General features: G+C 41.2%; 1 protein-coding gene and 1 long non-coding RNA gene across 10 annotated transcripts; one reads left to right on the forward strand and one right to left on the reverse strand.

Moving 5' to 3' along the window:
* Positions 1 to 21,771: 21,771 nt before the first annotated feature.
* On the reverse strand, positions 21,772 to 118,015 carry Ccser2 (coiled-coil serine rich protein 2). 8 transcript variants are annotated; one of them, XM_029469328.2, is made up of 12 exons: positions 117,789 to 118,015; positions 88,415 to 89,867; positions 87,196 to 87,392; positions 74,393 to 74,483; positions 66,013 to 66,175; positions 56,428 to 56,623; positions 47,806 to 47,889; positions 45,256 to 45,342; positions 43,339 to 43,428; positions 37,282 to 37,366; positions 32,625 to 32,664; positions 26,294 to 26,622 (listed from the first exon to the last, which is right to left on the reverse strand). In XM_029469328.2, exons 2-12 carry the CDS (start codon positions 89,826 to 89,828, stop codon positions 26,559 to 26,561), a joined length of 2,511 nt encoding a protein of 836 aa, XP_029325188.1. In that variant the 5' UTR covers positions 89,829 to 89,867; positions 117,789 to 118,015; the 3' UTR covers positions 26,294 to 26,558. The 8 variants fall into 8 exon arrangements, with proteins under 8 accessions (XP_029325185.1, XP_021037044.1, XP_029325184.1 ...); XM_021181387.2 differs by lacking the exon at positions 32,625 to 32,664 and having other exon boundaries at positions 26,260 to 26,622; XM_029469327.2 differs by lacking the exon at positions 32,625 to 32,664 and having other exon boundaries at positions 26,260 to 26,622; positions 37,234 to 37,366.
* An 8,463-nt stretch (positions 118,016 to 126,478) lies between these two features.
* LOC115029215 (uncharacterized) lies at positions 126,479 to 140,797 on the forward strand. 2 transcript variants are annotated; one of them, XR_003834774.2, is made up of 4 exons: positions 126,479 to 126,664; positions 137,198 to 137,521; positions 138,980 to 139,096; positions 140,478 to 140,797. It is a non-coding gene; the product is annotated as an uncharacterized LOC115029215 (long non-coding RNA). The 2 variants fall into 2 exon arrangements; XR_015044723.1 differs by lacking the exon at positions 140,478 to 140,797 and having other exon boundaries at positions 138,980 to 140,161.
* Positions 140,798 to 144,179: the final 3,382 nt, after the last annotated feature.

Below are 144,179 nucleotides of genomic sequence, written 5' to 3' on the forward strand. Positions count from 1 at the left end.
AAACTATTCCACAAAATAGAAACAGAAGGTACTCTACCCAACTCATTCTATGAAGCCACAATTACTCTGATACCCAAACCACAAAAAGACCCAACAAAGATAGAAAACTTCAGACCAATATCCCTTATGAATATTGATGCAAAAATCCTCAATAAAGTTCTTGCTAACCGAATCCAAGAACACATCAAAACAATCATCCACCCTGACCAAGTAGGTTTCATCCCAGGGATGCAGGGATGGTTCAATATACGGAAATCCATCAACGTAATCCAGTATATAAACAAACTCAAAGACAAAAACCACATGGTCATCTCGTTAGATGCGGAAAAAGGATTTGACAAGATCCAACACCCATTCATGATAAAAGTCTTGGAAAGATCAGGAATTCAAGGCCCATACCTAAACATGATAAAAGCAATCTACAGCAAACCAGTAGCCAACATCAAAGTAAATGGTGAGAAGCTTGAAGCAATCCCTCTAAAATCAGGGACTAGACAAGGCTGTCCACTTTCTCCATACCTATTCAACATTGTACTTGAAGTTCTAGCCAGAGCAATTCGACAACAAAAGGAGATCAAAGGGATACAAATTGGAAAAGATGAAGTCAAAATATCACTTTTTGCAGATGATATGATAGTATATCTAAGTGACCCTAAAAATTCCACCAGAGAACTCCTAAGCCTGATAAACAGCTTCGGTGAAGTAGCTGGATATAAAATTAACTCAAACAAATCAATGGCCTTTCTCTACACAAAGAATAAACAGGCTGAGAAAGAAATTAGGGAAACAACACCCTTCTCAATAGTCACAAATAATATAAAATATCTTGGCGTGACTCTAACTAAGGAAGTGAAAGATCTGTATAATAAAAACTTCAAGTCTCTGAAGAAAGAAATTATAGAAGATCTCAGAAGATGGAAAGATCTCCCATGCTCATGGATTGGCAGGATCAACATTGTAAAAATGGCTATCTTGCCAAAAGCAATCTACAGATTCAATGCAATCCCCATCAAAATTCCAACTCAATTCTTCAACGAATTAGAAAGTGCAATCTGCAAATTCATCTGGAATAACAAAAAACCTAGGATAGCAAAAACTCTTCTCAAGGATAAAAGAACCTCTGGTGGAATCACCATGCCGGACCTAAAGCTCTACTACAGAGCAATTGTGATAAAAACTGCATGGTACTGGTATAGTGACAGACAAATAGACCAATGGAATAGAATTGAAGACCCAGAAATGAACCCACACACCTACGGTCACTTGATCTTCGACAAGGGAGCTAAAAACATCCAGTGGAAGAAAGACAGCATTTTCAACAAATGGTGCTGGCACAACTGGTTGTTAACATGTAGAAGAATGTGAATCGATCCATTCCTATCTCCTTGTACTAAGGTCAAGTCTAAGTGGATCAAGGAACTTCACATAAAACCAGAGACACTGAAACTTATAGAGGAGAAAGTGGGGGAAAGCCTTGAAGATATGGGCACAGGGGGAAAATTCCTGAATAGAACAGTAATGGCTTGTGCTGTAAGATCGAGAATTGACAAGTGGGACCTCATGAAACTGCAAAGCTTCTGCAAGGCTAAAGACACCATCAATAAGACAAAAAAAACACCAACAGATTGGGAAAGGATCTTCACCTATCCTAAATCAGATAAGGGACTAATATCCAACATATATAAAGAACTCAAGAAGGTGGACTCCAGAAAGTCAAATAACCCCATTAAAAAATGGGGCTCAGAACTGAACAAAGAATTCTCACCTGAGGAATACCGAATGGCAGAGAAGCACCTGAAAAAATGTTCAACATCCTTAATCATCAGGGAAATGCAAATCAAAACAACCCTGAGATTCCACCTCACACCAGTCAGAATGGCTAAGATCAAAAATTCAGGTGACAGCAGATGCTGGTGAGGATGTGGAGAAAGAGGAACACATTTTTGGTGGGATTGCAAGCTTGTACAACCACTCTGGAAATCAGTCTGGCAGTTCCACAGAAAATTGGACATAGTACTACCGGAGGATCCAGCAATACCTCTCCTGGGCATATATCCAGAAGATGTCCCAACCGGTAAAAAGGACACATGCTCCAATATGTTCATAGCAGCCCTATTTATAATAGCCAGAAGCTGGAAAGAACCCAGATGTCCCTCAACAGAGGAATGGATACAGAAATTATGGTACATTTACACAATGGAGTACTACTCAGCTATTAAAAAGAATGAATTTATGAAATTCCTAGCCAAATGGATGGACCTGGAGGGCATCATCTTGAGTGAAGTAACACAATCACAAAAGAACTCACACAATATGTATTCACTGATAAGTGGATATTAGCCCAAAACTTAGGATACCCAAGATATAAGATACAATTTGCTAAACGCATGAAACTCAAGAAGAATGAAGACCAAAGTGTGGACACTGTGCCCCTTCTTAGAATTGGGAACAAAACACCCAGGGAAGGAGTTACAGAGACAAAGTTCGTAGCTGTGATGAAAGGATGGACCATTTAGAGACTGCCGTATCCAGGGATCCATCCCATAAGCAGCTTCTAAACGCTGACACCATTGCATACACTAGCAAGATTTTGCTGAAAGGACCCAAATATAGCTGTCTCTTGTGAGACGATGCCGGGGCCTAGCAAACACAGGAGTGGATGTTCACAGTCAGCTATTGAATGTATCACAGGGCTCCCAATGGAGAAGCTAGAGAAAGTACCCAAGGAGCTAAAGGGATCTGCAACCCTATTGTTGGAACAACATGATGTACTAACCAGAACCCCGGAGCTCTTGTCTCTAGCTGCATATGTATTGAAAGATGGCCCAGTCGGCCATCAATGGAAAGAGAGGCCCATTGGACTTGCAAACTTTATATGCCCCAATATAGGAGAATGCCAGGGCCAAAAGAATGGGAATGGGTGGGTAGGGATGTGGGGGGCGCTATGGGGGACTTTTGGGATAGCATTGGAAATGTAATTGAGGAAAATATGTAATAAAAATATTAAAAATTAAAAAAAAAAAGTGACTGTGCCCACCCGTGGGGTCAAGCACTTGCTGTGGCTGCTGCTCGTCTCTTGTCTATGGGAATGGAGACAGTGCAGACTGCTGCTGCAGGCCTGGGATGTCAAGAGCCAGGACCTACCCATTCACTGAGGGAGGAAAGGTGAGTAAAAAGTGGCTTAGGGCCACCATCAGAGGAGTCTGCTATTATTTCTGTAGGTGCTGACAAAGGCCCAGGTGGTACCCATGCTCAGTCCAGGCCTGGCCATCAGAGCTTTGCATTTTGACTGGTACTGGATATGGTGTAGGAAGAACATGAAACACAAGTAGGTCATGGTATTTGCACTGGGCTTTCTAGAAAAGGTCCTTCTTACTATCCCTGGGGCCTGACAAAATGTAACAGCGTGTCAGGGGCAGGACCAAGCCATGGAGAGTGCTGGGAGTAGACCCATCCCAGCAGAGAAGGAGTTCAGAGAAGCATAGTGGTGATGAGTCCTTAGACACCCACCTCAGCCAGTGTGGATGGTTTCTTCCAACTCTCCTCAAAATCCTGCGGCTTCATCTTTCACCAGCTTGGAGTCAGTTTCTCTGTCACCAACTTTAGGACTCCTCATTAGGGCCCATGACAGCAGCCTGCTGTACTGAGGCTGATGATCTGCAGTTTACAGATCCCACCATGACCCTCTTATCACTGTCCTTACCCTCAGCCTAAGCCGAATGCCTGACGGGAGAAGATGAGGTACCGCTTGATTGGCTGGGGTGGGTCCTCGGAGGAGCACTGATACTCTTTAATCCAGAAGCTTGCATGTATATACAAAAGTTGCTTGTTCACCCTCTTCATTAAATGGGGTCTGGCTGGCTGCAATGTAACTGGCAAGTTTAATGTCACCCTTTTCAATCTGTAACAGCCATGTCTGCATTCTCTTCTTATTGTCATTAACATAGAAATGGCTGTGTAATGACACCAAGGCCTACCAAGCATGGCTCCCTGGTTATGTCATTATACATGAAATGCTCTTGTTATTTGGGTAAACTGGAAACAGAGCAATACCCCCTCGTTATTTCAGCACACTGAAAGAGTGGGAAGTCTTCTCGAAAACCTGTTGTCTTCAGGCCTTAGCCCTGTCACTCAGATACAACACCCCTCAGACCTCAGGTGTACTAAAGCCTAGGGGATAATAAGAGAGTAGGGACACACATTCTAATAACCTCCTGGAAGGTTTTTGTCATTATACAAAGCAAAGTCTCAGAAAGACACAGGGATTGGGAGAGAGCAGAGACAATGGAGGGACCAGATCTGGCCAGGACTCTCCTAATCACCTGCTCTGTTGAGATCTGAAATCACAGCAAGGGAGGAAGGGAACGATAGTTGAGAGCTGAAGGCCAACAGTAACCTCAAAATAAAAGGCGCGATGGGCCATCCATCCAGAAGGATGCCAATCAGGGAGCACATGACAGCTTCACTAAGGCTAATTGTTCTCCAGCTCTGTAATGAGCTCCAAGGACTCAGCTACAGGGTTCCGTGGCTCTCAGAAAAGAAGCAACTCATTTGCTCCTTAAACCTGAGGGTAATCTGGTTCATTAGGAGAAGTCACTGCTCTGACATCACATTGTAGGACACACCACAGCTGGAAAGCACTGGTCTAGGTGGCATGGTATCTTCCACAGCCCTGGAGTGAAGACACACAAATGCCCAGCCCCACCCAGCAGAGAGCACAACCCAGCATCTACCCACAGGCCCTCATCACTCCACAAGAGATGGGTGCTCCATTTGGAGAGGACTGACACGGACTCACAGCACCAAGTTGAGCTTGTGTGAAGAGTCTGAGTACTTCTGTCCGAAGGGCAAGCAGGGGTAGCTGGTCCCTCGGTGTCTCATGCTGTAGGCTTCTTGCCTGAATTCTGACAGGGGGCAGTATCCTCCCTGGTCCACACATAGTATACCACAGGTCAATGCCATACACCATACACATGCTAACACATGCACCATGTATCATATACCCCACAATGCACCCATACACCACACATACCAAAAAACATTTGAGTACCACAAGCACCATGTAACCTACTTCACACACATACCACAAGCACATTTAAACTCATAACTATACATACCACATATAACACAGGAGAGAATGAGCAGGGGAGAGGGAGAGAGAGAGACAGAAAGAGACAGAGAGAGAGAGACAGAGAGAGAGAGAGAGACAGAAAGAGACAGAGAGATAGAAAGAAAGAGGGAGAGGGAGGAAAAGCAAATGTCACACAACTCCTCCATGGATGGGCAGCTCTGTAGCTTACATAGCATTAAAATATTATTATCTCTGTGATAATATTATATCACAGAGTGAACCATAATTCACACTGGCTTGACCCAGAAGGTGGCATTGTCATTCAGCTTTGCTGGATGCCCAGCACATAGTAGGTACTACATGGTAAGTATGGACAACAGATTCTAAAGTGGGAAGAGTGGTAGGGTGTGCTTTCCCAGAGTGGGCTGATCTGGGATCCACTCCCCATGTTCGTTTTGGAATCCAGAATGAAAGAGCAGTCGCTCCCAGTGAGACTCAGTCGTGAGTTCAGGGAGCAGAGACAGCTTCCCAACACATCACAGAGCTCTACTGGCCTGTATCTGCTGAGAGCAGACTGGTCAAAGTCAAATGGCCAAGGCCGAAGTCCAGGACAGGAAGTGGCTGAGCATGAGACCATGGTGAGGGCAGGCGTGGGGTCCATTGCAGGTTAGTAATGAACTAGAGCCAGTGAGTGGACAGACCTAGGGTATCTCTCAGGATTTATGAGCAAGAACCTCCATTTGGTCACAGCAGTCACAAAAACATAAGAATTTAAAACCATGGACAAGATAGAAAATAAATCTTTTTATTGGGGTGCAGGAGGAGTAGTTGGGATTCTTGACTGGAAAACACAGGCCCAGGGAAATTTATCCCAAGGGCTACAGAAGGGGATATGTGGTTAAGAAAGAATGAGAGCCAGCCAGTGGGGTAACAAATGGCATAGGTTGAAAATAAGACATTGGGAGTCAATAGAGCCCACTGTCAGCCCTGGGAACCTACATATAAAACTGTAAATGCAAAGAGTCAGATACGAGTTAACTTGGGAGTCAATAGAGCCCACTGTCAGCCCTGGGAACCTACATATAAAACTGTAAATGCAAAGAGTCAGATATGAGTTAACTGAGGCAAACTGCCGCTGCGTCTCCATTGCTCAGTCTCCTGATGATCAGAGTGCACTCTGCAGTCAATAACCCAGGAATCAACAGCCAAACTCTTCCCATTACATCAGAAGCCAAGGTATCAGGGTGTTCTCCAATACATGTGCACTCAAAAGGGCTCTGCATCCTCAAAGACTTGACTGCACTACAACATCCCTTACACTGTAGACTTGAATCCCTCTTGTAGGCTTTTCTAGAGGATCATGAGAAGAAATACCAGCCCTAGACATGGCTCTGACCAAAAGAATGTACTCCCAGCTGGTCATTGTCAGGGACGGCAGGATAGCCCGATCAGAACCCTCCACTGGGACTTCACGTTGAGACCACTGAACCCTTGTTTCCTAGGGGTGTTTTGCCTGATTGTAGCAGAGTCCAGGACAACTCTCAGACAGCTTATGCTACATAGATGGAGTCCACCTAAGGTGGGCATAGTAAAGCCTGGGGAAGAAAGGCCAAGGGCAAAAGTGACAAGCTGGCTCCAAACTCTGAAGCCTACACACCCAAGGGCAGCAGCAGCTCTGTCCATGAGGAGTCAATAGACCCCTTAGTAGTTAGAGCAACAGAGAGCAGTGCTTCTCCTTCCAAAGCAGCCCACCTATTCTGCGCTGATCAGAGCTCATAGCCTCACTTGGCAAAGGATGCTGTGCCCTTCCCTGGGCTGAGAAACAAGCACATGGGCAGGCCAAAGAGCTGGTACCGTGGCTGCCCAGAGTAATGGATTCTGTCTGTGCTGCTCTGGCACAGCCTCAGCTCCATTACTCTACCTCATTCCACTAAGACAATGAGGTGGGATGATCTCTGGACAAGGCTGAAGCCTGAGAGCTAGCTGTGTTCCAGGGCCAGGGATGAAAACCAGAAATCAATGTGTGGAACTACGATATCCTAATGCCTCCTCTCACACAGATCCTGCCAGGCATACGGAGGGGCGGGATAGGAATAACCTATTGGGATTTACTGTCTGATTCTCCTCTTCTTTAGCTTACAGCCAGTCAGTAAGTGGGTGTCTGTGTGCCATGAAAGAGCACTGAAGTGGGTCAGCTCAGTATTGAACACTGGGCTCTTCCCTAGCTGTAGTCCTACTCTCTGGGCACAAGGCAACCAGAGTGAAGCCAGACACCTACCAGAAAGCCACACTGAGTCTTCAGAAAGACAAGAGCCAGTAAGGGCTCTAGATGCAACAAAGCCAGCTCCTGACGTCAAGTAGAATGAGGAATGATATCCCCTGGCATGCTGTGGTTACTGACACCCTGAGGCCATACATGTGGGCTCATGTATCAAACCTGGGATGACACACTCCCATGGAAATACACTGTCTTAGGGCCAGAGATTCAGCTCAGCTTGAAGAGAGTTGCCTTGGTGAGCACGGAGCCCTGTGTCTAATTATCAGCACTTCGTAAAACTGGGCTTAGCGGCACCTGGCTGTAGTCCCTATACTACATATATAGAGAGAGACTCACACACTTGTCCAGGCCTGACAGGGCTATCTGCAAAAGGAACTTTTGGTGCTAGCACCAGGAAAGTCTGGGGTCAGAGAGACTGGCAGGAGAATTAAAGGTTCAGTTTGAGGGCATGAGACCCTGCTTGAAAATAAGTACATAATACATACAAGCATATATACATACATACATACATACATACATACATACATACATACATACATTCCTGCCTATAAAATTGCACACAGCACACATGCTTTCACACACATACACATACATAGGACAACATACACATATACATGTACATATACGAGTGTAAGCATCTACAGAGAAACCCAAGCGTATAGTTCCACCCAAACCACAGACACAAAGATGCATGTTCACACATGACTCTCGGCACAACATACTCATCTCTACAGTCCAAGGGTCTAGGTCTGCCCTCCTCTAACAGCACCTCCAGGTCCTGTGGCAGCCATGTAACCTCATCGGGGTAATACAGACCGCCAGGGAGCTGTCTTCATACGAAACTGGCTCCTATCCTTAACCATCAAAAGCTGTGCTCTGGTCAGGAACTGCAGGGATTCAGGAGGAAAGGGCTTTGATAGAAGAAATCTAAGAAGTTTCTGGAGGGTACAGAGCTGCAGGAACGTCAGGCAATGAGCAAGAGGAAGTAGAGCTCTTTTGGACTATGAATGCTGGCGTCAAGTGACGGACAAGTCTTGTCCCCATGAAGCTATAATTCCCACTTAGCCGTCTAACTGCAATGTAGGAGAGTCAGGGATGAGCACGGGGTACCCTGTCACAGGAAGAGCTTAGCTTGCACTTCCTGGGGGAACGAGACTGAAAGGGCACCCAGACAGAAGCTTGGGAGGTGAAACCCCTGCATTAGACACAGCACAGTGACTTTTCAGGAAGGACAGGGACAGGCGTGACAGCATCCCAATGGCTTTAGCGTCCTAGGACTATTGAGGGTCAGAGAGGTTACGTCACTTCTTCATGGTCATACAACAGATATGGACTGAGGCTTGTCTGAACACAGAACTCTAAATCCTGCATCCCCTAGCCCCGGCCAGAGTGTCCACTGGTGACCTCCCAGCCTTGGTTTCCCTGAAGTTTCAGTCCAGTCTGCTCTAGTAGAACCTGTGTCCTATGAGCGGTCCTCAGCGATTACCCACAGGTCACAAGTGGGAGGCCAAGCAAAGGCTTGAGGAGGATGGCTGGTCCTCACAAGGTACAGCCAGTGTCACCAGTAACCCATCTCACACACTTGCCCAGGTCTGACAGGGCTATCTGGAAAAGGAACTTTTGGTGCTAGCACCAGGAAAGTCTGGGTCAGATTAGAGCTAAATGGGAACTCCAAAGATCACTAGGCTCCTAACTCCATCCCCAAAATGAAGGACATTGGAGGGATAGAGCTGCCCTGAGCAGGAGGCCTGACTTCCTATAGGCCCATACAAGACACCTATCAAGGACCTGTATCAGGAATTATGGGTGGGACCCTTGGGCTGACCTAGTGGCCCGCAGCTCCCTCTGCTGGCAGAACTCAGTCTGGTAAATACAATCTGATTAGCTATTCAAATTCAAGCATTGCTGCCTGTCCTTCCGGATACTATATTCTGAGTGTGATCTAGTCAAGGCATTGCAACTGTGACCTGCTGCCTGCCATCCCGAGGACATTCACCTTCGTGCAGTCGCTCATTGCAATGCAGCGGTGGCCTTGGTTTTACAGGCATCTCAGTCTCTGGATGTTTCTAGAGCACGAGTCAGTGTTTTTCTGCAGATGCAGTTCTGAGGGCTCCGAGGGCTCCTGGGAAATGTTCTGCATGTGTGTCACATCTGTCTGTGTATTGATCCAGCCCTAGTTGACATAAGTGAGAGCATGGGGTCCCCTGGTTCCCCACCCTCTGGGGGCCAGTGAAATAGCATCCATTACAGGATTCCTGTCCTGGGTCCCAGATCAAAAACAGTTAAGTCACATATAACTCACAAACACACAGACGGAACAGGACAGTCGGACACACAACACCCGTGCCGCTCCTAGTCTCCAGTGTTTCTGGACTGGTCAACGTGCCTTTAATAGAGTATTCATACACTCATTTATTTCTGCGCCAGAATGCAAGCTTCCCAGAGGCTAGGATTAGTGTGGCTTGCCATCCCATAATCCCCAGTATTAGAAATGAGTTTAGCACAGGAACACACAAAGAGAAAGGACTCTATATTTGCAGAGTGGTGCCTAGAATTTCACTTATAATAAATAAATAAATAAATAAATAAAAATCTCTTTTTGTGGTTGCCCTGGTCAGCAGGCCATTGGCAGCAGCCCGGGATCTCTGGACAACGGTGGGTAAGGGGAAGAAAATAATTTCTCTGAAGTACTCTACCACCTTCAACTGCCCCCGAGCACCTCACTGCCGGGCCTAGGAGACACAGCAGACCAAGGTAACGTGTTCCAGCTCGCCTAGAGCTCATGTCTGACGTCTCTCCTCCTGATTAATCGTGTGTGGCAGTGCCCTATGGATGGTGTACACAGACTCCTCAGACTTCCAGATAAGGATCACCAGCACCTAAGCCTATAGTCACAGAACCTACACATCAATCACAGACGGCAAGGACCCGGGGCTGCAGGCCAGTATTGAACTGCTCACCATCCTTCCAAACCACAGGAACTGAGGTCTGCCAGCCTGCCTATGGGTGCCCAGCCTGGGAAGGCACAGCAGGGCCCCAGTTTGCCGGTGGGACATGTGAAGTCAGAAGACTCTTAGAGCAGGCCCAGAAATTTTACTCTTCAGAAGACAGCGATCCCCTCCCAAAGATGAATGAAAAAACAAAAACAAAACCTAAACAAACAAGCAAAAACTATGAAGGGTACGGGCACCAGGAGATGTGAGCAACACCATCGCTGTCGCTTTGGCCTTCCAGCACATCCTGTTGTAAACTGATTCCCTTCCTAACGCCTGCCTTTGAGAAGGTCTAAGAGAGGCCAGTGCTGTGTGATTCCAGGGTTGCAGCTAGGGTGTGATTTACAGACCAGCCAGGTGCTCTGCTGCTTGGAAATAGAGCTGTCCACGGTGAGGCATCCACAGACCTCCACTAGACCTCCAACTCACCCCGCAGCAGGCCCAGAAAGTCACCTGCCTGCAGGTATCACTTTCTCCAGACCTGAAAACCGTGCGCAAAACTGCTCCGTAGAGTGAGCTGCGCGCCCTCGTGTGGCCATGTTTGGGAATGCAGGTCTGGCCATGTGATCACGCTAATGCAGGAAGCCCCATCTGGAGCAAAACAAAACAAAACAAACAAACAAAAAAGACCCAGAAACCCCTGGACACGTCTTCGTTGAATTTTGCGGAATAAGAGACCCTTAGAGAAACTGAATTTCTTATAATGTCCCCTTCCTATAGAGAGGGCTGCAGGTGGCAAAGCCCAGATTCCTGTACCACAAAGTACCTTTCTTTCTTAGTCAGGGTTTTCTAGAGTAACAGAACATAGAAAGTCAGACAGACACTCAGACAGATACACAGACACACTGAGAAATAGGCAGAGAGATATAGATATTAAGATCGATACAGATAGATAGATATGTATATGCTATGTGATGTATGTATGACTTATTCGAATCATTTATAGCCTGTGCTACAGCTAATCCAACAATGACTGCCTATGAATCTAATATTTGTTTAGTCCATGAGACTGGATATATCAGCTGGCCTTCAGGATATGCAGGAAAGGACTTGCCAGAGGGCCCCCATCTGCTCATAGTAGAAGGATTTGGGGGGAAGTGACCTGGGCGGGGAGCAGTGAGCAGGATGTAAAGTTAATATGTAAAAATTAATTAATTAATGTTTTAAAAGAGTAAGAGAAGGCTAGGAAAGTACCTCAGAGCCTGAGGTGCAAAATCAAGGGCCCAGGCCCAGCACTGCAAACCTAAACAAACTGGAAAGGGTAGGAGCCCACTCAGGGAAGCAGCCTTCATTATTCCGGCCAACTTTCCTGGGTTTGATGCCACCTTTGATTCCTCGACTTGTAATGTTAGGCGCTCTAGCGGTTTGAATGAGTATGGCTTCTACAGGCTCATATATTAGAATGCTTAGGTCCCAGTTGTTAGAACTGCTTGGGAGGGATTAGGAGGTTTGGTCTTGTTGAGAGAGGTGGGTGCATCACAAGGGGTAGGCTTTGAGGTTTCAAAAGACTCAAGCCATTCTCAGCATCCCTTTGAGGATCAAAATGTGAGCTCTTAGCTGCTACTCCAGCACCATGCCTGCCTGCCTGCCTGCTGCCATCTTCTCCTCCATGAGAACCATAAGAGTCAAATAGACTCTCATCTACAGTTGTCTCATTCATGGTGTCTTATCGAGACAACAGGAAGATAACTGAGATGAAGGTCAAGGACTTTCCCAGGGATTCTGCTCCACTCGCTCATCATGCAGAGCAGAAGAGAAAAGAGAAAGAACTGCTGACCGTTTGCTGGCAGAGAAGAGCAGGTAAAACTGTGGACTCTGAGAAACTGACTCTTAATACTGTATATAACACACAGCACATAACCCCGAGAAAGATGAGCTTGATTAGGGCCATGGAGGTGGAAGCTTATGGTCTCAATGTGCTTGAAGACACAGGTCACATTTGGTTATTGAGATTTGAGTGACAAGAAAAGCATCTGTTGACTCTGTTTGTCGCCTCCTCAGGACCAAAAGGAAGCTTTAGAGACTTTGCATATAGACCTTACCTGGTCCACCTCACTGTCTCTCTGAACTCAGAAGGGGACTGCCAAATGACAGGAACTAATTCTACAGATACAGGGCTAGGTATGGGGCCATGGCCCGGAAGGTGAATGGTCTTGCAGCTAAGCCCCTGAGTCTCATTGCTGGGCCCCATGAAGGATAGAACTGGCTACCCCAAGTTGTCTTCCAACCTACATACACACACACACACACACACACACACACACACACACACATACACACACACACACACACGCATTCATACATACACAGAGACAGACAGACAGACAGACAGACAGACAGACAGACAGACAGACAGAGAATAAAGGAAAGAAATACAGTGCCAGGCAGATATTTGTTTTGTTATGTTGGGTTTTTCTTTGTGTTCGTTTTATGTTTTTGTGTTGTGTTATCACTGTGATGTTGTGTGTTTTGCTGCATCTTGTTTGTGATACAAGATTTTGCTCTGTAGACCAGTCTGGCCTCAAATCTTTGATGCTCCCTACCTAGCCTCCCAAGAGCCAGAATTACAGACACATGTCACCACGCCAGACCGTTTATACAACAGTACATTCTTTTTTTTGTTTGTTTGTTTGTTTGTTTTTTGTTTTGTTTTTCGAGGCAGGGTTTCTCTGTGTAGTCTTGGCTGTCCTGGAACTCACTCTGTAGACCAGGCTGGCCTCGAACTCAGAAATCCACCTGCCTCTGCCTCCTGAGTGCTGGGATTAAAGGCGTGCGCCACCACGCCCGGCTACAACAGTACATTCTTTAGAAGTCACATTTGAAATATTAAAAGAATTAAAATTTACTGTAATAATCCAATCTGATATAGTACACTTCAAAGTGTAATAATTCAAAATTTAAAATGGAGATATTTTAACTTGATTTTTATTTAAAACATGGTGTGGATTTTACAATTCTAAGACGTCACAGTTCAGAGCAGCTTTGATTCGAGTTCTCTGTAGTCACATATAGTCATCACAAGAGCACAGGCCTAGTGTTCATCTTTGATTCATGTCACAGAGCCCCACAGTTAGCCACTATGTAAAGGCACAGGTGTTGGACCCTCGGTGCTGCCTTTGAAACATAATTGAACCAAAATCACAGGGCGTTTCCATCTCAAGTGACTGTCCCAGGAAAAAGGGACCAGGGTGGACCAGGGCTCTTCCAGAAATTAAATGAGGAGCCTAGGCTGGCTCTTTCAGTAAATCAGCGTCCACACCACAGCCACACCCAGTGTGCTGTTGTTGAACTGCTATTTAATTCCAAGATCAGAAACCTGTTATAAACTGTTCGGCTTTTCGTGGACAGTAAGGATAACGAGATGTTTGCTTCCCTATTTGCTTTGGACGTCAGAATACACAGGGAAATATCTACTCTTCATGAAAATATTGCTCTGCTCCCAGGGCTCTAATTGCATGTATTTTGGAATGCTCTTGATTTTGAAAAGTTAAGAAACTGTTTCCATTTGTGGAAACAGACCCAAGATGCATGCATTAGGAAGTTGTTTGCCAATTTGACCACTAGGTGGCAGCATTATATAATAGAAGACACCAAACTTCAACTCCATGTAGGCCATTTTCCCCAAACTGTAGAGATTACTCAAGAGCCTCTTCAAAGTTCCAACGTGCTATCTTGCAAATCTTGGCAAAATAATACTAAAAGTTAGACGGAATTTTAAAACTCAATGAAGCAAGCTATAGAAGCAAGCAGATTTCAAGAGCTTTCAAGTAGCTTTCAAGAGTTGAAATTCACCATGCAGAATGTATGTCAGGATAACAACCTACTATGGGTACCACAGGTACCTTCTCCAGTGCAGACAGCATCAACCCTAACCCACATGGACTTCCAGTCTTCACTCATAATGTTTACACTGGTAAATGCTTAACTCTGCAAACCATTCTCCACAAATAGTAGTTGCTGGGTAAGCAGGATTCCACTCACTCAGCTCTACCTACAGCTCTATCAGTGGTTTCTTCCTTTGCAGGCTGTGCCCACAGGACTGCCAGCTTTGTACCATGACAATTACAATCCCCAAGGACCAGGGTGCCTTTGAAACTCAGTCTTTTTTTTTTTTTCACTCTTTAATTTATATTGCACCAAAAGAAGTTCACAGCTGGAGAATGATATTAAAATTATACAGAATATTCTTTCTTTAAATGCCACTTCCCTCAGGCTAATTCTTGCCACTAAAAGTAGTGTAATTCTTTTCTAAAGCAAGTCCCCATAACAAATACCCACGCCCATTCTCCATCTCTTAATGGTCTCTCTCTCTCTCTCTCTCTTTCTCTCGTGTGTGTGTGTGTGTGTGTGTGTGTGTGTGTTTGTGTGTGTGTGTCTTTTAAGCCAGATATCAGATCCTGAACTCTTTTGTAAGAGCATTTATATAAACCACAGAGAGTATGGAAGTCTGAGAACTGAGCCTCCCAAATGCTCTGGCTGAATTCCTAAGAGTGCCAGTGTTTCCCTCACAGATGAGACATAGAGAAATTTTATTAAAGGGTTTCGGGGCACTGTTTAGGGCCCAGTGCTGGCTCCTGCTGTAATATGTGTTTGGGAAAAGAAGATAGCACAAGACTTTCCATGTGTAAAGGTACCCAGAAATGGGGTCCCACAAGTGGTCCGGACACCTCATCCTGTAGTCCTGGATCCTTGTGACAACCTCTGGAAGCAAGCTGGAGCTTTGCCTGTCCCATCCCTAAAGTGGAAAGCTGCTTTCAGACATAACAGGCATTTTTCTAGGCAAAGCTCTGTGGCCCCAGTGAGTCAGTGGGTCTCCCAAGGTGTCTAGCTTTAGCAGACTCACCCCCAGGAGAAAAACAGTTTGTACAATCATGTATGATTAAGCGAGGTGACAAGGCGGTAGCCACTAGGAAGAGAAGGCTCCACTATTACCTACAGACACGTCCTGTACACAGACCAGCTCTTGAGGCCCACAAATAGCACTATTGAAACTGATAACAGCACAACCCCAGTCCGAGATCCATATACAACAATCAATTGCCTCTCTTTATACAAGTGCTGAACAAAATCTACAAGAAAGAAAACAGCAATAAAACTTCACGTGCAATGGCATAAAAAGGATAATGTATTGAGAAATAAACATAAGGTCTGTATCCTGACAATTATGAGACAGAAATAACTGAAGTAGCAGCGCATGTTTCTAGACAGGGAGAGGCAGCACAGTTAAGGTGATGGTCAACCTAACACCAGAAGACCTCTGCTCTCCTCACTGAGATCGTGTGCTTTTGAAGAACTCAACCAATGATCCCTAAATTTACACAGAACTGTAACTGTGAACGGCCTAAATAGTATTGACTGACGAGGGAGTGCTTCCTTCCCTCATAATGACCTACCGTTATGAACAGTGCACATGGGCACAAGAACACACAGAGAACCTTAGGGCAGATGTCTCTCTGTAGAAACAAATTCTTCTCTTTACACTCAATTGACTTTCAGGAAAGGTGCCAAGACTAGTGCTTTTAAGAACTGGAAACTGATAGCCACATGCAGATGAATGCAAGCCTTTGCTTCATACTTGGTACCAAAACCAACTGGGTTTCGCACCACGGGGGTCGGTGCAGGAATTCAGGAACATAACTGCTGCAAGATGTCCCAGAAGATTATCTTTGAGACCTTGAGTTTGGCAAGGATTCAGATTTGACACCAAAAGAACAATGAAGTAAATTTAAAGAATGTTACATTTGGATTTATCAAGATGTAAACATCTGTGCTCCCTAAGATGTGAAGATAAGCAACCATCTGAGAGAAAATAACTTCTCAAACCCATATCCAGTAAGCAGCTTGTATCTAGAACACAGAGTGTAACTTCACACTTCGGCAATACAAAGAATGGCCATAAGAAAACACAAAGATGTCGCTCTACCAAACACCCATAAATGAATAGCTAGTGACAACACAAAAGATAACCCATTGGGTCTTAGAAAAAGGCAAATACAGAAACACTACTAGGCATTGATTCGCAGCCACTGACCTGGATACACTAGAAAAGCCCCGTGACAAAGGTTGGCAAAGACAGCAGGGAAGAGGACCACAAAACACTGCCTGTAAGAACATGGAATTGTGCAGGCCCCCTTGGAAAATAGCTTGGCAGCTTCTTGAGAGAGTAAACATAAATGTATCTCAAACCCCAGCACTTCCATTCATAGGTGTATTCCCAAGAGAAAGAAAAATACATCCATATGAAGGTCTAACCCAAGATGTTATTGGGGGTCTCTATTCATAATAGCCCTAAATGGAAAATAAGTCAATGTCTTTCAGTTGGTGAATGCACAAACACATTGTATATGTCCACACAAGGAAATACTAATGGAGCTAAAGCTGTTTATAACTTCCTGTGATAGGATTGCAGTGTGAGTCATTTCTGCGGTGGCCCAGGTAAGGGCCTGTCTTCCTGACATCAGAACTAGGACTACAGCTTCATGTATACACTCCTTGTTTCACCCAGACTGTCGAAGTTGACAGTGCTGTGTCAGGGGTAGTTCGACTATTAGTTGTCTTTTCAAACGTGGCTCATTTGCTCCCTTGGCACATATAAGCTAGGCATGTCCCTCTCTGGGTTCTCCATGTTAAATGTCCTTACTTATCACACATTCCCAAATAGGAGTGCCAGAGATGTAGATGTACTCTGAGCAGTGATTCCTGGGTTCCGTTGCTGGATGGCTGTTTGCTATAAGGTCCGGGTTGTCACTATATTAGCTTCACCTTCATGCCTGAAAGGACAGAATGCGTACCCACGTGGATGGATTTCTAAACAACGCTTGAATGGGGCTAGACACTAGAACAGCCCAAAGGAGGGGGTAGCAGTTGCTTGGCTCACAACTCCCTTTGGCTGAAGACTCGAGGCTTCCGTGGCTTTGTTCACTAATGCCTGCCACCCCCCGCCCCAAGCTTGGATGACTTGAAGGGCAGACCACCGGATTCTGCTGCCTGGTTTTGAGCCAAGGAGGAAAAGCCTAATCTTTCTGCTCTTTATTTATACCAAGCAGAGATGGTCAGTCCAGCTCTCAGGAGCACAATACTTCTTGGAGCTTCCTTTATAAAGTTACAGGCTTGCTGACTGCAAACTGTGAAGCAATAGGGGGCAAGACAGCCTACCCTGCTAAAATTCACCGTTGACTTATTTTGTGTAGAGAAATAAAATTCTCACAGTGGCAGCTGTTTTTCTGCCATCATTTCTATACTCCCTGGCCAGAAGCCAGTCTCACCAATGTCTCTCTAATAAAGTTATGCCATTATTTTTCTCTGCTTGAGAAAATGGGCATTTCCCTTTGTTTTGGAACAAACTCCTGTTCTGTCACTCAACACTTAAAGAGATTGAAAATGACAAAGATAACGTGCCTCACCCATGTACATTCACTGTCTTGTTCGTCACTTGGTCTGATGGGAACAAGTGTTTCTGCAGGGCCAGGCATGTGCACACGGATGCCTGCACAGGGGCAGGGACTGGAACAAGTGATGAAGGGATGCTCTATCATCTCCCTTCTGCCTAAAGGCGAGGAAGACCAGGCTAGCACTCTTGGTGTCTTTTAAGCTGGGGGATCTGAGCTTTCTCCAGCCTTTGAGTAGTCTCACCAAGTCAGAGGACTTTGTACTTTATATTGTACATTTATATTATTTGAGAATTAGGCAACTTTCAAACAAGGCATCATTCACTGGGTCCATCCTCTTTCCCACTCACTGGTGAGAAGATAAATTATCTTTATGTAGGGTTGGTTTCCAAGGCTATCTGTTCTCACTTTATATTTTTGATGTTTCCCTAAATTAATATAGCCAGTCCTACATACACACACACACACACACACATACACACACACACACACACACATACACACACACATACATATACACTTATCCTACGTGTGTGTGTGTCTTAGGATTTTACTGCTGTGAACAGACTCCATGAGAAGGCAACTCTTATGAAGGACAACATTTTATTGGGCTGGCTTACAGGTTCAGAGGAGATTCAGTCCATTATCTTCAAGGTGGGAACATAACGGCAGCATACAGGCACATGGGGCTGGAGGGTCTGAAAGGAGGTGTTCAGGATATATGTAAGCAGTATGTGGCTTTGTTTAAGGAATTTGAGTACCCATGTATTTGGGTATTAAGAGCCCCAAACCAATCTTCCTCAGACACCAAAAGACAAATGTACTTCACTGATTTATCTTCTGCATATATACTTTGCATAATCAAGTATATAGTTCAAAAACATCTTAGTGGGTGTATCAGGTATACAGCTCTCATTATAAATCCACTTGAAAATGTTTCTATCACTCAGTAAGACCCACACACTCATACATAAATACTTTATTCCTTCCTGTCAGATGCCAGGTTTCCTTTCTGTGTTTATACATCTTCCACATTTTTTTAGATGTAGCATCATACAAGATGTAGTATCTTATGTTAGACTTCTTCCATTTAGCAAGCCATAGCCTTTGTCAGTTCATTTCTTTCCTTACTAAATAGTATTTCCTTGTGTGGGCATATAAAGTGTGTCTATCCATTCACCAACTGAAAGACATTTCCTTATTTTCCATTTAGAGCTATTATGAATAGAGACCCCAATAACATCTGGGATTAGACCTCATATGGATGTATTTTTCTTTCTCTTGGAAATACACCTATGAATGGAATGCTGGGGTGTGAGATACATTTATGTTTACTCTCTCAAGAAGCTGCCAAGCTATTTTCCAAGGGGGCCTGCACAATTCCTTGTTATTATAGGCAGAAAAAAAAGAGTACTATGAAAAAAGTAAATGTATATTATAAAGACACAAATGTGAAATATGTAAAAATTGTACCATTCTTATTGTTTTATGCAGGTATTTATAAGCATATGCATAGGCCTCTATCTCTTAACTTGCTTATGAATTGTTATAATACAGGTATTTGAATAATGTGAATATAATGGGAATGTTCTGGTAAATATTTAAGACCATTGTTTAGCTGTGGAATTATGTTTTGTGTGTGGAAATTAGCCACCCTCTTGAGATGTGGGTTATTTCAGGATTCCCACACATTCTTTGAATGCAAAGTTGTATCATGACTAGAACGCTATAGCACTATGTATCTTTCAAACAGATGGCCAGGTTTTGTTGATTCTTTGTACTTCTATGGTTGTTTTGTTCTGTAACTTTTTGCATCATTCTTTTAGAATAATGGTTCTCTGGTCTTTCCTACTGAATTCCTGGGAGCCCTGAAAGGCTCCTCCATTGCCCAAGACAAACTCTCTCAGAACAGCAGCAGCCAAAGGCCCAGGCTTCACAGGGTGCACATGGCTGGCCCAAGTGCTTTCCTGGGCAGTCCACAGCACCAGGACTCTAACAGTCTCATATGCACATCTCAAAATCAAAGTGAGTTACAGCAAGAATCCATCACAGACTATTCATTGTACCAGTGCAACTCACATGTGCACTAGACCTACCTTAGTCAGTCATGTAGGTACAAAACATCAGCTACAATTTGCAGCGGAAACTTAGTTTTCTATACTTTAAAACTACCATGAACCAATGTGAACAAAAGGTTCCGATTGGTGAATGTGTTGGTATATGCTAATGACCTTATTTTTATCAACATTTTAAAAATCCCCAATGCAACTCTTATTTATAACAGCAGCTGTTTTCAAGATTGAGTTCCTCTGTGGTGTTCACTTGAGCTCTGTACATTGTCTGGGATGCAACATCTCTGCTTCTGGATGTCTCCCAAGTCCCAGAGGCCAGGCACACAGCAAGCATACCTAGTGTTCCTTCTACTGCGGTGCCTCATCCTTGAGATGTGATTATGCTGTAAAAAAATATTCATTCTTGGGGGGGGGGCGTCTGGGGGAATTTTGGAATAGCATTTGAAATGTAAATGAAGAAAATACCTAATTTAAAAAACTAATTTAAAAAAATATTCATTCTATAGCAATTTTCAGACCCAGATGACAGAGAATGTATTTACAGGTCATACTTTAGAATCTGGGAAACAGCAATTCCATGTTTATAGCCAAGGAAGCAGCAAAGAGCCTGTGAGAAGTTCCTTTTATCATGTTTCCAAAGAATGGAGAGGTGTGATGACGAGCAGATGTCCCATCAGTGGAGAAAAGGCTGTCCCCAGAGATTCATTTGGGGGGGAGGGGGAGCAAGATATTCAAAATATCTAGATTGTGTCTGCATAAGAGAATGAGGTGAGGGAAAAGAATGGACCTGAATCTGAATACACAGCAAGACTTCAAGATCCTTGACATGAGGTGGTAAAGGGAAGTTAGTGTAAGAGGGTTAAGAAACCTCAAAGTTAGATTCTAAGAACATACAGTAGAAAGCAGGATACTATTTATATGTGGCTAAAAAGTTGATTATACACAGACACACACACACACAGTCTGTTTTCAGAGGGCAATAAAGGCATGATAGAACGCCATGTGGGAATTAAAGCACAGAATAAATGAATCTGGACAGGAATGAGCATAATGTTGCCTTCCTTTTGTGTAACAGGGAATGCAAGGAAGCTCCTTCCCTGAAGTGAATGGTGTGCTTGCTGAAACTGAACCAGTCTTTGCTCCAGGCACAGGATCCACTCAGTCACCTGAGCACAGAGCAGCCAGCCACCACCTGGTGAGCACCCCACCCCACCTCACCTCACCTCAAACCCAACCCTAGAAGACAGAACCCACTAACTTATGCTGAGATGTTCTGTGGGGGAAAGACTGCTTTTAGAATGGGACTGAACAGGAGTTGCGTCACTGTGGGCCTGTACTCACTAAGTCAGCCAGCCTCGAGGGTGAGAGCTGTACCGCCTTCTAGCATGAAAAATGCCACTGTCGAACCTAATTACTCATGAAGTGTCCCTCAACTCCTTCTGGGATGCACATATATAAATATAAATAAATGTACATACGGACACATATAAATCTATACTTTAGATCAATGTAATGGTATTATCTTTGTGTCAGTTTTTCATGGCTTATCTGATTAGGAGATACAAACTATACGTTCCCTATTTGTATGCAAAGTTTTATTAAACAAGTTTTTCATTGAAGGAATTTTGTATATATGTACTGTTTAAAAATGACTGAAAATTAACGTGACATTTTCTTCCTTGCATAGCTTTGTAACTGAGGTAGTTTCTTCAGACTATCATAATCTATCCTAGTATATTCTTAAAGCAGGTACTTTATTCAGACAGAAACCAAAGCCAAAGCGTGAGACTGTGGCAATCGGTGAGGACGTGGAACAACTGCTCAGTCCTGGAATTCCCAGGTATCACAGCTTTGGGTATAATGTGTGGGGAGGAGAGCTTGCAAATGAAAAATCAGAATTTGAAAATAGCAGCATCCTGTATGTTAGTGGGGAAAGGAGATAAGTGCAAACAAGCTGTGGAGTCAAGCACACTTTTATAATTATGAACTTTATTTTTTATTTACTAAGCCAACACTTTCAGGAAAGAGACTTTACATCCGGTTTCCATACTTCATTTTACAGGCAAATTCTAATATACATTATGTACTCTGAACTGGATTGTACAATCAATGGGAGAAGAACACTACAGATACTGTTTCTGGTTTTAGTCAGTCATGACCAGGTTCTCAAGGCCAGCATGACTCATCGTGGCAATGCTCTACCAGGAAGAAAGGGGCAGCTTTTATTCAACAAGGTGAAGACACAATCTTTAATCAATTACATAATTATAGGAACCTCATAATCATTTGTTCAAATACATCCTCTCAAATTGCTGCAGCAGAAAGTTAAAGGGACCTGTGGAAAGACCAACAGAAAACAAAACTCAAGCATTCGAATGAGGAAAAGAGCAGGTGATCATCTCCAAGGAAAATCCCATGTGTTTATACTACGGCTATACTTCATCTTCAACTGTGTGCACATGCATGCAAACGTAACTACCCAAGCTAACTCAGCAACACGGAAGCTACTGTGGAGGATGGAGAGAGTGGAAATGGGGCTGCAGTCTGACTGGGCCCCAAAGTGCAACCTCAGGAAACTGGTCGGACCACTCTGGTGGAAAACCAGGAAGCCCCCTGCATCTGGAACACCATCTACGGCACGGAACCTCAGAAGTGACATCAAGTGGTCTTGATACACTGAGTAAAATATTTAAAGGCATGATGGACATTCAAGGAGAATTTAGTGCGATCATGGGCAAAGTGGCATGCTGGGATACAGTTCTGTGAAAAGCTGGACAGCTACCTTCAAACAGCAACAACTGCAGAGATAGTCATTTTACTAAACAAAAGCCACACCCAGAGGAGGCACCTTGATATTTCAGGCATGACTCCAAGCAATTAAGCTCATTTAAAGTGCGTATCTGATATTTTCTTTCATACTCAGATTTTTACTTACTAAAATGCTTAGAAAGTTCCCTAACATCTATATAAATACAGTGAGCAGTAGTCGATGTGCCTGAAAATACTGCACGAATAAAAAATGAGACCCAAAAGAAAAATAACAGGTAGATAAGTCTCAGTGTTTAGAAATCTTCCAAATAATACAACTCTATAATCCTTTGTTGGATGTCTTGAAATCACCTGTACCTATGCCAATGAAGATCTTAGATCAAGCAGAACTCTAGCTCAAAAAAACAGCCTTTTTTTTTTTAATGCATCCTGTTAAAGAGCTAAGTAGATAATTCTGTGTATTCTTTTCTCTGTCATACATGTGAAAATTAACCAACCTCACCCTTGGGACGTAGACTTCACCTACTCCCACTGTCTTCACTGACAGAACAGGATGAGTGAACTATGTTCCCACAGAGGACAGTTGGTAGTGAGTTGATGTGGTTTACACACGCATGCAAGAGAATGAGCCACATGGAGAAAATGACCTCTTATTCAGCAGTGCTGGGCCCTCATTTGGACTGCTTAGTATTACTAGGAGCAGACAAGGTGATATTTTTGCAGCTTTTCCAGAAAACTGCAGGCCAATGGTCTATGTTATTTGTGAATGCATCCTAGATATTTTCTCTGGGTAGTGTATTTGAAGCACACAGTATGCTTCAAAGGCATACTGATGAGGGCTGGGAATGTAGCTCACTTGGTAGAGTGCTTGCCGAGCACACACTGAGCCCTAGATTCTGTCTCCAGTGCCACACAAAACCAGGTGTGGTGGTGCACGCCTGTAATCTCAGCATTCTGGAGAAGGAGGCAGGCAGGCAGGAGATCAAAATTCCTTTGGCTATCTTTGGCTACACAGTGAAGTTTTAGAGACCAGCCTGGCATTGTGTGAGGCTCTTATCTCAAGGAGAACAAAATATATTGATAAGACTGTCTATCTTCTATTAAGACTAAGGCCCAACAAAGGTATAGAGAGGGTGAACTGGTGGATAAATATTTCTACAAATTTATCAGGGAGAAAAAATTAAAGTGGGCCAAAGATTAGAATAATGAAATTATTGGAGTCAACACTTTAACATAACAGACAACAAAGACATTTCCCTCAGACAAGTGGGTTATAAATAAATTAATAAAAGAAAAAACAACTTTCCTTCAAGGATAAACCAATTTGCAGAAGTATTCCATAAAGTCTATAAAAGTCTCTAATTAAAAACAAAACCCTAATACATTAATTAGTATGTTCTAGTGCAGGGAATAGCGTATGATTGTAGCTGATGTGCGATATACATGAGATTCATTTTCATTCTCCGTAAGGAGAAAGCATATACCCCTGTAGCCAACCTGGCTCACTTTCACGAAGGAAGAAGAAGTGCTTTTGCCCACAGCAGCAATGACTCGATACCATCTAACCCATGCACAGCACTGTCCTGAGCTCCCTCTGACTAACGTGCTGTGGTGTGAGACTATGCTCGTCTGTTCCCAAACTGGAAAAAGGTCTGCCTCTCTAAAAGACAAATTCACATGAGGGGTTCTGACGTTTAAGGGAAGACTGCCCCCCCCCCAACCGCAGCAAATGTGACTTTGTAACTCTGCATTAATGCATTTGATACCACGTTTCTCTTTGTAACCTAGGTACATTTAAAAAGGAAGCCGTAGACATTTAATTGTTTTGGCCATAATTCCTTTTGATGCATTTTTGGTCAGCTAATCAGATACTGATCCTGTAAGGTTATCTTTCTGAGAAATCTTACTGTGAATTATTAAACAAATTATGACCAGCCTAAAGATGGCATGATTTGGGCAAACATGAGGTAAATTCACTCAACTGCTTGCGAGAAGCCCAGCTGGGTTCCTGTACATGGTCACTTGGAGACCCACAGCCACATCTAGAGCAATCTCTCTTAACCCACAGCTACCTTCCATAGGACATCTGGAGCAATCTCTCCTAAGAAAGTATTCTTTCCTACCTACAACTTAATTTCCCCCAAATCTACTTTTCAAGAAACTGTCATTCAACCTTCCACCAACAGAAAAGAGAAACTTAGGCAACCCAAAAAGTGACTTATGATAGTCTCAAATTTATATATTTCTCTTAAAGTGTTTTAACTCATTTTTTATAGAAAATAAGCTTTAAAACCCTCTTTTATATCTCATCAAAACTTTGTGCAAATATCTCAAGTCCATTATTCTAGTCTTCAGACACTAGGAAAAAGTCAATAAATACAAATATTATAAAAGGCTTAATTTTAAATTTTCAATGTATGTTATGGAAACTTGAAAGTAGTATGATGGACCCATAAGTTAATAAGATTCAAAACTCAATTACCAGGACAAAACTCTAGCACCAACAGAGGTTACAACTGATATGCCATAGGCATCTCAAGCTCTCCAAATTTACCCAGTAGCAATATAAGCAAAGAGTAAATGTGTGTGTAAAATAAGATGTTACAGCAACATAGAACTGGTTTACATAAAATAATGACAACTGTCAGCATGGGAATTTGTCTGATAAATGGAGAAAGAGTAGGACTAGATCATTGATCCTAGAAAGGAGAGATAAAACTACTAAGGACTCCTCACTAAAAGCCTGGTCTTTCCTCACTGGGGACCTTTGCATAGACCTCATAAATACACAAAGCCTGGCCAGAACCCTGCTTACAGACACTACCTTCCTTCATCACTTTGAATCTTTAGTTAAAATAGCAGCCGTACCACAAGAAGAATAAGCATCGGTGAGAGAGTCTGAGAACCAGTTATTACATACCACAACAGGACTACATCAGCCAAGTACACATCCTGCCTTATCGATAAATGGAATATTTTGACTTTTCTGGTATGTAGAGAGAAGGCTGGATAGCATGAGGAGGGACTTGGGCCTCTGAGATGGATAAGTAAACTTGTGTTTACCTGAGACAAGTATGTGCAAATGGCATGTGATTCAGCCAGGATATAAAATGGAAGAACCAAACTAATAGAAGCTTCTGCATTTTAATTTAAGATTTGCTGAAATGGAACCTCCAACATAGTAATAAGCTGCACATAAAGCTATTAGAGAGCAGGCTGTTTTCAAAAGACAAATTGGCAGGTGATGGCTATGCACTTAATGTATCTTTGGTTTAGGAAGACGAGAATATCGATTAGAGGCCACACAATCCCCAGAATGCAAACCGCTGTGTGGAGCATGCAGTTCTTTTGGCCGTGCTAATGGCCTTGGGATGCTTGTCTTGGCCTGGAAGTTCTGAGGCTCTACTTGGGGATTACTTATTTGTTTTTGCTTGAAAGAGCCAGAAGGGGGACGGAGTTTAGACGCTTTCAGATTCAAATGATTTGCAGGATTGTTTTGATTCGATGTTGGCTGATGCTTTGAGTTGCATGGTGTGGTTCCTGGTGCCTTCTTACATGTGGAAGTTCTACTTGGTGATGAGTCAGAATCTGGAGGAGGTGTCAAAGAACTCAAGTTGGATGGCTTTAAAAGCTGCAAGGACTTGGGCTGAGGACATTGGTTTCTTCCACCCCTCTTAGTCTGGTCCACTGTACTTGACTGGGAAGGGGTCTGAGGAGGAGGAGTTACAAACTGCATGTCACTAGGTTTTTTCTCTGCCAAATGATGAGGCTCTTGAGCATCCAGAGTCATGCTCAGGTCCGTTTCAGAAGGTATGTACTTCACCACATCCACTGTCAACTGCGGGCTTGACGAAGAAGGACGCTCTTGCAAACCACGGCTGTTGTCTTGTTGCAAGCCATGTGTACAGCTTCCATCTGGATGTGCACCACCTGGACACACGCCTTGAACTGTGTAGTCACTGTGGGCCTCGATACGTTGTGGCTTTATTAGTTTTCCCTGGGCGTGGTCTGTAGATCTGGGAAGGCTGCTGGAAGGCTGTAGTACTTGAGGCTGTTAAAATGTAAAAACATCACCAACAATTTATATTAAAAATTTACCAAGAATTAATACAAGTTTAATTATAATTAGGCAAAACTGACACTTATACTTTAATATGGAAAACATGTGATTTTTTAAAGAATGAATTCAATATCCAAGCAAACTCATAACATATAAAAATGATAATGCAAACAAAATGATACAAACAAGCAGCAAACACTGAACAAGATCCAAAATTAAATGGGACAGAAGCGGGGAGGGAATCCCCTGTACCATTAGATTTATTAATCTTCAGCCTTATCTCCATGGGATCAGAGACATTTCAATAGCACTTGGATTTAATTTTCTTACATGGCACTCACATCCAAAGGTAATCTTCAGCATAGTACCCACTTTATTTTATACACATCGTTGGTTTGCATGGATGTATATATGTGCACCATGTGTGTGCCTGGTAACTGTGGAGGCTAAACTAGGGCATCAGATCCCCTGGAACTAACAGTTGGTTCTAAGGTGCCCTGTGGTTGAGAACTGATCCTGGTCCTATGCAAGAACATTCAGAGATCTTAACCACAGTGTCATTTCTCTAGCTATTATGTTCTTTAAAATTCATTGTTTAATGTTTGTTGTCAAATGCTATAGCTCTTTTGAGAATTACCAAATATAAGGTGTAGAATAAAAGACTATACTATTTGTTTATGTGAAATTCTAATAACGTACACAAAAGCCTCCAATCCACTTAGCCTAGTATGTGCAAAGCACTAAGATCAACCCTTAGAGCCTCCAGCAAGCCAAAAAGTCTTTTCAGTGACAGCTGAGAGAGTATAGAGGTGCAAGCACCTGGAACTAGAACCAAAGCACAGAAGACAAGTTCTTAAGGCCATGTAGCTTTGTGTACCTTCATCAGCCAACTGAGACAACACTTTTACACACTCAAGAGAACATATATGACGTCCTTTATTTTTGGCTATCCAGTTTTTATTTTATTTTTTTTAAAGGTACAACTAACATAGGGGTTAGTTAATACTTTTTATTTAATATTTTGGGCTAACGTTTCAAAAACTTTTGAGTCTGAAATGTGAATTTTAATGACTTGTTTTTCACAATTCAATGAAATACTTTTTAACTAAGCAAATCTACAAAGAAGCCTACACAGTGTCTCGCAGTACTCTGCTGCAGGATGGACCTCTCCGACCACATCACTGTGTTCTGTTACTCCTTGGCCAGCAATGAAGTGGCTGCTCAGGGTCAGCATTTTCAGACTGGAGAGCCACAGCCAGGACTGATTGAGACCAGGACCACCACTCAGAGGGGACAGCTGAGGGCCCAGTACTTCAAAAGGTGGGCAGGAATCATAAAATATCATGTCAGTCCAAGCTTCAGCATGGAGGACAGAGGGGCCACAAACTCCACCTCCTGAGGAGCTGTGAACCACCTGCCAGCTCTGGGGAGGTGTCCATTCCCTTTAAGGATGGTGAACCACCTGCCAGCTCTGGGGAGGTGTCCATTCCCTTTAAGGATGGTGAACCACCTGCCAGCTCTGGGGAGGTGTCCATTCCCTTTAAGGATGGTGAACCACCTGACAGCTCTGGGGAGGTGTCCATTCCCTTTAAGGATGGTGAACCACCTGCCAGCTCTGGGGGAAGTGTCCATTCCCTTTAAGGATGGTGAACCACCTGCCAGCTCTGGGGAGGTGTCCATTCCCTTTAAGGATGCTACCCCTGAGAAGTTAGCCAAGCTGCAGTGGAAGGCCATAAACCGAGGAGAACATGGGCAGGCAGACAAATTGGACTGATAGGTTATTTTACTTTTACTCTTTAGAAAGAATACAAGGTTGGGTGTAGAGATGCAAGCAAACCTGGGAGGGGATAGGGGGGACCGAGGGGATGAGAATGTTCAAAGCATATGGATGCATTCATTACCATCTTTAAGGAAAAAAACCTATTTAAAAGGCAAAACAATAGTCAAATTAATCTGTACAGAGAAACAGATATGACATTAACTCTAACTGTAGAATGTTTAAAATAAAGCTAGCCCATTACTGCCCAAAGCTAACTATTCCAGACTTCAAAGTCAGTCACAACCTGTTCCCATGGAGATGAATAAAATGTCAGCGGATCCTCCTGAAGGTGTCCTAGTAAGTCTATAAAAGCCATCAAACATTTGGAAAAGATTTACAGACAGATCAAGCAGGGCCATACACAGGGAGTCAAGATCTCCCTGAGGCGAGGCCTGGAGAGCAGCAGCACTGATGGCCATGCACAGGGCCCTTGTTTCCTTTTCTCATCTCCAAATAGAATAGCGTTTTCTCATACCAATGTAAAAGATCTTAAAGCAATTGAAAAACTGAAAGTATCAGTGACAATTTTTAAAAATGACTTTTTAATGTTTACTGCCCTACGAACAAAAATGTGCTCCTGGCCTGCAAAAATCTCCTTTTCTTGTTAAGACACAGCAGTCAGAGAGCCACCCCTCCAGAAGGCCACTGACTGAATCTGAGATGTCTACTCACACTGCAGATTTCTCACGCTCCCTACGGAAAGACAGTGGGCAGAAGACTCACTGCATGTATCCAACAGAACAAAACTCCAGTTACAAGACTGACAAGTAGAAAGTGACAAAGCTTCTAAGAATACAGCATGCTGAGTCTTTATCTGAGGAAATAAGACTAGTTACACAAATAAAATCTAAATTATCATCTAATTAGAAATAAACAGTCATTTTTATAAGGTAAATAATGTAAAGTTTACACTTCATAAAAATTATTTTTGGTAATATAACTAATGTTCCTATTCTAAAATGGTTGCCTTATGTTTGAAAGCTGTAATTCAGGAAATTCCACTATTATGAAGAGTAAAGGTCTCTTTCAAGGAAATGTAAAAAAAAATTGCTCTACTGTAAGAGCTAAGGAGACAACAGTGAGGAAGCATCCTACCATGGACTGGACTGGCACTAACAATCAGCAAGCTACCTGCTAACACACATGTGTGTTAAAATGCAGTGCTGAGAGTGAGCAAAGCCAGAGGCGGCCACTCGACAGTCCCATGCCTGACAGAGCTCCTTAAGTAGAGCAGGCAAAATAAGCAACAAAACCACTTCTGACAACATGTGATCCAAAAGAAAATAAAAGCCTGACTGGAGAGAAAACATACAAAATGTGCACATGACTGGACGGAGTTTTTAAAGGGAGAGCAGAAATGGTCAGGTTCCTTCCTATCTGGAAAGGAAGGCCTGCTGAGACCTGGTCTGTGTCATGACCACGACTAAGGAACCCACACTGTTCTCTCACTTAGATGCTGTGACAGTGGGGAGAACCCTGCTGGGGAATAGACAAGGCTGGCCTAATAGGCACTCTGCCAAGCGGCCTAACTCAGCATGCTGGATGCTGAGAGATCCTGGTGAATGCTAAGCCAAGATCTGCGGCTTCAGAGCACTTCAGGATCTCACTTTTGTGGAACCAGAAACACTCAACGAGGGGAAGAACCTCTAAGTATTTAGTCAGGTAGTGAGCTATCAACACCAACTGAGCTATCACCAACAGCTCAAGTAAAGTTTTAAGTGTAAAGTCAGCATACTATTGGGCAGTAAGACAGGCCACCCAGACTTTAGGAGAAGGAAATTTACAGTATTGCCTGTTATCTGGGCAAGGTCTCCCAGAAAGTACCAACTAGTCCTTGCATTTCATGGCCTTTAGAGGCTCACAGCACCCATAACCTAAAGCAACAGAAATCCAACCATTGGGGGATTCAGGAATCCTCCTGTAGTAGCAGATGAGTGAGACTTAGTACTCTGTCCTTGGAACATGTGGAGGCTTTGGAAGGAAAGTTCTCAAATGTAGACTGATGTCCAGACCCTCTACCTAGACTCTGCAACTCCAAGTCTCACATAAGAGTTTTAAATAAACGTCACTGTTCTACAAAGTGCAAATTCTACAGATTCTACAAAGCCCTCGGGGTAAAGGCAATGTGGCAGCAAATGGCACTGCTGGGGAACGGTGCAGGGCTTGATGGTCCTCTTCCCTGATGACCTCAAGTGCCTATGTGGACGGCTGGCAAAGGTCACTGGTGGAGGCAACGAGTCTCTTTGTGCAAGCACTGTCACACTTTGTGTTTCATACTAGTCAGTGCTCCGAGTATTTGTTCCATAGTAGTGATGAATACTTGCTAAGGAATGAACTAGAGAGCATTAGCTGTGTATTCATGAACGGCTCAATTGGCCATAAACTAGCAAGAATGACTCATTATGTATGTCAATAATAGATCATTAACGGTCAAATAAAAAATCAACCCCTAGAAACTAATGGAAAAATAAGTCTGGATAATAGAAAATAATCCTGCTTTTCTTAAAATGTTTGATGTTAATTACATATTAACTTGAACAGAAATATCTTTTATAATGACCTAGGAGCTTAGCCATCGAGTGGGTTTTGTTTGTTTTGTTTTGTTTTAACTTGAATAGGCACTTCTGGCTCAGGAGGCTGGAAAAACGATCTCAACAGGCAATTAGCTGTTTCCCTATTCCAGCTGAAACAGTTTGACTATACAAGAGAACCACGCAGCACAGGGTTTCCTGACACGTGTCACCTGTGGTAATTAGAGAGTATAAGCATGAGAGGTTCAAGGTATATGTCTTTTGTAAATGGGACTGGTAGAATAAACAGATCTTTACCACATGAAAATAAATTACTTGCTACAAGATATGAGATTTCTAGATTCAAATGCATGGTTCAATCAGTTAGCCACAGTTAAATCAACAGTAGCCATGTATATTATGATGTCAAAGCTAAGACTCCTTTATTTCCTTCTTGACTGAAGAAACTAGAGTTAGAACATTAAAGTATATTAAAACTGTGAACGACTTATCAGATGGCTCTACAATGGAGCTAGTTAGTCAAACACAGCACTGAATTACTCGGCTTCTAAAACCAGACCGATGTTAGTTTGACTTTGCATCTATTCCTTACAATTGGTGAGATACTGAGCAAATCATCACAGTGCCCTGAAATGAAATTTCGTAATTAAATTTCTTCAAATAAAAGCATGACTATCAGGTTCTTGACATAATGTAAGGCATTTACAAGTACTGGAGAAATGTTCTACTCCAGACTGGGAAGCAAGGTTTCCTTCTGCCCAAGCATAGAAACCCCAATTCCAAGTTTGCCTGCATGCTGGCTACTTTTCACGAGACTCTTGATTGGAAGGCTATTAAGAAAGGCCTCCTCTTTTTCTAAATGTGTACACAGACGTTTAATGAAGTGATGTTCAAACATAACACACCTCGTCGGCAAGTGGCAAAGATCTATTTTAGAGCATCAGAGGTTTTTAACTGTAGCACTAAAACATCACTGTCCTGTTATCTGGTTAGCAGTTATACATTCATGGGCTTTCACAATATAATGTGATGTAGTGCACGAGATCTACATATTCAATGCCAGCATACAGGTAATAGCTTTCCTGAAAAACATCCCACTTGCTTGAGTTGATTCTCACCTAGAAAGAATAACAATTAGACACATCAAGCCCAAACCCACTGGTAGAGCAGTCTGTCTGGACAGAGGTGGCTCCATGATGACTCACTGGAAGAAAGCCCAAGGGAAGCTCTTCATCATTACTGTTTCATCACAACCCCAAAGTCTCTAGAATTATCATGTTGGCTTTCCTAACCATCATTTCCCTTCAGTTACTAGCAAGAAGATGGCAGCTAAAGTGTCAGGCCCTGAGTAAAAATGTCCACAGTCTGTAAAGTAGAAAACAGGAAATAATCAAGTATAAAATTGCTATTACATAATACACATGAAATACCTGCAATCACTTTCTGGGCTACACACAAGTTTATTGTTATTATTAAATACACTTTAATATTTAAAGGGAAGATGGAAATGAAGCCACCTGTATCATGCCTGTAATCTCTTGCATGCACGCTCTGACATGCACCATGCAAACTGGGAGAAAACGGAAAAGCAAAACGTGACCATGAGGAAGGTGGTAGGAAAAAAATCTGAAATTGTACTGTACCACGCTTTGTCAGAGAAGTAATGGACTAACTTCTCAACTCCTTGCCAATGGCACAATGGGAGAGCAGAGACAAGAAAAAGACAGGACAATGGCATCAGAGACCAGACAGAACACTGAGAATCGCCATGACTGGGCAGCAGCCAAGGGTGTTTGCTCTGCCTGGTTTCCTAAGCACTACTCATTATTGTAAAAAGTATAGTTTCACATACTGAGTCATACTTGATAGATTTATACGTTGTTGCAAAAGTGGTTTACAAGTTAGTACAAATATTCATGCTCATAAAAAGTATGTTTAACATTTCTTATACAAAGGGATCAGTTGAATTTTACCAAACACAAAACTGAAAAGAATTTTGAAACAACTTTACACTAATATTCCAAAAACCTAAGGAGACTAGGCCTCATATAATCCCTTATGAAGATAGAAAAAAGTAAAAAAAAAATTAGTAATTTAAAAAATGTATATAGCACATTACAAAGCTAAATAAACTTAGTATTTGCTAATTTGTTTCTAATGCTGCAATGGCACTACAGACCTCTTAAAGGTATAACTAACTGTATTTAACTTAGAAATGATGTTATAAATGATACAAGACCTTCCACACATCACTGTAAAGACAAAAATATTTAACTTAGCCCCTCTCTAAATAGCTTCAAATAAATTTAATCATAGTTCCTGGTGATGTTGAAAACTAGGAATACTCTTTTGTCCTCTATATTTCAGAATGGCACCTCCAGATCTTAAAAAAAAAAACTTAAGAGGACATATGATTATTATGTATATTACTTTAAAACTACAGAGATTGAGTTAACTGCTTTTAACTTATCAGAGAGATTAAGAGTGACTGCATTTACTGCAGAGGCACAGTCACTGGGAGTGACGGACTTCAATCTATCACATCCACCTAGCAGATGCGGAGTACTGTGGGAGAAAATATCTGTATGATATTACAGACAAAAACTGCCTTAATGTACAACCGACTTAGTTTAGCAGAATAGGGTGTGGTTTGCCACACCACCACCTCAGCAACAGGAACTGGCTAAAGGAACACTTTCACCACTGGCAGAGAGGGTGTCACAAAAAGCTTCACACAGAAAATGCTAAAGGTTGCCTCTGCCACACGCTCAGTACTGGCAGAATCTAACACATAGCTAGGTTTGTGGGAAGTCCTGCCAGACCATAAGTTAGGTGCACCTTCCTAACTAACCAACCAATCATTATGCCAGAGAGCATCTGGAATTGACTTCAAAAGTTGTATGACATTACAGACAAAAACTGCCTTAATGTACAACCGACTTAGTTCAGTTTCTACCAAATGACCCTAGTTTCCATTTGAACAAAACATTTTATTTTTATGAAAAGTAACTCCCAAAGCTAATTGTTCATAAAAGCACAACAGCTGATGCAATCAAGCATACAGAATTGATTGACACCACGTCTTGGGAGTCAATCATAGTGGGCCATGTACATCAAGCCTACCAGTATGTCTGGCAGTTGGAATATGCATGGTAACTGCCCCTAGTGAGCACACACACAGAGTTTAGCAAATGATTTCCGGAGCTCTGCCTAATGAAGCACTGGCACTGGATGATACAAAGATAAAATGCACCGCAGTCATTTACATGTACTAAAAGAAAAAGATTCAATTATAATTACTCTCAAATACATTGTCATCTACCAAAAAAGAGTGATTTCAAGTTATACTATGTGAAACATGTTTATATGATTCAAAAGCATCGGGAACTACAAAAGATTATCTCTTTATAAAAGACTAGAAGGAAGTACATAAAACTATTTAGATCTTTTAGCTCCTTTATAATGAGCCCATTATATTGTTTATCAGAGGAAAGGGTCATCTACAATAAACTGTAAGATGCAGGCTCTGGATTTAGAATGAAATTCAATTTTGGTATGTTTATTTATCCTGAACAAGTTGCAACATCACTCTGATTAGTTGATTTACATTTCTGACGATAATATAAGAATTAATAGCTCTATGAGTTATGTGCAGATAAAGTGAGAATTCAAATAAAACACCTACATATTCAATGTTATATTTATCCTTTTCTTAAATATGTGGCTATACTTTATAAACTATACATGTTTCCAAATATTTTTGGAAATAATTTTAAAAATGCAGTAATTATTAGATTAAGGCTATGGACCCTGAGACATAATTCTTGAGCCAAAAAAAAAGAGTGAAAAGGCAGAGAGTAAGTTATAGAAAATAGGCAGGCTATAAATTCCACCATGTCAATATAAATATAATTATAAGAATATAAATTTAGGCATCAAGAAACACATCCAAAAATGCTGAACTGTTAGGACTGATGGAAATGTACTTTATATGATTTGTGTCCGTTTCTTTCCATTCAAGCTGTTTTACACAGAAAACATACAGAGTATTACTAAGTAATTTTAAGTGACATAAGCAAGAGAAAATTCTTATGTTAGGTGTAGCAACAAATGGGTGTCATTCTTAAATATGATTTTGAAGCACCAGGAATGGCAGGAGACACTATCTGGACTTGTCATTAAGGCCCTCTACTTGCCAGAAACAATTGTTTTTATTACTTTTTCCTACTCTACAGAAGGAATTGCATCATTTTCAGTCCAATGCAGGTGGACATTAGCGTGGAAGGGGTATCTCAGGTCACTTAACTGAGGTCTCCACAGACACCGCAGGAAGGGTCTCTACATACCGAAACAAAGATTATTTTCTGTAGCCTATAAACATTTTATTTGAAATCAAAAGAAAGGAAGTACAAAGTAAGTATTAGTATTCATTTTTAATAAGAAATACAAAAGAATACAACTCATCAGTTCTAGAGAAAGCCATGTAAAAGCCAAGAACTTCTATACTTCTTTCCATTTCCTAGAGTTATTCTTAAATTTAGCAAGATTTCTGGCCAGTGCAGCTTTGTGAAATGGCCTGGGTACATACTCCTAATAACTGATGCTCTCACGCTCTGTGTGCTTTCTATAGGCTACCTTCCTCACTCTATCTACCAGTGTCTGCTTACTACAGGCTACCTTCCATACTCTCTCTACCAGTGTCTGCTTACTACAGGCTACCTTCCTCACTCTATCTACCACTTTTCACATCTACCCCTCACTCTTACAACTCAAAATAAAAACCAAACTGCTGCTTCTGAAGACTCAGCCACACTCTCGGCCTCTGTACTTGATGATAAACAGTACACTCTAGTCAGTGCTCAAGCGGGTGTCAGAAAGAAGCTTTAAAATCAAACACTACAATGAGAGAGATACTCCTTAACTCCTGCCTATTATTTATAATCAACCTCTATAAAAACTGAGTGCCGGGAACGGAAAACTACGTAAATGCAGAAACAGGTATTATCACGTTGAATGTTCATTTAGTACAGGAAAAAAACTAAGACCTAATCTTAACTGTCTCTGAAAAAAATATTGGGTTCATTGCTATGACCTCATGGCCTTCATCTGTCTCTCACACACAACCTAAAGGAAGTAGAAAAATAGCTTTGCTAGCATATGGTAACACCTAGCCCCAGGAGTGAATCTCAGTATAGCAGTTAAAACCTATTTCTCTTCCAAAAGAACCTCTCAAACTCAGTGAGTGATACTGAAGGGCATGTAATGATCCTACAGCTATGGCTACAAGCATCCTGTGAAAATCTCTACAGAAAGGCATATCCCACTCATTCCTGAGAGGTTACCAGAGCCAAATCATACAACCAATCCTTATTTTAATCTGGAATTCATGCAGCTTATTTATAATTTTGGTATAATTTTTCAAAAAATAAATTTTATTCTAAATTGATTAAAATTTCCCTTAGGACTCCTGATACTTTACTTAAGGAAAAATCAGTGGAAAACAATGGTAGAAATCACAGAATAAACCATGGAGAAGGTGTAGAACTAGCTCTGGAGAAGGTGTAGAACTAGCTCTGATTGACTCTTTTTTCACTATATTAGCTTTTGGGGGTAGGTGACTTTTCAAAAAAAGATAAAATACAGCCAACTTACCAGGTATAGTAAAATATATAATCTAAAGCAGTCAAGCCGTGTGGCAGGTCTTGTAATAACTGAATCATTAAAAGTGTTAGTAAACCATGCATATTCAACGCCACTGCTTCTATGAGGTGAAGCAGCTAACAAATTATAAAAGACATTAGTGGTTTTAAAATGGCCTTGAAATTTTTAAAAGATTTTTGAGATGGTAATTAAATACAGTTAAAGCCTTTGATGAGGAGATATTTAAGTGTGCAATGGTCTAGTAAGCCTGACCCCTAAACAGTATGCATCTGTCCATCAAATCTGTGCACATTTTCAAAGTAAATAGGTAAGACATAATTTTATCTTATACAGTTCATGATCTTCGTAAGATCTATTTAAAGACAGATGCATGCCAGCAGGTCTAGGGTCACCAGTGAAAGGTTTCAACAGCATTACAGTGAAATTAACCTCTGGCAGCTTCCAGGAAGCCACAATGGAGGTTTGTTTGCATGCAGTCAGGGAAAGGTTAGGAGAGCAGAGCACGGGGAGTGCTCCTGGAGCAGGTGCCTGCAGATGCCTGGGAGGGGCAGAAGGTACTGGAGAGGGAGGGGCCATGCAGCAGGGAAATACCATGGAGGGGAAGCCAGAGCAGGATGGGAGTGAGAGACACAGACTCACTCTGTCTGCGGTGCGGTGGTACAGTCCGTGGCATCCCCTGGAAGGAGCCCTGCCAAGGAGAGAAGGAGGGTGCACAATACCCACCCTGTGCAGAAAGAGATGGGGTAGGAAGGCATAATGAAGAAGGGAACCAGAGAAACATTTGTCTTCGCTTTTAAAATAACACAGCAACAGTGTTAATGAGAAGTAAATTTCATTTTTTAACATACAGGCAGCTCAAACTAATAACATATCAGAATTCAAAATCTAGTTGTCAAATATTTTACAGAAAATATCTCAGAACTCCACACCTCTTCGTAGGCAACACACAAATAAGCCTTTATGGTATGCATAAGCCCCACCATCATATACTTTTAAGTATCAGCTTATTATTTTGCAGAAGAGCACTATAGAAGGGAAGATAAATTATATGTATTCACACATAGAAATATTAGTTTATGAATCAGGAAATAAAACATTAGCGCAAAATTTTTCTTTTCAAGTTATAGATTTTTCAAAAGATTAGAACAAAAAAAATAAAGAAAGCTAGGGTTAGAAATAATTAGGTAGGTTCTTACAAAGTGTGACATGCAAGACATAGGTGACACATGCTTTTTACTATGAGTAACTAAAGGTTCTTAATTTAACTTAATCATGTTTTATCAAAATTGGAAGACATCTATCTGTATGTTGGATGTTGAACACCACATAATCAGAAACACATTATTTGTGGATATTAAAAGATAACCACAGATAAAATCACAACACACAAATAAAATGGTCCAAATACAGGCAAACTATGATGCTTTAGCCTGTTTTCTAAGTCTTCACAGCAAACACTGCTTCTTCACATACTCAAAACAGCTTCACAACGTCTGGAATAAATCCAAATTGAATGTCAGATACTTATAAACACATCAGTAGATGGCTATAAGAGTCATGTAGAATGTTATTGGCTTTGAAAAATAATTTCAGTCAGGTACTGATTTCATATATAACTACAAAATGCACAACGTGACTGTTGTAACAGAGTAAGACATGAACAGTAATCTTTTGTGTGCAGACTTCTACCTGTCAGAATGTGAACTCTCAGAAGCACAGGAGGCTCCAGCCAGTATTTATAAAGGTAGCTGGCACATGCTATATGCAAAACCTGATGCCTGAAATGATTAACATAACACTATGTAAAAGCAATCGTGTGACCACCTCACAGAAGTCACTTGTTCAAATACTGGTGCAAGGATGTGTGTGTGTGTGTGTGTGTGTAGTTTCACACACACAAACCCTTTCAAGTGGCAAATATAAATACAACACTAAATATATAAATAAGAACATTTGGCAATGAAATAAATTCTTTAATTTCCTTTGAGTAACTATCTCCAAATATATTCAAATATACACATACATATCTCTGAGTTGTAATATGGCAACTCCCAGTGAAGAGGAACATGGCAAATCTGAGTTTAAAATCTGGATAGTACAGGACAGAAATGTTAACCAATATCCTGTCCAGGCTCCAAATCAGGAAACCATTGGTCTCAAAAGAAAATCCCATGGGAGATTACTCAAAAGAGAAATCTGTGAGATATACTGTTGTTTCAGTTACTCTGTCATCCTATCTCCCAGGCCTAAGAAAAAGGAAATAGGTTTCTTGCTAGTAAAATTATAAACATTAATGTTTAAAAACCCATGCCTTTTGGGATGCATTTGTGATAGGCTTCAGATTTTATAAAGATATACTGGGAAACCTTGACATCATGAGTCTACTGCATAAGCAGGAAAATGACTGCTGACAACACATATTATTCTACTCTTGAATTGATGTTGTATGTCTCTCCTATATGCAGTGTTATGAACTAAGATTATTATATGTTAGAAATTACTCCAACAGAACATTTTGAAATATATGCCAGATCATTTTCCCTTAACTCTCTCATATGCAATACTCAACTATTAAACCAGTAGAGAGAAGTAGAATTAGGTACAACTGTGAACAGTTTTAACTGGTACAAGCCTTTCCATATGACGTGACAGTCGACATAGTCCCACACTTGTTTTAATAGTGATCCAGGGCAGCTGATGATGTGACAGGACACAGATTCTTTAAACCTTCCTTGCTGTCTGATGGAGACTGAGGATTCATTTTTGTAATTACTTACGTTAAGGTGCTCAAATAAATGACTGACTGATAACAAGAATACATCAGGATAATTTTGAATTTAATGTGCAAACTGACTTCCTATATCTAAATATTAAGCTTAAACAGTTTTAAAACAATATTGGACGTACACAGGGTAATAAAATTTCGTTCCTGTCCTATGTTTTTTCATCCAAATAATTTATTTAATAATTTTCCAATTAAATATAATCACATCATTTCCCTTTTCCTAACTTTTCCTATATGCCCCCACTCCTTCTCAAATTCATGCTGTCTTTTTGTTTAATTATTATTGGAACTCAATGTTAAATAATGCTGTTCTTAAGAATGGGCTAGTACAAGATCAGTAAAGAGGACCTCTGAGAAAAGCAACAGGTCCGCTGTAAAGCACAGACTTGCTTTGGACGTCTGGCTCTCCTGTTACATCAGCCTCCAAGTGCTGGGGTCAACAGGACTGCACCAACCACAGCTACATCTGTAACTTTATATATTTAAAGTGAACCTTCATCTGGGCTTGTTGGTGATTTAATCTCCACACTCAGGAAACACAGGCACTTGAGACTCTGCTGGGTTCAAGGCCAGCCTAGTATTCACAGGGAATTCCAGGCAGCCAGGGCTAAAGAGTGAAACCACGTCTCAAACAAAAAGAAAAACAAAGTAAGATGACCTTTGGTTTCTCAGAGCGTCAGCCTCCCACAGCATTCCTGAGCCATGCAAGTGCTTCTCAGCTTAAGCTTCCTTGAGTGCAGGGAAATTACCAGCATCTAGACAAACTGTTGGTCACAGTAAACAAGCAATCTTACTGTGAGTTGGGGCCGTGTCTTTTTCTACACTCAGTGGAACAGAGCTTGGCACAAAATAATATGCATACAAGTATGTATATGCTCTTTTTCTTTCCCTTGGCTCTACTGCCTTGTTTAGTATTTCTTGTGTGTTGTAGCCACAGGGAATACCAAGCCCACTCACTCAAATCTCCAGAGGAGATTCATGCTGGCTTCAAAGTGCTTGCTTTTCTGCCACCCAGCCGACACCCTTAGCCACCTTCTCAGGCAGTCATCTGTCTCTTACTGCCTTTCACATTTCCTTCCTTCTCCTACATGGCTTCTGACAAACCCTAGTCAGTAAACCTCTCAGCCATCAACCCTTTCCATCCTTCACTTCAGGCAGATTTCTTCCTTCATGTTTAGATAATGTTCAAGAGAATTCTCACAGGTACATCAGGTGAATGTAGCAGTGTCAAAAATGAATAAGCTGTCTCAAGATGTTATGAGAAAATGTGAATGTGAGAGATTATTATCTGCAACCTTCTCAAAGGCCTAGGCAGATTAAAAAAAAAAAAAACAAAAACAACTCACACTAAAATGATACTTAAATAGCCTTTTCATTTCTAAAATTTCTGCCTTAAAAAAAAAAACCCTAAAGTTTTCAAACAAGAACCACACTGCACCCCCACATTTCTATTACCTACACCCTGCCTAAATATGCTGAACTCCTACTTTTAAAAGATCATCTAAGAGATTGGAGTGCTCTTAACCTTTATAGCGGTTAAGAGCACTGACTGCTCTTCCAGAGGTCCTGAGTTCAATTCCTAGCAACCACATGGTGGCTCACAACCATCTGTAATGGGATCTGATGCCCTCTTTTGGTGCGTCTGAAGACAGTGACAGTGTACTCACATACATAAATCTTTAAAAAAAAAAAAAAAAAAGAACATCTGGAGCAAGGTATAATTTTTGAGTGAAAAGAAAATCACTATAATTATAGTAACTGTTTCCAAAATTATGTATTTCAAAGGAAAACCAATGAACAGGGGAAAAAGATCACACAGTAAACTTATTATTAACTAGATACATAAATATTACTGAAGTAATGAACATGCATTTATTTATCCACTGAATGAACCCCAGTGAAAGTACAGTAATTCCTAGATTAGACTTTCTGACTGTACGCACATGAGCTTTCACACTAACTTTCTATTTTCCCTTAGGACTCGTGGGTGTTCCAGCTTAACTGTGCACTTACTGTTGCCCCACACCCACCCACCCACCCACCCACTCCACCCCACCCCAGCAGCCTTGCCTTTACCAGCTGTTCTGTAGTTACTAGCTGTAGTTTACCAGCTGTTCTGTAGTTACTAGCTGTAGTTTACCAGCTGTTCTGTAGTTACTAGCTGTAGTTTACCAGCTGTTCTGTAGTTACTAGCTGTAGTTTACCAGCTGTTCTGTAGTTACTAGCTGTAGTTTACCAACTGTTCTGTAGTTACTAGCTGTAGTGTACCAGCTGTTCTGTAGTTAAGAACGGTACAATCCTCCCATTCTCATTTTCAAACCTCCCCTCTGGCAAGGTTCTTCCATGTGCTTTGGGGATGCGGGACTATGGACCCCTGGTCAGGGGTGCTAAATTATAGTCCTGTCCTAGCCACTTTTTTGCTATAGACATGTAATGGGCTATTTACTATATACCTTGATTTTTATTCCTATCTCCAAAACAAAGGAATGTGGCCAGGTGATGTCTATGATATAAAAAAGTAATGGTGAAAGCTGAAGTCTGAGTTTTTGACAGTGCTTGGCTACAATCCCGACCTTTACTTCTCCCAAGATGACTGTAAAAACTGAATCAGGAATCCGCTGGAGTTGTTTTGTACCAGTTACTTAAAAAGGCAGACTAAGATCCTGTTTCAGAACAGTGAGGCAGGGAAATTATAAAGTTTAATGACTTCCCTGAAGAAGCAAAGTGAAGCTTTTCATACTTAACAGAAAAACCAAATAATGATGTTTAAACCTACAACAGCCTATGGGAAAACTGGAGGCCCTAGAAGGATCAAATAATCATATAGAGAGAAACTGATATAATCTTTCATCTCAGACTTGTCTCCAAACATTTACATTCCCACACCCTTCAACGTCAAAGTAGAATGGTGCTTTCTTTGGCTACACACGTCTTCTCTTAGAGGCCTCTGTCATCTTCCCCTTCCAAACTCCTCAGCTATCTAGACCTTCCCAAGCCCCCGGCCTACACAGACCTCGCACCAGTTTTTATCAGTGACTCGGTAGTCCACTGGCTGTTTAGGAACAGGAGTCTCTCTGTGCATTTCCTTCTCTGATTCCTCACTTTTCCTTCCAGTAAGATCATACCATTCCACAAGATGCAATCACACAGTGGATGAAAAGAAACAAAAGTAACAATCGTGGAAGATTTAAAGGTTTACAGCTATATTTTCTTAGTTGGATTGACTATATTAGACTTTCTATTTTCCTATTAATCTGTGTTACTGGGACTCTGTTACAATACAGAACACAAAAGGAATCTCAAAGTATAGCAAGCTCTAATTAATAGAAGTCTCTATATAGTAGGATAATGTCTGACATCCTGAAGTGAGTTCCAAGTACTCAAGGTACTTTTAGCACTAAATATATTTTGATATAAAACACCTTCAAAAAGAGTGAATAATATTTAGGTAGCTATTTCCTACTGCTTCTAATAAACCACCCAAACTATGTTTCATGTATTAATATTTCTTAGTTCCCTCAATAGCCTATAATTATAATAATAAAACCTATTTGGAAAAGTTTCAACACAAAAGGGAATATGCTTTCTCTATCACACACCTTCCAAATGGACTGTGTAAGTGGGACAACAGCATTACTACTCCCATAAAAACATGCAATAGGAAAAGAGCAAACACTCCAATAAGATGGGCCACAGTATGCAGAATGGAAAAGCTATTAGCAGCACATTCGCTTGTATAGAGCACACAAGAGAAGCTTTGGAAAGCACGAAACAACTAGGAGACAAGCGAAGCGCCACTCACCTAAAGAAAAAAATAGCTATGGCAGAGTCAAAATTATTAGTGGTTAGATTGAAAATCAAAGCAACACACCAAAATAGCAAAGGACAGGAGTGAAGACGAGGGGACTTACAGGCATCCTCCTCCAGGGTGTCTGGGTATATTTATCAGCATATGTACACTTTTCCTCTTTAGATTTCTGGTGACAGTTACATCGGGTTGCCTGGAGAAAACCACAAATGTTTAAAATGGTTTAATTTTGCACATACACACAGGCAGTTAGAGGCTGTCATAGAAGAGCAGGCCGACTCAAGTGGCACGGTACAGTGCAGCTCTGGATACTTTGATGGCAGACATGCCTCCATCAGACAAGGTCTACCCAATCATCTCTCCTTTTTCAGGAACTGTGTTTAAGAGATAACCGGTAAGCTAAACTTCAAATAGTCAAAATTTCTCTTGGCAATCTCTTAAACTCTCTAAAAAGTTCACTATATATAATTTTATGTGTGTATATAACATCACATCTAGATGTAAAATATATGTAAAAATCAAGGGCATAAAAAGAATACTACTGAAAATTATATTCTTTTTCTGGTCTATTTTGACCCTGGTGTTGTAAAGCACTACACTCTACCCTTCACGTGATCTTCATCAGGTGAACTGTAACTACCTGCAAGAGACTTTCACGGCTGGGCCTGATGACATTCCTTTGTTAGACAGGGTGGAAAAGTTCCACTAGTTCACCTGAGATTCTAGACACCCTTCAGTACCCTCCCACCAGCTAGACTAACCTCTGCCCAAATGACTGTGGCCCTGTTGTCTTGAGGGAGTGCTAGAGTTTATATTCTCTGGAGCATTAACTAAGAGAGAATTCCATCTGGGCAGCAGTGGGGTGAGAATTTCCAGGGGTGTAGCCACTGTGGGCTCACCCATGCTCCTTTAAACAACCCTTCACCTATGCTCTGAAATGAAACTTAACAGACTCATTGGTTCACAAAGTTGGACTTTGGTGGAATTCTACTTCAGGCTGATGATGGTCCCCTATAAGAGAAGATGTTTATTTGTAACTCTCTGGGGAAACTGTTGTGGCAACAACCATCAAAGAGCATTTCTTAAAATGGATTTCTGATGGAACTCTTCTGGGTATTACATACAAACAATCCAGATGTCATGTCTGTTTCTCTGTTCATCCTGAGGAGACTCTTTAATGACCCACCGACTTTACTGACCTGCAGTACTATCAATTCAAAAATAAATTCTCTACACAATTCAAATCACCTGCCTTTTTAACCATACCTGATCTGTCTGTTCCTATCCATTCATGAGTTGGACACCTGTAATATGACCTCAGTAGCACAGTTCACTGTTATAGCCTTTACATTCTCCATGAAATTAGTATTTTATAAAGCTGAATCTGCTGTCATATTGTTTTTTGGCTTTCAATAAATATTATTTTGATTTTTGCAATTTTATGCAGTTTTTTTACCTAGCCTTTTAATTATTACAAACTATCTAATAACTGAATTCAAAGTACTATACAAATGGTTTTCTTATGAACATTTAAAATTACAACTATGAAATTATAAAGATTCAAGCAAGCCTTACTCTGAGAAATCCTTTATCATTGCCACAGACATGAAGTTACGTCTCTAGAATCCCTTCGGCATAACACAATACAATACATAAGGCCAAGTACTTAGTCTCACTCTGCTCACAGAGATAAAATGCCCAAATGTACGCATTCCTCAACACGTGTCAGAACGAAAGCCATTTACTCTCCATCAGTAAGCAAAGGTAAAATGAAGAACTTGACATCCCCACAAAAGAGGCCATCAACAATGACCCAACAAAGAATAATTCACACGAATACTTCGTATTTTATGTCAAAGTTCAATCATATATTCTACTGGAACATAGGTACTCCGAACATAATGCTACATGAACCTTCAAAAGTCAAAACTAACATCAAACTCCACTCCCACTCAGTCTTATAAAAGCGAACACTGCCCCACTGTGAGGAGCCTTGGCTTTAGACTGTTATAATACTTACAAGCTGCTGCTCTAATAGTTGGATTTTTTCATCTTTTTTCTTTATATCCTCTTTAAGTTGTTTTATTTCATTTAGTAAATCTTCATTCTGAAATATGAAAAAAAATGCTGTTATATGAAATTTTCTAATGGGAAGTATAACATCAGTGAAGTCAAGCAATGAATGAGTTATTTGTTCATCTTAAAGGAAATCTTCTACTAACAATTTTAAAGTAGTTTCATGGTCTAATGGCAACTGCATGTAATCAATGGGGAAAAGGGAAGGAACAGCTAATATTCACCAAGCTCCCTCCTGGATCAGCACTTATGATGACCCTGACTACAAGCAGGTATGTGCTTAACTGCTCTGCATTGACATAACAAAGAAACTGGGCCAAAGGTTATACAGGAAAGGCAATCGCCATGGAAAACTAACTTCAACTAAGATTTCAAGGACACTTCTCAGTTTTCTGTTAGAAAATATCAAGGGCAGGATAGAGGGAACAGAAAATTAATGTATAGTAGAACTATATAATGTATAGTAAAACTGTATAATTAATGTATAGTAGAACTTTCAAGATTGGCTCAGAACTCAGCAAAAGATAAATAAATATGCCATGTGAGTACCAGGGAAGGAGTGTTCTTCAAAGATCCACTGTCCTGACAAGTGCTGCCAGAATTAAAGAGAAAGGCACCAGCCAACATCATTAGACATGCCAGCACTGCAAAGCAGAAGCTGCATTCAAGGCATTGCATGAGAAGCCTGAACCAAGAGTGATCACAGGCAACTTACATCTAGTGGAAGGAGTCAAATCTGTTTCTAGCTTGAATGACATTACAAAATGCTATGAATCAAAAGAAATAGAGAACACAGGACACAATAAACTAATCCATCTATGCTTGAATAAGAAATAAACAACAAATGATCTGCCTAGACACAAAGGAAATAGGACACGAATTAATATCAGTGTCAATGTGTATATCATGTAATACTAAACATATGGACAACTTAAAAATTAAAAACCAAACCATGAGAGAACGGCAATGTGAAAAGGTGAAGTTAGTTTTGTCTCTTTATAGCAAGTTCCTGGCCCGGTGTGGTGGCACATACTTGTTACCACAGTAGTTCAAAGTGACCACAGGAGGATCTGAGTTCTAAATTAGCCTCAGCTACACAGCAAGGTCAAGAACAGCCTGGACTAATTGAGACCTTGTCTCAAAGTTAATTCTTTGCATATACAAGATTTCATAAAATTTGAGAGAAAAAGGATGTGAGGAAAAAAAGAAGTCAGCCACAAAGCTAAGGAAATTTAGTATACTTCAAGGTTATCAAGATCACTAGTTTTAAACTAGATGCACATATGAAACTGTTTTATAAAACCTAGTCTTCTGCAGATCTGCTGATGTGAAATACTTTGTGTGGAATCGCATGGCTGAGAGTAACAGAGTAGCACCAAATGGAAAAGGCCAGATTACTAACCCATGTAACTACTGTGTGTAATCATGTGTCTTATGATTACCATTCCTCTGTATATCATTTGGCTTTTAGAAGACAATAAGCAGCCTATGCGCCTCTGGCCAGTTGTTTCCAGCCTGAGCCATCTGAATCATCTGAAAGCAGCATTTGCCATGCCCAAAGCTCATTTTCCTTTATACTGCAATGCTATGTCACACCACAGGGCTGACCCCTCAGTTTGGCTCTCAGATTGAAGAAGGAAGACATATGAAGCAGAATTTCAGCTATTCTACAGATCATGTGTAATTGAGACTTAGCATTATATTATATGAAGTCAGTAGTGATCTGAGATTGTGTTACTGCAATGACAAACAAACATGGACAATTAAACCTCTGAAAAGGGATGTGAATACCTTTACTTGAAAATATTAAATGAACCAAAAGTATTTGTGCATGCTTGAGAAATAGTTGTAAAAGAGCCATTTACTAATATCTAAAAATCATGAGAATTATAATACTTTCAATTACTTATTAAAATATACATGAATTTTATAATTAGATTTTCAAACATGTAAAAGGTAATCTCATTATCTTAATCTTTCTTCAATTCTGTGGATATATGAAATACTTACTACCATTTTAACTTCACTGAAAGCCTTTTTTGATAATTATTACGCATGGGTATAAGCAACAGTAGTTACAGAGGCCAGTCACTTTCCACCTGACCAGGAATGACTTAGAGTAAAGCATCCCTGGACTACCGTTTTAGCTTCGTACAATGGCAAAGCTCTAGGTTGGCCTGTTTCCTAGACTAGGAATTGATCTCATGCATGGCCTTACAGATGTTAAACAAGTATTTAGCCACTGAAGCTACAATCTCAGATCATTTTTGTGACATTATATCACTAAGTTGTCTGGGCTGGCCTTGAACCCACTGTGTAGCACAGGCAGACTTCAAATCTGCTTCCTGGGTGGTAGGATCTAAGGCATATGCCACTACAGCCTGCTAAAAGCTTTAGTTTTTTGATACCGCTATTATTCATAGCTTAAAATGTTGCTGCTGTATTATTTTATAGTAAAAACTCTGAAATCTTCAGTGTAAATACCTAGCCATACCTTATATGTCTGATCACCGTCTTCTGGCTCTGGACTGGATGGCAATGAGAGCTGAACATCATGCAATGATCCACTTCCGTCATGCTACCAAGAAAAAAGACAACAAATGAAAGATGAATACAATAATCACCAGCACCCACTTGAACCCCAATTCCCCCTAGCTTAAATACAGAAAATGAACCAGTAAGAGCTAAGAATTCCAAAAGCTCCTCCCCCCTGAACTGGCCAAAGAAAATGTGCAAGAAAAGGGAGAGCAGTAGCAAAGACAGCCCAAGGAAACTGCAGAACACTGAACTTCTAAGAGTTAAAAAACGCCGGGCGTGGTGGCACACGCCTTTAAATCCCAGCACTCGGGAGGCAGAGGCAGGCGGATTTCTGAGTTCGAGGCCAGCCTGGTCTACAAAGTGAGTTCCCTGGCTGGGCTATTCAGAGAAACCCTGTCTCGAACCCCCCCCCCCAAAAAAAAAAAGAGTTAAAAACAACCATAGGTAATGAACTAAAGACACTGAAAATTAACTCAGCTAGGAAAAATGGGAAATTCAGCCAAATCTGCTTTGGTTTGGATACATGTTTTGAATATAAACAATTCACAAGTAAATTTAAAAACTCAACAAAGCCTGGCCATAAAAATCATTTGATTCAATCCTAGCTATCCAAGAACATGTGTCACGTGACTCTAAGACACCTGAATAAATGAATATAAGACATCTGAAAAAAAGGCCAAGTGATGTTCTGTGCTGTAAACCAGGATAGACACAGACAAAGGAGAAAGTTCAGGGACATAAACAAGAGGAAGCTGGAAACGTTCCATGTCTTAATGAGTTGGTGCTATATAAGCCCAAATACATAAAGTTCAATCTTATGATGGATAAGTTTTAGCCATTCTACAAGCTATAGAATGTAAGAAAAAGTGAAAAGGCAATGTATTTTGTCTTTAAACTCAGAGAGAGAGAGAGAGAGAGAGAGAGAGAGAGAGAGAGAGAGAGAGAGAGAGAGAAGATACCATTAAATCCTAGCTTTTTGAAGAACTGATTTTCTAGTTTAAAACATCCCATGTTCAATGATTCAAAGAGACAATGTCAAGAAAGATAAACCAGTGCAGGATGTGCCAGAGGTGATGCTGAGGAACTGAGTCAGAGGAACACAGCATAGCTGCAGCAGCTGCAGGACCACTGCCCTCCTCAATCACACATGTTCAGAGCAAGCACAACCATGGATTGACCTGACCTGAGGTAGGGGCATTTAATCCATTTGTTATACAACAAACCGATTCAATCAGAACCTGCAGAAATAGGCCACAGAATATGTATTTAGCAAAGCTTAACAAGCAATACAGACTGCAGTTAAGACTTATAAACATTTGCCAAATTCTCAGCATTGGATAAATTTCATTTCTACTAGGGATATTATGAACACTAAGACCTGAGAGGGCTGTGTGTGTGTGTGTGTGTGTGTGTGTGTGTGTGTGTGTGTGTATGTGTGTGTGTGTGTGTGTGTGTGTGTGTGTGTGTGTGTGTGTGTGTGTGTGTGTATTGCATGCAAGTGTGCATGTGGAAAGTGGGAAATTACCCCATTGTCATCTTCAGGAATGGCATTCATTTCTTTTGAGATGATCTTTCACTGGTCTGATTTACCAATTAGGCTCCCCACCGCCACTCCCCTGTCTCTACCTTCCCAATGCTGACACACACCTGGCATGTCACATCACTACTGGGGATTAAACTTCAAATTCTTTTGTTTTCAAATGAGTGTTTGATTGAATTAGCCATCCCCCTAGCCCCAGGACATTAGATTTTGAGATGATTTTAAAGCAGAGAGGAAAGGCAGCACAGGGAAGGTATTTTACAACACACGTCTCAGTGAGAAGAAGCTCATCGCTGTTCCCATGGCATGGTACGGCACGGCACGGCACAGCACAGCACGGCACGGCACGGCACGACATGGCAAATGCAGGGTCTTACCAAAAAAAAAAAAATGTGTATTTTCGAAAAAGAGGTTCTGAAAATTTAGCCTACTCCAAATAACTAAATATCTTCCTGCATACAGTACAGAACACCAAAAGAATGGGAGAAAACACAGCACATACTGGTATTCCATGTCTGTGGGTGTAATTGTGGGATATTATGCAGCAGGGCAAGAGAAAGAAAACCCTAGGGCTCCCAATGGAGGAGCTAGAGAAAGTACCCAAGGAGCTAAAGGGATCTGCAACCCTATAGGTGGAACAACATTATGAACTAACCAGTACCCCAGAGCTCTTGACTCTAGCTGCATATGTATCAAAAGATGGCCTAGTCGGCCATCACTGGAAAGAGAGGCCCATTGGACACACAAACTTTATATGCCCCAGTACAGGGGAACGCCAGGGCCAAAAAAATGGGAATGGGTGGGTAGGGAAGTGGGGGGGGGGGGTGGTATGGGGGACTTTTGGGATAGCACTGGAAATGTAATTGAGGAAAATACGTAATAAAAAAATATTAAAACTTAAAAAAAAAAGAAAAGAAAAAAGAAAAGCCTAATCTTCTAGGTGAAAGAAAAGAGAGCTCAGCCAAGCTGAAAATACCAGGGATAAACAATAACAGGAAACCCATTAAACTGCATCTAAATTCCTAGGTACACCCCAAGCACATGTGTGATTGAGGAGGGCAGTGGTCCTGGAGCTGCTGCTCTTGAACAGCTTATCCAAGGTTGAAAGACAGTCAAGAAATAAACTAAAACTATAAGCAGGTCCCAACTAGCCTCTGCTGAGCACCAAACAGATATAGACAAACACTGAAAAAGGAACCATACCACAGTTTCAATCCAGAGTTTGTACCCTGGAGCCTATTAGACTTGTCCCTCTCTAAGGAGGAGGTCAGGGTGTGTGTGTGTGTGTGTGTGTGTGTGTGTGTGTGTGTATGTGTGTGTGTGTGTGTGTGTGTATTCACTATGGAACTCAAACAAGATGAAAAACTTCACATATAACACTGAACTATCCAAGACACAATACAAAATCACTACATATACAAACAGAAAAGTATCAACTCATATGAACACTGAAGCCTAATGGCACAGAATTTAATATTAACTAGAAAAGATATATTTATAAGGGTTATTGTTTAAAAATTGCAAAAGTATGGATGAACTCCTGAAGTAAATAGAAGAAAATATCTCTACCCACAAATAAAATATGCAAGGTAAAAATAATTAAATTTTTTTAAAAATGTAAAGCCTTACTTGAGGTGACAGAATGAATATGAAAACAGAACAGCAGAAATGACCTAATATAACTAATTAAGAGAAAACACACTGACCAGGAAAAAGAAATGAATAGAGTCTGCTTAGGAGTGTGTGGGGGCAATAACAAAAGGTGTCCACATTCATTCACTGATGTCACAGAAGAAATAAATGTGCAAGCATAAAACACAGGAGCGGAGTTGAAGAAGCGCTATTCAAGGAACTGAGTTAATCAACTAGGTCCTGTGAAGACAGGGGTTCACTTCAGTAACAGTGAGACTCTCAAAAGCTGGAAAGGAAAACAACTCTCCAATCCTGCATGAGCCTAAAGAGACAATCATAGGTAAACGAGAAAATGAAGTTCTAGACCGAAGTGTATGGAATGGAACCAAAGCGGACTTTAGGGAAAGTGGTGGTTAGAAAGGCTGACATAAATAAAAAGGTTTTACGCCTGTACCTAGAACACAATAGACCAAGAACAAGTAGAGAACAGAAATGAAACAGTAAGGAACAGGAAGTAAAACAACAAAAAACAATCAATGAAACTAACAGTTGTTTTGGTCAAGGTGTGGTGGTGACTGCCTTTAATCCCAGCACTGGGAGGCAAGCAGCGAGGCAGGCCAGTTTCAATAATTTCCAGGCCAGCCACAGTTATATAGAGGCTGTCATTAAAACAACAACAAACAAACAAACATACCCAGGTTCTTTAGAAACTATAAAAACGTAGCATACATAAATGTATCACGAGGCATCACAGGCACAATTCTAAAGGAATCCTATCAACCACATCCCTAACAGCAAAACTACACAGTGTGTAAGTAAAACATGACCAATGTTCTTTACAAGTAAGTTGAAAGATTCCTAACATAATTCTGAAAGTCAGATTCAAAGTATCCAGGAAGTAAAAATGTCATGAAGAAATGGAATTAATTCAATGAATATAAAGCTAGTTCAATCACCTACAAGGAATGTAATTACACATACGAACACAGGAGACCTCAACACATGCCTGTCACCCCAGCACTGTGGACACTGCAGAGGGGTCAGAGGCCTGTCTGAGCACTATAGCAGAGCTGTGGGAAGGAAAGGTGTGGTGACGAGAGAGTGGCTAATCAGAGGTGGAGTGAGAGGGACAGGTAGGAAGCCATGCAGAGTACTCACTGAGAAAGTAAGAGAAGCCGTAAGCTGGTGCTATTATTTAATGGCTTCATTTGTAATACTTTTAAAATACACACTTTAGCCTCAAAAAGTTAACTTCTGTAGCCCAGAAGTGAAACTGTCAAACTCCTGTTCTATTTACAAAGTTATTGACACATCCTTAAGAATTTTATTCATACCAATACTGTTCTTTATTATCAAGGTTATCCAAGATTAGAAGTTAGTTATTTAAAGAAACCAAGGCACCATAACTCAGTTTTCTTTTCTCCAGACAGGGTGTCATGGAGCCCAGGCTGGACTCAAGATTGCTGCACAGCTAAGGATCCCTTAAATTCCAGACCTTCCTGACTCTACACCCAAGTGCTGGGATCACATGCAAGACGTCCTTATGCTTAATTTAATGAGGGTGGAAACCAAACCCAGAGCCTCATGCATGCAGACAAGCACTCTACCAACTGGACCATCTCCCCAGCCCCCACTCTAAGATTGTAAACACTAGGGAGGAGGTGGGAAGAGGATGACTGAATAAGCTTACCTAAGAAAATTAGCAAGTATTAATAAGTTGTTTCTACATCTTAAATTAAAAAAAAAAACAAAACTTGGCTTCTATTTTTAAAAGGTTAGCAATGATTTTAAAAGATCAAAGAGGAAAAAGGTTTTTTGTTTTTTGTTTTTTTAGATCAAAGCACAAGAGCTTAATGATCATCAACATACTCTTTACCGGAATTAATTAAATAAGACACTCACAGTGGTAGTGTTATCTATTTAACCTTGACTAAGGTGAAAGTATCTGGGACAAAATTAGAAAATACTTTGAGACATGTAACAGAAAATTATGAATGGAATGAAAACGTTTTATTTTTAAAGATGTCGTTTCAGGTAAAGGCACTTGTCACTAAGCCTGACAGCCTGAGTTCAATTCCTAGGAACTGCATGGTGAAAAAAGGAAACCAACTCTTCCAAGGTGTGCTCTGTCCAGCCTCTACACACACACATGCACACACACACACACACACACACACACGCACACACACACACACACACGCACACGCACACGCACACGCACACGCACACTCACACGCACACGCACTCACACGCACACGCACACACACACACACACACACACGCACACGCGCGCGCACATATGCACACACTCATACAATAAATTAATTTAATAAATAATACTAAGAAATAATTTCACGCATGATGCTTTTACTTCATAACATACATAATAGGTAACACTGATGTTGGAATCTGTTTTGAATGTTCTGCATAAGAATATTTAACAAATCCAAGAAGGAAATAAGATATAAAGTGTAGCAATTGAAGAAAATATGAACAGCTTGGTTAACTGACTGCCCAAATACTCTAGGCTTTTACTGAGTGAAGTATCAGCAGTTTCTTTAGACTTTGAATTCTAAATGCAATTATAATGCTAATGTATTCATCTACAAATCACAAAATAAGACCTGTTTTCAGACTGCGAGTTGAATCCAGGCTCTTGTTCCCACTCGGAAAGAACTCTACCACAGAGCTGCATTCCCTGTGGACACTGGCATTTTATTAAAGATGAATAGCCATTCTCATCTAACAGCAGGAAAGGATAACTGTCAGCCAACCTCCTCGCAGTATTCTTTTCTGAGACAGTATGAAAGTAAACTTCTGGACTAATATCTAGCTTCCACATACTAACCACTGCAAAACCTGGTAATGCCATCTTACCCAGGAGGTTCTCCCACGGGACTGCAAAAACTGGGGCCTTCCTATGAGTTCCAGAGCAGCTGCAGTGGACATGAATACTTGAAATGGTTAGGAAAACATTCTGGCAGCACTGAGCAGTCTGTGCTGACAAGCATCATCAGTGATGTCAACAAAGCTGCTTTGTGTTTAGACAGGCCAGTGCGCCTGGTCATGGAGGCATCTCAAGAAAGCCAGCAGGGGAAAGGGAAAGGGCTTCTTTTTATTTTCAAAAGTAGTTGTTTGTTTGTAAATTCAAAGATACACAGACAGACAAATCTTATCAAATCCAGTCCACAATGGCAACTAACAATTTTGAGTACTACTGCTTATAGTTGTTTAAATTATAAAGATACAACTTGTAATTATATCTGTGGTGTTTAAAATCCAGTAATGCAAAGCAGCATCCGAGGATGTAAAAACTAGGCTGTAAAGCCCGATTTCAATTTCTCAAAAGTGAGTTGGTCCTGACAGATGCTTGAGGCATAGCATCGTAAACAAAAGAGAAACAAGTGACATTTGGAAATAAGCTGAGAGTGTTGAAATACATGACAAACCTCATCCTAATAGTTTGAAAAAGTACTATCTGTAAACCTATATTTAAGTTTGTCATTAACCTAAGTAACCCATCTCCGAATATGGACATGGCTTTCTATGTTGCCCTCCCACACACACACTCCCAGCCAAGCATGGTGGCGCATGCTTGTAATCCTAATATTCAGGGCTGGGATAAATGAGACTAGACAGCTTGCAGCACCTAATGAGACACTGCTCATCACTCCTGCCCAAAAAAAGGAGGAAGAAAGAAAGGAAGAGAAAGGAAGGGAGGGAAACACACACACACATACACACACAAACTGCTATTTAAACATTCAGCTCCAAACTGTCTGTACTGATGACTGAACTCAACAATCTTTTCACTGCCGGGCAGTGGTGGCGCAATCCCAGCACTTGGAGGCAGAGGCAGGTGGATTTCCGAGTTCAAGGCCACCCTGGTCTACAGAGTTCCAGGACAGCCAGGGCTACACACAGAAACCCTGTCTTGAAATAATTAAATTAAATTAAATTTAAAAATAAACAATCTTTTAAAAAATCTTTTTCTATGTCTTTCTTAATTAGTAAATCCTTCAGTATTTTTCTCTTACTTCCCATTCGCCCCACTCTCATCCACTGCTCTGTGTTATTACAGTAGCCTATCCTGAGCTAAAGGCTTGGTTGCTGTTTTTTTGTTTGTTTTATCCCTCCCCACTTAGTCTCTTTCAGTGTTCACAAAGATTACCCTTTGTCATTCCCACTTTGGACTCATTTTCACAAATTCTAAATGCAATACTGCCATAATACTAGTTAAAATTATACTAGACCCACAGGCGGTGCTGCAAGGGATGGTGGTTCACATCATACACCTCAGATTGAATGTTACAGAGCTTATACAGCAGATAATTGTCTATCCTTTAAAACACATGATTCTTCTAATTAGCATTTGTATGACATCCCAAACTATAAGCTAGCCATTCTGCTTGGGTATGTATTATCTATGAATTAAAAAGTGATTAAATACTCAGATTTCCTTTAGATCAAACATTTTCTGCATAAGTTTCTTTATAAAACAGCACAATTATCACTCTGTAGACTTACTGAGTTTTTAATGTACCTACATTATTTATCATTCATTCACCTACATTTATAGGTTATTAGATTTAAAGCTTTGAGTGCACTATTATTTACCTACTAAATATGTTCTTTGGGGCCTACATGTGCATCAGGCCTTGAGGCAAAGACACTGTGTAAAAAAACAAAAAAAACAAAAAAAACAAAAAAAACTCCCTGGTCTGTTTTCATTACTTGCTCTCTGAGCTTCTGCTTAGAGCACTAATAAGAGTTCACTATTTTTTCAAACAATGTCCAACCTTCTAATTTGTCCAGTTTTTCCTTTCTTACTCTTTTCTCGTGTGTTTCACACTTGGTAAGCAGGGGCATGCACATTTCTGTGAGTTTAAGGACAACCTGGCCTATATAGCAAATTCCAGGAAAGCCAGAGCTACAAAGAGAGGCCCTACTTGCCTCCCCTCACCAGAAAGATAAATGTAAAAATTTAATGAAAGTCTGCATAGTGATTAATTAAAATGTCCAGTGTTACAAGCTGAACCCAAAATGCCTCGCATGGGTTCCTATTTTGCAATCAAATCTTATTCTCCACCTAGGGCACAAAGGATGGAATGTGTAAGAGGGGGAGCCGGTGGACGCTAGTCAATACAGGGGCCTTGGAAGGCTAGTTTGTTGCCGGTTCTAGCATTAGTCTGCCATGAGAGAGAGCAGCCTCTGGCACACAGTCTGCTGCCAGGAACTGAACTGCTCCTCCAAGTCTTCCTTCCTGTGAACAACTGTAATCTGCTCTTCCAGCCAAGTTATTTCTCTGTGGTACTTTCATCAAAGTGACAAAAGTAATTAATACAAATTTCTTTTCTTCTTTTTCAAGTTACAGAGGTGGAGCTGGAATAGTCATTTCACACTCACCTGGTGTAACAGACGCTTGAGTTTCAGTAACTGTGTTTTTACAGCGGTACAATCCTGGACCATGTGCCGGAGGGTCATCTCATCCAGGATCACTGTGTTGTCTGGCACATCTACAAACATCTTCTGAGCCTGGAAAAAGGGGGTCCCTCCATAGCTTTCAAAATGACCCAAAGGAGATTCTCTATAAGGAGAGCCTCTGGAAGGTGGAGAAGAAGGAAGGAAAACATAAACAATTTAAGAAGAACGAAGAAAGAACGGTAAGGCATACTGCAGCAATCTTTACAACTCAGTTCACGGTGCCTTCATACTCACCACCATCACCGAATGAACCTCTGAGCAGAACAGTCTGCTTACCTGTTAGCAAAACTGACTTTTATGATTCCCTAACCCCATCCACTTTGTGTATTCACACATTGGCTGAAGGAACCGTCCTTAAGAGCCCAAACCAAACAGACAATGCCCTTGTCAAAGCTCTAGCTGTTAGAGGTATGCTCACTCCTTTCTGTACTGACTGCTCTTCAGCTTCTGACTTGGGGTGGCATCTTAAATGGTACAGTACTCTAGATCCACAGCTAACTGACAGAGCCACGTTATTCCCAATGTGAACACACTATCAGACTATCATCTCTTCAATGGCCATCATTAAAGCTGATGGCATGATTTCTTCCTTATTTTTTTACACTAACAATAACCATCTTTTTAGCAGGGTTTTAAGAGAGTCTGATGTAAACCATGTATTCACTAATCTCAAACTACACTTTAAAAAAACCAGAACTTACTCTTTGAGCCCTGTATAGAATGCTTGCCCAGCACACATCAGACCCTGGACTTGATTCTCATCACCACATAAACTGGGTGTGTTGGTACTGTCTTATCAGTCCATCCCTCAGGAGGTACAGGCCAGAGGATGGGAGTTCAAGGTTATCCTCCTCAGCTACACAGCAAGTTTGAGGACAGCCCGAACTAAATGCAAGCCTGTCTCAAAACAAAAACAAAAACAAAAACAAAACCCTTTAGAACTTTAAGCCAGAACCACAGCCTGAGGCAAGAGGAACTAGAGAGCAAGCCCTCTTGGGCTACAAAGCAAAGCCCATCTCAAGGAAAAGTTGCAGTTCCCTTCAGTTTCACCCTTTAATAGCTATGTAGAATAAAAGAAAAACATTAAGGATAAAAGAAATACATTAAGGATAATGTATTTCATGGAAATGTAAAATATAATGTGCTAGTCAGAAATGATATCTTAAAGTTACTATATCCACATTACACAAAGTTTCTGACAGTTATTAAAGTATGACAACTACATGATATCTCAATGTCCTAATGAGGTACATTTGAAAACATTAGAAATGGAGTATAATCCTATGTATTGAATATGTAAAAATCAGTGTGTTGTATTTCAATCATCATGAAGAGGAATATGGCATCTACTTAAGCTTCTATCTTTTAACAAATATTCCCAAAACACTCAGAATTTATTGTAAGATATTTTTACAATATTGTTATTCTCTGAAACTACTCATTCAAATTTCAGTACTGATTTAAAAAAAAAAAAAAAAAAGGAGAATTTTAAAATGGTTTACAATGCCACAGACCAAATCCAGTTTATTCTTTCCCCAAACCTGTCTCCCTCATAGAAACTTAACCAAAAGCTAACTGTCCAGAATTCCCAAAGCATACTACAAAGTGTCCCTCATTTTAAAAGGACACCATCTTTGCAGTAGTTCTTGTCGTCACTCATCCCGCTGTCCCTCCACTCAGATATCTCAGCAACTCCTCTTCATCTTCAGTTGTCTGACATCTCCTTCTGGAAAAGCCCCTTTAATCCCATAAGGTAGACCCTTGAGCTGCTATAGGTATTTTTATAGAGCCTAGTACTGGGCTCCACACCACAATACACTGTGTATATTTTTCATGCCTGGAAAACTATACGCTTCATGAAGAAAAAGGCTATATTTCTTATTCCTTTAATGTGGATAAGTGTTTATTGTTGTAACTGCATTGGTACTGAGTAAGGAGAACTATCAGTTTGATATTTTTTAAAGCTTTACATTTCTGACATTCTAAAAGTCTATAGCTGTGACATGAGAAAAACTTTTTAAAAATTATTATTTAGGACTAGAGATGGCTTAGTAGATAAGAGCACTTTTTGTTCTTGCAGAGGACCTGGGTTCAATTCCCAGAACCCACATGTTCTCACAATCCATAATTCCAGTTTCAAGGAATCCTCATCTTCTACCCACTGCAGGCAGCAGATACACACATGGTGCACATACATATATGCAGGCAAAATATTGGTGTGAAAAGGGTTGGGAGAATAGGAGGGTATGTGTAGGGAGGATTGCCCAAAATAAAGGATGCATGGGAAAGCCTTAAGGAAACCCACTATTTTATAACCATGAATGTGAAGAGGTGTGCGCGCGCGCGTGTGTGTGTGTGTGTGTGTGTGTGTGTGTGTGTGTATGTGTGTGTGTGTGTGTGTGTGGTGTGTGTTTAAATGGAGGTGCCTTGTGTGGGTAGTGTGTGTGTGTGTGTGTGTGTGTGTGTGTGTGTGTGTATTTAAATGGAGGTGCCTTGTGTGGGTAGTTAAAATGCTTCCTTAAAAAGAAGTGGGTTATTAAATATAAATCTCAGAGACAGGCATGAGACTTCCCTGTGATTCAGTGAAGCTGCAGAAGGTCACAAACCAATAGAGAATATTAATCATCATTTTGTGTCCATACTAACACTAGATGTCAAGTCCCACTGCTGAAGACACAGCACACCCTGGTTGCAGGACAGAAAAATCAAGCTGGAACTGACCTTGAAACTTCTTCTCTGCTGACTAGATACGCTACTAACCCCAAAATACTGACCTGTCAGAATGAGGTGGCCACTAATAGTCATGACAGTTATAGAGTGGCTAACAGTCTTCTAATTGGAATCAAGGCCTGTTCCACAGGAAAGAATTCACGTCTGGTATAAGAAATCTGGTCAAAAGCCCATGGCTGTAGAAGTCATAGGATGGGACTATTACTATTGTTTTGCCAAATGTACAAGGTGTCACACTATCGTCTATGTATCTATTAATACCAATAAATTAATGGTGCTCTCAACCTCAGTCAGAGAAACGTCTTACTGCAATGAGTAGCAGGCAGTTGTGAGTAGAGACTTCCAACTGGCCAGAGTGTTGAGTGGTTGCTGAGTGCTCAGCCCTAAATGGGACACACAAAGGGTCAGAAATACTACAGAAAGGAGGAGAGATGGATGCAAGAGCTGGGGACGGACAAGAGTGCTGAGAAAGTCTGCCCTGTGGCCATGGCATGGTACTGGCACTCATGACTTCCCAGGAGCTATGGTTACCTGCACACGACCTGCACAAAATCAAACAAGTCAGGATTACAGTTCATGAGGCTCCACCCCTAGCTAAGGGGCTTTTGTATTTGCTGGCTGCGGGGAGGTTAGGGGTCTGGCTGAGGGGAAGTTCTAATGGACAGCTTCCTGTCCATACTCATGCCAGCAGCACTAACTCAGAACCTGCTATAACTCATAAACTATGTTATTTTTTAAAAGGAGGAAGAGGAATAAGGAGAAGGGGAAAAAAGGAGGAGGAGAAAAAGGAGGAAAAGAAAGGAGGAAGAAGAGAAGGAAAGAGGAAAGAAAAGGATGAGGAGGAAAGGAGAATTTGAAGTAGCATTTGACATTAACCCACCAGCCTAAATAATAAAACAATCGCATTACTAATTAATTATAATTGTAGAGGCATCTTCCCAAATTACACATTCTATCTATAACCACTTCTTAATGCTCCCCACTTCCAAATGGTTCTACCATGAGGATGCACTTGAACACTGGCAGGTGCAGAGTCTCTGTGAGCACATGCTTGGCTATGAGAGAGAGGCTTGCTCTTCCTCCTCTCTATGTTCTTTTGAGACAGGGTTTCTCTGTGTAGCCCTGGCTGGCCTCGAACTCAGAAATTCGCCTGCCTCTGCCTCTCAAGTGCTGGGATTAAAGGCGTGCGCCACCACACCTGGCTTCTTCTCTATTTTCTAAGTCACAATTTTTACTTCAAAATTAATCTTTAGCATTTTTTAACCATTAAAACCTTTCATGTAGAAGTTGAATAGACATGCTTTATGGTAAATATTTAACTCTTTAAATGCTATCTCTGGCACAATTCTAACCAAGACTCTAGGACGTTATCTTGTGGAATCATTGAATTGATTTGACGAGTTAGAAAAAGATCAGCCAAAACTGACACTCACCACCTTAGGGACTTTCTATCTGAAACTAATAATAAAGATAGGATGGAATTTGGAGACCCAACACACAAAAACAAGACAAGAAGGCAGCATTCTAAAAATGGATACACAAACACATTCGCCTCCTCTTTGAAAAAGCAACGAAGGCAATTTAATATTACATGGCCTTTTAACCAAGCAACAGATATCTACACAAAAAGAAATAACCTCAAAAATTAACAACAGACCTGGAAATAAAATGCACAAGTATAAATTTCCTATGTACCAGGAAAGCAAACCTGGCGTCTCTTGGCTTACAGATGCGTTTTCAGACGCAGGACACACATGTATGCATACACACACAGCATGCAGTCCAAATGAGTTTTCAGATGCAGTGTGTATGTACACACATAGCCATGTGTGTATGTATCCATGTGTGTATGCACACACATAGCCATGCAGTCCAAGAAAGACAATAGGTCAACTGAAACTTTATTTCTAAAAGTCATCAACAAACTTTAAAAGTGAGAACACCATTTAAGAAATTAGAAAAGACACAGACTAGAAGAAAATATTTCCCATACATGTATCTGATTCAGGACTAATATCTTAAATATACAAAGAACTATTAAAATTCAACAATATAAGGATAACTCAATTTAAAAACTTGGCAAAGATCTGGGCACCTTTAGCAAAGACGAGATATAAATGGAAAATAAGCATCTGAAGAAAATGTTCAGCATTGTATATCATTGAGAACTGTGGATTAAAACAAGGCACCACTGAACACCAGTCAATGTTCAAAGCACAACACCAAACGCTGGTAAGAATGTGGACCACCAAGCACTCTCATTCACGGAGGGCAGGGACAGAACGGGGCAACAGGCCATACCAACAACAAATCCTGGAGAGGGAAAGCTGATTTACTTGAGAATTTCTTTTTCAAACTTTTTATGACAAGGAAGAATGAGACTCACATAATACTTACTGTGACAACAGGACAACAGGAAGAGGAAGCAACAGGTCAGGGCAGTGGTGGGATAAACAAGCAATGATCAGAAACTTCCAAACCTAATGAAATAGTAATCTACATATCCAAGAAGCTCAACAAACTCCAGACATGACAAGCCTCGTCACACCATCATCTAACTCTGAGAAGTCAAAATTAAAGTTAGTATTTTTTAGATGGCAAAGAAAAGTGACTCCTGATGTGGAAGAACTGTTAAATAAGAGTTGAGTTCTCATCAGGAAGCAAGAGGTCAAAACATCTTAAAAGACTACCAATAAAGAATTCCACACCTAGCACAGCAATCCTTAAGATAAAAAAGAAATCTAAAATAGAAGACATCTCCAAGAGAATAAAAACTATGGGAACCTGCTGCTAGCCTACCTTCCTTCCCTACGAGACTGTGTGATGCAGAATACCGTACCTCTTCAAGTTTGTCTTCAGTAACAAACATATCAAACCAGATGATCAGCAAGGACCCAAAGAACTTGGGTAACAATGTACGCTAGACCTTAGAGACATCGATAGACTATCTACAGATATTAAATTAGTAGCAAAAAAAAAATGCCACAAAGAAAAGTCCAAGTCTAATTTAAAATCAATAAAAATCCTTCACAAACGCGTCTCAAAAATACTTAAGGGGATAGCTCCCAATTCATCCTAAATGACCCATAACCAAAACAAAATCCACCTCAAAAAAACTAAACTAGCATTTGAGAATAGATACATAAGAATCAAAACAATCAGAAATGTAAAAGGTACATGCTAAAAAAAAAACTGACTTGTTCAAGAAATAAATGGCTGGCTAAATATCTCCAAGTCAATATGACATACTGTACTAACAGGATGATAAGATGGAGAAAGAGTCTACTGAAAAGCCACTAGAGAAAACCCAGAGTGTCACCATGATAAAAATATTCAACAAAGTCTGAACAGAAGGGAATGTCCTTAGGTTGATAAAGGAAATCTATTTTAAAAACAAAATGCAACAAAACAAACAATACCAACCATTCTTGACAGTAAATAAATGTTTCCCCCAAGTATCAGAAACAAGGCATAAATAGCTATTGGCTCTCACTATTTCTATTCAACACCATGCCAAAAGATTGTGCAAGAAAGAAAACTATACAGATTGAAAAGAACAAAGTCAAACTACCTGTTCTCAGATGAAGTCAAGTACATAACATCCTAAAAGCTAAGGACAAAGTTAAGCGTCCTTTGCATAACAATGGAGTTATCATGGTTGAATAATTACAATAAAGGAGGACACTGAGCCACAAGGTCACAAGTTTTATAAAGGACGCACAGAAGGATCAATAAAGAGGAGCTAATCCAAGTCTCAAACTAAGAGTAAAAGTGACACACCCCACCTCCAAACAGTATAATACTAGGATTCCTAAAACTTAAGGCTCTCACCTATAAAAATGCTACTGGAGGTGCAGAAGATTGTATGATAGAGTCTGGCATTTTCAGGTTTACCATAACTGAACCTCAGCCTAGTAGAATTGGAATGGGGGGAGGACCTGGAAAGATAGCTCAGCACTTAATAGCACTGGCTGCTTTCCCAGAGGATCCAAGTTCAAGTCCTAGAACCAACATGGTGGCTTACAACTATCTCTAATCCCAGTTCAAGGGGTAATACCACACTTTTTCCCAACTCTGCATACACCATGTACACAAGGTGCACAGACACACATAGGAACAAACATCTAGACACATAAAATAATAGAAAAGAAAAGAAACTGAATGGATAACATGGAGGTAATTGTCTCTGTCCTTAGAAATGTCCCAACTGAGGCTGAGTATAATTGTCTATCAGGAAAGTTAGAAAACCTCGCCTCCTCCCAAAAGTCCAGAACCCTAAACTCTGATTCCCTATATATTAGCAGGTACAGAAGAGAGGTCTTTGCTCAGGTAAATTTAAGAATGAACAAATAAAATTATTTGTTTAAATGATGGCTGCATTATACCTGTTTCTATAAATTGTGACTTTGCAGGATTTAGTGAAAGCTGAATGTCCGACATTAAGACACTAATCCCTACAGTCTCCAGTCAGACCTGTAGGACTGATCAAAGTAACATCACTTACTCTGAGCTATCCTAGATAGAACATACACACACTGCTGCTGTGCACTCACGGTATCCCTTCCCATCCCTTTATCACGCACCCATTATCACAGCAATAACACTACAGTGTAAGTATCCACGTGCTTGCCTCTCCACAGCCTCTATATATTACTCATATGTGCATGAAATGGCATAGACACAAGTCTTTTCCTAGCTTCAGTGTAACGATGTCTACTATTAAGCCATATCAATGCAGAATTCTATCATATTTAACACAATAGTCCAAGAAGTCATTACCAATCCACAACTTTCACTTCTCATACTATCTTCAAATTCATATCAGCTCAAGACTTTAGGGGAGCATACAATATACAGGCTACTAATGAGTATTAAGCAAATGAACACATTTTAAAACTAAGCATTTGGGGTTTTTTGTTTTGTTTTTTCTTTTCTTTTTTTTTTTTTTTTTTTTTTTTTTTTTGGTTTTTTGAGACAGGGTTTCTCTGTGTAGCCCTGGCTGTCCTGGAACTCACTCTGTAGACCAGGTTGGCCTTGAACTCAGAAATCCACCTGCCTCTGCCTCCCGAGCGCTGGGATTAAAGGCGCATGTGTTATGGTTTGAATATGACGTATCTCTCACAGGCTCATGTTCTGAGTGTTTGATCCCAGATGGTAATGATATTCTGGGAAGCTGGAGAATGTATGGGAGGAGGCTGGTAGAAATGGTTGACCTTTTGCAGGTTATACCTGGCAGTTAGTTCCAGCCTCAAACTCTACTTCCTGGTGTGTAGTGATGTAAGGAACCTCTGCCATTTGTTCCTCAAACCACGAGCTTTGCCATTCCTTTCCTGCTCTGATTGACTCAAACTTTGAAACTGAGTGAAAACAACCCTATCCTGTCTGTTAGCCATTTCTGCTGGGTGCTATGGTGACAGTGAAGCAAAAAGAACTTGACACTCAATGCTTGTCACTTAGGCTTCATACACCAGCCTTAGTTTAACTCACTATAAACACATATCTCAGATTAGACAAGAGGGATGCAAGGCAATCTTTACAGCAGGCTCTTGCCTGGCAGGATCGACTCGGAAGCTGTTCCCATCGAAGCCAGAGTGTACAACAGAAGTACTGTATGCATTCTGCTAGACTGCCTAATTGCACCCTTCTGAGTGTTTACTCCAACACAAAGACTCGGGTGGATCCAATTTTTCCTTAAACTACTGAAGAATATTTTATCAGACTAGAACTTGTTCAGCTTATACAGAAGAACATAACAAAGAAGAGTTAAGAATATTACTCGGTCACCCAGGACCTATCCAGTGTACATCCAAACTCACACGTGATAGCTCCCTCTGTATTTGTCTTTTACAGTGAATAAATCCAGGAGGAACAAATGCTCCGTCTTATACACAGTATGCATCTGCTGACAATGTGTCAAACTTTGTGCTTTGCTTTGCTTTGCTACAGGACCCTTAGCAACAACCCTGTTTCTTATTTTAGAGAGCACAGAGGAACATGTATTTTTCTTCTATTAATTTTCGTCTCAGTGTAATACACTCCATGATAAACATAAATAGTTTGTGGAATGAGATGTTCAAAAAATTTTAATTAGAAAAAAAAATAAAAACAAAACTGCCACTGTTTACCACAAACCAGCTACAGCACACACCTTCATCCTGATCCATGGAAAATACTCACAAAAAAGCATTTTTAAGCCGCTCACCAATGGTGCACTGAAGACTGCAGTGTGCAGAGCGTTAAACAGACTTAACTTGCAAAGCTAATCTACAGCAGGTGAACCTCTGCCCCCAGGTGTGAATGGCTGTGACCACATTATAGGACACGGTCTGATCCAATTTCATACCATTCTATGCTTCAAAATGCAAAGTACTTCTAGTGTCATATGGCCTCCTTTATCAGTATTTGTGGAATTTTATATTTTTAACTTGTAAGCAAAATAAAACCAATAACTTAGTAGTTACTTTTTACAATATTATTTTTAAAAATTATAAAATAATAAAGTCAACATTCATTAATTCTAAAATTAAGAGCCCCACCTCAAGTCAATCACAACTTAACAGTTTCTGTCATAGGCACAAATGGCATTTGCAAACCTGTGAAAAGCTACTAAGAAAAGACTTCAGCTAGGGAATGATTAGTTACTGCAACAATTACATATCACGCATAACCTGAGCTGGTTTGGGTACTTTGCAAACCAGGCAGTATCAGCTAGGAAACAGAACTGTTAGTCATGTTAGGCAGAGGACAGACATGAAGCCATAGTTAGAGCAGACTCACCTGCTCAAGTCACTTTTTCCATGGTGATGGTAGTGATCAGGATGGCTAAGGTGGTAATGGTCCTGTCCACTCCACCTCTGGGGTGGCCTTTTCCAAAATCCGTCCTGCGACTGTCGTGCATTTCTGTCTGTTCGGTCAAAGCGGTTCATATTGTCACACTCCACTGGGCAGATTAAAAAGCAACAGTCTATAAATATGTGCACACTATAAAAAGTTAACTACTAAGCCTGATAATTAAATGCTGCTAAAAGTATTTTTTAATTCTAAATGCACCAACCATGTATGCTAAATAATAAAAAAAAAATAGTTTTCCAAAGGAAACCAGTTCTTACAGTGAAAACTGAACTTCATATATGCAAACTGAAGTAAATTACAATACTTCTCTAGCAACCACTTAAGTGAACAACTAGCTGTTGGACTGTTTTAAAATACAGGAAAACTTTCCTAAAATCAACATTACCTATTTCAAATACAAACAATGACGATAGGAAAACGTAGATCTTAAGAGCAGCACAGCACCCATTCTTAGAAAGGAGTGCCTCAATTATGTTTCTCAGCCTCAAGAAGCACAAATTAAACTTTCATCATAGACGATCGTGTTTTTAAATAAAGCTCACACTTTTAAAGCATAAACTGCTCCAATCTGCCTGCGACAGAGCTGGCTCAGAAAGCTAGACTGTTCCTGAAGCCAAAGCCAGCGCTCGTAACAACAAACAGTCCACTCCTGAAATCCGAACACCACAGAACCTCCACAAGAATCCCTGAGGCGGCCGGCCGAGCCTCTTCACTCACCCAAATGCAGTGCCCTCACATCTCGGAGCGCTTTCTGAGAAAGCTACTCGGTACAAGGGAGACATTGTGCTGCCGGCTGCCTACTCAGACATAGTTGCACACAAGGCGCCGCTCAAACAGGCCTTCCTTCCTGCTCCACTCCCAGCCCTCCCTGTGGGAAGCAAGCCCAGCCTGCCCTGTGACTCCATCTTCGCTCCGTGCTTACATAGCTACTCAGTTAGGACTGTTACTAAAAATACTCCTAAACACTAACCCATGCCACGGAACAGGAAGGGCCTCTCCAGTCCAAGAACTAAATGAAAAGGTTCACAATTCCTTGTGATAAAAACCTTTACATATCAGTATAACCGTGATTTTTAAAACTTGTCTTAACTGTCTGTAATCATTAACCAGATACTTGGCTTTGAAATTTGCTGATTGTCTCATTACAGAAGATGAAAAAGTTGCTCATTTATACAAAGATGATGCAGAAAGAGCATAGCAAACAACTTAGCCTCCCTCACAAGCACACTCAGGGTTGTGTGCAGTCAGGAGGAGTCTGCACACACTGTTCTCTTTTGTAGAGACAGCTTTTAAAAGTATAACATGAAATTACTTCCAATAATGTCTTGTCCTTTTATTGTTAAAATTATGAGAACTTAAGTTTGGTTGTGAAAAACCTAAGGAAAATAAAGGTCTAATGATTGCTTCATTGAATGATGGCAGTAGAAGTGAGGTGGCAAAGGAAAACTTAAAAAGTAAATCTTAAAAGCTTAAAGCATATTTCTGTGTAGCCTCTTCAGTAACAAGCCCAGCAAACTCATGGATGCTCACACTCATGGGTGCACTGAGTCCCAGAGCATTTGCACCTGGCAGTAAAACACCCCTCCAGTTCAGCTACTTTTACCTTTAATTTGGAAAGAGAAATAGCTAGTACCAAAGAAATCAATGTTGCTATTAGAATGACCAGGTATATTGCTAGAATAAAAATCAGCATATTGCAAAGAGTAGCAAGAGGCAAGCAAACAGGCCAGATGGCCACACGTGAGATCTACGGCATCACACAAATTACTGTGTGTGCTGCTTTAGTGACCAGACTCCAAACTAGGGATCATTAAGAAACCTGAACTCAATCCTCACAGAGGGTTAGCTGGACACACATCTGCCACAACTGCAAAAGATCAAAGATCAAACTTGAGACATAACTTTCAGAACTCCTGAGAGTTCTCCTGGGAGTGCTACTCCTACACTCTCTCCAGCATCTACCCGTCCAGCACATCTCTACAAACATCAGAATCGAGCTAAGATGGTACTATTAAAACATTAGTGGTAGTTATCCGGGAAATACTAAGACAGTTCTTTACAGAACAAAAGATACAGAATAGAAAGGAAATAAAAACAATAGATTCCCAAGACGGAGATAAACCAAGTTCTAGGGCCTGCAAGGAACAGAACAGTGTGACCACAAAGGAATGAAGTCCCCCTGAATGTGTAATGCTGTACGAAGATGGTACCTGTGATAAATCTCAGAGGAGGACAAGCCTAAAGCTACTGCAACTCAAAATACTAGAGCTAAGTTAAGATGCTGATCTAAAAACACCTTCGGCCAAGCGTAACCCTAACCACGACCTGAAGAGTTTTTTGGAGAGCAGTTTCCTTCCTTCTGAAGGTGGTCACTAGTTCCAAATAACAAATGGCAGCATACTTTAGTTCTAGTACTCTAAGAGACAGATAATCTGGGTGTTAACCCGCTGGAGAGAGAAAAGGATCTAACACAGCTAACAGAGGGTTGTGGTGTGAGAGTGGCTATGTGAGGCTAGGGATCATTTTCCCTGGTGTGATAAAGGAACACAACATGATATCCTAGCTTTTTCTCTTACAACTTCCAAGTCCCATGAGAGTAAGGATGACAGAGATAATAATTGTTGAATAAGTAATTGGCTGAAAGATAGGATGGCATCATGACTCCCAAAGCCTGAGGTGAGTGCACTTTATAGAAGGTTTTATGCTATCAAGAAAGTTTTCAATTGGAATTTAGTTTTTAAAAAGAAAAAAAAAATCATGTAAAGTCTAGTCGGCAAGTGACCTTTGTGTGGGAGTCAGAAAGTGGTTAGGAAAACATCCTTTCAACAAAGTCTAAAGTCTAAACAGCGTGGCTATATACAGAGAAGATATTCACTAGGGCAAGCCACTAACCTGAGGATTATACTCTGATGTGCCAAATGCCAGGTGTGTGTTTGTGGGCGATGGGTTGGCCATTAGAATTTCCTAAACAGAGGAAAGGCAACACATCTGTGTTTCTGACATACCAGAAATATTGCGAAACACACTACAACAGAAAGAGGCATCCCACAACAGAAAGAACCAATTGCAAACATCCAATAGCCTTCCAAAAGAAATTCAGATTGCAAAACTGTTTCCTTATGAAATTCCTTGGTATACTAATTCAGGTCAAGGTTTAGAAAAAAAGAACATCTTGCAAAATTAAAACAATCTCTCACTCAGTACAACTCTTCCTTCCAAGTCACAACTCAAGCCTAAATGTTTCATGATCCCTAGCCCACAATTCCATGCCTCCTGGATTTCCCTCTGAAGCACCTCGCCCTCTGACCTGTTGCCAGTCCCTTTAAACTAGACGAAGGTCTTTTCGGTACAGTATATGGTGAAGCTAAATGCTTTCAGAACAGGGAAAACTGCAGAGTCTGGTCTTCTCTGCTTTGAATCATGGCTAAAAGGTCTACATGGCACTGGGGAAAATCCAGAATAAAAGGTCTACATGGCACTGGGGAAAATCCAGAAGAGTTCTTAGGAGTCATATATAGTGTTGGCAGATCTGTCTCAACTAGTTCAGAATTAAAAGACACTGCATACAAAAACAAAGATGCAAAACATTGTAATGAATATGGCAGCAGTTTATGAACCTACGGTGGGAGCCAGGAATGGTGGTATACACCTTTAATTCCTGTACTCAGGAGGCAGATGCAAGTGAAATCTCTGTGGCATCAAGGTCAGCCTGGTCTACACACAGTTGTAGGCCAACCAAAGCTACACAGACCCTATCTCAAAAAAACAAAACCAAATAAACAAAAACCAAGAATGGAGCACAGAAGACAGACAGTATAGAAAAGGGTTTTCTGACTAAGTCTTTCCTGCAAAAACAGCCTGAGCTCTGAATCAGGCCTGCAAGGACATAGGAGCAGGGTGACAGCTAAATTCAGAGCAGGCATCAGGAACAGATGAACACCTTCAGAAAGTATTCACAGGATTCTAAAACAAATACCACCCCATCTTCCTCACTGTCTATGAAAATTTTCCATTAAAAAGAAATTAGAGAAAACCACCTAGGTATCTAAGCTTGAAGATCTGGGATGAGTCCAAAATAATAATAATAATAATAATAATAATAATAATAATAATAATAATAGCAGATTGAGGCTCGAAATAAAATAATATCTCACACAAGAAGAAAGAAGACAGATGGTCTACCTCAGTCACACAGAGGATAAACAATGGGATCTCTGAACACCCTTAATTTTACAAGGACATAGGAAAACAACTACTAACCGACAGGGAGAGAGGAAGAAAACTGGGCAATGAACACAAGCCTGGTCCAGAAACCGGAGCACTTGGCTGCCTGTTTACCTTTAAACTTCTACATAAACTTCTCAAAAGAACAAAAGGCGCCTTGTAAGTGTTTGCTTTATCTTTACTAAAATATTACCATATTGTAAAGAACTCCCAAAAAAACCATCACACAGCTACATCAAAGGTAGTCAATCAAACACACACTTGCCCAGTCTCAAACCCCACACATCTTAAGGAACATCTGCTCAGTTAGGATAGCCATTCTGAGGCTGTGGGGCTCCACCTCAGGCTTGTTCACTTTCACTATTAATTACATTTTTTTCTTCACGTATCCAAGACTATTTAAGGAAAAACTGTGACAGAGTTAAAGCTAGAAAAATAGTTGACTTTGTCTCCTCCTTCACGACTCAGGTGCCTTTCACCTGTGCTGTCATTCCACATGACCCAGTGCTGCTCTTTCTCATCTCCACCACAAATGTCACAGGACAGCACTTAGAGCTTTAAGTATGCAAATGTTTTACTTACTTCCCTACCAGTAAGTAGTCAAATGTTCTATTAGCATACATAAACTATAGCATCATCCTAAACTGCATTAGTGTTACATAGTCATCCAAGAGTCACCACAACACTCAGAAGTACATGTCCCCAAATTCTAGACTGTAACTTAGTGTAATGGTTATTACACTAAGACATTCTTTCCTCCCCTGGCTTGGTACACACATCCCACACTCAGAGACTAGCACACAAATGCGATCATCAGATAAGCCCTCTCTTCCTGACTTCCTCCTTTTACAGAGCCTACAGTCATGGCTCAAAAGGAAACATTACTCTTTTATCAAGAGGCTCGGAGTTCTAAACCTCCATGTATCCACACACAAACGGGACTTGGCCATGGATGCCTTGTGCCCCCAGCCCAAGGTGGGTGGCCACTAGAACATCCTGGAATTCAATGACCAGCTAGTCTAGGCAAAATGAGGAACTTAAATTCCAGAAGAGACTCGGTCTCAAACAATAAAGAGGTGAGCAAGGGAGAAGCACACGCCTTATCAACCTCTGGCCTCCGAGCTCATACACAGACAGGAAAACACGCTCCCACATACATGCACATACACAAACAACCCCCAACACACACACAATGAACTTTCTATTCAGTAAAGGAACACCTGTTCCTAATGAGGTCATATAACCTGTAACCAGATCAAGTCCTTATGGAAGGTTTCACTGGCGTGCCTGTCTTCTTTGGGGTACAAATGCCAATAATACCAGCAGAATTAATGAAGCTGAAACATGTTAGGGTTCAGAGACCCAATGCAACTTCTTCTCAAACTTGTATAACATTCTGAAATAGATGCCAATGACCACTACAGTCAGCAGTCAACAATATGTTAAAAGATCCCTAACCTACCAGTCCTTCCAGCATTCTTATCCTACAGCCAAAAGTATTTAAATAGTTACTTTCCACCCTCCTGTAAACATAAATACTACTCTATTTTGGGTACCTACAGAAAGAACTAATTTTAGGTCAATACTGGTTTCTTTAGTATTTTTTCAGTGCAAAATAGTCAATATTGTGTTTTCTTTTAGGAAAACATCTGTACCATATATGTACTGCTACTGGAGTTCCTGTCTACTTCACACTCATGTGGATTCAATAAAGACCTCAAATATTTGCAATCTCTCTGACATTCTTTGTCTGTCTAACATGAGAATAACTAGGCTATGCTCTACAAATGAGAGAGGTTCTAAGACTGGTTTGATCTGTGCTTCATGCATCAGCTTAGAAAGGGAATAAAATTTCTAAAGAGAAGTTGTAGTAACCCTGTCAAAGTGGCATGCACTACCTTTGCTGTGACTTACCCCAAAGAGAGAAATCCCTCAGCCTTCACTACCAGCCTTGACAAACATGAAAACAAAAGCATGCCACATCTCCTGCAGTATTAGGTCTTGTTGTGTGCTCAGTCGTTCTTGATGGTTTACATTTTATTTTCTTTTGTGCTCCAAAGCAGTGTAGCCTTTGATCTCTCAGATTTCCCAGCAGCAACACAGTTTCCATCACCTACTGAACTGCTATACTGTTGTAGGGAATTCCATTCTATAGAGCTCTGGAAAGCAGTGTCTACCACTACATCTCCTGGGTGCTCGGTATCATCTCCCAGAAGTACCCTCAGGCTGGCAGCTCAGCTTCCTGCTTTTCCTGGTGTTGGCTATAATTTTTCTTTCTTAGGACTGGAACTCCATTCTGGCTGCAGCGGTACCCCAAGAGCCAGACGCACCACAGGAAAGTCACTCCTGTAATAATGCCTTCAGCATTTCACTGAACAGATTTATAAATCCAAGCTCAGTCATAGCCTACTGAGCTTCTCACTGTTAGCAATTTTAGTGGGGCAGGCTAGGTCATAACACATGCTGTCATCATGGTTAAAATGAGTGTCCTGATTTTAAGCTGTATGTACGATGTGAGTTTCTGCTTACCGAGTTCTACTTCAGTGATTTATCCTAAGAATAATGAGCCCAAAGCAGCTGCAGACTCCTAAAATAATGAACTCCTCAGTAATCTATACAGTCTCAGAGGCTATGCCATCCCAGGTAATTCAAGATCCATGAATCAGGGAAATAAACACATGTTCATTCTTTAGACTGTAACAGAGAACCTTTTCCAGAAATGAAAAAAGGAGTCTAACCAATAGCAATATGACTGATGTGGTGGGGAGAAGAAAGCACACTTAGAACAAATACACTCAGTTTCTGAAAATACCCACACTGTTCTAGCATCATAAAAAGGAATTCATCCTTTGTACTGTTTTCCCTGCTCCTGGGGAAACCTGAGATGCCATACAAATGTTTACTGACAGAGAACCCTCAACGGTGTCAGCCATTCTTCCCAGAACAGCAGGACTGTTCAACCCCACTCCCAAGGGTGTCTTTGGCTCTCTTACTATTTCCGAATACAGAAACCCTGGGTATGCATGCTATACTACTGGAGACAAGAGAACAGAAGATCCCTTCTGCACATAAATTATCTAAAGCCCTACATTGTTGGATACTGGGACACAGTGATAAAGGAAGACTAAAATTAGAAGTTGTGGATTGGTTCTAATGTTATTTGTGTTAATTCAGCTCCCAAAATTACACAGGAACCTGCCCGACTGCTTTCAAGAGACTAGGTGACCTGCCCCCAGTTGGCTTTGACTGGTAAATAAAGTTTCCAGCAGCCAATGGCTCAGCAGAGAGACAGAGGCAGGACTTTTGGGGAGGCAAGGGACTCAGGAAAGGGGAGAATCACCATTGCCAAGAAAGGAATAAGATGCAGAATTGAGAGCTATAGAAGAGAGAGTGTACAATCATGCAAGAGTTGGGAAGAGAGTAGCAAAGATGGAATATAGGTTTTAGTGAGTAATAATTCAGAAGTATCCAAGGGGAGGGGTTAGCAATGTGGAAGTGTGGGAGTGGCCCAGTCATTCAGCTGATTTAGGCATATTAGATATAAGGCTGTGTGTGTGTGTGTGTGTGTGTGTGTGTGTGTCTTTCATTCAAGAATCCAGAGCATTTGGGTAGGCAGCAAGGAACTCAAGCAGTCACCACCAGGGAGATTAGAGCAGATTAAGCACCTACCGGTACAGAGGAGTCAAAAGGTAATGTATGGCTCAGTCAGAAGGTGAGTGCTTTCCCAGAGCTGACCTTAAAATAGTTACCAGATATATTATACCGCTTTACAGTACAAATGCTTCTCTACGTGTATTTCTTTTGAAATTCAAAATAAAGAAAAGTGAGGGAAAACTGGGTTGTTAAACACATACATACACTACCATTTGTTTCGATAAAGGTATAGAAAGTTGTTGAATCATACAGAATTATATTTAAGACAAACATAATCAGGTTTTAAACATGTAACACACAAGTAAACCTATCTCACACCAGTAAAGGCTCATTCTCCCTCTAACGGTTCCAGTGAGATTAAGAAGCTGGCTACAATCCAGCCATTTGCATGCATGCATCTGGAGACTTACCACTGGTCATCACTTACCATTTTCAAGAGGCGCATCCTCCGGCAAATCCACATCCAACATAAGGTCATCATCCTCAAGGTCACACGACTCAAGGTTATTCAGAATATCCTGTGAACACAAGGAGGAAGAATACCATGACCTCATCTGGATACTTATAACTTATATAGACATTTATTTTGAAAGTATCATCACATAATAACTTAGATTTATCATCTGTACTGTAAGAATAAAGTAGTTTTAATTTTTAAAATTATTTTAAAAAATTCATCTGTACTATATTTTGGATGTCCCCACCTCGAGAGGGAAATAGCAGGATGCAGGTGATACAAAGGGGGAAATGAGAAAAACAAGAAAGAATTTTTAACTCAGGAGAGGAAGGGGAGGATAATACAGAAGTAAGGAGGAGGAGGGAAAATAACATTAATCATGTTTGAAAATGAAAGAAAATAATCATTTCATATTTACCTAAAATTAGTACATGTAAGTACACATGTATACATACATTATGTAGTTTAAATTAAGTTGTACCAGTTGGAGTGATTAACAGCCCCTGCAAGAGCCATATCTAATGAAAACCCAGTATCAGGTATGAGAAACCTTTTAAGATGTTGGTTAAGAGTCTAAGAGACTCTCAAAACAACACAAGCTATTGCTGTTGCCCTTTTGTTGCTCCAAAAGTTGGAAGTAAATCCCTACAGCTGAAGATGCCATGGGTTTTGAACACAGGTCTTTAAGGATTTGAGCTGGAACAGGTCTCTTTCCTGAGGACTCGGTATTACACAACTGTAAAGTGTTACGTAATCCACTAAAGGAGGGAAACAATCAATGGTCCTCCCCAGCTGTGGAACGTCTGTGAACACAAAGATGCCCAGCATGGCAAGCTATGCCTAAGGATGTAACGGTGGTACTTATAGATTAGTGGTGACGAGAAGCCATCTAATTGGACTGAAGGCTCACTTAACAACAGAGAAATTATGCCTGGTATTAAACAACTAGCCAAGTAAATGTACCTTCTGAGTGTGTCCTAGGAGTAAGGAGTTCCTACAGAACTACTACGCCATTTCCTAAATCAGCATAATTCTTAAGAGCATTCTTTGCTTTCTTCTTGCTTTGTTTTGAAGACAGGGTCTCATTATAGAGAAAGCTTGTCTTGAACTCATGGTGCTCTATATGAGTGTGGGAATTGCATGCACAAGGTGAAATGAACATTTTATATATTCACTTTGTACTTAGAAAATTTACAAATATTACTATTGATAGATTCCATGATATGCTCTATAACCATAATGTTATTTGAAAATAAAAATTTGAATTACTTCTTTGTACCTTACTGTATTGACTAGCCACTGTGTTCAACAAGCATACATTGCGTGAGTCGTTTCAGCTAAGGCAGACTCCATATATTAACTCGACAAGTGTTAATCTCGCCTAAGATTGTACAGCCTGATGAAATTATAGCCTTCTTAGTTCATTTATGTACACTCTATGATATTCACAAAAGAGCAAAATCACCTATTATATTTCTCAGGACATCTCTCCATCATTTGGCAACAAATAACTTTATGTTGAGTAAGAATGCTGAAGGTCCATTCAGTCATTGTCAAATTAGCATATTCTTCATATAACAGATACTTAAAAACTGCTTTTGCTGAAAACTTCTGACTTTTTAGTTAGGCCCACAAGGCAACTAAAAGCAGAATAAGAAAGGCTGGCATTTCTACCCCCAATTTGTGTCTGTCTTCCTTATTTTAAACCAGACCACTCCTTGACTCTACAGACATGACTATCACTTAGGGATAGAAATGACACCAGCCAAGGCGGGATCTTCTCTACCTGTCCCATAAGTCTCATGGGAAGGCCTTTCTATAACCTGAAGGCCATACTAGAGTTGGCACCAGGCTAAGCCTTCTCTATGGGAGCCCAAGAACTATGGGGTGAGCCTGTTCACTTCGCTCTTTGAACTGATGTGTACTTTGGCTCTTTCCTTTTGTCTTCAGAGTTGGAAGAACCTCAATCTTCCCGGCAGCCTCTCTTTGTTGTCAAACCTCATTATAGTTATGGAAGTCCCAGAAAAATGCCAGTAGAAGGTGACATTTACAGGAGATGCAAAGCTCTCAAAATTGTGCACAGCCCCTTCATCACTGCCCTCCGGTTGAGCCTCTTGTAAGCGTCTCATCTGTCCTCCTTTGCATTTGTGGTGTTTCATTTGGATGTGTATGCATATATATTTAACACTATTGTGTCCTGCCTTCTTGTCAGTGTGTGTGTGTGTGTGTGTGTGTGTGTGTGTTTGTGGGGTGGGGGGTGGGGGGTATGATACTTCCAAGTGCTGGGATTTACAGAAATTTACCTCTATGCCCAACATCCCTAGGTATTTGTTTATTCTGAAATCTACCAAGCCAACCTAAGCTAATCTTTTTTTATCTGTTAAATTTTAAGTTATTCATACTATTTTACTCAAAATTTATTTTTGAACTTTTTTTAAAAGAATTATTTATTAGTATAAGCTCACTGTAGCTGTCTTCAAACGTACCAGAAGAGGGTGTCAGATCTCATTATGGGTGGTTGTGAGCCACCATGTGGTTGCTGGGATTTGAACTCAGTACCTTTGGAAGAGCAGTCGGTGCTCTTACCCACTGAATCATCTCACTAGCCCTATTTTTGAACTTTTAATGCAATTGTGTAAAGACAAACAGATAAAAAGAAAATATGGGAACTAGACTATAGATAGGAAGGAAGAATGGGAAACATCCTTACAGGACATGAAGGAAACAATGGAAAGTCTAGGCTAGTGTGTATATGAGTCAGTACTGAGAAAAGAGACAGACCACAAAACAGAAAGCAGGTGCTAGAAGAGACGGAACTAAGAATGCTCACCCACTTGGGCCAGCATCATGTTCATCCTCTGCAGCCTTTGTTATATGCCACAGTCTGTGTGCCCCATGCTTAAAGGCTGGGTTATATATGATTAGATTATCACTTTTAAGTCAAATTTAACTCTGATTAAAGACATTCAGATCACTTACATATTGAGTAATTACTGACACATATTAGATTGAGTATATTTTTTCCAAAAGATCTTTTTTCCTTTATTAATTTTTTCTTTTGTCTTTCTTTAGAATGTTTTTTAAAACTTTAAAAAATGTTTAGTGTGTGTTAGTATATTCCACAGGATGAGTATCGAGGTCAGAGGACAATTTGTGGGAGTCAATTATCTCCTTCCAGAATGTACTTTCTGAACAACAGAGTGCATGTTGTCAGGCATCTTTACCACCTTGGGCCATCTCACTGACCATGGGTGATTCTTATTTTAATACAGTTTAACACTATTAAAATTGAAAATTGTATCTTGTTATTTAACATTTAGGCTTGAATTAGCAGTGATTAGCTTTGCGAATACTGAGACCACAGCAAACACAATTCCCTTGCCTTCCTCTTGACACTCACAGGTGCAGAGATGTACCAAAAGGAAAAAGAAGATCTATAAGACCGGGTAGAGGGAGTCAAGAGTAGGCTACAGAGCAGCAGTCTTAGGACGCTCGGTGGGAAGACTCTAAAAGAAGACCTTCACTCAGCCTTCTCCCTGCCTGACAGTGCACAACAGCATACTGTGCTGAAAGCTAGACTTGCTAGAGAACTCAACTTCAAGCAGAACTGAGGTAGATACTGAAAACAAGGTGACTAACAGTGGCTGGCTATGCTTTATTGATTGGCCACTACTTATTCTCACATACATATCCATAGCTACACCAGAATTCCTGCTTTGTAAAAGGACCAGCAGGGTATCTACTAAATAAAAATTATTATCTATTCACGGGAAACTCCAATTCCTGTGTAGGTGTTAGACAAACTCCAATTCCTGTGTAGGTGTTAGACAACACTCCACTAGAACAGGCCCACAAACTGGACAGTATGGCAACAATGTAAAACAAAGATGATTAGAGAACTGAATTGCCAGAAAGGCTTAAAGTACTTTTGTTTTTAAACAAATCTTCAAAGATTGAGGAGAGGAATCAAATAAGTGGATAAGGAATTTAAATCTAAGCCAAAGAAAATAATTTTATGAAATCAACTCAAAACACAGACAAGAGTGTCTGGAGAGTTAGCTCAGCAGTTAAAAGCACTTCCCAGTCTTCCAGAGGACTCAGTTCCTAGCACCTACATGGTGGCTCACAACCATCTCTAACTCCAGTTATGGGGATACAACACCCTTTTCTGTGCTCCAAGGGCAGCAGACATACACATGTTATACAGACATACATGTGGGCAAGCAAAATACACATAAAATAAAAATAGAAATGAAAACATACATAAGTCTTCACAATAAACAAAAGAATCAGTATCTTCCAGCCTTTTATACTATTCCAAGCAGGATCAATTAATGTTTTACAACCATCATGGAATCTCAGGGGTATACCCAACAGAGAAGCATTAGAGACTTTTGTTTTAGGGTCTGAAGAAATAGCACTCCTTCAAAACAGTGCTTACAAACTGAGATTCCCAGCAAACCCAGCCCTTTGGAGGCAGACAGAAGGATCTCTGGGGCTCAGTAGCTAGCTCCCTCCACAACCAAATGCAGTAGGGGGGAGGGGGAGGGAGGAAGGGAGGGGGAGGGAAAGACAAGGCCAGCACATACACAAACACATACACACACCACACACAAGGCCTTTGCTTCAATCCCACTGGAAAATAATCACTGCAAAAATTAGTCCCTTGACATACCTTCTCCCCACTCCTACCTGGTTTTGTTCTTGTTTTTTCAGGACAGTGTTTCTGTGTAGCCCTGGCTGTCCTGGAACTCACTTTGTAGACCAGGCTGCTCTCAAACTCAGAAATTCACCTGCTTCTGCCTCCCAAGAGCTGGGATTAAAGGTGTGCGCCACCACGCCAAGCTCCCCTGCCTGTTTTTACTAATATTTTAAGTTTAAAACTGAAAGAGGACTGAGACAATATCTGGTAAGAACTCAGTCTTTTGCTTGATTTTACAGCAACACAGTTATAGCAGAGGTGACACCATACAAAATGGACCCCTTAATCACAGTACTTATTGACACCTTGATAATGGTCATATTCAATAAATGAAGCACACCACCCCTTTGCCTAGGGTCTTCACTGCATGCAGGAGAAAGACAGCTTCTCTGCAGATAAACAAACTCTCCAATAGCTTTTATCTAACCCACCAGCTACAGTCTGGCATCTTTATTTAGTCCTCTGCTACCTCAGAATAACAAGCTGTGTTTCTGAATCCTATGTAGACACCTGTGGTGGCTCAGAAGCAAGCTCTGTCATCTGGTCTGTACTGACCCTGACATCTCTTCCACTACAAAGCAGTCAAAACCAAAACCACAACTTCTAAATTTGTTACTTTCATGCTCAGTTTTAGTAATGCTATTTCTAGATGTTCATGATACAAAGCCAAAAACTGAGACAGCACCTTTCCAAACCACCTTCTGGCTCCAGGAGTTTCTTAGTTTACCCTCATGCCAATGAAGTACATTCCAAGCAACCAAGTCTAACAATGCTGTCTAGTCATCAAGAGTAGGCTTTCCCATTGGAGCGGGTTAGTGCCATGCACTCTGGTCGAGTCCGTTTGACAAGCCGAGAAGCTTAAAAGCTACTCTCGAGGCAAAAGAGTTTCACAGAAACTCGCTCTTGGAGTCTGGCATTCTCTCTAACCCATACATTAATTTTCCGTTCCCGAGTTAGTCTAGTGTATGGATCCACGTGCTCTCCTTTAGTATTATCCTATTATAAGTGCCTTTTAAGATTGAATTCTGACATAGCTAAAGCCTTCTGCCAGTGTTCCAACTCGTCCTTGAGCAAGACCATGGGCTTGAAATTCAGTAAGAATGTTGCTTATTCACTGACATTTAGAATAGCCTCTGGTACTACACTATCACTTAGAATAAAAGCCAAGTCACTCCCATATACAGGAATTTACAATGGTTTGGGAAGTAGAGTGGGCTGTGGTTTTAGAGTATTGCTTTATTCATGAGATGGTTAGCTAGAACGGAACTCCCTAGTTAGAACCATGACTTGGTGTGAAAGCCCTTGCCCTAGGAGAGTAAAGACCTCACACCTGGCTTCTAAGACTATAGCTGAGTTACACCCATACACATGTATTTACAATGGCCTAAGGGGAAGGTGGACTATACAATAGACTAAAATAAGAACTATGGCAAGGGCACGAAGCCCTTGACCCTAGCTTCTAAGATTAAGCGAATCTTAGGTGGAGCCCTTTTTGATCCCAGTTGTTAACAATGAATTCTATCCCAGGCGGTTCCATTAGACCTTCTGTGTTTACATTCCTGTTTTCTGTAAGAATCCAGTAACCTCTTTGTACCTTGCTGGTGTGTCACCCAACTTCCTTATTGTCTTCTGCATAAAAAGTCTGATGCTCTATTTGACAAAATACATTCAGATTCTACACGACCTCTCCTGTGTACATCTGTCTGTCATCCCATCCGACACTTTGCCCACCTGCCCCAGAGACCGGTTCCACACAGACAAAGGGGCTCAGAGGGTCTGCGGCAGGTTAGTAGTCATGGCTCCAAATGACTGAAATTTCATCATCATCAGGATCAGCCCTAGAACTCTCCATGGCTTCCATTACAGAAAACAACACTTCATGGACAGTGTGTTCAATTTCCCTCTATTCTGCCTTTCAGGTTATACTCAGGTGAGCTATAGACACAGGAATAAGATATTCTGCCCTTTCTAAATCGCAATCCTTTCCCCTTTAGTAACAGATAACAGCGATGCTATAATTTTATAAGACAAGTGACTTGGAAGTCATCAAAGAATCAAAGGTATGGAGAGATTTTGGGGGCCACTTGGTAGGTTTGGCCAAGGACAAGGAAATGGGCTTCAGGCAGGAATCTGACATTAGGCCAAGACAAAGAAATATATTCAGGCAAGAATCTGACATTAGGGCATGACAAGGAAGTAAGTTCAGGCAAGAATCTGATTTTAGGGTAGAACAAAGAAGTAGGCTTCAGACATGAATGTGACTTCAGGCAAGGATGGGGAAGTAGGCTCAGATATCATGATCATCCTGATAAGCCCTTAGCAACAGTGATCTGGGGACTTTGTTTATTGTCTTGCTAGTTCCTTGCCGACTTGTGTTTATTGTCTTGCTGTTCCTCATTGTACTACTCACCCCTAATACTTGCAGGTAATTAAAATGGTATAAAAGCAGATTGGGAAAAATAAACCTGCCTCAGCCTCAGAACTGCCTGGGGTCATGCTACAACCTTGTCTAACTGTCTTTTCTCTTTTTAATCTTCACTCTAGCGCTGGAGAACCTGTTGACTGACTGAGCAGGTTTGGTCACAAAAGTACTTATCTCCTCCACCTTTTCAGCCTCTCCATAAAACACATGTTTTAGTGAGTTAGGGTTGACATACCAAATTGTACTTTTTTCTGATCACATGGATAAGCACCAATCCCTCACATTATTAATGACACTCTGTTTTGCTTGCAGATAGAAGTCTAGCATAACTGTCCTGTGAGAGGCTCTACCCAACAGCTAACTGAAACAGATAGAGACCTACAGGCAAATACTGGACAGAGTTCAGAGACTCTTATGGAAGAGCTAGGGGAAGGATTGAAGGCCCTGAAGGGCATAGGAACTCCACAGGAAGACCAACAGAGTCAGCCCTGGGAGCTCTCTGAGACTGAGTCATCAACCAAAGAACATACACAGGCTGGACCAAGGGCCCCAGAACATATGTAGCAGATATGCAGCTTGGTCTTCATGTGGACCCCAAACAACTGGAGCAGGAGTTGTCCCTAACTGTGAAATCTGTTCCCCAACACAGCTGCCTTTTCTGGCTTCAATGGGAGAGGATGTGCAGAGATCTATGTGCCAGGATGGGGAGATACCCACGGGGAGCTCCACCCAGTCAGAGATGTGGAGGGAAGATGATGGAGGGAAGTGGGGGAGGGGATAGCACAGGGAGCAGCATTTGGGATGGATAGAGGGAGGGAGGGAGGGAGGGAGGGAGGGAGGGAGGGAGGGAGGGAGGGAAAAGAAAGAAAGAAGGAAAGGAAGGGAAGGGAAGGGAAGGGAAGGGAAGGGAAGGGAAGGGAAGGGAAGGGAAGGGAAGGGAAGGGAAGGGAAGGGAAGGGAAGGGAAGGGAAGGGAAGGGAAGGGAGAAAGGAAGAAAGATGCTCTGTAAACCACCTTTCAACTTCTGCTTCCCTGCACCCAAGGCAAGGTACTCAGTTCACAAGTCTAAATCAGGCTCCCTGACTCAACCAAGAAAGTGGCAAAAGACTAAAGTAATGCCTCCTTAATGTTCCTAGAAATGGAAGCCTGTGGAAGCAATCAGTCCTGGCATTTGCTTTAGAAAAAACAAAGGAGAGCCTGGGGTGGACTGTTTTAAATATATAAACTGCTCATTCAGAATAGAAGAGCAATTTTACAACTCTTAAAGCCATCCTATTAGTGAAAAGCAGTTAGCTTTACAGATTCAGTGTCCTCTTGAACAGATCTTTAATACCTATCTAATCTAATTTAGAGAAGTTCACACAGTCTTATTAATTATGCATCTATGTTAGGGACCACAGCTACTTAACAGGGACATGGTTATAAAAACTGCTTTTTGTTAACAAATTACTTTTAAGTTCACTTTTATCTGATACACAGCCTTTCACCTAGATGTTTAAATATCATACCAACTCTTCATTTATGAAAAAAAACCCAAATATTCCAAAACCTACTGTGCTCAATATCATAGATACACAAGAAGTATATATCAAAATTTAACATAGAAATATTTATAAACTATTTACTACTATATCGATCTCACTGCCTTTAAAGCATGATTTGTAAATATCTTCAAGCTCAGCTTAGCTTGGAACATCAGGTTTTCCCTGCCTTCCTAGCTCATTTTCCAGCTTCATCCCTAGCTGTTCTCCATCTCACACTCATACCCAACTATGTTGCTAGTCCTCATCATGACTTGATACCCAGACCACTGCACACATTCTGCAGATGCTAACATGTTCATCTTCAGGGTTTACTAGGCCAACAGATCCACTCTGTACATAGTCTTCAGAACTTCAGTTTAATGTCACTTCCTTTTTAAAACAAATGTGTTTTCTCTCTCTCTCTCTCTCTCTCTCTCTCTCTCTCTCTCTCTCTCTCTCCCTCCCTCCCTCCCTCCCTCGCTCTCTCTCTCTTCTCTCTCTCTTCTCTCTCCCATCACCCCCTACAACCTTCTCTTCCCCCTCAATACAGTCACATCTTCCATCTGTTATATGAAGCCCTCAGGCAAACTAATAATAACCCATGGCTTTTAAATCCACACAGTAATCATGTTTATATAGTACCAGAATCTGAAGTTATTAAGATAAATACAACTTTACCCACCAAAGGCTTCAGAGTTCAACAGTATTCCTGTAACACAGTAGAAACTCAAAAAATAACTACTGAATTAAGCTTCAGATTGCAATGTAGCTAATGTATTATAGCATCCATTAATGTTAAATGAAAATATAATTATGTTTAAAGGGTCAAAACAACTATATTACTAAATTTAAGCTTATTCAAAACTGAGTTAGTGGGACAGGAAAGAACTTTTGCTGATAATTCAACATGGAAAAACATTTGCTAAGAGAAACAGGTTTCCTCTTCTCCTTGTATCCCATGTCTATAGCAACACACTGAGCAGTTCGCTCTTTTCTCTCAAGTTCTGTGATTCTGTACTAGGAAACAGTTGGGAGAGATGAAGATGAATCTGAAATTCCCAGTTACCTATTTTAAGACCGTCTCAGTGTTCTGTAAGCCGTCCCTCACCTGCCCATCTACACTGACACAGCAGTTTAGGTACTTGCAGCTTGCTATTATGACACGTGATGCCTTAGAGACTCACTTTCTATGGTGGCTATGTCACAATATACATGGAAAACACTCATCAGCAACAAACAGTAGCTGCAGTTTAGGGGTTTCTATTTATTTTTTTAATTTAATGGCAGTATTTGAGGGGCCTTTTATGACATTTATTTCAATAAACATTTACTGAGACCTTAGCGCCTAAAACCTAAATGAGCAATGAGAAACAATAAAATACTAACCATACTCAAGGCAAGAAGTAAGAAGTAGAGAGCCAAAATGAGCAGGCTGACCAGTCAGACAACCTAAAGAGCCTATGAACACAAGGATAAAGTAGCTATACTACACTCACACACAGGAATGGGATCCAATCAGAAGAATGGACAAGGACTGGGAATACAGCTCAGGGTAGAATGTTTACTTTATCTTGGAGGAGGGGCACACATGGACCGACAATAATACAAAAAACCTACAACTCATTAAAAGCCAGACACAAAATAATATGTGCGTGGCTCCATTTATATACAGTTTAAAAGCAGAACAACTGATCCAGAGTAACGGAAGCCTTTCTAGCATCTCTTAGCATCTCTTCCTCTGTCTTTTGCTAAGAGGTAACCTTTCTTTGGAATAAGAGGCTCAAGGAAAGGAACAGAGGGGAATTTTCTGAAGTGATTGAAATATTCCCCATAACAAGCTGGACAACTCCATCAAAATGTCTTGGGATGTTTGTAAATTCATGTACTATACTGAATGTAAACTATATACAACAAATACTACTAAGCACATAAACAGCTGAGACTCTAGCTAGTAACTTTAAAGGTGCCAGTCTCAAAGCTCTGTTTATCCTTGACAAGAGAAGAGCTTGTGCATGTCTTTAACACTCCGGTCCGTCAAAAACAAGTCTCACTCTAAAAGCTGTATCAGTTGCAGGAAATAGAGGCTCACTGCAGGGTAGGTACTGCACAGTGCTGGAGTTCTTACACAGTATGCACAAGACCCCGGGCTAAATTCACAACAGGAAGGCTAGGGAGGAGGTTCATCCAAACTATATCAGCAGTGACAACTGATGCACAATCTAGAGCAATTCCCTCATATGAACCCAGACTGGAATTATCAGTTGTAATGCCCAAGGAAAGGGACAGCACACTAACGTTCATCTGCAGTTAAGTTACATATATTAATGAGAATTATTTTAGCAATGAAAAAAATGGAAAAAAAGAAAAGGAAGACAATTTAAGTAAAAATAGTAAAATGTCAAAGTGTAGTACATCAAAAATGCCAAGTACAAGTGAACTCTTTAGTTAAAAAAGACCAAAGAAGTTAAATAAATTATGTGCTAAGGATCATGTGAGTTTACTGTAAAGGGAAGAAAACTATACAAATAAAATTGGCAAAGTATACCAATATCTGGGCAAAAAGGGGTGACAAATTTATCAGTGGAAACAAAACAGCTCAATGCAGACCAGTGAGGTGATGTGCCATGAAAACAAAGCAAGTTTGAATTATTCAAAGCAAAACATGTGAACTTCCATCAAAACTCCCAAAGAGGATCTTAACATGCCTTTGTCAGTAAGCCCATCCTTTCTTGGACCTTGCCTTTCCCTTGGATCAGAAAAGCACAGTATCAAAGCTGGGCGTGGGGGTGTGCACCTTCACTCAGCATCTGGGAGGCAAGCGGAACTCTGAGTCTGGTCTACATAGAGACTTATAGGACGGGCAGCCTAACTCAAAAAGCAACAAAGAAAAAAAATCAGGAGCCCCTATTTTTTCTAAAGTACAGAGTGAAGACCGGTTGTTTCCCATCTGCTATACTCAAGCATATTAATCAAGGAATATACTCAAGGATTTTAACACCATGGTCACCCAAGTATATTCTAAACTCAGTAGAGGGGGCCTTTTGTCAGTTACAATAACCTCTAAAAATAGTAAGTTCTAAGCGGCTTACTGCTGCCATCTACTGGACAAAATGTTGATAAGCACTTCAATTATACATTTCAAAATTCTACTAATAAAGAACACGGTCAAGTCATAAACTGTAACCTTGTTCTGATCAGATGAAGATACTCCACAAATGGCACATACCTAGGTGTGTGAAACTTAATTAAAAGCCTTTCATAACAGTATCTGGTTTCTCCATGCCACAGGCGTATATAGATATAGAAAGCTTTGCTGCCTGAAAGCTAGTTAGAATGTTGTATATTTATAAACCAATGTGATTTATGAGTATTTCTATTTTATAACCTAAATAATTACCCTGAGCCATTTTAACCACACTAGTTGCATTTTATTAGTGTGTCTGTATCTAAGTTACTTGTAATGTTTTATAAAAGAACTATGCATTAATATGTGGTGGCACTTGTAGTTCCCTCTTTCCAGACACAGGGAGATTATTTTCCTATCCCCTTAGTACTTATGTGAGACCACAGACAAACTGATTATCAAGTTGTGAATGAAAACACCAGGGCCACTTGCAGGCCAAATTAGATACTGCAAGGGTGTGACTGGCAGACCTGTCTCCTTCTATCTTGGTAATAAGGGCTTCGAAGACAAGGTCAAACCGAAAGCCAAAGCAGCTTAGGTCACTATAGGCAGCTGTCCTAGAGAGTCGCCCAGACCTACAAGAGACTTTGTTAAGAATAAAAGCCAAAACCTCCCATTGTATTAAAGGCACACTGAACTGTACTGAATGGTAGTACATCAGCACAGCCTACCCATGATACTCGGTCCTGGATCGACTGGTCCATCATCCACCACTCTCTCTGTAGGAAGTGCATGTTAAGCACCATCCCTGACACCCCTTCAGCGAGGGACACTTCTCAATATGGCAACTAAAAGTGTTGTAGATGTCACGTTCTTAGCTTAACTTAACCAATACACTAAGCACAAATGCCTTTATAATAAATTATGTATGTGTGTATTTGTATGTGTTTGTATAATGAAATAAAAAGAAATCTCCAAAAGGGTACAGAAATCCATACATACTATACTGTTCATTTCAGAGGACTCATAGCTGCCAACAGGATGGACGCTCCCAATGGGTTCCAGGCCCTCTTCATCCCACATGTACGTTCCATCAGAGCTATCGGACGGAGAGAGTTCAAATGAAGACCCAGCTCTGTAATCCGTATCCGGTGAAATCAAGTTGTTTCCAGATGTATGCTTTGTACATTCACTCCTGTCTTCAAATGATTTTAAAAGAAAGAAAAAAGCATGAATTTATAAAACACAGTCATTTCTCATTTCTAAAATATAAGCTCTAATAATCCAATCTATTATAACAGCATTTGGTTCAAAAACTATAACTGTAGCATTTTCCTAAACCCTAAATAAACTTTTTTGGGGGGAGGCAAAGTTTTCAAAATAAGCCACTAAAACATTTTGTAATAAACATAAAGTTCACTCATTTTTTACATCTTCACATTCCTTTACTATTTCTTAAGGTATTTATTTCATTTTAACCACTGTTCAGGAAACTCTCTTCCTCTCTGCAGACAACTTAACCTCACAGATATGTCCTTAAAAGACAACTTGTTCTAGGCATCTTCCAGTTTATAATGCCTGAAGACAGTTTAGTGCATCACTATGAGTGAGCCAGTCCCTTGACTAGACATGCCTTTGTGCACTCCCTTTGGGCTTCTTTTTCTGGGTAGATGAACAAATGACATTCATCCTGCACTAAGTTCCAATATAGCCAAGTCTAATAGGCATTCACTCTCTCTCCTCGGTACCATAAGTAAATAATGCTTCAGTGAGTACCACATAAGGACTGCTAAACAAAACTGTTCCCGAGGATAGAAAGCTTTCAACTAAACAGGCTTATGTTACCTGACTTGTGCTTGATATAGCTTTACTCTTAGCAGACTGCAATGATGGCTATGGCGAATGGTATGGTTTAGTGGTTGGTGGCAAGCCACTCCCAGGCAGAGTTGGGAAAACTGTCTGGAAACCATGGCCTATACAATGCAGGACTTCGCATGTATAAGACAGCTCCCAAAAAGGCAAAGTATAGAGTTTAAGTGATTCTATCCTAGAAAATAATGCAAGATGGAAACAAGCCGCAAGGTTGCTGCTCTGCTGGGCTCTCATCCAGCCTGAGCCGTCTCAGTCAAACAGCATCTTACAGTCTATCAAGGCAAGGCTAAATGTTAGCTCTGCTGTAATCACCAGGGGAAGCACGTAAGTTAAGGATAGCCATATTTACCAGAGACACTTATATCTATCCATTCATCAGCTTTACTGAAGATTTGTTCACTTTCCTTAGGAGAATCAAATACATCCTTTGATGGTCTGTTCTCCTGCTTTTCTTCTTTGAGCGTCATTTCCTCTGGCGTTATTCTAGCTCTGTTGGAGTCCTCCAAGTCTATGAAATCATCGCTGAAATCTTCACTTAAATCATTCTTATCGGAAGATGACAAGGACGACAGGGAGATATCATCCACATCATCACTCAGGTACCTAACTTTAGACTCGTTCTTCACCGTCTGCTCACTGTCTCTTCGGTAACTTTCATTTTCAATTAGTTCTTGGTCCTTACCCGGAGAGCTGTCCTGGGCTGAAACCATACCTTCTTCCTCTACGCACATGTCAGCAGGTGGATTTTTATTACTATCAACTGTCATGGGCCCAGAAAATGGAGGTCGGCTAGATTTCAGTAGAGGGGGATGAGCCATCCTATAAACCAAAGTGGACGAGACACCTGGGCCATTGGATAAAGCCAGTTTCTTTCCAGCAGCAGCATAAGGCCTATTAAAACCAAACCCCACGTGTTCGTTCCCATTGAGTACTTCTGACTGCAGAGAACTTCTTGTTAGCATACCTGACCGGAGAGGCACTCGAACGGGGAGCTGTTGGTTCTGATAAGGTTTTGTAAGGTCTCCAGCTCTGTTGAAGGAATGTGACCTGGTTATAGATGAAGGTGGAAGGAAGACATTCTGAATGGAATGTGAAAAACTTTGTGACCTTACCATTTTTTCACAAGTGATAGATTTAGCATTGTCTGGGGACTGTGCTAAGCTTTCTCCAGAACTACTTCTGCTGGCACAGGAGTTCACTCTTGGCTTCTGCACGTTACTAGGGGATCTGTTCCCATAAAACGCATTCAAATGTGACTTCGCATTGACCGAAGAATATGAAGTCCTTCCTAGTAATGTGCCTTTGGTAAATTTACCCAAATTAGATGGTCCAGAAAAAGATTTTTGACTTAACTCTTCTGCCGATGGCACAAACATGGTTGATGGTCTTGCTAACTTGGATGTGAACAAGGAAGCACTTTTCAAACCTCCCTTTATCCCATGCCCATCCAGCGTTCCTGGAGCAGGTGCATGTTGTTCAGAATCAATTAGTTTATCATGTGTACTTTGAATATTATTAAGTTCTGCTGTATTTTGTGAACCAAGTTGATATTTATTTGGTTTTCTCCAATTAAATGAATGGGACAATGCACAATCAGAGCCATTATTTTTTATGTAACTTTTGACATTACTACTCTTGGAGGTCCCTAATAAAGTCACAGTGGTCCCATTTGGCATCGGCTGCAATGTACTTCTCACAGATTTCATTCCATATTTCGGCAGCTTGGAACCCAAAAATGTCTTGATTTGTGTTTTTTCTTCCATGGGCTATAAGGTGCATTGGTTCTTAAAACTTGACAGAATCTGAGGGAAGAAAAAGATTAACATTTCTAAATAACATTAGTAATGTGAAATATATTAATTACATGCAGACAATTATCCATGACTCCTATACAAAATAAGCAAAATGTAAAGTTAATTTAATTTTGACATTTCAAATAAACATAGTACATTAATACTGAAAAAATAGACTGTTTTGTGGACCTGGGCTTAGAGATGACTGCTTTAAGCCATTAATGAATGTATCAAAAGGATTGCAAATTCAAATTAGATTCTGCAGTGGTGTCAAGATTAAGCAGCTTTGCCCCACATATTAAAGGGAGAGTAGCAATACCCGTGCCAGACAACTGCTGTTCCCATATTTGATAGTGACCTTCACCATAAAAAAGACTTCTATATTCATAAGTACTTTTAAAATAGCTATAAGAAAATTGATAATAATAGCATACATATGTAATGGTCATTTTCCAATTGCTAACTAACAAATAATAAAGATTCCATCACCTAGTATCAGGAGAAAGACTAAAACACCTCCTGCCTGCAGAAGTAGACTGAGGAGATAATCTAGTCCTTTACTTCTCCATGCCTTACTTTCCTGTCTAAAACAAGCATGATACATATTATTCACCAGCACCGGCTAAAGAGAAGCTCAAATGCCAGACACACTGTCACTACAACTGCTTCGGGGTCTGCAAGTAGAAAAAAGGGGAAAATAAAATGTTTGGAACTGAATGTATACTTTCCTACAATAGTATGTATGGAATTCTAAATGTGCAAAATCCTGCAGAACAAATGGTGCCAATCATCTTGAACTGTGGTCTTAGAATGAAATTATTTTTTATATCTCACGTAAATTTCCTAAATTTGCGCATCTTTGTAAGCCCTGCTATCTCACTGGTAGGTAAATTACCTTCCATCTGAATGCTCAAGAACCTTTTCCTACCTTTGCTGTAGCTTTGAAATAAACAAGCACTGTGATTCTGCCACACTTCGGTGACCACGCTACCTCTAATGCACTCTACCTGACATGCACTTAAAGATGCAATCACTAACGTTTGAAAGGCTCATATTGGCTACATCATCTAATGATGTGATCTGTGAGTTACTCTAATAAATACTGTTTCTGGGTTTAATGGGGAACTGAGAATGGATGGCACAGAGCAGGAAATGTCTATAATTCCCTGAGTTCATTCCTATTATATATATTTTTAAGTTATGACATAATTACTGAATTGGCATGGCACACTTGAAAGAATTTTCTAAACTATGTAAGATCTTTTTTTAAGACTAGTAAATCAAAGTTTCTCAGTTAAAAAGGAATCTATATCTGGATAAGAACTGGAAAATAGGGACAAATATTATTGAGCATATACGTAAGTAGTGCCATGTTTATTATATTATCATTAATTACCTAATCTCCATAATTATACAGCAATAGATTGTTCCCATCTCCCATAGCTAAATCAAGATTTTGAAAACTAAAATACTGTCCACAAATCACCAGAAATGATTTGGGTTCACATGTGATTTCAGGGTCAGTGCAGACTGCTCATGACAAAGGAATGAAATATACTGGGAGGCAGACTGTCAGTGGAGACAGGCAGGAAGGGAGGAAGTGGGAGGCTAAAGGTACAGGAGGAACATGAAGACTGTGGGGCCACGTGTTAACAAGTTCTGCAGGAAACAGCCAAACCTGCTCCTTTGCAAACTCCTTTCATATCCATTACCTTACCCGCTAAGAAGCCACCCACTCACCTTTATTCAGCATTGCAAATAACATTCCAGAAGGTTACTAATTGCTGGATTTTAGGGATTTAAATAAGCACTACTTAGTCTAGGGGCAATTAACTGAACAGCAATGCTAATGACTAAACAGGCACAGGAGTCATATCTGAAACCCATTTCCACAGTCAGATTCTGCACCAGAGTTTTAAATAATTTGTTGATTTGTTTTTAAATTTCTATTACTCAGTTATTTCTCCTCACATCCTCTCTGCCTAGGTTTTCCTGGCTGTCATATGTAACATAGGCTGGCTCAAAGGCTTGATTATGGTGATTGAGTAAAAAAGGAAACCTCAAAGATTTAAAACTGTACATTTCACTTGAGGAGCTTTGTGGTTTTAAAAAGAACACAAAAAGTTCAATACAAATACCCATTATTAGATAAGTTTGACCTTTCCTGTCCTACTGCAACTTAATTCTGCCAAATGGAAGCAAGCTTGCAAAAGTTAGGCTCAGGGATTTTGTGCTATAGGACCATTCATCATCGTAATCAATGTACAAAGTGCACTACTTGCTGAACTTTGAACTGAGAGGGCAGTGAGAATACTAACATAGGAAGTGGAATCAGAAACGCTTCTGCCTGAACGATGAATGTATTTCCTTCAAAAGTTACCAGTATTCACGTATGCAAACTAACAGAGTGTGCAAATGTCATTAACATGCTAGGAAAAGAAGTTGGTGTCACTGATGGAACAAAGACCAAGCCTATTAATTAATACCTCTGTAGCTACCTGAGTAAGGAGGGATGCAGACATAACAAATAAATGCAGACTTTTTAAATATTGGTATTTGTCAAATCACAACATTCAACCGCTTAATAGTGTGGTCTGTATGAGGTCTGCTAGAAGAACGGTCCCTAAATTAAATGATCAGTAAGGTCAGGGCCACAAAACATGTGTGAGACACTAGCTAGTACTGTGAGTGACTTTAGCATGAACGGATTGTTACTGGCCTGTGAATCCACTACCGGCACATACACTGTAGATTTGATATGGTATGCATTATTCCACCAAGTTTATTGTATATTTTACATACAATCACTAAGTAAGACACATTATGTATGGATGATATGATGGTAAATCTTGATTGTCAATTTGATAAAATGTGTGATCACTGAAGAGATACACTTCTGGCACATTTTCGAGGATGTTTCCAGAAAAGATTAGCTGAGGAGCTGTGGTGGCTTAAATAGGTTTGGCCCCCACAGATTCATGTGTTTCCATGCTTGGCCATAGGGAGTGGCACTATTAGAAGCTGTGGCCTTACTGGAGTAGCTGTGACCTTGTTGGAGGAGTATGGCACTATATGGGTGGGCTCTGAGGTCTCCTATGCTCAAGCTCTGCCCAGTATGGAATCAGAACATCCACCTGGCTGCCTGCAGAAGGCAGTCTCCTCCCGGCTGCCTGCAGATGCAGAACTCTCAGCTCCTCCAGCACCATGTCTGCCTGCACACTGCCTTCCTTCCTTCCTGCCATGAGGATAATGGGCTACACCTCTAAAACTGTAAGCCAGCCCCAATTAAATGTTTTCCTTTGTAAGAGTTGCCTTGGACATGGTATCTCTTCACACCAATGAAACTCTAACTAAGGAAGCGGGCAAGACTCAACCTCAGAGTAAACAGCACCTTCTAGTAAGTAGCCCCATAAAGAGATCCAAGGAAAAGACAACGCTCCTGCCTACTTTTGCTTCTTCCTAAGCAAGTGTGTGCATCACTACTGCTATTAGCCAACATCAAATTCCTGCTTCTTCAGCCTTCCGAACTAGACCTAATAATGAGACTCCCAAAGAGCTTCCAGGTCTTCTGCACTGGACTGAACCTGCTAAACCATCCAGCTTTGTAGACTGAACAGTTACAGACTTCAAAGCCTTTCCATCATAAAGGTGGTCATTGTTGGACTATGCAAGCCCTATCATGGGCTAATATATCTTCTCATAATACATAATAAATCTTTTTATTTTATGTATATATATATAGATAGATAGATAGATAGATACACACACACACACTCTATTCATTCCATTTCCCTAGAGAACCTTGCCAAATTCAGAGAGACATGCATAGAAGTTTTATTTTCAAAAATAATTATTTTTAGTTTTGACAGGCTCCAACACAGAAAAAAAAAAAAAAAAAACAACATAGTAAAGTAAAATCAATCCTGATATCCTGTTATGAATGAAAAGAAATACACAGAATCACCTACGAAACAAACACTCTGAAGCTACTTAAGTCTCTTGACTGTTACACTTGCCAGTTTACAAGAAAGGTTAAGAACAGGAAAACTATAAGCAACACAGGACGTAACCAGTTAAATCTAGAATGTGAAAATCTCCTACATGAAAAAGAACTCAGATTTTTTTTTCCTCAACAAAGAGAGATTGCTATAAACTCAGAAGAAACACATTAACCAAAGGAAATGTCTGAGAATTAAAAGCATCCCTAAGCCGGGCGTGGTGGCGCACGCCTTTGATCCCAGCACTCGGGAGGCAGAGGCAGGTGTATTTCTGAGTTCGAGGCCAGCCTGGTCTACAAAGTGAGTGCCAGGACAGCCAGGGCTACACAGAGAAACCCTGTCTCGAAAAAAAAAAAACCAAAAAAAAAAAAAAAAAAGCATCCCTAAACAAATTCCCAGTAACAGGATTTTTTAGACCATTCAGGAAAATTAAACAAAGACTGAAGTAGGGGAAGGAAAGATTAATTTGCAGCCCAGGCTGGCCTTCAGCTTGTAATCTGTCAGCTTCTCAATCCGACATACTTTTTAATCTAGACAAAGCATAGTTAGGTCGTAAGGCCAGAGGAACATCAGTGGTGTAGATGATTCTCTCAATCCTTTCACTCCAAGTGAACAATCAGTGAGGACTCCACTGCCCTTCACAGTCTCTGTGAGCCTGCCACAGCATAAGCAAGCTACTCAGCGTAAGGCAGCATCTAAACATACAGAAGTATATAACTACTTTGAACTAGTGCTCAAATAGTGACCAGATTAAACTGACTGAGATGATCTCCTGAATTTACAAGCACAGTTTTGACAGTACGTAGTTTTTAACCTAATGCTATATAAGTTTGGGGTAAGATGTCTTATTTTGTAGTTAAATATATCTTCCAAGTCCCTGGAAGCAAAGAAAGCAAGAAATGTTCTCTATGAATTCTATACGTCCAATTCTACCACCAATGGGGAACAACATGGCCTGAAAGTTTAAAAAAAAAAAAGACCTAGAAAATGTACAACAAAGAACATTCTCTTTTCTAGAAGAATAAATGCATGTTTTCCAAAACACCAGTACAATGTTCCTCATATTATGTGGCAGGATTTTCCCTGTCCAATTACATTCGGACAGAGGAGGTCTGTGATTGGACAGGGAAAAGGGGGAAAGCTAAGAGTTGCAGAGACAAGGGGCTTCCCAGGGTAGGAGGAGAAGATGGCTGCAGATGTGAACCCGTGTGGCATTTACCAGCCACAAGTAGTTGTGGGATCGTAAGGTTAGATGGATTGGAATGAAGCTTTTTTTTTTAATTAGATATTTTCCTCATTTACATTTCCAATGCTATCCCAAAAGCCCCCCATACCGTCCCCCCCCCCACTACCCACCCACGGAATGAAGCTTTTATCATTATCAATTGGCTCTGAAATTATTGTATTGGCATCTTGTAAATTGTGATATTATTGATACATAAATCTGATTGGTCAATTAAACTTTAAAGTCTTGATTTTACTGGGTTACTAGGTATTGTGATATGCAACCACAATGTTGGCGGTTCCATTTAGTTAATGGAGTGTGGGACCACCGGTTACAGGGAACTATAGCAGAGAGGGAACTAGTGGCTAGTCTGTCACTGTCTCAAACAGAATGTCAAGTGATGGAGAACACTGATGAGGAGGACAACCAGCATCAGCCTGTCCCTGACATGCACATGCACACACACTGGAACACCTATCATGGATGCATGCAAACACATACACCACACTGAGGAGAAGGAAGGGGGGAGGGGGAGGGAGGGAGGGAGGGAGGGAGGGAGGGAGGGAGGGAGGGAGGGAAGGAGAGGTGGAGGAAGGAAGGAAGGAAGGAAGGAAGGAAGGAAGGAAGGAAGGAAGGAAGGAAGGAAGGAAGGAAGGAAGGAAGGGCAAAGAGAGGAGCAAGACCTGAATTTTGAAAATCTCTGACTTCTGTATGTAGGAGGGACTTAAAGAAGTTCACCACTGATGTTCCCATCAGGCCCAGCGGACAGCTCTTATCCAAAGCTCACACAGATGACACTCGTTAAACTAAATGGGTCACAAAATAAAAGCATAAGTCGTGAATCTGGGAAAGGGACTGGTGGGGGATGAGAGCACTGACAAGGGATCAATGGGAGCAAAGAGCAGGCAGGCAGAGGGAAGAGTAAGGAGAGAACACTCTATACCTGTATGAAACTGTCAAAGAAGAAAACCTCTTTAAAGGACACTGGCTAAGAAAAGGACTGAAAGGGTTGTGGAAAAAACTTAAGTACAGAATAGCAATATTAAATCTTAGGGATTTCTATCATATCATTGATTCCTTTCGGGAAATAGATGAATAACTCAGCAACTGAGAGGGCTTAGCATCCCAGATTTGTCCAACTGGACAAAAAGTAAAACCCTATCAAGAGCAAATGTTGTGTAGAGGGATGGAGGCCATGAACTACAAATGTTATGTTATGTAGAGGGGTAGAGGCCATGAACTACAAATGTTATGTAGAGGGGTAGAGGCCATGAACTACAAATGTTATGTAGACGGATAGAGGCCATGAACTTAGTATGTTGAGCTGATACTGATGACTCTGCCTACAGTAAGCAGGTAATGATAGTGTTTCCTGGTCAAAGAAGGCAAATAGTAAAAGCAGAGACAGAAAGACAGTAATTTGAGAACTGTCAGTACAGAGACAAGAATCAAGTGCTCATAGAATCAGCAAGTGTGCACTGAAGAACATTCAGGAGAAGAGCCTAAGGCAACCTCCTGGGATCACGAATGAAAAGAGGGAAACACAGTAGGCAACAGAAGACTGACAATGTACTATCAAATAGCAAAGAAGAGAATAAAAACAAGTTTGGACCAGCATTAAGGTGACAGAAAGTGAAGCTGGCGTGGTGGCGCACACCTTTAGTCCCAGCACTTGGGAGGCAGAGGCAGGCGAATTTCTGAGTTCGAGGCCAGTCTGGTCTACAAAGTGAGTTCCAGGACAGCCAGAGAAACCCTATCTCGAGGGGGGGGGGGGCCGGGGACATAAAGGCTGTGGTGATGTGGGGTGGGAGGGGGGCCTCAGTAGGCCCATGCCAAGGCATGCCTCCCGCCACCACGAGGAACCAGCCACACAATGATATAGTATAGAATAGAGTTTATTCAGGGCATGGGAGGGGAGTAAGAGAGTAGTAGAGGCAGAGAGATGGAGCGAGTAGAGAAGTAGAGGCCAGCCATGACACCGTGAGAGATGGGGGAGGGAATGGAGAAAGAGGGGATTAGGGCAAGAGGCAAGGGAGAGAAGCAGAAGTAAAAGAAAGAGGAGGGGGACAAGCAGCCCCTTTTACAGTGGGCCAGGCCTACCTGGCTGTTGCCAGGTAACTGTGGGGAGGAGCATATCTGGCTGCCAGGTAACTGGGGGTGGAGTCCAGACAGAATACCAACACTTATTTGTGAAAGAATGGCTATACCTGAGAGGTGATAATAGAAGCACCTCTCAGCAGGCAAGTTTCAGGAGAAAAGGTGAACTGGCTTCAAGAATGAAGAAAGAAGGGCTGGAGAGATAGATGGCTCAGTGATTAAGAGCACTGACTGCTCTTCCAAAGGTCCTAAGTTCAAATCCCAGCAACCACAGTGGCTCACAAGCATCCATAACAAGATCTGATGCCCTCTTCTGCAATGTCTGAAGATAGCTACAGTGTACTTACATATAATAAATAAATCAAAGAAAGAAAGGAAGGAAGGAAAGAAGGAAGGAAGGAAATCGAGTCAGGAAGCACTTAGTCTTACAGAACCAAGACAAACTTAGGCATTCCCTCGAGGGAATGAAGATAGAAGCAATCACGTTTTGGTTTTGATTTTGAAGTTTTTATCCTTTTCAAACACAAGAACTCAAAGAAGTTAAAAATAAAACATATAGTAGGAACATTTAATACTAGATATGGAGTTTTATTACGAAACATAAAACACTTGACAGGAAAAGCAACAAGAGGTTCTAATTTACCGCAAGTGAAGATGTCGATCTGACAGCACCTTGCTCGCTTATGACTCTAACCCCAAGAGCATTTTGGCCTATAGTAGCAATACTAATAACAGGTGCACTCACACACTGGAGCCTGGACATCAGAACTCAGCGGATATGTTACAATGCCTGCAGCACAATAGGGCTGGAAAAAGCAAGGTGAGGTCTTACTAAATATTATGAGCAAATTCAACCATCAAGACTATGGAGAACCTGAGCAATAGAAAATTTCAAAATTACAACAGCAATGAGAAAATAATATATTCCCTGAAGCTTAAATGAAAACAAACATTTTTTTAAATTCTCAGTTTCTAGCACATAGCAGACATTGACGCATACAAATGAATCAGGCCCAGTCTTGCTCAGATCAACATCCGAACAGACAAAAATACATATAGAAAATGGGCTATGCAATGACTCTGTGAGCACCTGAACAAGAAACTCTAGTTCTATGCTACCAAGAAAGTGGAAGGAGGATCCAGTTGTCCCTGTTGAAAACAAGAGAATATGACAGTGAGGTCCTTAAAGATCACTTTTACAGACTGTACAGAGGAGTCAGGTTGACCAAGTTACTACTGAAACTGAATGAGAGGCAACAGAACCTAAGCTAGTGCTTTCCACATGAGTCACTGCTGCAACTGCAAGAGCAGTTTAGAGTTCTGTCAACTCATCTTCAAAGACTTTCTTATGCATTTGCTTATATAAAATCTTCACAACTACCTTATAAAATTAATATAATCTTTACTTCTAACATGAAGACACTAAACACAGAGGAGCTATATAAATTTGTATTAAGTTAAAGGGCTAGAGAGGTGGTTCCACAGTTAAGAGAATGTGCTGTTCTTCCAGAGGACTCGAGTTCGGTTCCCAGCACCTACATCAGGCAGCATAAAACTGCCTGTAACTTTATCTCCAAATATGATGCCTTGTTCAGCCTACACAGGCATTATAATCATGTTTGTAAACCCACACATTGATACATAATTAAAATAATTTTAAAATCAAATGATTCATAAATCAGAGTTGTACTAGAGAATATCACAGTAAGAAAACAAGCACTTTTGGACAGTAAATTATAACATGGACAGAAATGTCCCAAGCAGGGTCTCACTGTAGCACTAGCTGGCCTTGAATTCAGAGACCCACCTGCCTCTTCTGCAAAAGAAGAATCATTGTTTCCTTTATGCAAACAGACCTAAATATAGTAACATGGAACATTTAAAAAGGCAACTATTACAAACAGGAAAAGAACTTATCCCCTGTTCAGTAAACCTAAAATAGTTCTTGCCACCTCAAGAAATGAGAGATGGCTAAGAAAGCAACAGTGGAGAGTGAAGAAATAATGTCTGATGTAAACAAACAAACAAAACTACTCACACACAAGTACAGTGGCTTATGTGAGAGAAAGGTTTGAAACACAGCCTGAAGGAGAAATCCTACATAAAGGAAAAGACACTAAGCTAAAAACAAGTCAGTGGACCGTTAGAAGTAAGTCTGGCAAGGTCAGCGGCGCCTGTGAGCCGCTGCCTCAAAAGAATACAAAGTGTGAATTTGCAAAGGCTGTGCATCAGTCAGTCAGCAAACTACTGCACTAAAAATGGTGACCGGTGTGGCACTGACTTTGTGTCCTAGGGTAAACTAAGTGATCAGAGCAAACACATAATGTGAATCGTGGTCAGTGGCCTTCAAAGAAACAACAAGAGAGCTGGAGAGTTGGTTCAGAGCTAAGAGTAACTGCTGCTCTTCCCAACGCCCAAGACAGGTAGCTCATAACCATCTCCTAAGGCCAGCTCCAGGGGAACTGAGTTTTCAAGAGCACACGTGTGCACATGCACACACACACGGGGGGGGGGGGGCAACAGACAAATACATAAGACTAATAATAGGAATATTTTAAAAGACACAATCAGTGAGAGAGACAGCTCTCACTCAACAGCAGGTCTTTTGGTAAACTGACCTTGTAGTTCTTAAGCTCTAAGGCTACAAACAATAAATTTCCACTGATTTAAGTTATTTAGTCTAAAATATTTCTTATAGCTGCTCTGTACCAAACTGATATCTGCATAAACAGAAAGTATTTTAAATAAACCTCTTTCCTTTTGTGTTTTACAAGGAAAATCGGCACAGACCTTAAGATATTTACAACTTCAGCAGACTCATCAATATTCAAGTGTTTCTTAAAATTAATTTTGTATACCTGAAGCAGTCTTTTAGGGGTCCTTGCAACAACAAGAATAGACAGACTAGAACATATGAAAAAGGAATCATAACAGTAAAGACAAATGTTTCAGTGAGATATGTGTAGACACCATTAAGAATGCATTTCTATGTAGTCACTCAACCAAGACAGCCTGGGAGCACTACACTGCATTGCAAAGTTCAGAAGTCTTTCTCATGCGCATCACAACCAGGCAGAGTACTTCCTAAGAACGTGGGGGGTGGAGGGGATGGGGGTGGGGCTCTGCTCTACTGCAGACATCACTGCAGAGCTGACTGACCATACTATTCAAAGTACAACTAATTTCTATTCTACCAAAACTCTCTCTCTTTTTTTGTTTTTTGTGTTGTTTTGGTTTTTTTTTTGTTTTGTTTTGTTTTTTCGAGACAGGGTTTCTCTGTATAGCCCTGGCTGTCCTGGAACTCACTTTGTAGACCAGGCTGGCCTTGAACTCAGAAATCCGCCTGCCTCTGCCTCCGGAGTGCTGAGATTAAAAGCATGCACCACCACGCCCAGCTTTTACACTTTTTTTTTCAAAACTCTCTTTTCTTTCCAATGTAACCCCTTTAAACATACTGAGCACAGTAATACCTAAACACACACAACATGAAATATTTTATATAACTTTCTATGAAACTTTTTCCTCTCAAGTATTCCTAGAAACATAAAGACATAAAGACATAAAGAAACATAAAGACATAAAGACAACAACCCACAAACTTCTCCAGCTAACTTGAGGTGACACTGCCACCTAATGGTCACTACAAAGAAGTGAATGCCTTGCTGCCTTATCCCCCCTTCTATTCCTCAACCAACCTCCAGGATTCAGCTGCTTTAACCTCAAAAGGTTACACACTCTTAAAAAACTGATCTACCGTCAATCTCGTGAATAATTCCATCCCACACAGTACTTTTTCCAGCATCACCCACAGAATCTCATAAGACAATATAAATGTTCTATATCTGTTCTATTCACCCATAACCTTGCCAGTACAGCAGGTGCCAGCTAGATGTGGTTATAACAGTGCAGTAAGCCATACAAAATGAGAACTTGTGAACTGTGTTAAAATAATATGCCTCACTGCTGTTGTCCTTGGTTGTTCCCCCAGAGGTAGAAAGTACATCCCTATTGGTAAAGACTCCACGCCCTTCAGACACAGAACCCAGAGGACCCAAACTGGATCTGACCTGGAAGTCCCCTCCCTGAGGACTAAATTTCATAGTCCCAGAAAGCACACTGAAGACTTCCAAAGGAGGGAAGCAACCAGTAGTCCTACCCAAGTGTGAAGTACTCCAGACTCCGCTGGGTAACGGCAGTCAGTCAAGCTCACACACACGGGTCCTTGACACATTTACTATACACACACACAAACACACACACCTCACATACCACATCACACACAACATACCACACACACACACACACCACATACACAACACACACACACACACATACCACATACTGCATCACACACACACACACCACATACTCAACACTTTTTCAGAATAGTAAACAGACAAACTACACTGGCCAAAGAGGCCATGAGTCTTGGAAGAAGACCTAGTAACGCCACTTGTTTAAACAATATAATTGCTTACTGCATTCTAAATACTTATCTTTGTAACTAAGGGAAGTGTAGAGCTGATGCTCATCGAGGAAGTTTCTTTTTCCATTACAGGAAGCCACAACTAGTCAGAATATAAGCAAAAACTGAGCAACTGATACATCTTCAACACAACTCCTTCAACTACGGTTCAGGGTACAGCTAGAAAGAGGAGGCAGAGGGGTTGTAAGAATCAGGAGCCCAGGAAATCTGTTCTAACTATGTGCTTTCTAACTATGACAGGAAAGCGAAGCTACACTCACGTAAGCTCAACAACATGGCTGCCTGAGGAGCACCTGCGACAACTCCCACAGTTAACATCCCGATGCAGAAGTGGACCTGTTCATGGTGCCGGGGTGACTGAAGAGCTATATGCTGAGAGGGGAAGCATCAGCTTTCCCCAGGAACAACACCCAAGATTGTTTGCCCAATACCAAGGGGTCAACCCTAGAAACAAATTATCTAGAACACTGAACAGCTCAGCACGGTGCAGTTATACGCTGATTTGTTTATAGGTGTATGCAACAACAATGAGTAAAAGCAAAGGCTTAAGTTGGGGACGGGGGCTGGGCGCGGGAGGGGTAGAGGGAAAAGGAGGGATAAATAATGTAATTATATCTTAGAGTAAACAGGAATCCGCATGCACAACACAATACATTGTACAATGTTACGCTGAGTACTCTGTCCACATCCGTGTCAACTCTCCCAGCTCTTACAGATATCTCAAGTTTAAAGAATACAATGTATGAACAGTGTGTCAAAATTCTCAAACACAACCACCAGTCCTTCCAACATCAACCTCATTTCCTAGGATAGAACCTTACCATTCTTCTAAAAACTGCACTTATCACTACCATTGTACGTGTGTATGCACGCTATAGAGGGGCACGTGCCACAGTGCAGGAAGTGGGGAGCTCAGGAGTGGGTTCTCTCCTTTCACTTCCCAGGTTCTGTTATCTCACCTGTCCAAACCCACCATCACTAACCAGTGTTCTAGCACAAGCCAGCCTTAATTCCTTGCTTCCCTTTTGCTCTCTTTGATCCATTCTTTCTGTTTTTCCAGAACTACTGGTTAAAATTATAGCATGCTGGTCTTAAAGTCTCCCTGTGGTTCTCCAAAATGCCTCCCCACAGCGCTAAGAGCAACTGGTATTAGCTAGGCACTTGTATGTCAGGTCTTTGTATCTCACACTCCTGCAAGGCTGATAATTTGAGTACTCAGATTTAAGTGAACTGACCCCTGAGGAAGCATCATCCTCCATCTGGACACAGAGATGATTAGTGACGGCAGCTGGGATGATAAAGGCAATCTGGGCCTGGTGACACAGCCTATCTCCTAGCAACGAGGAGACTAAGACAGGAGCACCACAGGTTCAAGGCCAGGCTCAACTATGTAGGGAGTTCAAGGCCAGATGAAGCTACTTAGCCAGATGCTGCCCCAAAATAAAAATATAAAACAGGCTAAGAATATAGCTTAGTAATAAGGTAACTTGCCTAGGATGACACCTGAGTTCAATCTCCAGTGTGTACACACCACATACATATGTACACTACACACCACACACACACACCACATCACATACAACATTACACACACACCACATACATACCACACACTCACACACACACCACATACCGCATCACACACTACATACATACCACATACACACACACACACACCACCACATACAACATTACACACACACCACACACTCACACACACACCACATACTGCATCACACACACTACATACATACCACATACACAACACACACACATACACACATACTCCAACTCCCTTCATATTTTAACTTTGTTATTCTTTTTCCATTATTCCCTACCTAGCCTTTAGGAACTCTGATCACACTGTGCCCTTCCAAGGTTCTTTTCCAAAGCACACAGTATACTACTCAGTTGGCTGAAAATGACACTCAACTGTGGTAGTCCTGAAATTTTTTTCTGAAGCCTTCTCCATTTCTCTCCTGTTCATTGAGAAGGCCCTAGGTAGACTGATAAAATCCCAAATACACCCGACCTGTGAGTTCAAACTGACATACTACAAACTATGCACAGATTTTCCAAGGAAATATCCAAGTAAGAATCTACTGGCAGCCATGTGACCACCTAAATTCGTCAGAAAATGAATAAGGGTCAGAAAGCAACAGCTAATTTAAAAAAAAAAAAAAAAAAAAAAAAAACCTTTGCAAAATGTTCACAAACTATGCATTCCATTATTCTGCAGTGAGTGCTAAGTCATTACAAATACAAGGAACTCAAAGCTTTTGACCTTTTGTTTTTGAGGCAGGTTCTCCCAATAGAGTTCAGCCTTGAATCCTTCTACCTCAGCCCCCAAAGTGCTGGGATTACAATGTGTGCCACCATGCCAAGCAACCCTTAACTTTAAAATCAGACAAATTCTATCTAAGACTTATTGTTGGCCATCAAAGGAAAGTTTCCAGAAACTAAAGAGCTTTTCTATACCTACACCCAGATTCCTAGAGGACTTCTTCAAACAGTTCAGAACTACCCTTAAGAGTGATGCGGAGTTACAATAATGACTTTACTACCTCTTGTGTAGGTTCCAGGAACATGTAAGGAGATTTTTCCCGTTACTAACTGACAGCTAAACAGCTGCTCCTCAAAGTACTACTCAAGAATTAGCTTAAAATTCTCCACACTAAAGCTCATGTGCTGTCTGTCTCACAATCTTCCTTTGGTTGAGGCACCTGGAGCCATTAGGGCACTAAGGATCAAGTTCTTACTTGCAAACTTCTTTTTTTTTTAATTTTTAATATTTTTATTACATATTTTCCTCAATTACATTTCCAATGCTATCCCAAAAGTCCCCCATAGCGCCCCCCACTTCCCTACCCACCCATTCCCATTCTTTTGGCCCTGGCATTCCCCTATATTGGGGCATATAAAGTTTGCAAGTCCAATGGGCCTCTCTTTCCAGTGATGGCCGACTAGGCCATCTTTCGATACATATGCAGCTAGAGACAAGAGCTCCGGGGTACTGGTTAGTTCATCATGTTGTTCCACCTATAGGGTTGCAGATCCCTTTAGCTCCTTGGGTACTTTCTCTAGCTTCTCCATTGGGAGCCCTGTGATACATCCAATAGCTGACTGTGAACATCCACTCCTGTGTTTGCTAGGCCCCGGCATCGTCTCACAAGAGACAGCTATATTTGGGTCCTTTCAGCAAAATCTTGCTAGTGTATGCAATGGTGTCAGCATTTAGAAGCTGATTATGGGATGGATCCCTGGATACAGCAGTCTCTAAATGGTCCATCCTTTCATCACAGCTACGAACTTTGTCTCTGACTTGCAAACTTCTAAACACAGTTTCCATTCCACTAGAAATCGTGCCTGCTGGGGCTGGAGATATGGCTTAGTAATTAAGAGCACTTACTGCTTCTACAATGGACCAAAGTTCAGTATTCCAGAAGCTACATCAGGCAGCTCACAGCCTCCCACAACTCCAGCTCCAAGGGGTCTAATGCCCTCCGGCCTCTAAGAGCACCTGTGTACACATGGTGCACATGGGCTCACTAAGGCACATAAGTAAACACATGAAATTAAAAAGAAATGCACAGCCAGGCATGGTAGCGCACGCCTTTAATCCCAGCACTCCGGGAGGCAGAGGCAGGCGGATTTCTGAGTTCAAGGCCAGCCTGGTCTACAAAGTGAGTTCCAGGACAGCCAGGGCTACACAGAGAAACCTGTGTCGAAAACCAAAAAACAAAAAACAAAACAAACAAAAAAAACAAAACAAAACAAAAAAACAACAAAAGAAATGAATATGTTTGTAAACCTGTTAAGATTGTTTCCAAAAATTCTCCCAACCAGAAAACAATTTCCACGCTTTTTCCTAATAATCTTAGCAAATAGTATTCCCTGAAATCAAATTTCTGGGAAAAAGGATATATATATATATATATATATATATATATATATATATATATATATATATATATAAAACAATGTATCTAATGGAGATATTGGGAAAGTAACCTTTAGTAGATTGAGAAGAATTATTCTATGGTTCAATTACTATTCTAGGGAGGTCAACACAAAAATACTATGTTTTTGTGCTCTTCTATAACCAGTACGTGTTTCCTAAACACAAATTATATAGAAAATCAGAGACTAAGCAGATTTACTCTGAAGGGGCATTTTATGATAGTCTCTTCAGACAGACAGTCCAAGGAAATGGAGAAAGAACAGATCCATCAAGACTTGACAGCTAATAACAAACAAGAGACAAGAGAACAGAATCCCAGGAATGATGAAGTCACTACATCAAGCTTAACCAAGAAAACTGAATACAGAACTCAAGGCCAGTGAGAGCAAATGCAGAGGAAGGAGACTCGCTGACACCTCTGAAGCCAAGGAATGAGAGGGTGTCGAGGACGCAAAGGCTCACAGTGAGTTTAAGAAAGCAAAAGTGAGACTGTTGGCAGGGGGGAAAGATGATTCAAACAAGAATGGCAGAAAGAAAAAAAGTGTGGCATGCATTTGGAGGAGAATGTAAAAGCTTTACTAGCTAGAAGATTTACGAACCAGAACACAGTGGAGTCTGAGTTAAAAACTTTGCTGTCCAGGTTTTGATGTTTGGGGGTCTTTATTCTGTAAACAGAGGGAGAAGGCATATAGATTTCCCGCCCCCCCCCCAAGAAAAATACTCTGAAAATAAATTATCTGATAAACTGGATGACAAGATAGTTAAGGCCAAAGCTTTTAAAAGAGGACTTAAAATCGTGTAAAAATAGTAATAAAGATGTAAAAGTAGCTGGTAGCAAAAGAAGTAAAACCTAAAAAATATATGAGAAAGATATTCACTATCCCACGATGCCTGCAATATTATAGTATAATGAAAAATACAAATCTGTGCTCTCCCCTGGTCTTCTTGGCAGACAGCTACTAAAAACCCTAGAATCTCCAGGGTACTTCCTTTGTTGCTAATGGGAGTCTGTGCCCTTATATAACCTTAGGGCAGGGGCAGGACTAGAAAGGTGGAGTTTTAGCTCTATGCCTAGACTTCCAGAGAGGGAAACAGGGCTGAAGGTCAAGCTGATCGCTAACGGCTAACAGTGTAATCAACTGTCCCCACATTATGACACCTCCATAAAGACACAAAGAACAGTGTTCAGCAAATGTCTGGAGTGGTGGACATGAAGAGCTACCTAAAGGGAGATCCGCCCCAAAAGAGCAGGAGCTCCCTATGTGCCTGCCCTAGTCCTGTGGCTAGCCATCTACACCTTTTATAATGGCCATTGTAGTATCTATGAGCAAATTGAACTCCAGGAGAGAGTCAGGTAAAACCCGATTTACATGACATGTCAGTCACAAGCACAAGCCACAAACGGGGGCTGAAATAGAAGGGAACTCCTGGAAGGTTAAAGCTTTATCTGATGGGAGCTGATGCTGTCCTAGGAAGGCACAGTCTGACTTGGGTAAACTGTCAAAGGTTGTGTTAGGTAGTATGTGGCAAACACACTTGGCTGCTTCCTGTCTTCCCAGAGTGCCCCAGATGCTCTACCACTAATGCAGTCACTATATCCACACATGATATCACAATCACCTGCAGACTGACCTTCTCTTCCTCAGCCTCTTTCTCCTAGAGAGCAAGAAAATGTCTTGCGAATTCTAATGGAATTGTCAGACCACAGAGAACTCTAAGTGGCCTATGAGATGGTGACAAGAACTAATGAAGCTCTTAGTGGGTAGATCACATTTAAGGAATGAGTTGTTTGGTTTGGGTTTTGGGCTTTTTTTTTAATGAGTTTTAAGACAGGCTGACTTTCAGAATGGAGGATGACTAAGGGCAATATCCTTGGAAATATAAGGGAGAAGATAATGAGAACGGCAGGCGAATCCCAAACACAAATAGATTTGCCATATATAGTAAAATTGCCACTAACTCTTACATTGGCTGACAAGAACATTTAAATATCCAATTAGTGCTCTACAGTTCTTTCTGGGTGGCTGTCTTTAAGAAAGCCATTTGAGCAGAGGTGGATGCGCATGTAGAAGTACTTTCTGTGCAAGTCTGACCGCCTCAATTCCATCTCTAGAACCCAGAGCAGAGGGGAGAATCCATTTTCAGAAGTTGTCCTCTCATGCCTACACTCATAACTAGATCAATATTGATATTTTACTTAGTCATTCAATGAACAAAAATCCAGAGTATCTATGACCTGGAACTGTAAGCTAACAGGGAGCAGTCAGGAAAGCGAACTTTCCTGGAAGTGACACCTCTGACTCCAGACGGTGTAATCAAGGTTAACATGAACTACACTGTGAGATCATAGTGTCTCAAACAACAACACAGAGAAAGATGAAGCAACTGAAGGAGGTACTATGATGCTGAAGGATAGCTTAGAAAATGAGGAATAGCATGTGCAAAAGAATGTGTATTTCCAATGTCTCAGTTCCCTAGAGCCACAACAGACAGTAAGAAAAGGAGCTCAGAGAGGTTCTTCTGAATTTTCCTTGTAAGACTGAAATGGAAAGCATCGGGGAAACAGGAGAATCCACAGGGAAATGGGGTCGGCACAAAGTGAAGACAAGGCATAAAAGAATGAAAAGTCGCTTCCGAGGACAAGGAGCCAGAGATGACAACGGACAGGACCTGCTCAGATTCAGAAATTCTAAAGTCAAGAACAAAACTGCTAAAACTATTGTTAGTAAATATGAGGCTATTATGCTGATTCCCTAAGAATTTCCTAAAATGTGGTCAACCTCTGTATAAACCTGCAATTCTGAACTGGTGAGAATGCATCAACCTCCACTAGGGAATAATGAAAGGACTCGGTTACTCTACCCTCTCTCAGCCAGCCACGACCCTTATCTATGAAAAAAAGGAAGGAAGAAAATACACATGGGCTTATGTTAGAGTGTGGATGCAAACTGTTCCTCACAGGGTCATGTATTTGGTCATTTGGTCCTTCTAGTAGTGCAATCTTGAAAGAGAAAAGGAACATTGGTTCAGTTCTCAGCCCTCTGGCTAAGATCAAGAGTACTAATGACAGAAATGCCCCTTGCATTGTTTTCCCTTTTTTTTGGATCATTTCATTAACTGTATATAATTTAAGTGTATAAGCAAATATACTATAAAATACCTGTATTTTAAAATAACAACTGCTTGATTCCACATGCCTCCACAGCTACTTTTCCAAGTTCACTGATTAACTATTTGAAAATACTATTTACCCCACGGTCTCCAATTCTTCTTTGCCACCTCTCCATGTAATCCAAATTAAGTTTTACCTCCACCACTTCCCCAGAAACCTATCAGTTAGACCTAACAATCAACAATTGGGCCTCAATCTAACATAATAAACCACTCCGTCTTCACTTATAAAACATTTCATTTGAATTCATGGACACCACTTTCTTACTTTTTTTTTTTTTTTTAATCTTTCACTGAGTTTTTGAGACAGGTTTTCTCTAGCTGTCCTGGAACCACTTATTTTCTGCCTCTCTCTCCCTCTCCCTCTGCCCCCCCCCCCGTGTGTGTGTGTGTGTGTGTGTGTGTGTGTGTGTGTGTGTGTTTGAGAGAGAGAGAGAGAGAGAGAGAGAGAGAGAGAGAGAGAGAGAGAGCCTGAGCGCACATCTGTCTGTCTGCCTCTATTTCTCTGCATTCTAAGATCTCAAAGAACATCCCTGGACTTCTCCAGCCAATCACTCCCAAACTCTATTACTCAGTTCTCTGAGCATTAAGTGCTGACTGCCAATCCCTGGAAATTTGCATCTTTATCCCAGACCTCTACAGTGAATTGCAGACTCAAGTACACCCAGATACCTACAGTGTCTTCACAGCTAACTTAGCACATCCAAGATTAAAGTCATAAATTATTTTCCCCTTAAGAGCTGCTTCTTATGCAGTCTTACTGATCAGTGTAAACTCTACCTGAGTTTTTCAGGCCACATCCAATCCATCATCAAATTGCTGTCTCTGTATTAAAAAATGTATGCAGAATTTGTAATATTTCTCCCAACTCCTGTCTAAAATCAATGCCATCACTAACCAGATTTACTGTTGCAGCTAAATGATAGCATTCTTCCCTTATGCTGACATTCTCTACTTAGCAGCAAAGAGAATCATTTAAAAAAAATCGAAGTTAAGGCTGTCACTCAGTGGTGGAGACCTTGATTTGCAACTGGGAGGGCAAATAAACAAGCAAACAAGTTGAAATTCTACATTGTCTTTGCACTTTTAGAGTCTAGACAACCAGAGATGGTCTGACTCCCTCCACCCGGTCCACCTATCAGACATCACTGTCTGCCAATAGTTCCTGCCAATGCCTCACTGACATACTCAGCACTCTGAAAAGAGACCAGGCATACCCAGCAGAGGCATCCTGTTCCATGGTTATCAAATGTTTCTCTCCACTGGATGGGAAGGTGTCTGGGTCAATAAAGCATGAGGACCTGAATTCAGATCCACACCACCCACATAAGAAGTTAGGCATAATGGCATGCATCTGTAATGCTAGTGCTGGGCAGGGGCAAACAACATCCCTGGAGCTCACTGGCCAATTAGTCGTGCTGAGCTGATGAGTTTCAGGTTCAATGAGAGGCCCTGCCTCAAAAACAAGGTGGAAATCAACTAAGGAAGATACTCAACACCTAACTCTGGCCTCCACACACAAATATGCACACAAACATGCACACACATGCAAATAAGCACATGGCATAACACACTAAACACTGTTAATTATAAAAAGCATTCTCTTTTCCGGAGTCCACAGAGACCACACTTTTGCTTGCCTAACCATCTTGCGGGGTTAGCAGCTCCCCACCCATGTTCTTCCCAACTCATTCTGCTTCCTCCACAAGACTGTAACAGTTGAGATACTACATACTCATTTCTTTCTATATCCCCTCCTTGTATGTAAGCTCCAAAAAGGCATATAAATTGTTTAGTTCACTGTCCTATGCCAAGTAAGTGCTCAACCATCTTAAATGGATTGATGACTGCATCTATTCAGACTTGGTCTATTCTTAAAGCAAAGACTGAAAAAATCAGCAATGTAAAAGCTCTCAAATCCCAGAGAAGCACAACTGCAAGATAGGCCACACAGTCAAGTACCTAACTCTAGATAATGCCAAAAAAAAAAAAAAAGGGGGTTGACAAGTCCAGACTCTGATGAAACAGAAAGTAGGGAGGACAAAGAAAAAGGCCTTTCTGCCTCTCCATCCCTTGAAAAGAAATACCACCTGATTGTTTCCCGTAAGCTGCCCTACCAACAACTCTGTCCAAAATAACACCAACGCCATTCTCCACACTTAAGGGCTGTTATGAAGAGTTCTTGCCTTTCTCAGCTGTGGTCTTCTGAGGAAACTGTAACTCCCAACCCTAACACTGGCTGCCAAGACATAATGGTCTGAGAAAGCTCTCAAATTTCCACAAAGCACTCAGGCTGCAACCAAATATCATTAATATGATGACAAGAACTAGTCAAAGAACCTTTTGATGCTGCCTCTTTGTTGTCCCTAGTGTATACTAGCAGCTCACTCATCAGAGATCACATCTTAGTGTGGGGAGGTGGCTAGGCAGGCAACCCAAAACCGTAGGATAGGAGATTGTTCCTAATGCATTTGAACAGGTGAAGAATAATAAGAAATAGAAAACATCTGGTAGCACAGGATGTCACCTGGCCTTTCCATACCTAACATAAAAACAGAAGCTATGGACCACCAAGCTTCTGCTTCACCAAGCAAAACGCAGAGGCAAGGGGATCTCTTTAAGTTGTAGGCCAGCCAGAGCTACATAGTAAAACTTCTACTCAAAAAAAAAAAAAAAAAAAAAAAAAAGATTCTTGATTGATTATAATAATCAGTCCCATTTTAAGGGCAAGAATCCCAAAACTGGGCCACTCATATTCAAATTAAGCTACCAATCAAAAAGAAAATTAGGAAAAAAGTTCTCATGGATGTAGCCTTTAAGAACCCTCTATCTCCTCATAGCTCACGGCCTCAACTTAAGCAATCAAAAACCTCTAAAACCAAAGATTCACCCTGAAACAAAGTCAACTAACTCACTAGACAAGAGCAACTCAAGGACTACTCATATTTTCTGCCTGTTCAGTTTATTCATAAAGAAAGGAACATTCTGATTGGCTGCTCTCTCGGTAGGCTGAGTCACACCCCAGCGCTGGCAACCTAGCAATCAGAAGTTACAAACCAAGAGACAGGAAGCTACAGACTGCTGAGAAAATAATGGGGGTGGGAAGGTTGTCAGTAACTAACAGAAACTGTCACATGAGGGCACATCAACCAGAAGTAACTATGGCCTGGAATGGCATTCCAAGTACAGAATGTTATATGTCCTTGGGCTCTCTCACTTATTCTTTCTTAAATCTCCTATAGGTATCATATCCCAGGGCTTGCTTTCTTGGTCACTCCTTTGAACTGGGTGATTTCTTATTTCCCAGAAGTCGCTTCCCTTCTTCCAGTGGCATGTTATCCAGTACTCACTCATACTTTGTACTCAGCCCTTATCACTGACAAGCACACAACTGGATTGGAATTAGATGTGTCACAAAATTAGGTACAATATATCACAGAGCAGTAGGAAAAAAAGAATGTGTGTGTGTGTGTGTATAAAAAATATTTCAATCTCAGCTCTTTCTAAATTGCCAGTCCACATTCTCATCCTCTTACAAAGAGTTACTCAGTCTTTTATCTTTCAAGAACTATGTTCAATCTACATTTCCAACTCAGGGTCCAGACTTAACTTCACATGATTTCTATTACCTCCTATGAGAAACACAGTTTAATATATTTCTACAATGTTATATCAGCCATCTCCCCAAGAGATATCATACAGTATTTTTAAAACCAACAATCCTCAAAGATGACCCTCCAGCCATATTCAATCATACTAAGCTATTAAATGACGCAAAAAGGTAAGCAAAAACTTTTCAACTACCAGGAACTGTTGTTTTGGTTTTAAATATCTCTTTCAAATGCATAAAAGAAGTCAAATCTTTAGCTCAGCAATAAGATAATACACATTTGGAAGAGTGCCTTTTAAAGTGAAGGCAGACCAGGTTCTATCCCATAGCTTGCTAGAGACACCTATTTTACCTTCAACAGGTTCCTTTCCATCTCACCCATTAAATGATGCTACAAAAAGCCTACCTTCTAAGTTGCAGTAGTTAGAAACAATGGCATGCCAGGTATCAGTGGAGTATATCTGATAACTATTGTTTTGGGCTATCTTATCTATCTAGAATACATCACTTTCCAAAAAAGGAGCAGATAACAAGGTTTTGTTGTGTAGCTTTTTAACAATTCAAGTTAAATCAGAAATGACCTTCTGAACAAACAAAAACTTTAACAAATACACTACATTCATGAACTCTTTGGTTTGTCTAAAATGTACCACAATTTTAATATTATAGATTTATTGTTACTTTAAGCATTCAAAAATAAATGTATACCTTGATAAATATCAAAAATTATAAATCATATAAGCAAAAGCCCGTTAAAGTATTCAAGAATATTTAAAAGTGTGATGGGGGTTCTAAGTCTGAAAAGCCTGGGAACCATCCTGCTAGATACTCACAGTAATGCTTTTGCCCAGAATTCATCTTTCAAAAGCAAGCACCAACCAGAAATATGGTTCATGCCTACAATCCCTGCTCAAGGGGGATCTCAGATAAGACTTCTAGGGGTACCATCATACACCTCACAATTAAAAGACAAAATTACAAAGTATTTTTTGTTGTTGTTGTTGGTTTTTGGTTTTGGGGGGTTTTTTTGTTTTCTTTTTTTTTGGTTTTTGGTTTTTTTTTTTTTGGTTTTTTTTTTTTTTTTTTTTTGGTTTTTTGAGACAGGGTTTCTCGGTATTGTCCTGGCTGTCCTGAAACTCACTCTATAGACCAGGCTGGCCTCAAACTCAGAAATCTGCCTGCCTCTGCCTCCCAAGTGCTGGGATTAAAGGCCTGTGCCACCACATCCGGCACAAAGTGTTTTTAAAAGTCAATTATTCTATAAAATTTTCAAAAGCTACCAAGTGTTCAGTACTAAAAACTAAGTGAGGCCTATAATTCATGGAAGGTAGAATAGGAAGGACCAGGATTCAAAGTCGGACACGGTTTCAGGAAACTCTGTCTCAGTAACTAAATATAAAAAGTAACAAAAATAATATTTGGAGTGTTAATGCTAATAAAAATTAGTAAAACTATTTCAGTGACTTTGTGGGTAAATGACAACCCATCCACAGAGAGGAGAGAATAAAACTGGGATAAAACCTTCAAGTGTCTTTTTAACTGTGAGACAGAAAGACCTCTTATCCTCATTGTTGAAAAGACTAACTCAAAACAAAAGGCAATGAAAATATGACAAAATATTCAACTAAAATTCTGCTGGGAGAAGTGCAGATCTTTTTAAAGTAAAGCTAGCAAGAGCTTTTGAAACAGATAAAACCTTCATACCCTCTGATGCTGTAATTCCTCCCAAGGGCCTTTAGCCTCAGGAAGGAAAAAACAAAGATGACTATGTGGCCATATGTGAACTGCAGAGTCCTGACAGGACAGGGAGTAGCATTTTAGTAAGGCCATCTAAGTCACCTAAATAGACTAACTGCACTGCTTACAAAACAATAACCAAGGCACTTGTCCCCTTAGAAGTAAGGAACTATTTCCTGTAACACAGCATAATTAACCCAATGGTATAAAAATTAGCAAAAAGAAAACCCATCGAATATTAAAGCCCAGATTAAAGGTTGCATTTACACACCAATCAGTGGCATAAAATTATTTGAAATTGATAAGAAACAAGGAATTGTTTATTGTCTTCTAGAACTAGTGAGGCCTACTACACTATGCGAGTAGTTGAAAACTGATGTGCAAGATGCATAAATCTACAACTATCAACTTTTGTCCCTAAAAACCTATCACAGGAGTACTCAGAGCAGCTGTTTTCACAACAGGCAAACCATACGTGTAATTCTAGCCATGCTATTAACCAGCTGTAACCCAGTTATACCAAAATCTCACTTTACCACCAGAAGGAACTGTGCAGTCTCCATATGGCAACCAGAGGCTCCCAATACCAACATATAAGCAAGCTCCAGTCAAGAGTGGTAAAGGTCCAGTTTCTCCCATTTTCCCAAATAAGGTATCATGTTTCCCAGCCACTCAAGGGCTCTAGGTCCCTAGGAGTGGTGGCAGCTAGCGAGGAGGAAAGCACAAATGGACTGCTCTCTGGAACAGTGAGAAGCAAGCAAACAAGAGGTCAGGAACTGTGACACAGAGGTTAGATGGAGACAGAGACAAGCTACTTGCTTTTTCAGGCTTTAGTTATTCAAAGCTATTTTAGCAGTAAACCAAATGATCTGCTAAATCATTCCAATTTACTATCTACCAATATAGCCCTTCTATAATAAATATCCATTTCTCTCGTACTGAACCAAGATGGTAAACCCTTTATTAAAAATTAGAAGCTAGGCACTGATGGCTCCTTTCTGTAACCCTGACACTCGGAAGGCTAGGGGGTAGGGTGGGGCTGCAGAGATATGAGCTTAGACTGAGCTAAGCAACCCATTGAGTTCTGGGGTAGCCTGGGTTACAGTGAGACTCTCAAGGTACTTGTTTGTCATCAAGCCTATCGCCCACACCCACATGCTGGCAAAAGGGAATGCATTCCCACAGCTGACCTACTCACACAGGTCCTAATGCACACACTGAGCACAGGAGCATGAGCACGAGCACACTCACAAAATAGATGAATGCAATTTAAAAAAAGAAACGTATTTAGAATTAGGATAGAGGGGAGTAAAAGAAAACTACAAAGATAGCCAAAGGATGCCCATGTTCCCAGACCTGTCCCTTTCTAGTCATAACTGTGGGCAAGCCGCTGCACCTCAAAATAAAGTTCTAGACTAACCCTTACTTGCCATGGCCTTCATTCCTCCATCTTCAAGTAGAATGACTTTTTTCCTCTCATAACCAGGATGTCATTCCAAACAGTATCAGTTCTTATTTCATCCTTAAACAAATAAAAGTAGTAATGTTGGAGGTGGAGAGATGGCTCAGCAGTTAATCGCACTGGCTGCTCTTTCAAAGGACCCCAGTTCAATTCCCAGCAACCACACGTCATCTTACAACTGTCTGTAACTCTGGTTCCCAGAGATCTGACACCCACACACAGAAAAGCAGGTAAAACACCAGTACATATAATTTCTCTAAAAATCATTTTTTAAAATACTGATTTTTTTCTTCCAATTTTTCTGGTACTAAAAGATAATCCAAACATATTTAGCTTATCTTAAATCTGCATTCAAGCCTGGACCCTTTCCTCAAAATGCACTGAGTAAATAGATTTTAGCAGTATGTGCTGTAGCAGCAAACATTAAAAAGAAACTTAAAAGCCTGGGGAAGACATATATAAGCAAATCGTTAACTCCTAATTGATGAACTGCTCAGTGCAGCGTGGCCTGGTGCTGCTGGATCAGTGAAAACAAGAGATGAAATGCCCAGACAAGACTCAAGCTCAATACTCTAGCGGGGATGCAAGATGTTAACTAGGAAGACAATTCTGGACCCAGGAAACAAAGGAAGGTGCCATCTTCTGTGAACTGCAAACAGTCCCATGGAGAGGACATGTGTAACTGTAGACGAAAGGAGAATGCAGACAAACACCAGAAACTGGAAAAGACTGAAGGAATTCTAACCATGAAATTAAAATTCTCTTCTTCCCCCACATAGTAAAAGCAATATGGCAACAAGCAAAAAAATTCTACCTGAGGGAAGGTAGAATAAAAAAGTTCCTGCTCGAAGGGCAGCTTCTGGCTTTCTTGTTATGACGTATTAAAGAAACAGGACAAATTACAGGTTAAGGGTTGTAAGTATTTTTAACCTAGAGACTGAGGTCAGTGTTGCTGAGAACAAGGAAGAAAACCACCATATAAGAGAAGAGCAATGCACTCTAACAAATTAACAGAGACAAACATTAATAAAGTCTGGAAAGAAGACTGACTTCATCCAATGCAAACCCTTCATCAACGTTTACATCCCTCACCAATTATACATTATACATTTTAACGCATACTTTATACTTATCCTTCACATTAAATTTGATTCAAGTTTTTTAATCTAAATGATGATACTTTAATCAACTGTCTAAATACATATGTCCCACTAATACTTAATGTTCTTGACCCCCCCCTCCAAAAAAAAGCTTTTTCAAGCGGCTACTCTGAAAAAAAAAAAGTAAATGCTTATTCTCATTCATAACCGTCCTCCCCCATCTTGGGTTTTTTGAGACAAGGTCTAGGTAGTTTTTGCTATTCTGAAGCTTGCTATGTAGACTAGGTTAGCCTGGAACTCACAGAAATCCACCTGCCTCTGCTTCCTGAATGCCAGGATAAAGGCGTGAGCCACCTGGTTTTTCTCTCTCCTTAAGTGAAACAGGGCATTCCAATCTTGGACAGCGAAGAGTCTGTGCACTAGTCATTTCCATGGCTAAGGCCTATTTTATGATCAGCAAACCTAATTGGCTAGGTAGCCAGCAAAGATGAATTTGCAATTACTGAAATTCAAAATCAGGCTTTATGAGCAACGACCACCTCAAATGGATTCCCCCCTCCCTTTACTTTGTCAAGAAAGTGGGTACATTAAAAAAAAATGTATGAAAATAGACGTCCAAAAGAGGGAGAGGAGGGGCGTAAAGCACCTGAACCTACAGACGCCCCGTAATCCACCAAAGTTCTCAAGACGTGTTTTAGGGCGTGTCTTTGTTTTGACTCAGTGATTTAAAAAAAAAAAAAAAAAATCCCACTCATTCCGGGCTCTCAGGTACTTTCCCTTACCAACGCGAGCATCCAGGCTTTGAAATCCCAGGGCACCTCTGCCTCGCCCTGATTTCCCGGTGCAGGAAGGCTGCAGCCGGGGCATCCCGCGGCCCCTTCCCGTCACAGCACTACCGAGCAGGGGCATCCGGCCTGCCCGCTGCACAGCAGGCGGCTCGGGAGAGGGGGCGGGGGCTCCGAGGGTCGTCCCAGAGCGCTGCTGGCCAAGGACACCGGGCCCTCCGTCCGCCCGCGCTGCGCCCCGGAGCCAGGCAGCCTCGGGTGCCCCGAGACCCCGGCCCTGACCCTCCCCGGCTCTCACCGTGCGGAGGTCGCGTTGCCTCCTCGGCCGCGGCCCGGCTGCCGGTCGCCCAGCGACCTGCCCGCCCGAGGATGGGAGAGAGGCGAGGGGCAGTCCCGTCACATCCCGGTCTGTCCAGCCGCCTGCCCCGCAGAAGCCAGCATCGCCTCCTCGGCCTGCGGGAGCGCCGGACTTCACGGACGCCGCGCCCCCTCCCTTGGCCGGCACCCTCCTGGACTCCGCCCTCCAGGGCCCTCGCACTACGCGTGCGCGGCCCCGCCTCCCGGACTGTCCTTGCGCAGGCGCGAGTCTCACTGGGCTAGACCCCGCCTCCGGGCCCGCCCCAACCTCGCGCCAGCCGTTCGCAGGCTCCGCCCTGATCCACTGACCTTGCCTCTTTACTCCCTGACTCAGGTCTTTTCCAGCCATGAACCTTTTTCATTCCAGTCTGTTGGCTGGATTCAAATGTGCAGCTTGACCACAACCAAACCTGTCAGCTCCGGCTCCAGTCTAACAGGAGTGATCTGAACACTGGAGCAAGCATGACTTCCCACTCTACGTCTTGTTTTGGCCTGACTGTGGCTGGCTATGCCTCAGCCGTGCATACTGAATCTGAGCGGAGATTGAGATAAAACACTGAGAGTTGAGAACTGGAGCTATTTTATGAGGCTGTAGATCCCAATCCCATTCCATATGCCATCTCTCCCTCCTTCCTAGATGACGGTCAGACAAGTCGTTGAGAGTCACCACCATGAAAGCCTTCAGTATCTGGCTATTAAAAGCATTGAAGGTGATATTTATCTGACCCTAGACTGCCTAGTCTCCTCACTAGCCCTAACAGCTCAACTGAAATTAATAATATTCAAAGAGAACTTGGAAAGTCTCCACCTGTCCTCCAGACCACTAACATAACCACTGTGGTAGGGGAGGAGACACTAGCGCCCCTCAGGCCATCAGACTGTTGAAACATTATACTCCGAATAGTTTTTTTAAATTTTAGGTATTTCATCCTGGAGAAATGGAAACAACAGTGAAGGCCTAGCGCTATCCAGAGAAGGAGCTTGCCTCCCAGGATTCGCAGCTCTGACAACTTCTCAGACCACTTTGCAAGATAGACCCGAGTGAGCCGAAACAGTGTTAGGTCAGTACTATCACACTTTAACCAGGCAGAAGTGCTCAATTTACAACTATCTCTAACTCTCTATTTAGACTTAAACCTCTGGTCAGTACTCCTCACGGTGGACTTGGTGATAACTGTACCCCTTTGCTTCCTCCAATTCCCTATGTGGCCATAATGAGTAAATTTCCTTTTTACCTGTTTCATTATTACTTGTCTCTTTAATTGGCCAATAGAATAATGATAGGGAGACTTAATTTTGTGGGTGATAATGTGTATCTTTATTTATTTTTTTTTATATTTTTATTACATATTTTCCTCAATTACATTTCCAATACTATCCCAAAAGTCCCCCATAGCGCCCCCCACTTCCCTACCCACCCATTCCCATTCTTTTGGCCCTGGCATTCCCCTATATTGGGGCATATAAAGTTTGCAAGTCCAATGGGCCTCTCTTTCCATTGATGGCCGACTAGGCCATCTTTCTATACATATGCAGCTAGAGACAAGAGCTCCAGGGTTCTGGTTAGTACATCATGTTGTTCCAACAATAGGGTTGCAGATCCCTTTAGCTCCTTGGGTACTTTCTCTAGCTTCTCCATTGGGAGCCCTGTGATACATCCAATAGCTGACTGTGAACATCCACTCCTGTGTTTGCTAGGCCCCGGCATCGTCTCACAAGAGACAGCTATATTTGGGTCCTTTCAGCAAAATCTTGCTAGTGTATGCAATGGTGTCAGCGTTTAGAAGCTGATTATGGGACGGATCCCTGGATACAGCAGTCTCTAAATGGTCCATCCTTTCATCACAGCTACGAACTTTGTCTCTGTAACTCCTTCCCTGGGTGTTTTGTTCCCAATTCTAAGAAGGTGCACAGTGTCCACACTTTGGTCTTCATTCTTCTTGAGTTTCATGCGTTTATCAAATTGTATCTTATATCTTGGGTATCCTAAGTTTTGGGCTAATATCCACTTATCAATGAATACATATTGTGTGAGTTCTTTTGTGATTGTGTTACTTCACTCAAGATGATGCCCTCCAGGTCCATCCATTTGGCTAGGAATTTCATAAATTCATTCTTTTTAATAGCTGAGTAGTACTCCATTGTGTAAATGTACCATAATTTCTGTATCCATTCCTCTGTTGAGGGACATCTGGGTTCTTTCCAGCTTCTGGCTATTATAAATAGGGCTGCTATGGACATAGTGGAGCATGTGTCCTTTTTACCGGTTGGGACATCTTCTGGATATATGCCCAGGAGTGGTATTGCTGGATCCTCCGGTAGTACTATGTCCAATTTTCTGAGGAACCGCCAAACTGATTTCCAGAGTGGTTGTACAAGCTTGCAATCCCACCAACAATGGAGGAGTGTTCCTCTTTCTCCACATCCTCGCCAGCATCTGCTGTCACCTGAATTTTTGATCTTAGCCATTCTGACTGGTGTGAGGTGGAATCTCAGGGTTGTTTTGATTTGCATTTCCCTGATGATTAAGGATGTTGAACATTTTTTCAGGTGCTTCTCTGCCATTCGGTATTCCTCAGGTGAGAATTCTTTGTTCAGTTCTGAGCCCCATTTTTTAATGGGGTTATTTGACTTTCTGGAGTCCACCTTCTTGAGTTCTTTATATATATTGGATATTAGTCCCTTATCTGATTTAGGATAGGTGAAGATCCTTTCCCAATCTGTTGGTGGTTTTTTTGTCTTATTGATGGTGTCTTTAGCCTTGCAGAAGCTTTGTAGTTTCATGAGGTCCCACTTGTCAATTCTCGATCTTACAGCACAAGCCATTACTGTTCTATTCAGGAATTTTTCCCCTGTGCCCATATCTTCAAGGCTTTTCCCCACTTTCTCCTCTATAAGTTTCAGTGTCTCTGGTTTTATGTGAAGTTCCTTGATCCACTTAGACTTGACCTTAGTACAAGGAGATAGGAATGGATCGATTCGCATTCTTCTACATGTTAACAACCAGTTGTGCCAGCACCATTTGTTGAAAATGCTTTCTTTCTTCCACTGGATGTTTTTAGCTCCCTTGTCGAAGATCAAGTGACCATAGGTGTGTGGGTTCATTTCTGGGTCTTCAATTCTATTCCATTGGTCTATTTGTCTGTCACTATACCAGTACCATGCAGTTTTTATCACAATTGCTCTGTAGTAGAGCTTTAGGTCCGGCATGGTGATTCCACCAGAGGTTCTTTTATCCTTGAGAAGAGTTTTTGCTATCCTAGGTTTTTTGTTATTCCAGATGAATTTGCAGATTGCACTTTCTAATTCGTTGAAGAATTGATTTGGAATTTTGATGGGGATTGCATTGAATCTGTAGATTGCTTTTGGCAAGATAGCCATTTTTACAATGTTGATCCTGCCAATCCATGAGCATGGGAGATCTTTCCATCTTCTGAGATCTTCTATAATTTCTTTCTTCAGAGACTTGAAGTTTTTATCATACAGATCTTTCACTTCCTTAGTTAGAGTCACGCCAAGATATTTTATATTATTTGTGACTATTGAGAAGGGTGTTGTTTCCCTAATTTCTTTCTCAGCCTGTTTATTCTTTGTGTAGAGAAAGGCCATTGATTTGTTTGAGTTAATTTTATATCCAGCTACTTCACCGAAGCTGTTTATCAGGCTTAGGAGTTCTCTGGTGGAATTTTTAGGGTCACTTATATATACTATCATATCATCTGCAAAAAGTGATATTTTGACTTCATCTTTTCCAATTTGTATCCCTTTGATCTCCTTTTGTTGTCGAATTGCTCTGGCTAGGACTTCAAGTACAATGTTGAATAGGTATGGAGAAAGTGGACAGCCTTGTCTAGTCCCTGATTTTAGAGGGATTGCTTCAAGCTTCTCACCATTTACTTTGATGTTGGCTACTGGTTTGCTGTAGATTGCTTTTATCATGTTTAGGTATGGGCCTTGAATTCCTGATCTTTCCAAGACTTTTATCATGAATGGGTGTTGGATCTTGTCAAATGCTTTTTCCGCATCTAACGAGATGACCATGTGGTTTTTGTCTTTGAGTTTGTTTATATACTGGATTACGTTGATGGATTTCCATATATTGAACCATCCCTGCATCCCTGGGATGAAACCTACTTGGTCAGGATGGATGATTGTTTTGATGTGTTCTTGGATTCGGTTAGCAAGAACTTTATTGAGGATTTTTGCATCAATATTCATAAGGGATATTGGTCTGAAGTTTTCTATCTTTGTTGGGTCTTTTTGTGGTTTAGGTATCAGAGTAATTGTGGCTTCATAGAATGAGTTGGGTAGAGTACCTTCTGTTTCTATTTTGTGGAATAGTTTGTGAAGAACTGGGATTAGATCTTCTTTGAAGGTCTGATAGAACTCTGCACTAAACCCATCTGGTCCTGGGCTTTTTTTAGTTGGGAGACTATTAATGACTGCTTCTATTTCTTTGGGGGATATAGGGCTGTTTAGATCATTAACCTGATCTTGATTCAACTTTGGTACCTGGTATCTGTCTAGGAACTTCTCCATTTCATCCAGGTTCTCCAGTTTTGTTGAGTATAGCCTTTGGTAGAAGGATCTGATGGTGTTTTGGATGTCTTCAGGATCTGTTGTTATGTCTCCTTTTTCATTTCTGATTTTGTTAATTAGGATGCTTTCCCTGTGCCCTCTAGTGAGTCTGGCTAAGGGTTTATCTATCTTGTTGATTTTCTCAAAGAACCAGCTCCTTGATTGGTTCATTCTTTGAATAGTTTTTCTTGTTTCCACTTGGTTGATTTCACCCCTGAGTTTGATTATTTCCTGCCGTCTACTCCTCTTGGGTGAATTTGCTTCCTTTTGTTCTAGTGCTTTTAGGTGTGTTGTCAAGCTGCTAATGTGTGCTCTCTCTAGTTTCCTTTTGGAGGCACTCATAGCTATGAGTTTTCCTCTTAGAAATGCTTTCATTGCGTCCCATAAGTTTGGGTATGTTGTGGCTTCATTTTCATTGAACTCTAAAAAGTCCTTAATTTCTTTCTTTATTCCTTCCTTGACCAAGGTATCATTGAGAAGAGTGTTGTTCAGTTTCCACGTGAGTGTTGGCTTTCTATTATTTATTTTGTTATTGAAGATCAGCCTTAGTCCATGGTGATCTGATAGGATGCATGGGACAATTTCAATATTTTTATATCTGTTGAGGCCTGCTTTTTGACCAATTATGTGGGCAATTTTGGAGAAGGTACCATGAGGTGCTGAGAAGAAGGTATATCCTTTTGTTTTAGGATAGAATGTTCTGTAGATATCTGCCAGATCCATTTGATTCATAATTTCTCTTAGTTTCACTGTGTCCCTGTTTAGTTTCTGTTTCCATGATCTGTCCATTGGTGAAAGTGGTGTGTTGAAGTCTCCCACTATTATTGTATGAGGTGCAATGTGTGCTTTGAGATTTACTAAAGTTTCTTTAATGAATGTGGCTGCCTTTGTATTTGGAGCATAGATATTCAGGATTGATAGTTCCTCTTGGAGGATTTTACCTTTGATGAGTATGAAGTGTCCCTCCCTATCTTTTTTAATGACTTTGGGTTGGAAGTCAATCTTATCAGATATTAGAATGGCTACTCCAGCTTGTTTCTTCATGCCATTTGCCTGGAAAATTGTTTTCCAGCCTTTCATTCTGAGGTAGTGTCTATCCTTTTCTCTGAGATGAATTTCCTGTAAGCAGCAAAATGTTGGGTCTTGTTTGTGTAGCCAGTTTTTTAGTCTATGTCTTTTTATCGGGGAGTTGAGTCCATTGATATTAAGAGATATTAAGGAAAAGTAATTGTTGTTTCCTGTTATTTTTGTTGTTAAAGTTGGCATTTTGTTCTTGTGGCTGTCTTCTTTTAGGTTTGTTGAGGGATTACCTTCTTGTTGTTTCTAGGGCGTGGTTCCTGTCCTTGTATTGGTTTTTTTCTGTTATTATCCTTTGAAGGGCTGGATTCGTGAAGAGATAATGTGTGAATTTGGTTTTGTCGTGGAATACTTTGGTTTCTCCATCTATGTTAATTGAGAGTTTGGCTGGGTATAGTAGCCTGGGCTGGAATTTGTGTTCTTTTAGTGTCTGTATAACATCCGTCCAGGATCTTCTGGCTTTCATAGTCTCTGGTGAAAAATCTGGTGTAATTCTGATAGGCTTGCCTTTATATGTTACTTGGCCTTTTTCTCTTACTGCTTTTAGTATTCTATCTTTATTTAGAGCATTTGTTGCTCTGATTATTATGTGTCGGGAGGTATTTCTTTTCTGGTCCAGTCTATTTGGAGTTCTGTAGGCTTCTTGTATGTTCATGGGCATCTCTTTCTTTAGATTTGGGAAGTTTTCTTCTATAATTTTGTTGAAGATGTTTGCTGGTCCTTTGAGTTGAAAATCTTCATTCTCATCCACTCCTATTATCCGTAGGTTTGGTCTTCTCATTGCGTCCTGTATTTCTTGGATGTTTTGAGTTAGGATCTTTTTGCATTTTACATTTTCCTTGATTGTTGTGCCGATGTTCTCTATGGAATCTTCTGCACCTGAGATTCTCTCTTCCATCTCTTGTATTCTGTTGCTGATGCTCGTATCTATGGTTCCAGATTTCTTTCCTAGGGTTTCTATCTCCAGTGTTGCCTCATTTTGGGTTTTCTTTATTGTGTCTACTTCCCTTTTTAGGTCTAGTATGGTTTTGTTCATTTCCATCATCTGTTTGGATGTGTTTTCCTGTTTTTCTGTAAGGACTTCTACCTGTTTGATTATGTTATCGTGTTTTTCTTTAAGGATTTGTAACTCTTTAGCAGTGTTCTCCTGCAATTCTTTAAGGGATTTTTGTGCTTTCTCTTTATTGTCTTCTGCCTGTTTAGCAGTGTTCTCCTGCATTTCTTTAAGTGTGTTATTAAAGTCCTTCTTGAAGTTCTCTATCATCATCAGGAGATATGCTTTTAAATCCGTGTCTAGCTTTTCCGGTGTGTTGGGGTGCCCTGGACTGGGCGAAGTGGGGGTGCTGGGTTCTGATGATGGTGAGTGGTCTTGGTTTCTGTTAGTAAGATTATTACGTTTACCTTTCGCCATCTGGTAATCTCTGGGGTTAGTTGTTATCGTTGTCACTGTTTAAGATTTGAGCAGAAGCCGTGTTCCACTCACCAGCAGTCTCTAAATCCTGCGGCGGGGGTCGTGGGTAGCTGACGGTACCCCGGTGCTGGTCCAGCCGGAAGAGGCCTGTGGTCCTACACAGGCCGTTTTTCTGCTTCCCTAACTAATGCAGTCTCTGGTCCCGCGTGCAATTGGATTGGAGCAGAAGCTGTGTTCCACTCTCCAGAAGTCTTAAGATCCTGTGGTGGGTGTTGTGGGTAGCTGGTGAGTGTCAGCCGACCCTGCGCCCCAGCTGCCCCGGTGCTTTTCTGACCGGAAGAGGCTTGTGGCCCTATGTAGGCCGGATTTCTCTCTCCCCAACCAGAGCAGTCTCAGGTCCCGCGTGATTGGACTGGAACAGAAGCTGTGTTCCACTCACCAGCAGTCCCAAAATCCTGTGGCGGGGGTTGTGGGTAGCTGGCGGGTGTCAGGCAACCCTGTGCTCCCGCTACCCCGGCACTGATCCGGCCGGATGAGGCCTGTGGCCCTACTCAGGCCGGTTTCTGCTTCCCTAACTAATGCAGTCTCAGGTCCCGCGCAATTGGATTGGAGCAGAAACTGTGTTCCACTCACCAGCAGTCCCAAAATCCTGCGGCGGGGGTCGTGGGTAGCTGGCGGGTGTCAGGCAACCCTGCGCTCCCGCTACCCCGGCGCTGATCCGGCAGGATGAGGCCTGTGGCCCTACTCAGGCCGGTTTCTGCTTCCCTAACTAATGCAGTCTCAGGTCCCGCGCAATTGGATTGGAGCAGAAGCTGTGCTCCACTCACCAGAAGTCTTAAGATCCTGTGGCGGGTGTTGTGGGTAGCTGGCGAGTGTCAGCAGACCCTTCGCCCCAGCTGCCCCGGTGCTTTTCTGACAGGAAGAGGGTTGTGGCCCTATGTAGGCCGGATTTCTCTCTCCCCAACCAGAGCAGTCTCAGGTCCCGCGTGATTGGACTGGAGCAGAAGCTGTGTTCCACTCACCAGCAGTCCCAAAATCCTGCGGTGGGGGTCGTGGGTAGCTGGTGGGTGTCAGGCAACCCTGTGCTCCCGCTACCCCGGCACTGATCCGGCCGGATGAGGCCTGTGGCCCTACTCAGGCCGGTTTCTGCTTCCCTAACTAATGCAGTCTCAGGTCCCGCGCAATTGGATTGGAGCAGAAGCTGTGTTCCACTCACCAGCAGTCCCAAAATCCTGCGGCGGGGGTCGTGGGTAGCTGGCGGGTGTCAGGCAACCCTGCGCTCCCGCTACCCCGGCGCTGATCCGGCCGGATGAGGCCTGTGGCCCTACTCAGGCCGGTTTCTGCTTCCCTAACTAATGCAGTCTCAGGTCCCGCGCAATTGGATTGGAGCTGAACTAATGTGTATCTTTAAAGTGTTGGAAAAGACTAGGGCTTCATGCAGTATGTTTCTTTTTAGATTAAGTAAATCATTAAGAGAGCAAACACCAGTTCCAGACCTCAGATTCAAGCACAACACTCATGTGATGAGGTTACTAAATATGCTTTGGACTTTACCCTACAATCTAAATTGAGAGATGGAAAAGAAGTGGCTCTCCACAGCTTGTCCTTGGGAGCTAGGCAAGATGCAACTGTTCCAATAGGCTCTATAAAGAGTCTGGGAGGGGGCAGGGTGATCTTTCTGTTCCCCAAACCAGGAGCTTTGCTTCTCAGAACTACCTGTCTGTTGTCTTGTGACTCCCTGAATATTTGAGGTAAGTATGTGTTTTCTCTGGCAGTTTGACGTGCTAGGTCACCACTTCCCTTTCTTCTGCAAAGGTAGAAGCCTTACAGAGTGCTTGATGCATATGAATTTTTCAGGCTTCATCAAATTTTCTGTGTTCCCATTTTGTCTTTGTCCCAATTTTCTCACTTCCTTGGTTGGCACCTTGCTTCTATTTCTATTAGGCAAATCTTCCAGTGTATGCCCACAGGATTTAATTTCCCGGATGACTGTGACGACACGGCAAGATCAGTGTACTGAAAGATTATTATTATGGCTTGCATTTCCTGAAAGATGGGGTGCCATGTCATGCAGGAGCATATGGAGAGGCATTGGGTTTGGCTGGGAGTGAAGGGAAAACCCAGACCAAAGCTATTATTGGAATGTATGTGGAAAAGGAAAAGGGAGACACAGGAATATATTGAGGATGTCTAGTGTAGATACTGTCAGCGGATTCTAAACCACAGATACCTTTCTAGTTGTTTGGTAACTGACCATGGGTTATTTGGATCAGAGAGAATACTGGCTTGGTTTGTGGAAGTTAGACAAAGGGGCGGTTGTAGTTATAGACTTAAAATTGGCTGGAGGCCATATCATAGGATTATTAGATGTTCATGAAAGTTGGGTTGCAAGGAAAGCACAAACAATGTTCGCCATTCTTTGGGAGACTGTATAGACAAATCTAAAAATAGGTATTTAAACATCATTTTAGAATTATGTATAGAAAACAGGTTATATTTTAAAAGTCTGACACTGGAAGAACTGTGCATTCCTGAGGCTAAGGGTAAGATAGCAGACCAACCTGAACATTGGATTCCCAATGTTTATCATGGCTCAGAATCCAGGAGGAAGGTTCTATAACACAGATTGCTGGCCACCAGCCCTAGAATTTCCAAATTCAGTAGGCCTGGGTGGGGCACAGGAATTTATATTTCTGACAAATTCCCAGAGAACTGCAAGGCTGCTCTAGGGATCAAGCCTGGAGAACCACATAAGTAGAATACTCCGACAACCAACTGTACCTGATGGGGAAACTCTCCATCAACTCCTGAAGGATTGTCAAGATACAAAGGTCTAAAGGTCTAAGTGTCACGTGTCATGTGGACAAATATCACAACTGTGTCAACCTTTGATCGTTAAAGAACAGCTGAGAGAGCCAGGGTTGACCCCAGTCCTCGAGCTGAGGAGAACGGCCGATGCTGAAACGGCAGAGGCAGATGGTAGAAATTGCTATGATAGGAATGCACATGCTTTGACCAATCTCCTTTGTGGGTTTTGTTTTTTCCCAGTGCACAAAGTAGTGTCAGAGCACAGAGATGAAGAACCCAGTGATCTTGCAAGATTGTCACTTGGAACTATTTGTTAAAAACTCAAATAAACAATAATGGTTGGGCCCCCTCAGTAGATAAACTCACTTGCCACCAAGCCTGGCAACCTGCGTTCCATCCCAGAAATTCCTGGATGAAAGGAGAGAAACAACTCTGTTCTCTGTCTTCATTTGCAAAGACCCTTGGACTATGTTGGCTACAGTTGGATGATACAGAATGATCTGTATTTTAGGGTCAGGTAGTTAGTAGAATTGATTTCACTCGTAACCTAATTCCTCCTTGCTTCCGATGCTGAGGTCTGAACTTAGACACTCACTCATTCTATGAAAGAAAGCCCGTACAACTGTTCCATATGCCAGGCCAGAGAGAGAACTTTGCAGAGAGATTTTATGGTTCCAAGACAAACAGCACAGGGAAACAGTCAGTAAGACTCCAATAAGAATTGGTTCTGGAGGCAATCCTAAATACAACATTAAGGGGTCTAAAGAAATAATCCTCGGGCTGGAGAGATAGTTCAGTGGTTAAGAGCACTGACTGCTCTTCCAGAGGTCCTGAGTTCAATTCCCAGCAACCACATGGTGCCTCACAACCATCTGTAATGGGATCTGATGCCCTCTTTTGGTGTGTCCTAAGAGAGCAACAGTGTACTCACATACATAAAATCAATAAGAATAAATCAAAAGAAAGAAAGAAAGGAAGGAAAGAAGGAAGGAAGGAAGGAAGGAAGGAAGGAAGAAAGAAAGAAAGAAAGAAAGAAAGAAAGAAAGAAAGAAAGAAAGAAAGAAAAGAAAAGAAAAGAAAGAATCGTCTTCCCACAGTGTTTACCAAACCCCAGCTGCATGTCAAGTACTGTCTCAGATATATGGGGTTAGGTCATGAACAAGATAAGAAGTCAATGGGGTTGATTTACTGAAAAAAGCAAAGTACTCCCTCAAAAGCTGCATGATGGGAACTTTTAACCCCATGGACACAGAAGACTGTCTTTCTTGGTCCAGATCTCTGCCTTAGGGACACATAAATGACGTCTAGGCCCTACCCCATGGATACAGAAGACTGTCTTTCTTGGTCCAGATCTCTGCCTTAGGGACACATGGATGACGTCTAGACCCTTGCAATATTAATAAGCATGTCCAGCTTTAAAGAGCCCTGCATTCAAGACCTGGGTTTTCATTGACGCTCTAGAAACCCTGCTTCTCAGCTATGAAGATGATAAAAGGGAGCAGACTTGATAAAAGAAGAAGTCTGATTTCTAAATGGAAGGAGCTCTCAGGGTGGGTTCACATTCATGTTGTGTGTGTGTGTGTGTGTGTGTGTGTGTGTGTGTGTGTGTGTGTTTCATCCTTTAAGATGCCTGGCTCTGATCCAGGAAGATGAGGAGAGGTACCATAGCAGGCAACAGGTACACTTTGTTTGGCCTACACTATGAATTTTTTTTGAAGATGAATGTTACCAACATATAAAAATTGATACATAGATTATAAAAACCTTGTTTTCCATTTTCTCCATTATTTCCCAGCAGTGTCATGCTCTATTGTTTTAAGGTGACTACCTTGTTCTAGAGGCCACCCACATTCTTCCTCCTTGTCTCCCACCCTGATTCATATAATCCTTCACAAACGCTCAGAAGAGTCTGATTTCTAAATGGAAGGAGCTCTCAGGGTAGGTTCACATTCATGTTGTTTTTCTCCCTGGGCAAGGGAAGCTTAGTCACCATGACCATGAACTTGATATGCAGCAGGCTGTTTTACTTTCTGTGCTACTTTTTATTGTACATCTCCGTGGTACTAAATACGTGCACTATTAACTACCATCTGTCTACAGAATGGCTTTCATGTTGCAAAAACTAAAACTGTAGGCCCATTAAATAATTCTCCATTTCTTCGCACCCTGGCAACATACGATTAACTTAGGCACATCAGTAACTGTAAATTGAACCATGTGTATCCTCAAGATTCATCCATGCTGTGGTATGTGTAGAAGTTCTTTTCTTTTTAAGGCTGAGTAAGATTCAATCATATGTGTAAGGCATATTTTGTTTACCTGTCTACCCATCAGTGCACACCTGCTTGAGACTATCATGAAAATGGTACCAAGATATTGGAGTGGAGGAAACATCTCAAGAATATTTTTTTGCTGGGTCACAGGATAATCAGTGGGTTTTGTTTTGATGAAATGCCATCCTGTTTTCCTCGGAAGCTTGGCAAGCAACAATATGTATTATACTCTAAGGTGATCTAGAAGAGAATCTTAGTTGAACTTGAACAAGGCCTAGTGGTACAGACCCATAATCCTAGCTACTTGGAAGACTGAGACAGAAGGATAATGAGGTCAAAACCTATTCTGCTCAAAGTCAGTCAGGTTAACCTACCCATTCCTTGCTAGGGAGCCCTGGGTTTATTCCCTAGTACCAGGGAAGTGAGGATAGTAAATGAAAGATTAAACTAATTCAAGCCATTAAATACCACATAAAAAGAATCAACTTGTTATTTATTAGTGTTTATTAATAAAGAGTAAGTTAATATAACAGCCATGCAGCACGTATTTGTAAGTCCAGAATTTTGGAAGTTGAAGCAAAAAGCCTAGAAGTTCAAGGCCATTCTCTGCTAAAAAGTGAGTTCATGGGTTACATGGAGCTCTGTCTCAGCACATTCACACACACACACACACACACACACACACACACACACACACGCACACACGCACACACACAGGCACACACACACTGTGAGCTATAAACAGAGGCATAAATATTGCTCATGAGAAATTTCTCTGTATGACTACCTTCATCATTACACATCCAGTAGCTGCTACATAACTAATGTCCTCCCTCAGATTATGAAATTTGAATGAGGCCTAGAATGTAAAATCAAATTCTAAGAGAAACTGAAGGGCTGTCAAGATATCGCAGTAGGTCGAGTGTTTGCTGTCACTGTGTGTTCAGTTTCCAGAGCCCACATAAAGGCAGGAGAGGAGAACAGATCCCACAAACTCATCCCCTACACTCCTCATGTTCTCATCATAGATACACAAAATAACAGCAAATACAATGTTTTTTTAAAGTAAACTGAGACTGTTATTTTGAAACCTTACATAATACAGATACTTAGTGTTTAATACTTCATCTGGTTTCACTTGGAAGTATTTTAGTATCTGTTGGGGTGTGTGTGTGTGTGTGTGTGTGTGTGTGTGTGTGTGTGTGCATAAGAGATATTAGTGAGGTGCTGAAGATTGACCCCAGGCTTTAAACTTGCTGGGAACACACCCCATTGAATATTTGAAGGTAAATTACCTTGTAACCAAGGAAACCACCCCATGAAAACTATGAATCCAAAGAATTCTAATAATAGTTAAAGAAACCCTTCCAAATAATAATGAAGACAAATAGCCGTAATTTTCAAAGGGATAACAGTCATGAATAGACACTGCACAGAAGATCATAAATGAACATATGAAAAGGTGAGTAAAGCCATTAGTCTCTGGGGAAATACAAACTAAAGCCCAATGACACATTGCTTCACATTCAAGATAGTGGCTGCTGTGGTTCAAGTGGCCTAATATGTAAATGGAGCTGACCTAGAAAATGCAGTCATCTGACTAGGTCTCCCAAGTGCTGGGACGACCTATGTGTACCGCATCCCCAGCTCACGCTGAACTGTAACTACAGCTGTAACAACAGTAAGAGATGGGGCCTCTAAGAAGGGAGCAGGCTATAAGGGTCCCATCCCTTTGGAGTCATTGTCATTATCCCAGGAACAGGTTTCTGGTTCTGGATCAATTCAGCCTGAATTCTTCCTCTCCTTGCACCATACATACATGCTTGCTTGCTCTCCATCATAGTAGGATATAAAACAGGAGGAGGGGGAACCTCTCCAGATACAGTCTTTTTGTCTAGGACTTCTCAATCTCCTGAACAGTGAGAATTAAGTAATTTATTTTCTCTATAAACTACCCAGTCTGTGGCATCCTAGAAAATTACCTAGAACAGTGATGATTAAGCATTTTTGAATGTGCATGTGTATTTTGTTTGCATATTTCCAAGCCACAAGCATTTTTGGTTTCCACAGAGGCCAGAAGCAGGCACAGATCCCCTGGGACCGGAGTTATAGGTGTTTGGGAGCTGCCATGTTGATGCTGGGAAGAAAACCCAGGTGCTCTGTAAGAGCAACCAGAGCTCTTTACTGCTGAGCCATCTCTCCAGCCCAGTTGATCAAGACTTTTGAGAAACTGACAGCACTATATGTATGAAGACTGTGGAGTAACTGGAAGTGTCCCATATTAGTGGTGACACATGGGAACAGACGGTTAAGAATTGTAATTCGAGGAGCTAGAGAAAGTACCCAAGGAGCTAAAGGGGTCTGCAACCCTATAGGTGGAACAACAATATGAACTAATCAGTACCCCCAGAGCTTGTGTCTCTAGCTGCATATGTATCAGAAGATGGCCTAGTCGGCCATCATTGGGAAAAGAGGCCCCTTTATATGCCTCAGTACGGGGAATGCCAGGGCCAAGAACTGGAAGTGGGTGGGTAGGGGAGTGGGAGTGGGTGTCTGGGGGACTTTTGGGATAGCATTTGAAATGTAAATGAAGAAAATAACTAATTAAAAAAAAAGAATTGTAATGCATTGGAACAGTTTCTGATAAAGTTCAGCAGACCTCTGCCTATGATCGCCATAACTCCATTTTTAGATATTTAATCAAGAGAAATGACAATATATAACCACAAATGACTTAGACAAGAATGTTTATACTGACCCAAACTGGAAATAATCTTGTATTCATGAATAGTTGCTGTGTGACTACCTAAGAAAACATACTTAATAAAAAAATTAAAAAGAGTTTTTTGACTCACATATTTAGTTTCAGTTCATGGTCACTTGCCCCAGTGGCTTTAAGCCTTTGGTGAGGCACATCACCACCTACCTGGCAGAGCCTGCAGAGAGGAACTGCATTCAGAGCCTGCAAGGGAGCCTCTGCCTCAAGAGCACAGACCCATTGACAGAATCACAAACAGCAACCAAGCCTTTAGCATAAGAGCTTGGGAGGGACACCTTAGATTCAAACCTTAACAATGGGTAGATGAATGAACAACTTGAGGTCTATTAATAAAATAATATTGAATTGGTATTTAAAAGGAATTCTTTTCTGATACATGTGAAGGAAACCAAACACAAGACTAGCTACTGTCCAGTTTTGCCCAAAACATTCTACATCAGAAAACCACTCATTTCTGATGACAGATATTGCAACAGTGGTAGCCACAAGAAATTACAAGGCCTATCATTCCATCCGTGACTGAGATACTGTCTTTCCAAAGACAGCTGAGTCGTACCTGGATGTTAGAATTCTGTTCCACTGATTTCTCTAAACATAAATTGTCAAACTACTTTACATGCAGAAGAATATAGGCTATCTTTTTAAAAAAGATTTATTTATTATATGTAACTACACTGTAGCTGTCTTCAGACACCCCAGAAGAGGGCATCAGATCTCATTATGGATGGTTCTGAGCCACCATGTGATTACTAGGATTTGAACTCAGAACCTTCATTCCAAAGAGCAGTCAGTGTTCTTAACCGCTGAGCCATCTCTCCAGCCCTAGGCTATTATTATCTTGCACAGCAGCTCCTTAGCTTGCCACTGTTCCCTCTCCCAGGGATTTCTCTGATTTTTTTTTTTTTTAACATGATTTGACTATATTTCTCGCCCAGAGAGTGGTACTAATAGGCAGTGTGGCCTTGTTGGAGTGGGTGTGGCTTTGTTGGAGTGGGTGTGGCCTTGTTGGAGAAAGTGTAGCATTGTGGGCATGGACTTTAAGACCCTCTTCCTAGCTGCCTAGAAGTCAGTCTCCTCCTAGAGGCCTTCAGATGAAGATGCAGAACTCTCAGCTCCTTCTGTACTGGACACTGCCATGCTTCCTTCTATGATGATAATTGATTGCACCTCAGAACCTGTAAACCAGCCCCTGTTAAGTGTTGTCTTTTATAAGAGTTACCTTCAACATGGTTTGCCTTCATAGCAATGGAAATCCTAACTATGTAGTCCTGATTGGCCTGGAAATTGCTATGTAGATAGACCAGGCTGGCTAAACGCACAGAGATCCCACTGCCTCTGTCTGCCTCTTGAGTATAGAATTAAAGGTGTTTACCAACATGACTGGCTTTTTCTGACTATTCTTACTTACATGTTCATCTAAATAAATTTTGTAAAAAACTTTCCTAGTTTCAAGAAGAAAATCATGTGTTGTTTACATTTTTAAGAATGGTTTGGCACTTATAAACTAGATCTACATTTCCTCATGTAAAACTTCATCTTTATGAGATTGAATCTTTCTATTCATCAATATGGTATGCCTTTCTGAAAAATTTTCAAATCTTCATAATTACTATATACTTTTCATCTTTTTAGTTTTATGTTTAATAGTGTATGTAGTTCTTGTCTATCATGTCTCTATTTGCTCTTGGTGGAAGGCCATTGGGTTTTAATACTTTCTTTTTTCAAAAAGATGTTATAGCTCTATGTAGTCCTGGCTGTCACAAACCTAACCACATAGAAGAGTCTGTACTCAAATTCACAGAGATCTGCCTCTGCCTCCCAACTGTTGGGATTAAAGGTATGCACCACCACAGCCCAACAGACATATGTTTCTTGGTGGTTTTTTTGTTTTTTTGTTTTTTTGTTTTTTTGTTTTTTTTTGATTTGGCTTGGTTTGGTTGATTTTTGCTTTTGTAGAGGAAAATTATTTAATTTTTTTTCTTCTGCAGAAATGTACTTAAACTTTGTCTATACTGTTGTATCAATTTTAGTAAGTCATACATTTCTTAAAATACCTATTTCTTTCACGTTTTCACATTTATTTACATAGACTTATTTGAACTACTTTTCTTGTTCCTTTTTTCTATTTTCATGCCACATTTCCATTTTGTATTTTTAAAAGATTTATCTATCTATTTATTTATTTATTTACTTATTTAATGTATGTGAGTATATGGTTGTTCTCTTCAGACATACAAAAAGAGTGTATTAGATCCTACTACAGATGGTTGTGAGCCACCATGTGGTTGCTGGGAATTGAACTCAGGACCTCTGGAAGTACAGCCAGTACTCTTAACCACTGAGCCATCTACCCTGCCCCTGAATACTTTTTACATTAAAAAAAATTCCAAATTTTTAGATATGAAAAAAGTCATTAATCTCTGATGTTATTGCCTTATAGTTAGGCAATGTTATCTCTATATTTTTAACCTTTGAAAGTTAGCAAATTTTTTAATGCCCTATTATTTAATCAAGCTTCATGAATTTCTATGTTCACTTGAAAAGAAGATAAATTCACATTTATAGAGGTACAGTATTCAACAACATTTTTTAAAACTTCTAGCCTTGCTTCACTCTAGTGAAGTGCATAGAACACTGAAGATAGAGACCCACGGAAAGAGACCTGAGAGGAACAAGAAACCTCTGGAAGAAAATGGCTCCCACCACTGCTCTCCTTCACAAACAACCAAAAACCATGTTTAGAGAAGTAAGAAAGAAAATCGTGCTGCAGAAGCAAGAATTCACGTTTTGCTGCTTTTTTTTTTTTTTTTTTTTTTTTTTTAAAAGAAGACTCTTAAAGGGCCTTGGAAATGAAGGATATGAAAAGTCAGTGGAAGAAGGAGGGGAATGTTGGAAAAAGATCTGCAAAAAGGGACAAACAGTAAAAGAGAGAAAATAGCAGGGAGGGAAAGCCTATCTAATTACATCTGAAAGCTTGCCAAATTGTTTGAGTACTTAGAGATAAACTCCTCACTGGGGGGATGGGATGCTCATGCCACTGGGAACTTAATGAGGTCAGGATCCCAAGAAGTTCTCCTAAGAGTGTAGAACTGCTGCTCAGTCTGCTCTAGTGAGCTGCCAGTGACACCTTCTACGACACTGTACCAAAGCCCCCAGGGGAGCCATCTTAACTTTCAGACCTAGTCCAGGCACAGGTGGGACCTCTTACGGATAGCCTATCTTTTTTTTTTTAAGATATTTTCTTCATTTACATTTCAAATGTTATTCCCAAAGCCCCCTATACCCTCCCCTCGCCCTGCTCCCCAACCCACCCACTCCCGCTTCCTGGCCCTGGCATTCCCCTGTACTGGGGCATATGATCTTTGCAAGACCAAGGGCCTCTCTTCCCATTGATGGCCGACTAGGCCATCTGCTGCTGAAAGGAAATAAAACTTGAGACCTGTGATTCATGTAATATATGTCAAATAGCCCAAAGAGTTGTTTGTGAGCTTTGAAACCTGGGGCTGAGAACATAGCAGAACAGACCAGGACATGCCCGGGCAGGCCCATCGCCTCCCTATCCTCTAACCTAAGTTAAATGTTAACAGGCTGCTGATGTGTCCAATCATGTGAAACCACGCCAATTCCTCCCCCAGCCCCACTCCTTTTCTATAAAAACCCCTAGCTTCCAAGCCTCGTGCGTGGTCAAATCCACTGTCTCCTGTGTGAGATACATTTCAACCCGGAGCTCCGCCATTAAAATACCTCGTGTTGTTACATCAAGGTGTTGGGTTCTATTCGTGATTCTTGGGTGCACGCCAAATCGGGAGTTGAGTGGGGTTTTCCCCACTAGGTTCTTTCACTGCTAAATATGCAACTAGAGACACAAGCTCTGGGGGTACTGGTTAGTTCATATTGTTGTTCCTCCTATAGGGTTGCAGACCCCTTTAACTCCTTGGGTACTTAATCTAGCTCCTTCATTAGGGGTTCTGTGTTCCATCCAATAGATGACTGTGAGCATCCACTTCTGTATTTGCCAGACACTGGCATAGTCTCCCAAGAGAGAGCTATATCAGGGTCCTGTCAGCAAAATCTTGTTGGCATATGCAATAGTGTCTGGATTTGGTGGTTGTATATGGGATGGATCCTGGGTGGGGCAGTCTCTGGATGGTCCTTCCTTCCTTCTCAGCTCCGAACTTTGTCTCTGTAACTCCTTCCATGGGTATTTTGTTCCCTATTCTAAGAAGGAGCAAAGTATCCACACTTTGGTCTTCCTTCTTCTTGAGTTTCATGTGTTTTGCAAATTGTATCTTGTATCTTGGGTATTCTAAGTTTCTGGGCTAATAACGGGTAGCCTATCTTGTCTCCTACTCCCAGACAGTTCTTAGAGCTCCAGTTCTAAACCTGTCAGACACTGCAAATATCTTCTTTCTCTTCTCTCCTAGGTTTCACAAGTCCATTCAGGGAAAGCTCAAAAAGTATTCACACCTACAAACAAAACAGAAGGGTCTTCACAGCTAAAGAAGTGCCCACCTCCAATGCTAAGAAACACAGTGACCAAGGTCTCCTAGCAGGGAGAAAGAGCATGAAACTGCCTTTGCTCCTTCCTATGAGTCACCCTCTTTTACTGAGAAGGGACAGAATGCTACGTGCTAAAGCTGCACAGACTTCGGTGTAGCTTCAGTTTTTCCAGCTATGACAAAACATGGTATTCCACGGGACTCTGATAGCAGATGCAGTAAACAGATGTGTTCCAACACAGAAACTGGGTATGGTGGCATATGCCTGTAATTCAGAAGCCTAGCATTCAAGAGGCTGGGGCAGGCAGGAGGATCACGAGGTCAAGACTAGTCTGGGTTATATAGCAAGGCACAGTGGGGGTAGGGAAAGAGAGAGAGAGAGAGAGAGAGAGAGAGAGAGAGAGAGATACCAGAAGGAAGAGACAGAGACAGGGGATGAGAAAAGGAGGAGGAGGAGGAGAAAGAAGATGAAGAGGAAGAGGAGGAGGGGGGCAAGGAGAACAAGAAGAAAAGAAAGACTCTGTATGAAAACTGAGTGGGGTGGGGGGGGTGGGGTGTAACCCTTAAGCTGAGCATCTAGCTCACAATTCTCTCCGCCACTTGCCAGTAAAGCTTTGGGGAGCTGTGGACAAGCTACTTTATTGCTTTATGCCCCAACTTTCATACCTTCAGATAAGGACTACATGAAGTCTCCCAGTGATTTCAATGAGCAAACCATACTTAGAAGCCTTTGGAACAGAAGTGCTAACTAACTGTGTCCTATGTTAACATGCTCCGCTCCCATTGATGTAAAAGATGTAAAATGTAAAGCAGAAGTTTGTTTCCACTCTTACTCAGATAGGCAGATATATTTATTTGCTAGGGCTTCCATAGGCAAGCACCTCAGACAGAGTGGCTTAAACAGAGATGGACCTCCTTGTGCTTCTGGAGGCTGGGAGCCTGACATTAAGATGTCTGCCAGAGGCTGGCAAGGTGACTCAGCTGGTGAAGGCACTTGCTATACACACCCAGTCACCCAGATTCAATCCTTGGACCCTATGTATAAGTAGAAGGAGGGATCTGACTCCACATAGTTGTTCTCTGACGTGCATATTTTGTGTTAATGTCAAGAAGATTGGAATCATTCTGAGGCTCCTCCTCTTAGCTTGCAGATGCCTGATGCTGCATCCTTTACGTCTCTGTTCTAATCTCTTTTTATAATGGCACCACTTGTAAGGGATAGGGCTGGGCTAAAGACCTCATTTTAATTCTGTTATCTCTTTCATCACCAAAGAAAACCACAGTCTGAGCTACTAGACACTAAAATGACAGCATAAGACTTAGAGGGCAACTCAGCCCATAATGACAGAGAAATAGAATTTCCTTACTCTGATAGTCAACTGGACTTTCCGCCTGAGTCGCCACTGCTGTTTGCATTTGCTTGCTTGATGGTTTAAGAAACATTATGAAAATATTAGTCATTTACTAAAGCTTGTTTATAGGTGGCCATTTCAGTAATACCTTTAAAGAGATCTTGAATGTCTTTTTAAAGGGTTAGTGTCCACGGCTGGCCCCATTTCCTGCTTTTTACTATAAGATGGTATCTGTCTCTGTGGGGTGAAGGCCGTAGTCTTCTGAGTATTCTCGAGATGAGGAGACATGGAGGTCATCATGCACTCTGTCTTCTTCCACTTCTGATAGCTGCAATGTCCCCTGTCACCCTTCCAGGTGGAAAACTCCATCAAGGCTTCAGGACACGTCGATCTATTGGCTTGTCAGCTCTCCCTGGACAACTCAGCACAACCTCTGTCCTTGAAAACAATGCAGACTCCTCTGAACCCTACTGTATGTCATGTACTCAATCTCCCCCAGGCAGGTGACTCAATCATGTGTCAGGTAACAAAGAGAGAGTGGATAAACCCACGGTAACTAAAAACATTTAGAGAGGACTCCTATAGAGAGACACATTCCAAGTTAGCACACAGAGGGCATCGTTACATGAGCTGATATCCCCTTCACCATGAAATGGGGGATAGACTGAGAAGTACCCTCTTCAATCAGTATGAATACTCCATGTCCATTAGCCACAGTGAACCCTTGCAAATGATTCCTATGGCTTCAAACAGGATAGAAGGCAAGAGACCAGTCACTAGAGAGACTCCTCGAATTTTTCAAGAACTAGGTCAGAATCTATTATAGTTCAGTAGTAGCTTATTTAGCATGCTCATCGTCTGGGATTGATACCTGCTACTACATACATGAGAAAATGTGTAGCTACAACCTACATATCATAGCTATTATCTATGAGAACCACCTCCATCTAGGTAGGTAAACTAGGTAAACATGTTCATGTAAACACTGACCAGGGCTGGGGACAGGGACAAGGATCCAGCTAAATACTGACCCATGAACCATGTTTTTTCTTCCTTGCTGACTTCATTACCAATTCTATTAGGTCAGTTTGTCTAGAATCCCCCTTACCCTTAATGGTTTTGTTTCAGTAAGTTTCCATTCTCTGAGATAGATCCTGATGCTTGGTTATTAGTTCTCATTTCTCCCTGTTGCTACCCACACTTCTTGTTCCAGTCCAGAGTAAAGTCTGTCTTAGCAATTTCCCTATTGTGGGTGTATCTTCATCCCAGACCCCTGACTAACAGCCAGTTCTTCTAATAGAGATTGTAAAGGGATGTAGACACACGGAGCTGCCCAGACAGAGAGAAGCACAGAGTTGTCCCTTCCACCTTGGGTCAAGCAGGTGTAGGGCTAAAGTTCTACCAGCATGTGCAGACCCAAGCTGTCACCTGGAATCCAGCCTCCCAAAAAACATTTCAAGCTCTTCCTGTTTCTCCTGCCCAGTTTTCAGTTCCAAGTGCCAAAGGGTTGAAGTTTCAAGCTAAACAATGTACTGTGTAAGTTGGAAAGTCAGGGCCCAAGATTCAGCAAGAATGTTTAAATCGACATCTATGAATTAATGTTATTATGAATTTTAAAGTATAATTTAAAAACATCTGACCAGAATTAATTTCTTTCCTATGAAAAAAAATAAAGTGTACAAACCCAAGGTCAGGATGGGACACCAGGTTACCTTGAAGTCGTCTCTATAGTACAGCCCTTTACAAAACTCACTCCCTTTGGTAAACTCTACTCAAGCTCCCCTGAAGTTAATCTCAGCTAGCCTAACTCTGGAACTTTTGTGTTTATTTTTATGATGTCCAACATAAGCAAGAATCCTGCTAGGTTGGTTTGACTAGAATCCTCCATCCTCCTTATCTGGCCACCGCCTGAACAGACTCCTCACCAGTATCAGCCTCCAGGTGATGTCTACACTCCACACCTTTCTTGAGCAAGTACTCTGCTAGGTGAGTTTGCCTGGAATGTCCCTTACTTTTGATGTTTTCTCCTGGTAAATTTCTATCCTCTGAGCTCCACCCTGGCCCTTGGTGATAAATACCCACTGGTTCTTGTTTTCTGTACATCTGTCATGGTGGTCCTGTATAAAGTCTACCTTGCTGTTTAACAAGCTTCAGTTAACATCTTTTTTTCCATATCTCCACCTCTGAGGGATAATTCAACAGATGATGAAAAAAAATAAAAAAACCCGGCAGAACATATTCTAGAAGTTTCTTCAGGAAAGCTCCTAATGTAGTCACAGGACATTTTCTTTTATGTGTCTTCTGTCACACTTTAGTTCATAGCCACATCTAAATGTGCAGAAGCTAGTGAATGTGTTCTTTCTTCTGTGCAGCCCTGTGCCAAGATATTAAGCCTACGGCCACTGAAGAAAGGGAGACCGGGTATCGACAGTCTCTGTCCTGGGGAGTTCAGTGCAATGCTTCATTCTCCTTTCTTTTCACCTTCTTTGAGTTAGGCCAGGGAACTTGAGAGGAAATCACACAAAAATTCTATCCTTCCTCTTGATTCCTTCCTAGTAGAAATTCACAAGAAAATATCAGAAAGCCAATAGTAGGGTTTATAAAGAAGGAAGGTTACAAGGGGTGGGGCATGATAATCTGAAAACAAAAGCTAAACCAGCATGTACATAGTTATGGTTCAGGGAATAAAACTTAACCTATGATGTAAAAGATAATCATTCAAAAAATATTGATGGCACACACCTTTAATCCCAGTGCTTGGGAGGTCAAGGCAAGTGGAAATCTGTGGGCTCAAGGCCGGACTGGTATAGATAGTGAGTCTATGTAGTGAGTTCCAGACTACAGGACTACATAGTGAGGTGTGTATGTGTGTGTGTCTGTGTGTGTGCGTGTGTGTGTGTGTGTGTGTGTCTGTGTCTGTGTGTCTTTGTCTATGTGTGTATGTGTGTGAGTGTATATGTCTATGTGCTGAACCAGGGATCAAGCCTAACTCTTTAGGAAGTGACAATGTAATAATCTGCTAAAGAGATTCAGTGTTTGGGGCTCCTACAACAAGCTCAAAAGGTGGGAGAATAAAGCTACTATGTAGTCCTGGGCCCTGATTGTTTCTGTTTAAAGTGATCCCTTGTTTATACAGAAGGAGAAGCACACATATAAAGCAGGAAGTATTGCTGACTTGATATTGCTGAGCCTTGCCCTAATGGTGCATGTGCCATTTGTCTGATATGGCTGAGAAGGTTTTGTGATTCTGGGCTCATGGCCAGGCATCAGTGTGTCATTGCTGAAGGTCCACAGATGCCCTTCCAGAAAGAGCCATTTCCCTTTTTAACTCAGCTGTTTTGTGGCAGAAATGAATGTTTCAAGGGCAGCACTGCTTCATTCTTCTCTGGGCAGGAAGGTCAGACAAAGCTTGGGTGTGGTGTAAGCCTGTGAAGGTGGGGTGGGAAATCAGCAAGTGGTTCCACCTATTGGAACCCTTTTATATTAAGTTTATTAGAATCTTGAGTAGAAGAAGCCAAGGGAACGTTTGGCTGGGGTGGAGTCCCAGAGTGGCTCAAGTCATTTCCAAGAGTCAAAGATAAAGAAATGCCATCTGATTAGAAAGAGCAAACAGTTCCCTCTGCGCTCAAGTAGAGCTCTCTCAGTCTAGATACCATAGGGGAGAGCCAGGTATGGAGTAAGCAGCAGAAAGGTATGGTGTGCAGCAATTTATGCATAAGGAAATATGTAGATGGATATGAATATTTATAAATTCAGAGGTGAGGCTATCTCTAGGGAGACTCCCAAGAAACTAATGACCATTTTTGCTTTCTGTTACTATGAAATATGACATGAAACTTAACTTTCATTTTATATATGTCCTTGTGGGAAAAAAACCACCAACACAAAGTAAGAATCAATCAAAATTAGAAAATAATGATGATAATAATAAAACACATCTGAAACCGTGCTTGCTGGTTACATGTGCAACTCCACCTCTCAGACAGCAGAGCCAGGAAGATCAGAAGTTCAAGGTCACCCTCAGCTACATAGGGAGTTCATGGGCTACATGAGACCTTATCTACAAAAGAAGGAAAGAAAGAAGGGAAGGAGGGAGGGAGAAAGAGGAAGTGTGAGGAGCAAGCACACCTGAGAGGTAAGTGCTAGAATCCTAGAATCAGGAGCAAGAAGCAAGTAGATTGAGAAAGGAAGTAGAAGATAGGATTGAGAGCCACGGCCATGAGATTCAGTAGAACTAGAAACCAGGACAACAGTGTGTCATGTGAAAGGTGAGAGAAGAGATGAATGGGTGAGTAAATGTTCGAGAGGGGAAGCCTATAGCAGTTGGCTTGTGTGCTGTGTATGCAGATGCTGAGTTCTGTGCCCCAAATCAGGTTGCAGTCTGGACATGGTCATCATATTGACCAATATGCTGTAAAGAATGTTCCCCAATCATCTCTGATTTGGTAATAAAAGGCTAGAACCTGTGACTGAGCAGAGGAGAAAGGAAGACAGAACTTCAGATCGAGTAGGGGGTCTCCTTAGGGGACCATGAAGGAGGTGAAAAAAAGAAAGTCACCATGAGGTAGGATGGACCGTGAGGACGTGACCAAGAGAAGCTCACCCTGAGGAAGCACAGGCATCAGAGCAAGACTCAGTTGGCAAGAAACAGGGCATTTATCTGGGTATTAACAGCCTAGTCTGGTTATAATCATCTTAGAACCTGCCTGGTTTAGGCTTGCAGCTTGTTAACAAATTCTGATGTCTCTGTGTTGTTTATTCAGGAGCTAAATGGGAAAGTGTGGGCAAAACAAAACAAAACAACAAACCATATGTTTCTTCAATAGAAGCTGTTCTGTCTGGCTGAGTGTTCATAGACAAGACATATGAGATTAGACCCAAGAAAACTCATTGACAGCAAAACTCCATCATAGCTCACTCGGAGGTCCAAAAAATGTAATGCTGTAAATATGAGGGGTCATGTTCATGGAAGGTCAATGAGATGGATGACTCTAGACAGGTCATTGTAGCCAAAAGTTTCCCTACCTTGGCTATATTTAATGATTCCCGTGACAAAGTCTCTGTGTTTGATCAAGCCTGAGTAAGGCTATTCAGTTTTATAAAGAAGCTTGCTACATTGGTTTAGTGAAAATGATCCACTGCTGGTGTTTGTTCAGTCTTGATACCCAGATACGTTTCTCACTGACTCTTAGCATTTTAGCATGTTGCATGCTGTTACCATGCAGGAACAATGTTGAATTAGCAACATAAGATTAACATGTGGACAAGAATATGGAGACAAGGAAACATTGTTTTGCTGTTGGTGGGAGTGTAAATTAGAGTAACCATTATGGAAAGCAGTATAGATGGGGTTGTTCCCTATTCTAAGGAGGAATGAAGTATTCACAGGCTGGTCTTCCTTCTTCTTCATTTTCTTGTGTTTTGCAAATTGTATCTTGGGTGTTCTATGTTTCTGGGCTAATATCCACTTATCAGTGAGTGCATATCTAATGACTTCTTTTGTGATTGGATTACCTCACTAAGGATGATATCCTCCAGATACATCCATTTGCCCA

Source organism: Mus caroli, unplaced genomic scaffold (genome assembly GCF_978045245.1).
Source record: "Mus caroli unplaced genomic scaffold, Mus_caroli_1 scaffold_12, whole genome shotgun sequence".
Lineage (NCBI taxonomy): Eukaryota > Metazoa > Chordata > Mammalia > Rodentia > Muridae > Mus > Mus caroli.

Coding starts and splice junctions, on each gene's coding strand:
- Ccser2 (XM_021181385.3), bottom strand. CDS start 89,828: ATGGAAGAAAAAACACAAATCAAGACATTTTTGGGTTCCAAGCTGCCG. Junction 66,176..74,392: donor GGATGCGCCTCTTGAAAATG/GTAAGTGATGAC, acceptor TAATCTGCCCAG/TGGAGTGTGACAATATGAAC. Junction 56,624..66,012: donor GGAAAAAGTGACTTGAGCAG/GTGAGTCTGCTC, acceptor TCCACCTTCCAG/AGGCTCTCCTTATAGAGAAT.